Source organism: Schistocerca cancellata, chromosome 3 (genome assembly GCF_023864275.1).
Source record: "Schistocerca cancellata isolate TAMUIC-IGC-003103 chromosome 3, iqSchCanc2.1, whole genome shotgun sequence".
Classification (NCBI taxonomy): Eukaryota; Metazoa; Arthropoda; class Insecta; order Orthoptera; family Acrididae; genus Schistocerca; species Schistocerca cancellata.
In genome coordinates, this window is record NC_064628.1 from 463,641,374 (window position 1) to 463,785,552 (window position 144,179).

Sequence of the window (144,179 nt, forward strand, 5' to 3'; positions counted from 1 at the left end):
AGACAATGGGGTCTTTATCGAAGAAGAAAGAAATATGTGGAAGACACTGAGAAGGAGAAGGGGCTGTACGCAGCTGTAGAAGACAAAAACTGTAGAGGAAGACAGAGACTGTAATACATTCAACAAATAAATGAGGACGAAGGTTACAAGCGCTGCTCTGAGATGAAAAATTTGGCACAGGATAGGAATTCGCAGCAGGCCGCGTCAAACCAGTCAGAAGACCGATGGCCTAAAAAAAGAAGTTCGGACAGTAGTCTGCTGGTTTCGGAGTGAAAATCCTAACGGATGACGCAAAATGTTGGTGGAGATCGAGATTAGAGAACATGTTTCTTCAATTGCTTAGAGGTTCCAAATCGGAACCAGTAACTATTTACGCCAGAACTGCTAAACGCTATATTCTCGGAAATATCTGGATCACTGTGTCTTAATGGGTATTATAAGGAGTATACACGTGAAATATGTTACCGATTGTTGTAACATTAGAACCAGGGCGGCGAGGCAACAATATCGCTACGGGTTTCCTCGGAAACAGCAGCTCAACAGAGCCGCGGTGGCTATATAAGGAGGCTCCCTGTGCATGAAATTCAGTCCAGTTCAGCAGCAGGTGAGGGCAACACGGGGTGTCGGCAGCTGCGAGTTTTCACCTGAGTGTAGCCAAGTCTGTGACTGGACAGGATGTTCGGTGACTACGCGTCTACGGGTCTTGGCGTCTGCGACTCTTCACATCTGCGAGTTACACGCGAGCACGATACCCACTGGCGACTGTACGCCTCTGTGGTTCACCATATCTTTGCGGGACTACTCTTCTGTGACACCTACATGTGTGTGAAAGTATGTCTGGGACTCTTGCGCATCTGCTACTCTTAAGTACTTACGCGTCCGTGAATCTACGCTATGCAACTACACTAAACGTCCACGAGCCTACACTGTCCTCGAGCTTACGCGATGCTTCGGTCAGGAGAAGAACACTGCAAGGGCAATGGCAAACGCCTTATAGCCGCGATGCCAGTCCTGTTGCTACCACGTGTGATACCCAGAAGACCTTGCGCTGGACCTTCTAGGCCATGCGTTGCCTTGCTGGACCGTTCGTCGGTCTTTCGCAGGAGGGTCTTTACGGTTAGTGCTTCAGACTGTCGGGGCTGACCGTTGGCGAGTGAGCACAAAGTGTAGTCTCGTGTATGTGTAGCGTAGGCTGCTTAGCGTAGATTCTTGATTCTTGGCCGTGCAATGTAGAGTCGCTGACGCTTAAACTCTTGGATGCCTAGTATGGACTCGCAGAATGCGGACTCATTTCGAAGATTCTCAGGTGCGCAGCTTAGTCTCCCCGGCAACGCGATTCGCAGATGTAACAGTACAGACACGTAGGAGGGTCAGGTATGTAGTCCTAAATACGTGAGTCACAAACCTGCAACCCTACGTGCAAAAATTGTGTGTCCCAGATGTACTGCCCCATACATGTAGGTATCACAGAAGAGTAGTTCAAGACGTGCTGAACCACAGGAGCGTACCGAGCAGGCGTGTGATTCGCAGATGTAAGAGGCGCAGACATGAGTCGCAGAGGCATATTCGTCGGCAGGTCTGTGGTGTCACGAACTTATCTGAACTCACGTGAAAAATTCTTGCTGTGTAATGCTGGCGTCGCTCCCTGCTGCCCTCTCCTGCTGGAACGACCCGGACTGTTTTCCATGGACAGTGCGACACTACGCTGCGGGCCGGTGATGGTCTGCTACATGTCGGCCACCCTACGCAGAGAAGGACTCTACCGACTCTTCGCGCCTGTGTCACGCATGACGCCTCTACATGACACATGCTTAGCGTCGCCGCCCCATCCAGTGCATCCAGCTGACTACGGACCCTCAGTTCCGACCAGGGTTTTCGGGAGGTTTTCCTTGGTTGTAAGGCAAATGCCGGAACTGCTTACCCCCTCCCATCGATACAGAGATAGGTCATGTACAGAAGAAATTGCAAAATAAATACTATAACCTTACTTTGCCTTGTTTTTTTAGTGAATTTTACATGACAGTCCCATTATTGCGCCTGTGATTACGGTGAATGGCATTGCATGAAGCTGTGGTACATGAAGAGATCCGTCGACGGCACAATCGGGGAGCAAACAGCTTTCGAAAGACACACACATACAAATCTCACGAGAGCGAGAGAGAGAAAAATGCTGCAAAATTACTATGTCTTAGATTTCTTTTATGTAATCTTAAAATGGATTGCACTTACTATCTTCCTCGTCAACGTAACGTCAGCGTAGCATTGAGATACATACGACTCTGCTTTCTTAACGATCCACTGTTCAGAGAGTAAAGAAGTTTCAAGTGTAACCTGTCGATAACAATCTGACTGTCCGCTTTTTACTGGTGACGAGATGCCGCACCAGAAAAAAACTATGCGTTGTGTCTTAATGTACATACGACAGTAAGCGTTTTCTGTATCAGAACGTGTTATGCTGACGGTACGTGCAGATTCCCACTGGAGCTAAGCAAACGTGTATCTCCATTGTGAACATATTAACTAGTAAACTATGTTCCCGGTGGAGCCGGTAAGCCTTATTCAGTCTGTGTAAACCAATTAATTTGGATGCTTCGATAAATCGTTGTCTGTCCATTTAGCTTAGTGTTCACCGTAACAGAGATCGCTAACACATGCTTCTGCGATGGCGCTCGACTCGGGCCAAGCTGTTATGTTAGAATCCTGTTAGAATATTTTCACAGCTAATATTTGGCCGGCGGAGAGGAGAGGTGGCGGCGTTATCTTCCCGAATCACCAGTCTTTGCGCCAGCGTCCTGGATTAAATTCCAAAAGTCTCCGCAGTGTCTGATGAAGTGAAAGCATGTGGCACTGTTGTGATCAGTCCGTCGTAGGGGACATAAAGGATCGGAGGGCCCCTTCATGCTCTTCGGGAGGAGTAGGCTACGTGACGGCGTGGAGTTTGACCATCTCTCCCTTCCCTTCGTCGTTAACAACACAAACGCAATACCGCACTGTATATTTGTCGTTAACAACACAGACGCAACACCGGACTGTGTATGTACCCATCACAGTCCTCAACGCTTTAGAAATGCACACTTGGCACTTCATAACAGGTCAGAGGAAGGCACTGGCAAACCACCACCATTAGAAGCTTGTCCAGGACGGCGATGCTACATCTACTCCCCTACATTCGTTGTCTCAGTACAATACTCTATGTTATGTATTATGTATTTTACATTTACTTATAACAGCTAAAAGAAAGAAAAACACTTACTGCGACATGTGTAACATAGTCAGATCCCAGCTACAGTGTGCAGTACCAAGTCGACAAAATGAGCTCACTGTCGTGAGCCACTGCTCTTCAGTTACAGATGCCGTTGCTCTTATAGAGTAAACAATTTGCCATGCGAAACAAAAAAATGACACTATCTTGAATCGAATAACAGCGTAGTATTATAGACCGTTGCATGTCAACTCAGCCGCGTACCGAACCTGGTAGTTTCTCAACCAGTTTAGAAAAATATTATGCTGGTTCGCGATCAGCACGATATAAAACCAATACGAAAGCTTGTTCAACAGTCTACATATCCACCCACGTCGACATACCACAATACGTCTGGCGGTACGTGTTGGATGGTACTTTTTGCACCACTGCCACTGCCTCTCCCCTCTCCCTTTTTCTGTTCCATTGACAAATCGTACGTGAAAGAAGTGATCGTCGGTAAAGCTCCGTACTGCAGTGCGGTATGGGATCTGTATCAGTGAAGAAGTTTGAACTGTTTTGACAAGGGCGAGTTTGGAATCGTTTTGAATGTATCGAAGTGCGTGTTCGGTAGGGCAGAAATTACATTCTTGTGATACTTTATTTCCTCTGAGAGCTCACGCTCGCTGCCAGAAGAGGTAGAGGCTATCCCCAGCATATCTCGATCAGAAATGGCCATGCAATTGCGCCGGTTCTTAGGGGTCCTCAACTTTTATCGTTGCCACTTGCCCCATGCAGCAGGGATCAAAAACTCTAACGGCGAAGCCAAGCATCTACATCTACATCATATTCCGCAAGCCACCTAATGGTCTGTAGCGGAGGGTACTTTTTGTACCACTAACTGAGCCCTCCAACCCTGTTCCAGTCGCGAATAGCGCTGGGTAGAATGACAGTCGGTAAGCCTCAGTATTGGCTCTAATTTCTCGAATATTCTCCTTTTGCGACACGTATTTAGGGGAAAGTAATATGTTGTCTGACTCTTCACGGAAAGTGCTCTCTCGAAATTTCAATAGTAGGTCTCTCTGTGATGCACAACGCCTCACATTTAAGGTCTGCCAATGGAGTTTGTTCAGCATCTCCGTAACCCTCTCAGTGCTGACTAAACGATCCTGTGACGAAACCTGCCGCTCTTCGTTGGATCTTCTCTATCTCTTCTCTCAGTCGTATCGGACAGGTAACACAGATACATGAACAGTACTCAAGAATGTGTCGAACAAGCGCCTTATAAGCCACTTCTTTCGTGGATGAGTTACATTTCCTTAAGATTCTTCCTATGAATCTGAGTATGGCACCTGCTTGCCCCACTAATTGTTTTATGTGGTCATACTTGAGGCGGTACTACTAGCACTTCCTGCTTTGGACGCTCCTCGCGCACTTGTTGTTGACGCGAGCCACTGTCGTTGACGCGAGCCAATCACTAAACGGCGCCCTACTACAATAATATGTAAACGATGCTTGGCAGTCTCTCGCCCTTTTCTCCTTGAAGCTGATGCCGAGGCAGCAACAATACAGGCGTTTGGTAGAGAACTGTTTGCCCTCCACGCCTCTATAAAATACAGGGTGTACCAATCAAAACTCTATGATTTCCAAGACCCAGGAAAAAAAATCACAGTAGATACGACAATGAAAAATGTACCACATTGTAGAGCATCCCAAATAATTTATTTATTTATCATCAATACACCTCTACATCTAAACCATCTGTAGCACAAAGAATATCTAGTCTATATTCAATTTCTTGGCAAGTTCTTTGTAACATTATTTCCTCTGTTATTCTTGCAATCCCATTAGTGATACGATGTCGCAACGTAGGAATATCGTCCACTTTGGTCGCATACAGTCGGTTTTCCACGAACGTGGTGGCCAGGCAATGGGCCCACCGCGTCACATCCAACGACTGGGAAATTTCCTATCCAGGAACTTGCGAACAGCTATTGACCAATGTGGCGGAGCTCCATCATCATCATCATCATCATCATCATCATCATCATCATCATTTAAGAATGATTTTGCCTTTCAGCGTTCAGTCTGGAGCATAGTCCCCTTTATAAAATTCCTCCATGATCCCCTATTCCGTGGTAACATTGGTGCCTCTTCAGATGTTAAGCCTATTACTTCAAAATCATTCTTAACCGAATCCAGGTACCTTCTCCTTGATCTGCCCCGACTCCTCCTACCCTCTACTGCTGAACCCATGAGTCTCTTAGGTAACCTTGCTTCTCCCATGAGTGTAACATGACCCCACCATCTAAGCCTGTTCGCCCTGACTGCTACATCAATAGAGTTCACTCCCAGTTTTTCTTTGATTTCCTCATCGTGGACACCCTCCTGCCATTGTTCCCATCTACTAGTACCTCCAATCATCCTAGCTACTTTCATATCCGTTACCTCAACCTTATTGATAAGTAACCCTGAATCCACCCAGCTTTCGATCCCATACAACAAAGTTGGTCGAAAGATTGAACGGTGCACAGATAACTTAGTCTTGGTACTGACTTCCTTCTTGCAGAAGAGAGTAGATCGTAGCTGAGCACTCACTGCATTAGCTTTGCTACACCTCGCTTCCAGTTCTTTCACTTTGTTGCCATCCTGTGAGAATATGCATCCTAAGTACTTGAAACTGTCCACCTGTTCTAACTTTGTTCCTCCTATTTGGCACTCAATCCGTTTAAATTTCTTTCCCACTGACATTACTTTCGTTTTGGAGATGCTAATCTTCATACCATATTCCTTACATTTCTGATCTAGCTCTGAAATATTACTTTGCAAACTTTCAATCGAATCTGCCATCATAACTAAGTCATCCGCATATGCAAGACTGCTTATTTTGTGTTCACACATCTTAATCTCACCCAGCCAGTCTATTGTTTTCAACATATGATCCATATATAAAATGAACAACAGTGGAGACAGGTTGCAGCCTTGTCTTACCCCTGAAACTACTCTGAACCATGAACTCAATTTACCGTCAACTCTAACTGCTGCCTGATTACCCATGTAAAGACCTTTAATTGCTTGCAAAAGTTTGCCTCCTATTCCATAATCTCGTAGAACAGACAATAACTTCCTCCTACGAACCCGGTCATATGCCTTTTCTAGATCTATAAAGCATAGATACAATTCCCTGTTCCATTCACAACACCTCTCCATTTTTTGCCGTAAGCTAAAGATCTGGTCCTGACAACCTCTAAGAGGCCTAAACCCACACTGATTTTCATCCAATTGGTCCTCAACTAATACTCGCACTTTCCTTTCAACAATACCTGAGAAGATTTTACCCACAACGCTGATTAAAGAGATACCTCTGTAGTTGTTACAATCTTTTCTGTTTCCATGTTTAAAGATTGGTGTGATTACTGCTTTTGTCCAGTCTGATGGAACCTATCCCGACTCCCAGGCCATTTCAATTATTCTGTGTAGCCATTTAAGACCTGACATTCCACTGTATTTGATGAGTTCCGACTTAATTTCATCCACCCCAGCTGCTTTGTTGCACTGCAATCTATTGACCATTTTCACCACTTCCTCAAATGTGATCCTATTTCCATCCTCATTCCTATCCCATTGCACATCGAAATCTGATACATTACTGATCGTATTTTCACCTACATTGAGCAACTCTTCAAAATATTCCCTCCATCTGCCCAAGGAATCCACAGGATTCACAAGCAGTTTTCCTGACCTGTCCAAAGTACTTGTCATTTCCTTCTTACCTCCCTTTCGAAGACTGCTAATTACACTCCAGAATGGTTTTCCAGCAGCTTGACCCAAAGTCTCCAACCTGTTTCCAAAGTCTTCCCAAGATTTCTTCTTGGATGCTGCAATTATCTGTTTGGCTTTGTTTCTTTCTTCAACATAACTTTCTCTGTCTACCTGAGTTCTAGTATGTAGCCATTTCTGATACGCCTTCTTTTTCCTTTTACAGGCTACCTTGACTTCCACCAAGCTGTTTGCTTCATCCTACCTTTACACACTACTGTTCCAAGACATTCTTTAGCCACTTCTAGTACTGTGTCCCTGTACCTCGTCCATTCCTTTTCCAATGACTGTAATTGACTACATTCAACTAACTGGTACCTTTCTGAGATCATTGTTATGAACTTGTGCCTGATTTCCTTATCCTGAAGTTTCTCCACTCTTATCCTCCTACATATGGACCTGACCTCCTGCACTTTCGGCCTCACAATACCAATTTCGCTGCAGATTAAATAATAATCAGTGTCATCAAAGAATCCCCTGAATACACGTGTGTCCCTCACAGTCTTCCTGAATTCCTGATATGTTATTATATAGCCAATGACAGATCTGATTCCCCTGCCTTCCCAAGTATACTGGTGAATGTTCTTATGTTTAAAAAAGGAGTTTGTGATTACTAAGCCCATACTGGCACAGAAATCCCAGAGTTGTTTCCTCTTCTTGTTGGACTCCATATCCTCTACAAATTTACCCATAACCTTTTCATACTCTTCTGTTCGATTTCCAATCCTGGCACTAAAATCACCCATGAGCAGAACACTGTCCTTGTCCTTTACTCTAACAACTACATCACTGAGTGCATCATAAAAACTATCCATCTTATCTTGATCTGTTCCTTCATAATGCGAATATACTGACACAATCCTAATTTTCTTGCTAGACACTGTCAAATCCATCCACATCAGTCGTTCGTTTACATACCTTATTGCAACTACGCTGGGTTCCACTTCTTTCCTGATGTAAAGCCCTACACCCCATTGTGCTATTCCTGCTTTGACTCCTGACAGGCAGACCTTGTATTCTCCCACTTCCTCTTCTTTCTCACCCCTTACCCGAATGTCACTAACAGCGAAAACATCCAGCCCCATCTTACTTACAGCCTCTGCCAGCTCTACCTTCTTCCCAGAGTAGCCCCCATTGATATTAGTAGCTCCCCATCTCATTACCATTTGTTTGCCGAGTCGTATCTGAGGAGTCCCTGGTTTGTCAGTAAGAGGTGGGACTCCGTCACTTTCAAAGGTCCCAGGCATTTTGCTCTGATTGTTGCCAGCATCATATTTAAAGTACCAGGGAAGCAGGTTGCTAGCCTTACTTGCCCCTAGTCCCATTGAGTTTTACCCCTAACGGTTGAGGGACTAACCGGTGGATTTGGTAGTCTTTGCCGTATGAGCACAAAGGTGACCACAACTCAGAATATGTCCGAGATGCCCAGCCTTATTCCAAAGTAATTGGTATCCCGACTGTCGGGGCCACTTACTTGGCCACGCATACGTTGCCCGTGGTTCATGAACTAGGACATGACTATAGGAACCCACACCATGAACCACGCGACCAATGTGGCAGAGCTCCATCTTGTTGAAAAATGATGTTGAGTTGGAAGTCTTGTATCTGAGGGCACACAAACTGCTCCAACATGTACAGATACACTGACCCATTCAGTGTTTGTTCCGGAAAGAAGAACGGTCCAAAACTCCTGTCATGCATTAGCCCACACCACACATTTACTTTAGGGCTATCACGAACATGTTCAATGACAATGTGGGGATTTTGCGAACCCCAAATCCGAACATTATGCCTATTAACCCTTCCTGATAGATGAAAGGTTGCCTCATCTGAGAATAAACATCTTTCCATGAAGCTGGCATCCTCATCAATACGCTGCAGCTTATCCGCAGCAAATTGTTGTCGGCGTGGTATGTCGTTCAGCGTCATATGTTGCAGAATTTGCACTTTGTAAGCACACACGAAGACGCTGGTGAACTACACGGTGCAGTGTTTATCGAGGTACAGACGTGCTCAAAAGTATCCGAACGACCGGATTTGTATTTCGCCAGATTCGCGTACAACCCTCATAACTCAGCTGTCTAGCAGGTTCTTTAATCGCTCTTCGGTACAGTCGTTTGACTATTGAAAATTGTTCCAACAAATAACCACTTGAAAACACTGCTCTATATCGCAATAACTCATGATGTAAAGTAGTAACACGATACTACAAATATTATGGAACACCTTATCACAGATAAGACTGTCCTTAAGGCTTGTACGCTCACATTTATTACAATAAATGGCGTACCTGAAATGTTATCACTGTCATTATTATATCAGATAGGTAACGCACGTAATAAGTTTGTCATATTCATGATTCCCTCTTGAAAGTAACATAACGTACTTATTATTTAGCACAAAATGACATTAAAAATTTAAGTTTTTCACGAGCTGGTAGTTGACAATATGTATGAACATCAAATGACACGACGAAACGTCTCCTTCGGAGTATGGACTCAAACCCAGGTCAAGCAGACTAAGCAAAGATTTCGTCACTGACGGAAACTAACAGTCATTAATGACTAGGCATACAGAGAGTGATATACTTCGATTTTAGACAGAATAAGTTAGGAAATATCAACTTTAAATTACATAACGTAAACATTTTTAACGGACGCGAGTTCCTACCCAGCATCAGTTGTACCTGTTAACGAACTACGAGAGATGTTAAATATTGCTTCTTCACAAGTAACTTACATGAAATGCTGTGAGGTAAGGCTTTGTGTTGGACAAGGATTGGAACCCAGAACATAATCGGATTGTTATCGAAGCACAATCAACTGTGACATAACGGATTTTCTCGGCAATAGCAAGACGTTTTAACTGAATTAACGAGACGAAACATTAATACTTTTCCTTCCCAGGATTCCAACCCGGCACCTATCGCTGTCATATTGTAGAGAAAGCGAACGTTACATATGGGTTTGTTACACCAGCAACAACATGTCAACATGTTTAACTAGAAATAATATAACGAAGAGTTCAGTGCTGACTGGGAATCGAACCCCACACATATCGTTGTTGACTACACACAAAGAGACGTCAGCTACCGAATTTTTCTCCACCAGCAGCACGGAATAACATCCTTGAACGTACAGTGACCTCGCAAATAGTTCTGTGTTTCACTGGGTGTCAAAAACATCAGATACCGTTAGTGTAGACAACGAATGAAAATACACTAAAAATCAAAATTATTGTCCACCAGCAGATAGGTGTTCTCATGTCAGAGCTTGATAATACATAATGAAAACTTAAGTGCCGGGCCAGGATTCGAAGCCATTCAGGTGCAATATGCGGAGATGTTGAGGAATCTGCAGTTTTGAACAAACAACAAATTGTAGTCGAGCTGTATTGTCACGAAGGGATCAAATTCCGTGTTAAGGGCGGTCTGAGTTGCATTCCCAGTTCAGAACCAATTTTATCGACATACAGAAGCTCAAATAAAAGATGGAATAAGTGTTCTGTGACCCTACAAAGCGTTTGTTTCGTCACTAGAAATAAATAACTAGTATATGAAAAGTTACTGGTGATAGAGTTTCTACATGTTGCCACTCCTAATTTTATTGTGGTTCAACCTAACGTCTACTTGGTAGAGAAGGAATATCATATTAAATGTGAATTTCAGACCACAATGCCATTATACCTTCTTCACTTGGTGTAGCCAGAAGAGAATAGAATCTGTCTCTCCCCATCAGATATCATCGGCAGAAATTCGAATCGAACCCAGACCATAAGTAATTCAACCTCTCAGCAACCCAACAGTCCACCAGACACGCATCTCTGTGACTCATTTTTCTATTGTAACACCGTTGCGTCACACTGGATGACAATTCTAACACACAGGCTCCCTGTAGTGGTTTGCAGCATGTTCAGTACATTCATTTACTTGGTTGACCGAATCGCCATGAACTAGCGCCTCGGCTACCCAGTGCATACATTCGACTATTTTGAAATCACCTAAATAAAATCAGATAACTGCCACCTACACAGAACTGCCAACAGTGTAGCATGCAGAAATTTAAATAGGAAGTGTTCCTTTCACTTGAGCTACTCTGTTGCGCTATCCGTTTGTTGAAAACGTCGTGCAGTGCAAAAGAAAAGCTGTAACTGTCTATCTCTCACAAGTTTACATCTGCCCATATCCATTATCTCACAACACTGTGGAATGCGGAAGTTCTGGGGGGTTTGTTGATGACTTCTTGAGCAAGCGTAGCTACTGCTCAGCTAGTAGTGTAGCGGTAAGTATAATGCACTGAAGACAAAATGTCCCGAATTCAAATACATCCACTGCTACATTTTTAAAAACGCAATTCTGCTGTCTGCTGAAGTTATCAGTCTAATGGAACTTTGAACATAATTCCCATCACTTCTCAACTCAAAATAGTCGCTGTGGGAAAAGGGCTAAATACTGCAACATTTAGTACTTTTCAAAAAATAGTTCAAATGGCTCTGAGCACAATGGGACTTAACATCTGTGGTCATCAGTCCCCTAGAACTTAGAACTACTTAAACCTAACTAACCTAAGGACATCACACACATCCATGCCCGAGGCAGGACTCGAACCTGCGACCGTAGCAGTCGCGCGGTTCCGGACTGTGCGCCTAGAACCGCTAGACCACCGCGGCCGGCTAGTACTTTTCAGGTTTAATAGACAGCCAGGCAGCAGATGCATCCCGAAACTTTTGTATTATGTTTGGGGAAAGCACATCGTTCCAAAATACGTCAGAAAAGTATTTTCTACATTGTTTAAACAACACTAAAAGAAAGTTACGAAAATTATGCACTGTATTATAAAAAATAAAATAAAACTACCCACAATAACCTTACGACGAAAGTCTGTTTTAATAAAGCTGAGTATCTGTACACAAGCGTGCCTCTATCGAACCGAAATAGTAAAATACTACTCACTTTGATTTCGATTGGGTCTGTGTTTAATTGGTATGCTGTGTCATACTCAAGAGGTATGCAAATCTAGCATTTCACGAATAAAGTTATGTATTCCTAGAAACCCAAAATTTGCTGGTCAGCAATGGAAAGAGGCATTACCTGTTGTGCAGCATTGTAAGTTTTTCACCATTGCACTATGAGCCGAAAGTATTTTCTTGCGTTTTCCTTATCGATGTTTGATCTGACTGCTTGTAGCTCTTTCACAGAAGGTATAGAAACGCCGCACTCAGCGAGACTGGAACCGCGACTCAGGACAGACGCTTTTTTAGAGAGCAGCATGTTACCACAGAGCTACCGAAGAGATACACATTTGAGATTCCTATTACTAGGCCAGTTGTGACTAGAACTCGTAAATCGCTATTTAAAGGACAATATTCGTTGCGATTTCCACGTGCAGCTACTTTCCTGAGCTGAAAACCGTAAATGTACAGACTTTTGTTACACCTCAAGCGATAATAACTCAGATTATTCAATGGAAATGACAGGAAAAATCATGTGAAATTTGAGGCTTCATCCCGTGCACACCAGGAAGTAACTTGTCGATGACAGAGTTGCCGTACATACCTTACATTGTTGCCACATCTCAGTTACAGTACCAGCAGGAAAAGACGAACCGATGTGTTCCTACAGAGGGCTGGGAAGTGATCATAGCTGGCACGGCCTGGAATGCGTCTGATTTGCATTTCTGTAACTAGGTTTGTCGACTAGAGCGTAGTTACCAATAATAATCAGAACTGACTGTAAACTAAGCATAATAAATCAGTAACTCTCATAGTTGTTAATATATTTCGTAAGTGTACTCAAAACTAAGATATTCATTCATGGACGTTTTCGTGCCTGGCCGATAGTCGAGCACAACAAAAAAGAAAAATAAGAAACGATGTGTGTGTGTGCTCGCAGGTTCGAATCTTGCCTCAGGCATGGATGTGTGTGATGTCCTTAGGTTAGTTAGGTTTAAGTAGTTCTAAGTTCTAGGTTCTAGGGGACTGATGACCACAGATGTTAAGTCCCATAGTGCTCAGAGCCATTTGAATGTATGTGTGTGTGAGGGAGAGAAAGAGAGAGAGAGAGAGAAATACAAAAAAGGATCACAGAGAGTGAGAGAGTATAGAAATTTCATCATGGTATGTAATGAAATCCTTCATTAAAATGACATATTCCACATTATTACGATATTTTGTATTCCTGATTCATGTAACAAATATTAATCGAATCAAATCTGATGAAATCTAATCATATTGTTGACTAGCCATGAAGAGTCATGATTTACCAAAATATTCGCCAATATCGTTAACCAAATCTAAAGTTGAAAATAAAAGACTACAGTTTTTGTAATAAACCGGGACGCCTATCAGGTCTCTTTCGTCTCTGGTAACTAACCACGAAAGATGTCTGATATACCTCCATTCAGAAGCAATAATGTGTGCATGCATATAAAGATGGAGCGCATGATGTGAAGTTCTGTGACGGGGATACAAAACCAACACGTAATCGGAATGTTAACTAAGTAAAATCAAATGTTATGTATCGGTTTTCCTTACCAGCTGCTAGGTGTTTGAATCTGAAATAAGGATACACATTTTTGTGCCTGAGCGACAATCAAACTGCACACCTATCATCCTTCTTTATCATCCACGAATATGGCTTAAGTATCAATTGGTTACTCACCAACAGTAAGATGTGTGCGTGTTTGACCAGAAATAACGATACCTATTGCGAATGTTTGCAACACATGAACAGGCATTAAAAATGCATATTAATTTTCACTAGCAGGTCGGTATGCACGTGATAGGGCTTGAAATGAAATTATGAATAGTTTTGTACTGGATCCGTTTTCGGACACACATACTTACCTTTTGAGTAGACCTAGAGGAGTCTTGGGGAAAGTAACGAAATGCCTGAACTATACTTTTCTGAGAGATTCAGATCCTCTAAAGAGGAGATACGAATTCAAATCACAGTTCTGCACCAAATTTTTCTACGTCTTCAGTTCAATCAAGTACAAGTAAAATAAAGGCCCTGTTCCTTTGAATGGCTATCGGTTCATCAAATAAAATAAAATTTTCTGACGTAAATAAGTTTACTGGCGACAGTATTACTGTTTACCATTTCTTCTGCCTATGTCATTTCCCAACGTAAACTGGCTCTGCCCAGTTGGTAACGAAGGAACGTGATGTTAATGTGGATTATGAATTATAACGTCTTTCTCTTGAGGTTACCAGAGGTAATGTAAATCTGTTTGTGCCTCTTAAAAGTAAATGCCTGAACCCACGCATTGCACCTGAGACAGTTCGCTCCACCAGACCATTGTGGCCACATTTCCCAGCCCCAGGAGTGTGCTGTAACGGTGTGATATGCTTAGCTTACAAAATTAGTCCCGGTGGGAAACACGCGAGTCTATTAAATGGTTATGTAGAAGCAATCTTCTGATACAGAGATTATGCTATTCTCATGTCAGGAGGAAGTAAAGTCTCTTCATTTACTTGCGCCTAGAAATGGCTATCGAATACTGCCAAACCAAAAGCCAAGAGATCTTACTGCCTTCCGATACATGTCACTGTCAGTTCTTCCATATGATTTGGTCGACGTGGCCTGTTTCAAGCTGTGTATGACAGAGAATGTTTTAGAAAGTCAATTATTTTCCTTTTCGATAGACAGAAAGAATTTCATTCTAAGCTACCGAAGTTCAAAATTTTCGCAATATCAGTTCAAATTTAATATTCGCTTCTTTAATGTGGGAAAGTATTTCGCAGTTGTCAAACCCGCATCCGACCCTTTGACCTTAAGCTTAGTCGTTGACCATAAATTCTAGCACAGAGTGACACCACTTTAAGTAACCTAATGTAGCGAAGACTGTTTGCCAGTGCTCTTTCTCACCGGAAAATACGCAATTAACCCATTGGGCTCCATCAGTACACTATAACAGTAATTTCTGTGTGTATGCAATGCATACGGGTTGTAAAATTCAGTGGTAATCTCTCTTCCACTACTATATCCAATATGCCTAATCTAAACAGGTCTTTTATCATCATAGGCCCTGGGCAGTGCAACTTATACTGACAACAGAAATGTACTTTTACTGACAACCTCACTGTTCGTTTTACCTGATTTTGCAATCTTTTAAATAAAACAACATGACCTTCCAGTGGGAGACATTTCGTCCCCCTTTTCCTTCTGTGAAATTTGTCAGTAAGCTTTTTGTCTTCCAATCAGCGAAATGCGGCAGAGTACGGTTGGTAAACGATTCACAAACCACGATTTAGTGCCGTTAAGACGATTTCTTTAAACATTGTCGTAGCTGAAGGAATTTAGTTTCTTCTTAAATCGTCCTATGAAGCTACGTTCACAGATATCTCAAATAGGAAAAGCTCTTTATCCTGGTATGGAGGTTTTAAAACAAACTTCCCACAGTTTGTGTCAGGTTGATCTTTTCGTCTGATAGCACTGTGTAAATATTTTGTCTAAGTATTATCACAAGTAGTGTTCATATAGCTGTGGGAACCACTGGATGAAAACTTCAGTTTTTATGTAATCTACGAGTAATTGCTGATATTTGATATTCACATGAAAAGAATAACCGGCCGAAGTGGCCGAGCAGTTTTAGGCGCTTCAGACTGGAACCATGCGACCGCTACGGTCACCGGTTCGAATCCTGCCTCGGGCATGGATGTGTGTGACGTCCTTAGGTTAGTTAGGTTTAAGTTGGTCTTTGTTCTAGGGGACTGATGACTTCAGAAGTTAAGTCCCACAGTGCTCAGAGCCATGAATAGAATTCCGTAGAGAGGAAAAGAACCTGTTCCTGGCAACTACTTCTATAATGGACAAAAGGCATTAAATGATGTTCAAGCACATGTGTTCCAGCAGCGGTATGAAGAAAATGATAGTAATTTTGACAGTAATATTCGAATTATCCTGTAACTTCGCACTTCACAGTGGATTTTCTCGAACTAAGAAATTTGCTGAATTAGTGAAAATTTCAAAATGGCTTCACATCGAGGATATGATGCCTAGAAGAGTCTTTACATCCTGCTGACATGAGAATAGCACAATCTCTGCGTCAGAAGATTGCTTCTACTTAACCATGTAATAGACTCGCATGTTTTCCACCGGGACTAATTTTGTAAGCTAAGCATATCATCCGTTACAGCTCAGTCCTGGGGCTGGGAAATGTGGCCACAATGGTCTGGTGGAACGAACTATCTCAGGTGCAATGCGTGGATTCAGGCATTTACTTTTAAGAGGCACAAACAGATTTACTTTACCTCTGGTAACCTCAAGAGAAAGACGTTATAACTCATAATCCACATTAAACATCACGTTCCTTCATTACCTACTGGGCAGAGCCAGTTTACGTTGGAAATGACATAGGCTGAAGAAATGGTAAACAGTAATACTGTCGCCAGTAAACTTACCTACGTTAGAGATTTTTTTTTATTTGATGAACCGATAGCCATTCAAAGGAACAGGGCTCCTATATTATTTGTACTTGACTGAACTGCTGACGAAGAAAAATTTGGTGCTGAACTGTGATTTGAATTCGTATCTCCTCTCTCGAGGATCGCAATCTCTCTGAACAGTACAGTTCAGTCATTTCGTTCCTTTCCCCAAGACTGCAGTCTCCTCTAGGTCTACTCCAAAGGTAAGTATGTGGGTCTGAATACTGATCCAGTACAAAAATATTCATAATTTCATTTCAAGCCCTATCACGTGCATACCGGCCTGCTAGTGAAAATTAATATGCACTTTTAATGTCTGTTTATGTGTTGCCAACATTCGCAATAGGTATCGTTATTTCTGGTCAGACACGCACTCATCTTACTGTTGGTGAGTAACCAATTGATGATACTTAAGCCATATTAGTGGATGATAAAGGAGGACGGTTGGTATGCAGTTAGATTGTCGCACAGGCAAAAAAATTTGTATCCTTATTTCAGATTCAAACACCTGGCAGCTGGTAAGAAAAAATGATACATAACATTTGATTCTACTTAGTTAACAATCTGATAATGTGTTGGTTTCGTATCTCCGTCACAGAACTTCACATCATGCGCTCCATCATTAAATGCATGCACACTTTGTTACTTCTGAATGGAGATATATCAGACATCTTTCATGGTTAGTTAACAGATACGAAAGGGTCTTGATAGGAGGGCCGGTTTATTACAAAAACTGTGGTCTTTTATTTTCAAGTTTAAATTTGGTTACCGATATTGGTGAATATTTCGGTAATTCATGACTCTTCATGGCTAGTCAGCAATACGTTAAGATTAGATGATGACCTCAGAAGTTAAGTCGCATAGTGCTCAGAGCTATTTGAACCAATTTGATTTGATTCGATTAATATTTGTTCCATAGATCATGAATACGAAATATTGTAATAATGTGGAACATTTTAATGAAAGATTTCTTTACATACCATGATTCAATTTCTTTACAACAATATTTACTCTCTATCTCTCTCTCTCTCTCTCATTCTTTTTTATATTTCTCTCTCTCTCTATCTCTCTCTCTCTTTGTCTCTCTCTCTCACACACACACACACATTGATTTTTATTTTTCTTGTTTGTTTTGCACGACCATCGACCAGGCACGTAAACGTCCATAAAAGAAGATCTTAGTTTTGAGTACACTTACGAAAGGAATATATAAATAACTATGAGAGTTACTGATTTGTGATGCTTAGTTTACAGTCAGTTCTGATTATTATTAGTAACTACGCTCCAGTCGCCAAACCTAGTTACAGAAATTCAAATCAGACGCATTCCAGGCCGTGCCAGCTGCGTCTTTGAGATGCTAGCTATGGTCACTTCCTAGCCCTCTGTAGGAACACATCGGTTCGTCTTTTCCTGCTGGTACTGTAACTGAGATTTGGCAACAAGGCAAGTTATACTTGGCAACTCTGTCATCGACGAGTTACTTCCTGGTGTGCACGGAATTAAGCCTCAAATTTCACTTGATTTTTTCCTGTCATTTCCATTGAATAATCTGAGTTATTATCGCTTGAGGTGTAACAAAAGTATGTACATTTACGGTTTGCAGCCTGAGAAAGTCGTTGCACGTGGAAATCGCAACTAATATTGTCCTTTAAATAGCGATTTACGAGTTCTAGTCACAACTGGCCTCGTAATAGGAACCCCAAATGTGTACCTCTTCGGTAGCTCTGTGGTAGCATGCTGCTCTCTAAAAAAGCGTCTGTCCTGAGTCGCGGTTCCAGTTTCGCTGAGTGCGGCCTTTCTATACCTTCTGTGAAAGAGCTACAAGCAGTCAGATCAAACATCGATAAGGAAAACGCAAGAAAATACTTTCGGCTCATAGTGCAATGGTGAAAAACTTACAATGCTGCACAACAGGTAATGCCTCTTTCCATTGCTGACCAGCAATTTTGGGTTTCTAGGAATACATAACTTTATTCGTGAAATGCTATATTTGCATACCTCTTGAGTATGACACAGCATACCAATTAAACACAGACCCAATCGAAATCAAAGTGAGTAGTATTTTACTATTTCGTTTCGATAGAGGCACGCTGGTGTACAGACACTCAGCTATATTAAAACAGACTTTCGTTGTAAAGTTATTGTGGGTAGTTTTATTTTATTTCTTATAATACAGTGCACAATTTTCGTAGGGTTTCTTTTAGTGTTGTGAAAACAATAGTAAACATGAGAGAGAAATTAATCGCCAACGATACATGCGAATTCTCTGACGTTGGGTATAACAGTCTGACAACGCACATGCAGTTTTTTTTATTACATGCATGTAGAAAACTTGTTCTGAAATATGGCTCCCAAACAAGGTCTGAAGAAGAATAAAATGCCACTACCACACGACAGCCAATGTAGAAAATAATTATCGGACGTATTTTGGCACGATGCGCTCTCCCCAAACATAATACAAAAGTTTCGAGGTTCATCTCCTGGCTGGCTCTCTATTAAACCTGAAAAGAACAAAATGTCGCAGTATTTAGCCCTTTTCCCACATGCGAATAGTTTGAGTTGAGAAGTGAAGGGAATTATGTTCAAAGTTCCATTACACTGATAACTTCAGCAGACAGCAGAATTGCGTTTTAAAAAATGTAGCAGTGAATGTATTTGAACTCGCGACGTGTTATCCACAGTGCATTATACTTACCGCTACACGACTAGCTTTTTTTTCTTTACTTTATTTTGCTTTTTAATTTTTTTATTGTATAATATATTCTCTGCCAACCTTTTTTTCCTTATACACTCCAGGAAATGGAAAAAAGAACACATTGACACCGGTGTGTCAGACCCACCATACTTGCTCCGGTCACTGCGAGAGGGCTGTACAAGCAATGATCACACGCACGGCACAGCGGACACACCAGGAACCGCGGTGTTGGTCGTCGAATGGCGCTAGCTGCGCAGCATTTGTGCACCGCCGCCGTCAGTGTCAGCCAGTTTGCCGTGGCATACGGAGCTCCATGCTGGTAGCATGCCGCGACAGCGTGGACGTGAACCGTATGTGCAGTTGACGGACTTCGAGCGAGGGCGTATAGTGGGCATGCGGGAGGCCGGGTGGACGTACCGCCGAATTGCTCAACACGTGGGGCGTGAGGTCTCCACAGTACATCGATGTTGTCACCAGTGGTCGGCGGAAGGTGCACGTGCCCGTCGACCTGGGACCGGACCGCAGCGACGCACGGATGCACGCCAAGACCGTAGGATCCTACGCAGTGCCGTAGGGGACCGCACCGCCACTTCCCTGCAAATTAGGGACACTGTTGCTCCTGGGGTATCGGCGAGGACCATTCGCAACCGTCTCCATGAAGCTGGGCTACGGTCCCGCACACCGTTAGGCCGTCTTCCGCTCACGCCCCAACATCGTGCAGCCCGCCTCAAGTGGTGTCACGACAGGCGTGAATGGAGGGACGAATGGAGACGTGTCGTCTTCAGCGATGAGAGTCGCTTCTGCCTTGGTGCCAATGATGGTCGTATGCGAGTTTGGCGCAGTGCAGGTGAGCGCCACAATCAGGACTGCATACGACCGAGGCACACAGGGCCAACACCCGGCATCATGGTGTGGGGAGCGATCTCCTACACTGGCCGTACACCACTGGTGATCGTCGAGGGGACACTGAATAGTGCACAGTACATCCAAACCGTCATCGAACCCATCGTTCTACCATTCCTAGACCGGCAAGGGAACTTGCTGTTCCAACAGGACAATGCACGTCCGCATGTATCCCGTGCCACCCAACGTGCTCTAGAAGGTGTAAGTCAACTACCCTGGCCAGCAAGATCTCCGGATCTGTCCCCCATTGAGCATGTTTGGGACTGGATGAAGCGTCGTCTCACGCGGTCTGCACGTCCAGCACGAACGCTGGTCCAACTGAGGCGCCAGGTGGAAATGGCGTGGCAAGCCGTTCTACAGGACTACATCCAGCATCTCTACGATCGTCTCCATGGGAGAATAGCAGCCTGCATTGCTGCGAAAGGTGGATATACACTGTACTAGTGCCGACATTGTGCATGCTCTGTTGCCTGTGTCTATGTGCCTGTGGTCCTGTCAGTGTGATCATGTGATGTATCTGACCCCAGGAATGTGTCAATAAAGTTTCCCCTTCCTGGGACAATGAATTCACGGTGTTCTTATTTCAATTTCCAGGAGTGTATATGGAAAAAGGCGTCTTTCAGTGACGACAAACAAAATTAGAATGTTCCTCCGTAGCAACAACAGAACAAGAGTTCCTTCTAAACTATGAAATAGAATTTGAAACTAATTGTGTGATGATAGATAATAAAGAAAGAAAAATGTAACCAAATACCGCACGCCATTCCATGTGCATGGACCATCTGCGTACAGACTCCATGTTCCAAATTGATACAACATTGCGCAGCGTGTGGAGCCCCATGAAGGCGGTCATCTTCTGCCCGGTACTCCCCAACTGTGAGGGGGGTTATCGAAGACACTGCGCAAATAGTTCGCAAATAGTTGTCGGTATCGGGGGGTACACTCAAGTGTGCTATGACTGTCCTGGAGAAATTGCCAGTAATCAAGCACCATTTTCTCATCATCTCGAAAGAGGTAATATATGGACATGCCTTTAAACCAAGTGAAAGCGTGAGTCTTCGCAGGTGGGAAATAAGTATCCTCTGGACAAAGAGGGAGCCGTGGCTCAATTGTGCGAGGCCGCGATACGTAAGTATCAGGCGAGAATCTTCTGCACTAGCAGCCATACCTCTAACGCCGATCCACATGTTAAACGGTGTTCGTCAGTATCCACGCGGTGGCAACGTGGGCAAAGGGGGGAATCCGTCAACCCAATAGCGTGCAGCCTTTGTCGTGGTACAACCTTCCCGTTCACCATCTGGTACCACGCGGCTCGTACCCGCGTAGAGAGGAACGGCTTCTGGACCGCTCTCCACCCTGCAGGCCATAGGGTCGTAGGCTCTTCCTCTCAATCACATTGCGAGGGATGGGCCTTAGCAGCAGCCTGTAAACGTCTCTCGCCTTGGGAGTGCGAGTGTTGGGAAGGTCTGGGTGCACCTAACTATACTCAAGAATAAATGCCGAGAGGTGCGAGAGTGAGGGTGTAATGTGCGCAACCGTGACAGGGGGCGGAAGAGACGCCGGCAGCAATTCCTCTAACAGACGTCCCGTGAGAGAAGCATCTTTGTGGGTCCACAATTTCATCATTGTGCGCAAGTATAACGCTGTAGCTCACGCTCGTACATTTATATGTCCCAGTCCGCCATCACGTGGAGGTAGGGTGAGTGTTTCGTAGCGGACTTTCAACAGGTGTCCGGCGGTAAGATAATATCCAAACCCTGCTTGCAGTCTGTGTGCCATCGCTGTCGATATCGGTAGGACCTGGGGCATGTGGATCATCTTAGTCGCCACGTGAAGGTTCAGGTATTCCACACGCTGTAGGAGGTCCATCCGTCGAAGTAAGTTCCGGCGAACTTCTGTGCGTATTGCCTGTAGTAATCGTGCATAGTTCATGGCAGCCGTGCGTCGCACGTCCTGTGTAAATGTTATGCCCAAGAACCTGATCTTGTTAACTAGTGGGATTGGGGCTAAAGCGTCCTCCTGTAGACCTCTCCCAATGGGAATCGCTGCCGACTTGGCCACATTCATGAGGCTGCCCGCTGCCAATCCATAGCGATTGATCCATTGTATCACCGAGTGTACCTCGTCACCAGATCGTACAAGTAATAGGTCCTCAGCATATATCCTGCAGCGAAAAGTGTGATCTCTCAATGACATGCCCGAGCGCCTGTTTTTCAACCCTCCGACAAGTGGTTCGAGTGCGATCGCGTAAAGGATCATGGAGGGTAGGCATCCTTGGCGAACTGACCGTCGGATCGGAAAGGGACCCGCAATCCGTCCATTCACCAGTACACGGGATACAGCTCCACGGAAAAGGCGCTGAAAGATGTCGAGAAAGTCAGGCGGGAAGCCCATGCGGGCCATAACAGACAGAAGGAACTTGTGGTGAACTCTGTCGAAGGCGTGGTCGAAATCAATGGAGATCAGAGCAACTCGAAGGCGACAGGATGTGGCGATGGCTATTAAATCTCTGCATTCGCTGGTTGCCGTTTGCATGTTCGTCACTCCGCCCTGTGTCGTTTGCTCCACGGAGAGGAGTAGGGGCAGAACCCTATTTATGCGGCTGGCGAGTAATCGGGCGAAGATTTTATAGTCCGAGTTGAGCATTGTAATTGGCCTGTAGTCGACCGTCCGACCTCTGGAATGCTTGTGTATCGATATAAGGAGACCTTCCACGAATGCAAGTGGCACATGGGAACCGGGGGCCATCAGTTCTTGGTACATGATGATCCATCGGGGCATCATTAGATCGCGGAAAGTCCTATAAAACTCGAGCGGCAGTCCGTCTGGCCCGGCAGATTTGTTGAGTGCTCCCTTGTTAAGCGCGTCCTCGATGTCGTCCCGTGTAATTCCACCCAACAGCGTCGCCGCTGCTGCATTGTCGAGGGTGTGCGACACGTGCTGCAGTATGTCGTGATCGTCCGCTTCCTCGTCCTCTGTATTCACCTCATCGTAAAACCGGCGATAGTAATCTGCAAAGGCTTCTGTAACCGCCGCCTGAGTCATTACGACGCTACCACCTGGCAATACGAGGTCCGTGATCAGCTGCTGTCGGCGTTGGCGGCTGTTGAGCACGATGTGATGCATAGACGGGTTTTCTCCTTCCGCTCGGTCTTGACGTCGCGATCGCACGACGACCCCCTCCAAACGTTTCCTCGTAAGAGACAATATTTTACCTTTAATTCGGTGGCTTTCCATTTGTCGGTTTGGAGATGGTGGAGTTCTCGAAGCATCGTGTAATAAAAGTCCAAATGTGCGACGATGCCAAGCTGCGATATCTTTTCCGAATTGTGTTAGCACAGACCGAAACGCTGGTTTTGCACATTCCACCCACCAAGGGTATCTGGGAAGACGACGTTCGCAATCCATCCTTATGTTGGCGACAATCTGACGGCATTCCGGGGCTTGAAGATGTGCCACATTCAGCTTCCAGGGTCCTCGGCTGCGTCATATCCGCTGCTGCTGTAGAGTGAGTGTGCATATGAAAGAGCTATGATCGGAGAAGGCAAGCAGCCAACGTTCGGCATCCAATACTCCCGGCGCTAGAGCTCGTGAGACATAAATGCGGTCTAGGCGACTGGCTGAGTGACTAGTAAGGTATTTCGGCCCGGGACGGTCACCGTGCACCGTCTCCCACGTGTCGATGAGAAGCAGATCTCGAACTAGGAGTCGAAGTTCTTGACAAGTCGAGAAATGTGGGACTTGGTCTTTGGGGTGGAGCACACAGTTAAAGTCGCCGCCGAAGATATATTGATCGAAGCGGCTGATAAAGAGGGGGACGATATCCTCCGAGTAGAACAGCGATCGTTCGCGGCGTTGATCAGTTCCGGATGGAGCGTAAATATTAATGATGTGCGTGCCCAGTACTATGATCGCCAGCCTCCTTCCTGACGTAAGGTAAGTCACTTCTTCGATGGCAATTCCGTCGCGCACTGGTATTGCCGTACCGCTGCCATTCCGATCCGCCGGCGACATGTATGTCACATAACCGTAGAAAACGGGGAGGGCCGCGATTCACACTTCTTGCAACAAGGCAATGTCAACATCCGAAGAACGAAGCATCTAACGCAGCAACTGGATCTTCACTGACGTTCGTATCGTGTTGAGGTTAAGCGTGGCGATACGATAAGCTTGTTGCCGAACCACAGGTGTTAAGTTATCCATTAAGACTGGAATTACCTATGACTCTTCTGACTGTATTGACACATCCGCATCCCCCAAAACCTCACCTGCAGTCCTTTCTATAGAGCCGGCGCCAATGGCATGGGCCCTGTTGGTTAACTTGCATGGTTCCGTCGTCGTCGTGGTCATCCGCCCACGTCGGGGAACTCAAAGCAAGATCGGCTTCCCTAGCTTCCTCAGGACACGGCATGGGTGCTTGCAATCCAGAAGGTGGTGGGCAGCATCTGTCCTGCATATCGGCATCCGATTTTGCCACTGTATATATGTGTGGTTTGTCCTCAGTTCCGTTCGGTGGCGCCACACTGCAGCAAATGGCGGCTGCCTCTGTGGTAGGGTCATCATTGTAGGTGGAGTCATCGTCCTCTGGAGGCTGTGTCGCATCCCGTTCGGAAATTGCTCTACGCCTCCGCTTCCGCCGCTTCGGAGAGCGTTGCTTCCTGGTGTGTCCTTCTGTGTCAGACGATGGCAAAGATTCACGACGTTCCGGCACAAAGGCAGCCGTAGGCACCATAAGCCAGTCTACGGCCACGCTATCGTCATGTATGTTGGTATCCGTCGACGGGGGCGGCGGCATCGGAGTTGAATCTGTAGCTTGTGGAACGGGTGTGTCATCATCGCCCTGTATTGGAGGATGGAGCCGCGACCCAACAGTGGATGTCGGCTGTCGTGGTGAAGTGGTAGCTGTTGTGAGGGCTGCTGCATAAGTCACGGGAAGCAGCGTCGGCTGCGATGGCGGGTCCGCGTCAGCCGGCGGCGGTTGAGTGATTCGACGTTGGATACATTCTGATCTGAGGTGTCCCTCCTTCCAACAACCAGAGCAGGTCTTCGGTTGCCCATCGTAGATGAGGATGGCACGGCAGCCACCGATATTCAGATATGAAGGTACATGTCTTTTAAGTTCTATTCGGACCTGGCGGACTCCGTTCAGCACAGGATATGTCTGGGATTGCGTCCATTTTTCCACAATATGATCATGGACCTTGCCGTAGGGGCGCAGCGCTGTCACGACATCATCCGCCAGTAATTCGAAAGGAAGTTCGAAGATTCTGATCGTGCGAAGTCCCATGCCAGAATAATCGACGTGCACAGTCCCCACATTGCCATCAGCATGGCAGACACGGAGGCCCTGTTTCGTGTCCCGAAGGATCCGTTCACATGTTGCGCGGTTGATGATCTTGACATATACGATACTACTCACAATGGACAAATGAATGCCGAGGATGTCAGTCGCCGGGATTTCAACTTCTTCTTGTAGAAATTGTGGTAGCTCCGCCAGACACTACACTTGCTAGGTGGTAGCTTTTAATTCGGTCGCTGTCCGCTAGTATACGACGGACCCGCGTGTCGCCACTGTCAGTGATGGCAGACCGAGCGCCGCCACACGGCAGGTCTAGAGACACTGACTAGCACTCGTCCCAGTTGTACAGCCGACTTTGCAAGGAACGGTTCACTGACAACTACGCTCTCATTTGCCGAGACGATAGTTAGCATACCCTTCAGCTACATTTGCTACGACCTAGCAAGGCGCCATTACCAGTATAGATATTGAGATTCTATCAATGTATCATCAAGAGCGATGTTCTACGAATGTGGATTAAAGTTACGTATTCCAGAAGCTATGTACCTTTCTTTATAGCATTCATTACGTATCCTGTTTCAGGCCTCACGCCAGCCTGCGTGAGTTCAAGCGCGTGCCTTTCGGCTCCCTTTCATTGTGTCTAGGCTGTCTTGTCTAGACAAAACAGAAATCATTCGACTTCGAGTGCTTTGGGCCGTGCAAATTCGTTGCGGAACGTAAATTTGAGCGTCGATTATCTGTATTGTTGCGCCATGTTCAGTACGGCACGCACGAAACAACCGAGTACGATGTAAACAACACGAGCGCTCGCTCCGCGGCAGCAACACAAAGAGCGCGTCCTCACCGCAGCACAGCCAAAGGTCAACTTGCTGAACCGTAGCTACACCTACTCAAGAAGTCAACAACAAATCCTACAGAACTTCCGCATTCCACAGTGTTGTGAGATAATGTACACTCCTGGAAATTGAAATAAGAACACCGTGAATTCATTGTCCCAGGAAGGGGAAACTTTATTGACACATTCCTGGGGTCAGATACATCACATGATCACACTGACAGAACCACGGCACATAGACACAGGCAACAGAGCATGCACAATGTCGGCACTAGTACAGTGTATATCCACCTTTCGCAGCAATGCAGGCTGCTATTCTCCCATGGAGACGATCGTAGAGATGCTGGATGTAGTCCTGTGCAACGGCTTGCCATGCCATTTCCACCTGGCGCCTCAGTTGGACCAGCGTTCGTGCTGGACGTGCAGACCGCGTGAGACGACGCTTCATCCAGTCCCAAACATGCTCAATGGGGGACAGATCCGGAGATCTTGCTGGCCAGGGTAGTTGACTTACACCTTCTAGAGCACGTTGGGTGGCACGGGATACATGCGGACGTGCATTGTCCTGTTGGAACAGCAAGTTCCCTTGCCGGTCTAGGAATGGTAGAACGATGGGTTCGATGACGGTTTGGATGTACCGTGCACTATTCAGTGTCCCCTCGACGATCACCAGTGGTGTACGGCCAGTGTAGGAGATCGCTCCCCACACCATGATGCCGAGTGTTGGCCCTGTGTGCCTCGGTCGTATGCAGTCCTGATTGTGGCGCTCACTTGCACGGCGCCAAACACGCATACGACCATCATTGACACCAAGGCAGAAGCGACTCTCATCGCTGAAGACGACACGTCTCCATTCGTCCCTCCATTCACGCCTGTCGCGACACCACTGGAGGCGGGCTGCACGATGTTGGAGCGTGAGCGGAAGACGGCCTAACGGTGTGCGGGACCGTAGCCCAGCTTCATGGAGACGGTTGCGAATGGTCCTCGCCGATACCCCAGGAGCAACACTGTCCCTAATTTGCTGGGAAGTGGCGGTGCGGTCCCCTACGGCACTGCGTAGGATCCTACGGTCTTGGCGTGCATCCGTGCGTCGCTGCGGTCCGGTGCCAGGTCGACGGGCACGTGCACCTTCCGCCGACCACTGGCGACAACATCGATGTACTGTGGAGACCTCACGCCCCACGTGTTGAGCAATTCGGCGGTACGTCCACCCGGCCTCCCGCATGCCCACTATACGCCCTCGCTCAAAGTCCGTCAACTGCACATACGGTTCACGTCCACGCTGTCGCGGCATGCTACCAGTGTTAAAGACTGCGATGGAGCTCCGTATGCCACGGCAAACTGGCTGACACTGATGGCGGCGGTGCACAAATGCAGCGCAGCTAGCGCCATTCGACGGCCAACACCGCGGTTCCTGGTGTGTCCGCTGTGCCGTGCGTGTGATCATTGCTTGTACAGCCCTCTCGCAGTGTCCGGAGCAAGTATGGTGGGTCTGACACACCGGTGTCAATGTGTTCTTTTTTCCATTTCCAGGAGTGTATATGGACGGAAGCAGACTTGTGAGAGATAGACAGTTACAGCTTTTCTTTTGCACTGCACGACGCTTTCGACAAACAGATAGAGCAATAGAGTTGTTCAAATGGAAAGAAACACTTCCCATTTAAATTTCTGCATCCTACACTGTTGGCAGTTCTGTGTAAGTGGCAGTTACGTGATTTACTTTCGGTGATTCAAAAACAGAGACGAATGTATGCACTGGGTAGCCGAGGCAGCTAGATTATGGCGATTCAGTCAACCAAGTAAATGAATGTACTGAACATGTTGCAAACCACTACAGGGAGCCTGTGTGTCAGAATTATCATCTAGTGTGTCGCAACGGCGTTACAATAGAAAAATGAGCCACAGAGATGCGTGTCTGGTGGACTGTTGGGTTGCTGAGCGGTTGAAGTACTCATGGTCTGGGTTCGATTCCAATTTCTGCTCATGATTTTTGATAAGGAGAGACAAACTCTCTCTTTTCTGGCTACGCCAAGTGAAGAAGGTATAATGGCATTGTGGTCTGAAATTCACATTAAACATGATATTCCTTCTCTACCAAGTAGACAACAGGTTGAACCTCAATAAAGTTAGGAGTGGCAACATGTAGAAACTCTATCACCAGTAACTTTTCTTATACTAGTTATTTATTTATAGTGACGAAACAAACGCTTTGTTGGGTCACAGGACACTTATTCCATCTTTTATGTGACCTTCTGTATGTCGATAAAATTGGTTCTGAACTGGGAATGCAACTCAGACTGCCCTTAACGCGGGATTTGATCCTTTCGTGACAATACACTCGACAACAATTTGTTGTTTGTTCAAAACTGCAGATTCCTCAACATCTCCACATATTGCACCTGAATGGGTTCGAATCCTGGCCGGCACTTAAGTTTTCATTATGTATTATCAAGCTCTGGCATGAGAACACCTATCTGCTGGAGGATAATAATTTTGATTTTTAGTGTAATTTCATTTGTTGTCTACACTAACGGTATCTGATGTTTTTGACTCCCAGTGAGACACAGAACTATTTGCGAGATCACTGTAAGTTCAAGGATGTTATTCGGTGCTGCTGGTGGAGAAAAATTCGGTAGCTGACGTCTCTTTGTGTGTAGTCAACAACGATATGTGTGGGGTTCGATTCCCAGTCAGCACTGAACTCTTCGTCATATTATTTCTAGTTAAACATGTTGACATATTGTTGCTGGTGTAACAAACCCATATTTAACGTTTGTTTTCTCTGGAATATAACAGCGGTGGCTGCCGGGTTGGAGTCCTGGGAAGGAAAAGTATTAATGTTTCGTCTCGTTAATTCAGTTAGAACATCTTGCAATTGTCGAGAAAATCCTATATGTAACAGTTCATTGTGAATCGATAACATTCCGATTATGTTCTGGGTTCGAAACCCTGTCCAACACAACGCTTTACTGATTGGCTCGCTTCAACGACAGTGGCTCGCGTCAACAACAAGCACGAGAGGAGCGTCCAAAGCAGGTAGTGCTAGTAGTACCGCCTCAAGTATGACCACATAAAACAATTAGTGGGGCAGGCAGGTGCCATACTCAGATTCATAGGAAGAATCTTAAGGAAATGTAACTCATCCACGAAAGAAGTGGCTTATAAGGCGCTTGTTCGACACATTCTTGAGTACTGTTCATGTATCTGTGTTACCTGTCCGATACGACTGAGAGAAGAGATAGAGAAGATCCAACGAAGAGCGGCAGGTTTCGTCACAGGATCGTTTAGTCGGCACGAGAGCGTTACGGAGATGCTGAACAAACTCCATTGGCAGACCTTAGATGTGAGGCGTTGTGCATCACAGAGGGACTTACTATTGAAATTTCGAGAGAGCACTTTCCGTGAAGAGTCAGACAACATATTACTTTCCCCTAAATACGTGTCGCAAAAGGAGAATATTCGAGAAATTAGAGCCAATACTGAGGCTTACCGACTGTCATTCTACCCAGCGCTATTCGCGACTGGAACAGGGTTGGAGGGCTCAGTTAGTGGTACAAAAAGTACCCTCCGCTACAGACCATTAGGTGGCTTGCGGAATATGATGTAGATGTAGATGCTTGGCTTCGCCGTTAGAGTTTTTGATCCCTGCTGCATGGGGCAAGTGGCAACGATAAAAGTTGAGGACCCCTAAGAACCGGCGCAATTGCATGGCCATTTCTGATCGAGATATGCTGGGGATAGCCTCTATCTCTTCTGGCAGCGAGCGTGAGCTCTCAGAGGAAATAAAGTATCACAAGAATGTAATTTCTGCCCTACCGAACACGCACTTCGATACATTCAAAACGATTCCAAACTCGCCCTTGTCAAAACAGTTCAAACTTCTTCACTGATACAGATCCCATACCGCACTGCAGTACGGAGCTTTACCGACGATCACTTCTTTCACGTACGATTTGTCAATGGAACAGAAAAAGGGAGAGGGGAGAGGCAGTGGCAGTGGTGCAAAAAGTACCATCCAACACGTACCGCCAGACGTATTGTGGTATGTCGACGTGGGTGGATATGTAGACTGTTGAACAAGCTTTCGTATTGGTTTTATATCGTGCTGATCGCGAACCAGCATAATATTTTTCTAAACTGGTTGAGAAACTACCAGGTTCGGTACGCGGCTGAGTTGACATGCAACGGTCTATAATACTACGCTGTTATTCGATTCAAGATAGTGTCATTTTTTTGTTTCGCATGGCAAATTGTTTACTCTATAAGAGCAACGGCATCTGTAACTGAAGAGCAGTGGCTCACGACAGTGAGCTCATTTTGTCGACTTGGTACTGCACACTGTAGCTGGGATCTGACTATGTTACACATGTCGCAGTAAGTGTTTTTCTTTCTTTTAGCTGTTATAAGTAAATGTAAAATACATAATACATAACACAGGGTATTGTACTGAGACAATGAATGTGGGGGAGTAGATGTAGCATCGCCGTCCTGGACAAGCTTCTAATGGTGGTGGTTAGCCAATGCCTTCCTCCGGCCTGTTATGAAGTGCCAAGTGTGCATCTCTAAAGCGTTGATGACTGTGATGGGTACTTATACAGTGCGGTGTTGCATTTGTTATGTTAACGACAAATATACAGTGCGGTATTGCGTTTGTGTTGTTTACGACGAAGGGAAGGGTGAGATGGTCAAACTCCACGCCGTCACGTAGCCTACTCCTTCCGAAGAGCATGAAGGGTGCCTCCGACCCTTTATGTCCCCTACGACGGACTGATCACAACAGTGCCAAATGCTTTCACTTCATCAGACACTGCGGAGACTTTTGGAATTTAATCCAGGACGCTGGCGCAAAGACTGGTGATTCGGGAACTTTACGCCGGCACATCTCCTCTCCGCCGGCCAAATATTAGCTGTGAAAATATTCTAACAGGATTCTAACATAACAGCTTGGCCCGAGCCGAGCGCCATCACAGATGCAAGCGTTAGCGATCTCTGTTACGGTGAACACTTAGCTAAATGGACAGATTGCGATTTTTCAAAGCATCCAAATTAATTGGTTTGCGAAGACTGAATAAGGCTTACCGGCTCCACCGGGAATATAGTTTTCTATATACACAATGGCGACACAGGTTTGCTTAGCTCCAGTGGGAATCTGCACGTACCGTCAGCATAACACGTTCTGATACAGAAAACGCTTACTGTCGTATGTACATTAAGACACAACGCAAAGTTTTTTCTGGTGCGGCATCTCGTCACCAGTAAAAACCGGACTGTCAGAGCTTGTTATCGATAGGTTACACTTGAAGCTTCTATACGCGCTGAGCAGTGGAGTATTACGAAACTGTTATCGCTGATCGTCAAGAAAGCAGAGTCGTATGTATCTCAATGCTACGCTGACGTTACGTTGGGGAGGAAGATAGTAAGTGCAATCAATTTTATGATTACATAAAAGAAATCTAAGACATAGTAGTTTTGCAGCATTTTTTCTCTCTCTCGCTCTCGTGCGATTTGTATGTGTGTGTCTTTCGAAAGCTGTTTGCCTCCCAATTGTGGCGTCGACGGATCTCTCTTCGTGTACCACAGCTTCATGCAATGCTGTCGGATAGGCGCAGTAATGGGACTGTCATGTCAAAATTCAGTAAAAAACAAGGCAAAGGTTATAGTATTTATTTTGCAATTTCTTCTGTACATGACTTATCTCTGTATCGATGGGAGGGGGTAAGCAGTTCCGGCATTTGCCTTACAACCAAGGAAAACCTCCCGAAAACCCTGGTCGGAACTGAGGGTCCGTAGTCAGCTGGACGAACTGGATGTGGCGGCGACGCTAAGCATCTGTCATGTAGAGGCGTCGTGCGTGTGACACAGGCGCGAAGAGTCGGTAGAGTCCCTCTCTGCGTAGGGTGGCCGACACGTAGCAGACCATCACCCGCCCGCAGCGTAGTGTCGCACTGTCCATGGAAAACAGTCCGGTTCGTTCCAGCAGGAGAGGGCAGCAGGGAGCGACGGCAGCTTTACACAGCAAGAATTTTTCACGTGAGTTCAGATAAGTTCGTGACACCACAGACCTGCCGACGAATATGCCTCTGCGACACACGTCTGCGCCTCTTACATCTGCGAATCACACGCCTGCTCGATACGCTCCTGTGGTTCAGCACGTCTGGAACTACTCTTCTGTGATTCCTACATGTGTGGGGCAGCACATCTCAGACACACAATTTTAACACGTAGGGTTGCAGGGTTGTGACTCACGTATTTAGGACTACATACCTGACCCTCCTACGTGTCTGTACTGTTACATCTGCGAATCGTGTTGCCGGGGACGCTAAGCTGCGCATCTGAGAATCTTCGCAATGAGTCCGCGCTCTGCGAGTCCATACTAGGCATCCAAGAGTTTAAGCGTCAGCGACTCTACATTGTACGGCCAAGAATCTACGCTAAGCAGCCTACGCTACACGTACACGAGACTACACTTTGTGCCCACTCGCCAACGGTCAGCCCCGACAGTCTGAAGCACTAACCGTAAAGACCCTCCTGCGAAAGACCGACGAACGGTCCAGCAAGGCAACGCATGGCCTAGAAGGTCCAGCGCAAGGTCTTCTGGGTATCACACTTGGTAGCAACAGGACTGGCATCGCGGCTATAAGGCGTTTGCCATTGCCCTTGCAGTGTTCTTCTCCTGACCGAAGCATCGCGTAATCTCGAGGACATAGTGTAGGCTCGTGGACGTTTAGTGTAGTTGCATAGCGTAGATTCACGGACGCGTAACTACTTAAGAGTAGCAGATGCGTAGACTTGTTGAGGCACAGCACAGACTCGCAGACCGCGTAATGCTGGAATAATTCTCAGACGCGCAGCGTGGAGTCGTCGACGGCTTCGTTCACAGACGAGTAGCGTACAAAAAAGGAACAGCAGTCCCACATGTGGAGCCCCATATTCGTCCGAGCCACAGTCCTGTACGCACAAATGGTGAAGAGTCCCAGACGTACTTTCACACACATGTAGGTGTCACAGAAGAGTAGTCCCGCACAGATATGGTGAACCACAGAGGCGTACGGTCACCAGCGCGTATCGTGCAGGCGTGTAACTCGCAGATGTGAAGAGTCGCAGACGCCAAGACCTGTAGACGCGTAGTCGCCGAACAACCTGTCGAGTCACAAACTTGGCTACACTCAGGTGAAAACTCGCAGCTGCCGTCATCCCGTGTTGCCCTCACCTGCTGCTGAACCGGACTGAATTTCATGCAGAGGGAGCCTCCTTATATAGCCACCGCGGCTGTGTTGAGCTGCTGTTTCCGAGGAAACCCGTAGAGATATTGTTGCCTCGCCGCCCTGGTTCTAATGTTACAACAATCGGTAGCATATTTCACTTGTATACTCCTTATAATGCCTATTAAGACACATTGATCCAGATCTTTCCGAGGATATTGCTTGTAGCAGTTCTGGCGTATATTATTACTGGTTCCGATTTGCAACCTCTAAGCAATTGAAGAAACATGTTCTCTAATCTCGATCTCCACCAACATTTTGCGTCATCCGTTAGGATTTTCACTCCGAAACTAGCAGACTACTGTCCGAGCTTCTTTTTTTAGGTCATCGGTCTTCTGACTAGTTTGACGCGGCCTGCTACGAATTCCTATCCTGTGCCAAATTTTTCAACTCAGAGCAGCACTTGTAACCTACGTCCTCATTTATTTGTAGAATATATTCCAATCTTTGTCTTCCTCTACAGTTTTTGTCTTCTACAGCTGCGTACAGCGCCTTCTCCTTCTCAGTGTCCTGCACATATTTCTTTGTTCTCCGATAAAGGCGCCATTGTCTGCACCTCAGTGGGTTTGAACGAAGTCGTATAATAAGGTACGAGAAGCTGGAAGTTCCTTCTGCGATATTGCAGGAAGACTTAGCCATGACATGACTGCTAGCAGCGGTAGTCACGGGAACGTAAGTTCGCAGGCTGACCGGGCTCTGGACGACCACACAGTACTGTTTTATCTGAGTGGTTTGATGCGACCTCCGACGAATTCCACTCCTTTGCCAACTTCTTCATCTCAGAGTAGCACTTGCAACATACGTCCTCAATTATTTGCTGGAAATATACCAGTCTTTTTCTACAGTTTTAGCTCTCTACAGCTCCCGCTAGTCCCATGGAAGTTATTCCCTGATGTCTTAACAGAAGACCTTATCATCTTGCCCCTTCTCCTTGTCAGTGTTTCCCACATATTCCTATGCTGTGCGATTCTGCGCAGAACCTCCTCATACCTCACCTTATCAGTCCACCTAATTTGCAAAATTCGCCAGTAGAACCACATCTCAAATGCTTCGATTCTTTTCTGTTCCGATTTTCCCACAGTCCATGTTTCACTACTATACAATGCTCTGCTCCAAACGTACATTCTCAAAAATTTCTTCCTCAAATTAAGACCTATGTTTGATACTAGTAGACTTCTCTTGGCCAGGAATGCACTTTTTGCCAGTGCTAGTCTGTTTTTTATGTCCTTCTTGCTCCGTCCGTCATTGGTTACTTTGCTGCATAGGTAGTAGAATTCCTTAACTTCATCTACTTTGTGGCCATCAATCCTAATGTTAAATTTCTTTCTGTTCTCATTTCGACTACTTCTCATTACTTTTGTCTTTCTTCGATTTACTCTCAGTCCATATTCTGTACTCATTAAATTGTTCATTCCATTCAGCATATCAAGTGATCCTTCTTCACTTTTATTTAGGATACCAGTGTCATCAACGAATTGTATCACTGATATCTTTCCCCTTGAGCTTTAATTACATTTCTGAAACTTTCTTTTATTTCCATCATTGCTTCTTCGATGTACAGGTTGAACAGTGTTGGTGTCTTACACACTTTTTAATGTAAACACCTAGCTCTTGGTCGTCACAGAGCAAGGTGGGGCAGTGGTTAGCACACTGCACTCCCATTCGGGAGGACGATGGTTCAAACCGGCTTCCGACCATCCAGATTTAGGTTTTTCCGTGATTTGCGTAAATCGCTTCAGGCAAATACCGGGATGGTTCCTTCCGTAATTCGAGCATGTTCTCCGTGTGTAATAACCACGATGTCGACGGGAGGTTAAACACTGATCTCCTCCTCCTCTAGGTCGTCCACTCTTATTATTCCATCTTGGTTCTTGTACGTATTGTATGCTACCCCTCTCTCCCTATAGCTTACCCCTATTTTTCTCATAATTTCATACATCTTGCACCATTTCACATTTCCGAATGCTTTTTCCAGGTCGACAAGTCCTATGGAGGTGTCTTGATTTTTCTTTAGTCGTTCTTTCCTTACCTTTTCGAAATTCAAACTAATCGTCCTCTAGCACATCCTCAATTTTCTTTTCCATTATCCTGTATATTATTATTGACAGCAACTTTGATGCAAGAGCTTGTTAATTCTCGCTATAATTCTCGCACTAGTCAGGTCTTGCGGCCTTCAATTTGTGTGGATGATATTTTTTCCGAAAGTCAGATAGTATGTCACCAAACTCATACATTCTACACAACAACGTGAATAATCGTTTTGTTGCTCCTTCAATGTACTCTTTCCACCTATCCGCTCTCGCCTCTGCATTTAACAGTGGAACTCCCGTTGCAGTCTTTAATGTTACCTCCCTTGCTTTTAATGTCACCGAAGGTTGTTTTGACTCTACTATATGCTGAGTCAGTCCTTCCGACAATCATTTCTATTTCGATTTTTTCACATTTTTCATGCAGCTACTTCGTCTTAGCTTCTCTACACTTCCGGTTTCTTTCATTGCTCAGCGACTTATATTTCTGTAGTACTGAATTTCCCTGCAAATATTTGTACTTCCTTCTCTCATCGATCAGCAAACGTATTTCTTTTGTTACCCATGGTTTCTTCGCAGTTACCTTCTTTGTACCTATGTTTTTCTTTCCAATTTCTGTGATTGCTCTTTTTAGAGACGTCCATTCCTCTTCAAATGTACGACCTACCGAGCTATTCCTTATCACTCTACTATGGCATTAGCTAACTTCAAGCGTGTCTCGTCATCCCTTGAACTTCTCTATCCCACTTCTTTGCGTATTGATTCTTCCTGACTAATGTCTTAAACTTCAGCCCACTCTTCATCACTACTATGTTGTGATCTGAGTCAGTATGTGCTCCTGGGTACGCCTTACAATCTGATTTCGGAATCTCTGTTTGACCTGATGTAGTCTAACTGAAATCCCGAATCACCTGGTCTTTTCCAAGTATACCTCCTTCTCTTGTGATCCTTGAACAGAGTATTCGCTATTACTAGCTGATACTTAATACAGAACTCAATCAGTCTTTCTCCTCTCTCATTCCTTGTCCCACTTCCACATTCTCCTGTAACCTTTTCTTCCACTCCTTTCCTTACAACTACATTCTAGTCCCCCATGACTATTAGATTTTCATCTCCCTTCACGTCCTGTATTATCCTTTTAGTGTCCTCATATACTTTTTCTGTCTCTAAAAAAATCCTTATTATTTGGATATTTTGAATGAAAAATAAATACGTCATTCGATCTGCAATCTTTTTGAAGTGAAATACCCCATCTTAATTAACAATGTCTGCACCTGTTTTCGTTTCGTTACACATGAAAACATGAATACTTTTTTAGACACTTAGAAATTCATGAATAGTTACATGGCAAACACAAAGCCAATATAAACACGTATTTCTGTCTAATCTTCGGGAACCTTTATAGACATTTCGGTGTGTGAGATGATGACTGTGTAACACGTCAGAACATGGAGTCCAACGCTCTACCACAAAAACGAATTCCTGTAGACAATGTACAGGGAATGTGACGGGGTACAACAAGAATACAACACCGAAGCTACAGACCAATCATTGGACAGATTACATGAGCAGAGAGTGGCAGAAGATGTTGTTCTTCGTAACTTTTGTCTTAGGACTTGATGTTGTGATGGCTCTTAGGAGTACCACAGAAACCGCGAGGGAGTTCTGATATTTTTAGATGTTTCCTGTAGCGCCTTACGAAAGTGGTGGAATATCTGTGAAATACCTAATCTCGAAAAGGTGTTACATGTCCGCAACACATTGATGAAAATGGAGTCGTAGTTGTTATCGTTGTGTGATGCAGAACATGTAGCAATTTGAGGCTGAACTGATAGAGAGTTACAATTCTAGAGGCAGAAAATTCGGTTTTGGATAGTAAATCATGGAATCTGTTACACCAGTAACTGGCCGCGTCGGAATACCACGGCTTCTACGACGTTGCCTATTCGAGAAAGTATCTTGGGGCAAACGCCGATGGCTGCAGTGTTACCCTATGGGAAACATTGAAATGTGATACTATCAGAATGCAGCATAGAAGACATAGACAAAAGTAACATTACCTCTAACCATTTGAATCCATTAATGAATTATGTCGTTCCCCCAGGGCGCTGCATTTTCCAGAAACTACTGTGATTATTTTTGTTTCCGAATTTGAGGAGCGTCTACAGAATCCAATACGTCTAGGACGCCACAAGATTCTAAAGGCTACGCCAAACGGCTTGCAGTTGTTTTGAACACCAGAGATAGGGCAACATACACTGGGTACCTGATAACATAGTGGCAAAACACCGCAAAGAGTTTGTCTATGTACAGCAAGTACTTGAAGTTAGGCCAGCCTTCCGATAGTCACCCACAAGGACAGAATAACCGTAACCGTATTCTGAATAAGTCTGAAAAGTAGTCGAGAAGTACTGGCAGAAATGAAGCTTTGGTGCTTGTTGTGAAGCGTACCAGGATACCTAATTTAGGAAGAAAACTGGCCACGAAAGGGAAGGTTCCGTTTGGAGATCTGGAACAGCACATAGTTTCAATCCGTAATCAAGTTTCGTAACAGTGCTCTGAAATGTAGGAATACTTCCTAAGGTTGCGAGACAGGTGTCACTATAATTAACGGATTACAAAGGAAGGTAAATTATCGTTTTCACCTCACTGACTTTACGACTCATACGTATCAACAAATGTTCTAATTTTAACAAGCACAGGCTTGACCAACATTTATAGATAGTCACATCTCTTAGGAAAGGTACCTATTCAGATGGCAGGTAAGGTAGTTTCCTTTGCTTTCTTATTAATTTTTTATTTTTACTGTCACGACAATTCATTGACAGTAACCAGGATTAGGATTTAACGGTTTTGTCGAAGAAGCACCAGCTTGCACAGGGCATGGACTGGTCAGTGTCTTTACATCTGAGCCAGTGTAGTTGTCCTCAGAGTTACCTATCCGTATTTTCCTTATCACAAAATCATGTAAAAAAAGCAATAACTAATTTTCATTTCATGAATATTTCTGATTTCATTGCTCAACTTGGTTCTACAGCTTTATCAAATATTATTTATCCGAAAAAGTTTTAGACAGTTCACGACAATGACGTTATCATAAAAAACATTATTATAAAATACGTTGTTATAAATCTTTCCGATACGACTACGAACACCAGAAAAATATTACTCAGTTGTGAGTCAGTTTTGCAAAAAATTCCAGAAAAATCGCAACCCCGGTTTACATAGCAAGTGTGTATTGAAGGATCGTCATGTCAGAACGTTATCAAATAGGATATGGGCATTTACTCCCACATGTTTCCTGCTGCACATGAGTTAAATGTTCCAGACCAACAGTGTGTGTTTAGTTCTCACCGTGGTTCAAATAGTTCAAATGGCTCTGAGCACTATGGGACTTAACATCTGTGGTCATCAGTCCCCTAGAACGTAGAACTACTTAAACCTAACTAACCTAAGGACATCACACACATCCATGCCCGAGGCAGGATTCGAACCTGCGACCGTAGCAGTCGCACGGTTCCGGACTGAGCGCCTAGAACTCACCGTGGTTTCTGAATGGAAAGCTATCGAGGCATCTCGACCCCCATGTTTTCATTTCTTTAGATTAGGGTCGGTTCAGTGCGTTCGGGTATGTGAGCTCACCGAATACATTCCTCCATGCAATCCTCGTGAAGACTTTGATAAACCACTGCATATTTTTGAGATTAGTGTTTGTAACGCAACATCCCGGTCAGTTTCAGTTTGCCCGTTAAGTATCTATTGTAATAATAATTTAAAGAAACTTTGATACATCGTATTACCGTAAGCTACTTTCTTCTGGATTTATCTACAGCTCAGACATTACCAGTTTACATCAATTTCGGCGGTTCTCTCATTTACGAGGGGACCAAATCCCCATCTTCTCCAGTCAACTGCACTGAGATTCTGTTTTTTGTGTCGAGTAGGGGTCGCCAGTTTAGATATCATCAGTCCACACCAGGCATGTAGATGTGGTCTTAATCGAGTCAGACCGCTTGGTTACGGAATGCCTCCAGTCCCAAAGGTCTACCCCTTGACCAGTATTGCACCTCCTCCTGTAAGACACGGAGTGAATCGTAACGCGAGTGCTGTAAATTAGTCTGAAAGTCACTTCAGGTTCGTGTATGGTCGTTCAAAAGAGCAGTGATAAGAGCAGAATGAGAGGATCACTTATTTAGTGACACGGCTTCACCGTAAGGCACTAACTCATTTTGCAAGCTATGGCGAAATAACGAGTATATCGGTAAAAACCCTATCAGTCGAATAACACTTCCTTGGTTCTCTTCTCTCACCGTCAGTATTGTAACGACAAGAGTGAATCCACACAAGCAAGAAAGATTCCGATGTAGTACTTATAACTAATACTTTATTACACAAAGTTGAAAATGAACTCATTCGCAAACAATGTCTTCAGGGACGCAACTCCATACGGTGTCAAAGCACAATTTGTAATCTCCCTGATTTTTTTGATACAAAAGAAATTGCAAATCTCTGAGGTTGTTGTTCGCTAACGCTAAGCAATAACTCTGAAATTATTGTTTGGTCGGAAGTCTATCACTGATGAACCACTATCACAAAATCAAAACTCCACCGCCGTATACCGTCCAAGGAACATGCTTTCACACTGATGCCTAGATCGGTAGAGGTGATGGTGTAACACCAATAATCGATAGGTTAATGTATAATCTGTGCAAGGTCTCTGCTGACATTGTACTTTAGTGTATCGGCTTATTCAAGATCATTGGTTGTGTAAATACACTAAAGAGCCAAAGAAACTGGTACACCTGCCTAATATTGTGTAAGGCCACCGCGAGCACTCAAAAAAGCCGCAAGGGCTCGACTAAGGTTTAAAGTAGCGCTGGAGGGAATTGACACCATGAATCCTGCAGAGCTGTCCATAAATCCGTAAGGGTACGAAGGGGTGAAGATCTGTTCTGAACAGCACGTTGCAAGGCATCCCAGATATCCTCAATAATGTTCGTGTCTGGAGAGTTTGGTGGCCAGCGGAAGAGTGCTACTGGAGCCACTTTGTAGCAATTCTGGATGTGTGGGGTGTCACAGTGTCCTGCTGGAGTTGCCCAATGCGCAACGGACATGAATGTAAGCAGGTGATCAGACAGGATGCTTACGTACGTGTCACCTGTCAGAGTCGTATCTAGACGTACCAGGGGTCCAGTATCACTCCAACTGCACACGTCCCATATCATTACAGATCCTCCACCAGCTTGAACAGCCCCTGATGACATGCGGGGTCCATAGAGTCATGAAGATGTCTCCATACCCATACACGTCCATCCGTGTGAAGTGACCATAGTTGGATTCTCAAAGACGCGGCTACTACGGCCTGGAAAACGTAATCCGTCTGATTCACATTTCTGTAAATAGTTTTAGGGACTGGAGCGTAGTTACTAATAATACTCAGAACTGACTGAAAATTAAGCTTCATAAATCAGTAACTCTCATAGTTGTTTTCATACTTCGTAAGTGTACTCAAAACTAAGAAACTCATTGATGGACGTTTTTGTGCCTCGCCTTTACATACCATGATTCAATTTCTTTACAACAATATTTTACACTCTCTCACTCTTTCTATTTTATTCTCTCTCTCTCTCTCTCTCTCTCTCTCTCTCTCTCTCTCTCTCTCTCACACACACACACACACACACACACACACACATTCTTTTTGTACTTTTATTTGTTTGTTGTGCTCGACTATAGACGAGGCACGAAAACGTTCATCAATGAGTTTCTTAGTTTTGAGTACACTTACGAAATATGAAAACAACTATGAGAGTTACTGATTTATGAAGTTTAATTTTCAGTCAGTTCTGAGTATTATTAGTAACTACGCTCCAGTCCCTAAAACTAGCTACAGAAATGTGAATCAAACGGATTACGTTTTCCAGGCCGTAGCAGCCGCGTCTTTGAGAATCCAGCTATGGTCACTTCCCAGCCCGCTGTAAGATCACATCGGTTCGTCTTCTTTCTGCTGGTAATGTAACTGAGATTTGGCAACAAGGCAAGGTATGTTTGGCAACACTGCGATCGACGAGTTACTTCCTGGTGTGCACGGAATTAAGCCTCAAGGTTCACTTTATTTTTCCTGTCATTTCCATTGAATAATCTCAGTTATTATCGCTTGAGGTGTAACAAAAGATTGTAAATTTACGGTTTTCAGCCCAGGAAAGTCGTTGCACGTGGAAATCGCAACTAATCTCGTCCTTTAAATAGCGGTTTACGAGTTCTACCTTTGATTACCCTCGTAAAAGGATGTAAAGACATCTGCATATTTCCTAGCTCTGTGGTAACGTGCTGATCTGTGAAAAAGAGTCTGTTATGGTTTGCTGTTCCAGTCTTGCTGACTGTAACGTTTTTCTCCCTTCTGTGAAAGAGATACAACAAGTCAGATCAAACATCGATAACGAAATCGCAAGAAAATACTTTCGGCTCATAGTGCAATGGTGAAAAACGTACAGTGCTGTCCAACAGGTAACGCCCCTTTCCGCTGCTAACAAGCAAATTTTGGGTTTCTAGGGATAAATAACTTTATCTATTAAATGCCTCATTTGCATACCATTTTAGTATGACACAGCATACCAATCAAACACAGACCCAATCGCAATCCAAGTGAATAGTATTTTACTAATTCGTGCCGACAGAGGCACGCTTGTGTACAGATTCTCAGTTTTATTGAAACATAGTTTCGTCGTAAGGTTATCGTGGGCAGTTTTATTTCATTTCTTATAATACAGTGCATAATTTTCGTAAGGTTTCTTTTAGTGTTGTTAAAACAGTAGTAAACATGAGAGAGAAATTAATCATCAACGATATATGCGAATTCTCTGATATTATCTATAACAGTTTGACAATGCACATGAGATTTATTGATTACGTGCATGTAGAAAACTTGTTCTGAATTAAAGCTGTCAAACAAGGTTTTATGAAGAATAAAGTGCCACTACCACACGACAGTTAGTGAAGAAAATACCTTTCTGGCTTATTTTGGCACGATGCGCCCTACCCATACATAAAACAAACGTTTAGAGATGCATCTACTGCCTGGCCGTCTATTAAACCTGAAAAGAACAAAATGTCGCAGAAGTTAGCCCTTTTTCCACATGAGAATATTTTGGGGTGAGAAGTGAAGGGAATTATGTTCAAAGTTCCATTAGGCTGATAACTTCTGAGAGACAGACAGTTACAGCTTTTCTTTTGCACTGCACGACGCTTTTTACAAACAGATAGCACAATAGAGTAGCTCAAATGGAAAGGAACACTTCCTATATAAATTTCTGCATCCTACACTGTTGGAAGTTCTGTGTAGGTGGCAGTTACGTGATTTTATTTCGGTGATTACATAATAGAGTCGATTGTATGCACTGGGTAGCCGAGGCAGCTAGTTCATGGCGATTCGGTCAACCAAGTAAATGATTGTACTGAACATGCTGCAAACCACTACAGGGAGCCTGTGTGTCAGAATTCTCATCCAGTCTGGCGCAACGTTGTTATGATAGACAGATGAGTCACAGAGAAGAGGATTTGGTGGTCTATTGGATTGAAGATAGGTTCATATACTTATAGTCTGGGTTCGATTCCAACATCTGGTGATGATTTTTGATAAGGAGAGACAAATTCTACTCTCTTCTGGCTACGCCAAGTGAAGAAGGTATAATGACATTGTGGTCTGAAATTCACGTTAAAGATGATATTCCTTCTCTACCAAGTAGACGTTAAGTTGAATCACAATAAAGTCAGGAGTCGCGTCACGTAGAAACTCTATCAGCAGTAATCTTTCTTATACTAGTTATTTATTTCTAGAGACCAAACAAATGCTATGTAGGGTCACAGGACATTTATTCCATCTTTTATTTGAGCTTCTGTATGTCGAAAAAATTGGTTCTGAACTGGGAATGCGACTCAGACCGCCCTTAACGCAGAATTCGATCCCTTCGTGACAATACAGCTCGACTACAATTTGTTGTTTGTTCAAAACTGCAGATTCCTCAACATCTCCACATATTGCACCTGAATGGCTTCGAATCCTGGCCCGGCACTAAATTTTTCCTTATGTATTATCAAGCTCTAGCATGAGAACACCTATCTGCTGGTGGATAATAATTTAAATTTTTAATGTATTTTCATTAGTTGTCAACACTAACGAAATCTTACGTTTTTGATGCCCAGTGAGACACAGAACTATTTGCGAAATGACTGTAAGTTCAAGGATGTTATTCCGAGCTGCTGGTGGAGAAAAATTCGGTAGCTGACGTCTCTTTGTGGTGCAGCCAACAACGATATGTGTGGGGTTCGATTCCCAGTCAGCACTGAACTCTTCATCACATTATTTCTAGTTCAAACATGCTCACATGTCTCTGCTGGTGTAACAAACCCATATTTAACGTTCGTTTTCTCTAGAATATAACAGCGATAGGTGCCAGGTAGGAGTCCTGGGAAGGAAAAAATTAGTGTTTCTCCTCGTCATTTCAGTTAAAACATCTAGCTACTGCCGAGAAAATCCGTTATGTCACAATTGATTGTGCTTCGATAACAATCCGATTAGGTTCTAGGTTCGAATCCTTGTCCAACACAGAGCTGTACCTCACGGCATTTCAAGTACGTTACTTGTGAAGAAGCAATATTTAACATCTCTCGTAGTTCGTTAACAAGGACAATAGATGCTGGTTAGGAATTCGCGTCCGTTAAAAATGTTTACGTTATGTACTTTAAGGTTGATATTTGCTAACTGGTACTGTCTAAAATCGAAGTATATCACTCTCTGTATGCCTAGTCAGGAATGACTGTTAGTTTCCGTCAGTCACGAAGTCTTTGCTTAGTCTGCATGTCCTGGGTATGAATCCATATGCAGAAGGAGACGGTTCGCCGTGTCATTTGAAGTTCATACACATTCTCCACTAGCTGCTCGTGAATAACTTAAATTTTTAATGTCATTTTGTGTTAAACAATAAGTACGGTATGTTACTTTGAAGAGGAAATCATGAATACGACGAAATTAATATGTGCACTACCTATCTGACGTAATAATGAGAGTGGTAACATTTCAGGTATGTCATTTATTGTAATAAATGTGAGCTTACAAGCCTTAAGGACAGTCTTATCTGTGATAAGAGGTTCCCTGGTATTTGTAGTACCTCGGTATTACTTTACATCTTGAGTTATTGCGATACAGAGCAGTGTTTTCTAGTGGTGAATGTTCGAATCATTTTCAGTAGTCAAACGACTGTACGGAGGAGCGATAGAGGTCCTACTAGACGGCTTCGTTATGTTGGTTGCATGCGAATCAGGCGAAATGCAATCCAGGTCGTTCAGATACTTTTGAGCACGACTGTACATACACGATGCACACATTCAATACAACCCATTCACATACTTACGCACTAAATAAGACCAGAATATTTATGCACAAAAATGAACAAAGCACACATAAATCACAAAAATACTTATTCAAACTTACCTAAATTTTTTCGAGGTATGCTTGCTTATTAAGTACATATCTATTTGCAATTTTCACTAGTGATTCTGTATTTCCCTTACTACTGTCCCTTTTTTCAACCAGGGGAGAGAACAGATCGCGAGGCAGAATGTACCGTGTGCTCGGACTTGCATATTATGCTCGTACGCTGTGATTATACTGGGTGTTTCGGTAAACACATCGGCAAATTGCTTAAGCAACTGTGCCAGTTCATTTAGTTGCTGGTCATTCAAATATGTGGATTCGACTACCTTTTCGACAATATTTTGCTTAATGTTCTGTGACTCCTACACCCAGGCATCTTCAGTATCATTTTCCCTCTCTACTGAGAGATTGTTCAGCACCATTACTGTGGGACTGTCAGGGAGCACTACGCTAACGTGCCGACAATAGTTCGTGCACGCATCAGGCGTTCTGATTAACATAAATTCAGTCTGATTATCACGGTATATTAAGGTGCAGATGTCCCTTGCCAGGTAAAATCTGACCTTCATTTCACGGAGAGCATCTAAATCCAGGATACAGGGTACGGCGAGATTTCTAACTACCAGGAATGAGCTTGTTTTTCCAGTGTTAGCTCTACCTGCAAAAGTGGCTCTGAGCACTATGGGACTTAACATCTATGGTCATCAGTCCCCTAGAACTTAGAACTACTTAAACCTAACTAACCTAAGGACAGCACACAACACCCAGCCATTACGAGGCAGAGAAAATCCCTGACCCCGCCGGGAATCGAACCCGGGAACCCGGGCGTGGGAAGCGAGAACGCTACCGCACGACCACGAGATGCGGGCTAGCTCTACCTGCACCTGGTTTTTTTTTTATTAAGTGCCCCTTCTTTCGTAGGGTTCCTACCACTCTACAGTTTTCCACTGGTAAAATCAGCAGCTTCCTGGTCTTGTCCACACAACGGAACAGTTGTTCATCTATCACGGATGTGTTGGCACCAGTGTACAGAATTACTTTCTTTAAAATATCGTCAATTTTAGCCTAAAACGCCTGTGTCAATTCCATATCATCCGCGGTCGCGGTTCATTTATTAGTTCGTCCTATAAATGGTGGACATTATTGTACCTCAGCATATACACGTTTACCCTCCGCGCGCCCCCTACTTCTCCACCTCCGACCGACTGGAGTTGCCTACAGCGGTCGGCCGGTGTTTAACGGCCTGTCTCCCTCTGCGGGTGCCTCTCATTTGTGCATCCACAGTCCTCACACTGTCGTTTTGAGCGCAAGACTGACCCTGTGGTACATACACTTGGGTATTAGGGTAAGGTGGATGCGGCGGTGGTGGTGGCATGAGTGTAACATTTATGTGAAGGATCGGTACATTATTATTTGACATTTGAAGATGTGCCTGCCAGTTTGCTGGCCCAGGGCGTTGCCAGTGGTCGTTGCCAGTGCGCATGCTTTTCTGGGAGTAGTTGTGGTTATCCTCACTTTCACCTCTTCATTTACCGTCGTATTGTTATTTGCAGTTTACTCGGTGAGCAAGTAAATCGCGAATATTGGTTTCCTTCCGCATGGTTAGGATGCCAATTACTACTACTCGGTTGCTGGTTACACACCGCCTGCCTTTTATTATACGCTTCACCATTTGAAGAGTAATTATTTTTCGTGAACCTGTTCTTTCTGGGACTGCTACTATTCGACTGTCGCGATTTATTGTTATTTTGATTACTCCCCGCATTGGCATATTCGTTTTGACGTGCATTCTCGTGGATTAAATGCAAAGCATCTAGTGTTGACATAAATTGTTGTAAGTCCATGTCTGGTTCATGAACGAGTTTTTCTCGAATGGAAATGAGTAGTTCTCCTTTAAGAATTCTCAATAGAACTCTTGCCAACATCGGTTCATCCCAATAGCGTGTCTTATTAACATATTTGAGAAATACTTTGTTAAATTCCCCTGGTGGAGGTTGAACAGTTCGGTGTTGTAGACTTGTTCTCCTAAACGTCCTTGTACAGATTAGGACCAGAACCTTGCAAGAAACTTGCTTTCAGAATCAGAAATCGACGCGCACTGTTCGGCCTTTCCTAGTGCCCACAGCGCTGCATCACCTGTTATAAGAATGTGACAAACTGAATCTTTTTGCTCACTGTCCATGAAAGAGGCGAAACTTTTTTAAAACTTTTTATAAAGACGACAGAATCAACAGCCTATCTCTCATCATTGTATATCTGAAACAGTCTTGTGTTTTATCAACGAATCCTCAAGTTTTACTTGGGCAAGGGTCTGCAATACGCCTGAATCCGCGATACCAATAATACCCGTAAAACTCGGTGAACTGGCTTGGCTTACTCTCGCAGACAATATTTTCGTCACAGTGTATATTAACTGGAAAGTTGCTACATTATAGTAGTTTATTGTGCGATGTATGTCTTTTAATTTGTTGTTCCACTGTATGACTGATAACCCTTACTTGGCCAACGAATTTGGTCTGGGTTCAAAAAACTTCAAATGGCTCTGAGCACTATGAGGCTTAACATCTGAAGTCATCTGTCACCTAGACTTAACCTAAGGACATCATATGCATCCATGCCCGAGGAAGGATTCGTACCTGCGACCGTAGCAGCAGCGCGGTTCCCGACTGAAGTGCCTAGAACCGCTCGGTCATCGGTCAAGTTTATTTACTCTGTCGTCGAGTTCATTGATTATGTTCCGGAACATCTTTGATTTGTTCTACAAGTTCCGGAACTTGCAGTTCTGTCACATCCATCTCATGCGATAGATGTTAGAAGATAGCCTTACCTCGTTCTTCTAAAGGGTCGTTTAATTTCTGTACAAGAAGGGCATCACGCCATTTTTCTCACGTCCGTTACGTTACGATTGTAACACGTCCTTTACCTGACCTAAAAGTACTTGTTCGCGTTGTCTGTCACGGATATCTAATTGTACTAACAACATTGCAAGAAAATCAGTACTGGGACCTGCTGCTACTGATGCACCATCAACTGATGCTGTGACATCAGTCTTCGGTTCTGGCCTAATCTCATGAACATGTGTGCTCACTTGTGCTTGATCAGTAATTTCAGTAAAATCGTGAGATGTTGGTCCCTGTTCTGGTTCCTTCTGAGGAATTTGCAAACGGGTATTCTCCGGTGGGTGACTTATTTTGAGCTCGTGGACATTGTCGTCCACTTCCGTATCAGATAGAGCCTCACTCTCGGTACATGGTCTACCCATGCCCAGGTGTATTCAATGACAATATGCACCAGACACACATAAGAAATATAACAGACACATTAAGCAAACTGAGTCACAATATACCAAGAAAACACACAAAAATTAGAAATTTCTTTTTAAATTCGCTTTCTTTTAGTTATGTAAGACTGTAATTAACTAAAATTCTTTCAAATTGACTCAGAACTTGACTCTGTACATCAATTGAGATACTACACCTATACAGAACTTTCTGCAACTGCAGTGCAGGTTTCACCTACACTGCTTTGTAAATTATCAAAAACACTGCAAAATTATCTTGTGATCTATGCTCTGACGTTACCTTTGTGCACACTTTTTTTTAATTAATCTACCCTTAATTTGTGAACCAAATTCGTATGAAATATGTACTGCATTAAGCAATAAATGTCAGACACTCAAATTGAACACTATCATTCACTACTTTTAGTAAATGAGTCGTTTTGACTTTACTGCAAAAATACGCAAATGTAAATTCACAAACATATGTAGACAATTTAAAATTTTCCACTGTGCAGAGTGCCCGGCCCCCTGCTCATTTATGTCTTGTCGTCCACTAGCCAGCAGCACTTGTGTCTGCACTCTTACCTTTTGTAGTTTTTGGTTTATTGTTCTGGTTATTGTACAAAGGTGAAGCCCTAAGATCAGTTACTGCAGCCACTTCTGCCACTCGGATAGGTTGCTCGTAGGATTTCGATGGAAGTGGTACATGAAACAGTTTATTTTTACAACGTTAAAATATGTACCACTTGGAATCTCTACATACACAAAATATACATTTACATCTGGTGGGCGCTTCAGTCCGGAACCGCGCTCCTGCTACGGTCGCAGGTTCGAATCCTGCCTCGGCTATGGATGTGTGTGATGTCCTTAGGTTAGTTAGGCTTCAGTAGTTCTAAGCCTATGGGACTCATGACCGCAGATGTTAAGTCCCATAGTGCTTGGAGCCATTTGAACCATTTGTCAGTAATTCAACCACGTCTAGACGGTCAACACTGCGGTTCAATCGGTCCGCATTGTTACTTTGTGCCAGGAAGAGCTCTCAACAAGGGAAATGGTCAGGGATCTCGGAGTGAACCAAAGCGATGTTGTTCGGACATGAGGAGATACCCAGAGACAGAAACTGTCGATGACATGCCTCGCTCAGGCCGTCCAAGGGATACTACAGCAGTGAATGACCTCTACCTACGGATTATGTCTCGGAGGAACCTTGGCAGCAACGCCACCATGTTGAGTAATGCTTTTCGTGCAGCTACAGGACTTCGTGTTATGACTCAAACTGTGCGGAATAGGCTGCATGATACGCAACGTCTCTCCCGACGTCCATGGCGTGGTCCATCTTTGCAACCTCGACATCATACAGCGCGGTACAGATGGGCCCGACAACAAGCCAAATGGACCGCTCAGGATTGGCATCACGTTCTCTTTACCGATGAGTGTCGCATAGGTCTCAATCAGACAATTGTCGGAGATGTCTTTAGAGACAGCCCGGTCAGGCTGAAAGCCTTAGATACGCTGTCCAGCGAGTGCAGCAGGGTGGAGGTTCATTGCTGTTTTGGGGTGGCATTATGTGGGACCGACGTACGCCACTGGTGGGCATGGACGGCGCCATAACGGCTGAACGATACGTGAATGCCATCCTCCGACCGATAGTGCAATCATATGGGCAGCGTGTTGACGAGGCATTCGTTTTCATTGACGACAATTCACGCCTCCATCGTGCACTTCATGTGAATGACTTCCTTCAGGATAACGACATCGCTCGACTAGAGTGTCCAGCATATTCTCCAGACATGAACCATATCGAACATGCCTGGGATGGATTGAAAAGGGCTGTTTGTGGACGACGTGACCCACCAACCACTCAGGGATCTATGCCAAATCGCCGTTGAGGAGAGGAACAATGTGGACAACAGTGCCTTCATGAACATGCGGATAGTATGCTATGGCGAATAAAGGCAAGAGGACGTCCTACTGGGTATTAAAGGTACCGTTGTGTGCAGCAATCTCGACCACCACCTCCGAAGGTCACGCTGTATGGTAGTATAACATGCAATGTGTGGTTTTCCTGAGCAATAAAAAGGATGGAAATAATGTTTATGTTGATCTCTGTTCCAATTTTCTGTAGAGGATCAAGAACACTCGGAACCGAGGTGATGCAAAACTTTTTTTGATGTGTGTATTTATGAAAGTGGTTCGATCTGTGCGCTTTATTCTCCAGTTGCGGTGGTGCTTTATGTACCTCCAGAACTGGTGTATTTACATAATTCGGTGGTTGGCAACTTTCAGAGTAAGGACGCTTAATCTCGAGAATTTTCCTACCTGAAAATTGTCCTCCATTTGCATTTAATTTTACTTGTTAAAATTAGCGAATACCAATATATTTGTTGAGGCTCTGGGCCGTTATCGTTTAGTATAACGACGCTGACCTCTGCGCATTGTTCTCCTATAAGGATTTACAGAAGTATTGAAATATATCACTTCATGAATAAAGTAGTTGTTACTGGAGAACGTTAGCGACACTTTTAAGTAATATTTGATTATATTTAGGTTAAATATTACATGAAACGTACATGTTTTCGTGCCTCGTCACAAAATGGCTTATTACACTACGAAGAAACAAAAGGGAAGAGAGGGCGACCCTTTTTCAAAAGGAACAGAGATTTCAATTAACTCAGTAGACAGTCGTTGTGATTTTTCTGCGATAACATTTATTTCGTTATGACGTCAGCTTTGGTAAAGCTGCGAATTTATTCAATATATTTTTCATGGCGTTTTGTGGCGTACCGCCACAATCCACAGGGATCGTGCATAATATATTAATAATGAAACGCACTCTAGATCACAAAGAACTATTTGTTTTAATACAGGTAAACGGTTTTGGCCTGTACCACCGTCGTTACCTACAGTAAAATTGTTATTACTCAAGGTGATTCAACTGCCCCTTCCAATAGGATTTTTGCAACCTGTAGTTCCTTCAAAAATCACACATGACTTTTTATATTCCCTCGCTCGATATGCACAAACTATTAGTCCAGCAGAAAAAATGAATAGGACATTCTGTAGGAAATTTATTGTTGTTAAATTTTGTTGTGTTGTAAGTTTACGCTAGAGGCCACGGTTTCCATGTTATCCAAAAGAAAAGTGTTTGAAGGTCATTTTGTATGTTTTTCTTGAATAATTCGAGAACTACGGCCTCTAGAGCAAAAGTGTCCAAATACTAATTGAGTTAAACTTCCTACCAAAAGGTCGGGCTCATTTCTTCCGTAGGAGTAACACTTTTCCCGTACCAAGTGAGAGGATGCGAATATTCTGCTGTGGCATTTAAAGGCGTGCCACGGTGCATAAAATTCACTGTTAGGGGCACATGCACGATGTTCGCCAACGCCAAGTACCGGGCGTTGCACTTCGTTACATAGACCTGGCAGCGAGAGAAGCTGCTATCAATACAACATGAGCTTCTTTGTATAACCATGGCGATAAGTCATATCTTTTCTTCAAATTACGATCTTGATCACATCAACTGAAAGGAACCGGAGAGCTTCTCGAATATTTGTTTTCCAACAGCCGTCTGCAGGATCTATATGGGGGTAAAATGGAAAGCGAGACGCGACGATGGATGGGGGACGAAAGACGGAGAAAGAGAGATGGAAGGAACGAGACGGAGATAGAGAAAAGCTGACTTCTAATTTAAGAGTAGGAATTCGATTAATTCTCCGATGCAGCGAAACGCGAAATTCGGCCCCCGCGCAATTCGTTAAACGGACTGCGAGGTTAGCTCCCGCCGGGCGTAAAGCCTGAGCTCCGAAGACGGCGGCTGTGCCTGCCACAGGCCTGCTGAATGGTCTGGAAAATGCAATCCGGCGACGGCTGACGCGGGAACATTTCTCCGCCCATCCGCCGCGCCGGTCGCAGCCAATTGCTCGCGGGCCGCGCAGACCCGACTCGGGGAAACACTTGGCGCCGGGCAAACTTCCTCGATCAGCGCGGGTCGGCCCCATACCCACCACCAATATCAAAACCACCGCCACGCAGAACTGATGATAATAAAGTTCTCCGACTTTTCATTCACAGAATCGACACTTCCAACTATCAAACGTGGACATAATTGTGAAGCGCTTCAGTGGTTCTCTGCGAATTGGAAAATACTGTGACCCAATAGCCTGCCAATCTGGATACAACACAGCTTAATTTAATCCGGAACAGCAATGCGGAACCTCGCAGAATTTTTTTTTAACTCACTGGAGTAAGTCGGCACCAGATTTAAAATTTTACAACGCATTTATGAGACGTACATCCAGTACGTAACGTTTCGAAAATATATATAGACTTCCCTTGGGAAATTAATTTTACGTTTACATGAAATCTTCTCAGGTATTGTTGAAAGGAAAGTGCGAGTATTAGTTGAGGACCAATTGGATGAAAATCAGTGTGGGTTTAGGCCTCTTAGGGGTTCTCAGGACCAGATCTTTAGCTTACGGCAAATAATGGAGAAGTATTATGAGTGGAACAGGGAATTGTATCTATGCTTTATAGATCTAGAAAAGCATATGACCGGGTACCTAGGAGGAAGTTATTGTCTGTTCTACGAGATTATGGAATAGGAAGCAAACTTTTGCAAGCAATTAAAGGTCTTTACATGGGTAGTCAGGCAGCAGTTAGAGTTGACGGTAAATTGAGTTCATGGTTCAGAGTAGTTTAAGGGGTAAGACAAGGCTGCAACCTGTCTCCACTGTTGTTGATATTATTTATAGATCATATGTTGAAAACAATAGACTGGCTGGGTGAGATTAAGATATGTGAACACAAAATAAGGAGTCTTGCATATGCGGATGACTTAGTTGTGATGGCAGATTCGATTGAAAGTTTGCAAAGTAATATTTCAGAGCTAGATCAGAAATGTAAGGACTATGGTATGAAAATTAGCATCTCCAAAACGAAAGTAATGTCAGTGGGAAAGAAATATAAACGGATTGAGTGCCAAATAGGAGGAACAAAATTAGAACAGGTGGACGGTTTCAAGTACTTAGGATGCATATTCTCACAGGATGGCAACATAGTGAAAGAACTGGAAGCGAGGTGTAGCAAAGCTAATGCAGTGAGCGCTCAGCTACGATCTACTCTCTTCTGGAAGAAGGAAGTCAGTACAAAGACTAAGTTATCTGTGCACCGTTCAATCTTTCGACCAACTTTGTTGTATGGGAACGAATGCTCGGTGGATTCAGGTTACCTTATCAACAAGGTTGAGGTTACAGGTATGAAAGTAGCTAGGATGATTGCAGGTACTAGTAGATGGGAACAATGGCAGGAGGGTGTCCACAATGAGGAAATCAAAGAAAAACTGGGAATGAACTCTATAGATGTAGCATTCAGGGCGAACAGGCTTAGATGGTGGGGTCATGTTACACGCATGGGAGAATCAAGGTTACCCAAGAGACTCATGGGTTCAGCAGTAGAGGGTAGGAGGAGTCGGGGCAAACCAAGGAGAAGGTACCTGGATTCGGTTAAGAATGATTTTGAAGTAATAGGCTTAACATCAGAAGAGGCACCAATGTTAGCACTGAATAGGGGATCATGGAGGAACTTTATAAGGGGTCTATGCTCCAGACTGAACGCTGAAAGGCATAATCAGTCTTAAATGATGATGATGATGATGATGATGATGAAATCCTGTGATTTTATCTACTTTTCTACATAATTCCCACCAGTATTAAGCCACTATTCGTATCGTACAACTAGCGTTTGAACAATACCCTCGTAGAAATCTTCAGCCTAATTAGGCAAAAATTCCATGAAGCACGCTTCTTGACAATTGGAGAAACTCATCATATAACATCGACATCATAAATCTTTTGCACTCTATCACTTTTTCATCAACTTTCTGCACCAAGTCTTCAGTAATGACTGAAGGGCTCGCCCTTTGTTGCTCGTCATGCACAATAATGTGCCGATCATTAAAATCTCTCACCAGTTCCCGTACCATCCCATCGCTCGTAATGTTTTGTCTATACAGTCACTGATCTGAATATGATTTTGAGCTTCTTTCAGGCACTAAGAAAACTAAATACAGCGCTTATTTTGCAGTTGAAGGGATTCTCAATCGGAGGAGGCAGGTGAAATAAAACTTAAACACACTGAATGTTGGTGGCAATTATGCAGAAAAGTAGATTAAAGTGCAGGCTTTCACATAAAGATAAAATTGATAAGAAAAGTCTACATGTTCTATTTTACTTCAATGCTGTAGTTACTTAAAAAACATGGCTTGTATAATTTGCCGCTGCCTCAGTGAACGGGACAATGGGTGACCAACGTGATGCGATAAGCAGGGGAAAGGGGGCAGGTAATGTGTGTGTGTGTGTGTGTGTGTGTGTGTGTGTGTGTGTGAGTTCAGAGAACCCAAAATAACTTGAGCTTCATAACAAAGTTGAGATCGGCACGTATCACCTTTTGACGTAAAAGTGTCGTACTGTGACATAATGTAATAAAACTTGTATAGGAGAAATCAAAGTTTCGGCCACGATTACAGTGGCCTTCTTCTGGGTCTACTGTTCAGCAGGCCACTGTAATCGTGGCCGAACCTTTGGTTTCCCCAGTATAGTTTTTTACATTATGACGCGTTGCGACATTCAGAAAACCTTTGTGTCGGCTAACTCTAGCAAGCTAACTCGGAAGCCTACGCAAATATAAATCCAGCGACCTCAGCGATATATCTGTATAGCGGTAATGTATGCCAAAGCTACTGATCAAGTGTGCACACAGCTCACGCGTTGCTAAAAGTTGGCAGCCCTTTGACCTGATACCTTAACGTCTTTAACCTCACGTCCCTTTTCCCGTGGTGCTAAAGATCTTTTCCTCTTTCCCTGCCCCGTATCCTTGTTAGAATGTAGGGAGCAAAGTGACACTGCTGCAGAGAAAGACGGCCGTACTTCTCGTTTGTACTAAATATTGTAACATTTTTGTGCTGATTATTGAAAACTACGTTTCAAAACGTCAAATTCAGAATAGTATTTTGTTTAGTAATGATTTATCATTAAAATTTGTATTGAAAATTTTCAGCAATCGAAACTAGTAATTTTCATGGCTGCAGGAGATGGCGGGTTTGGAGTGAGGGAAGGGGGTTGCATGATTGGAAAGGTACGTTCCGGAATCTAAAATTATAGAAATTTAGCGTTCGGATTCAACACAGGCTTTTGCCAACAACTGAGTTAGTGGTAAGTAGGGTTGCCAACATCTTCTACAACTTTACAAGGACATCAACGACAGCTCTCGGATATAAACACGACTAACTGTTATTAAGGGAAGGAGCTGCACGGTGTAGTAATCAGAAGACTTTCACTAACCAATAAAATCTTCGCGGGCTTCTAGCCGCGTCAGTTGGTTAATAACCCACGTGCTTTCGACCGAGCTCTTCTCGGCCATTGGCAACGGGTAAATGACTGCCGTGTCATCGTGGCCTAGCCGTTACGTAGCTCGAGTTGCTGGCTGTAACGTCACGAATGATCTCTCTCTCTCTCTCTCCCTCTCTCTCTCTCTCTCGACAACTGTTGTAGTATTTTCGTCGCGTGTCCGTCGCACATGCTTCCAGTTCGGGCTGGCCGGATCTCAAGCTGTGCTGAGCTGCACATCGTCGTCCTTTTTGATGATATTCTCAGATATTTTTATTTCTGCCGGTTCTTTTTTGACGCTATCCCAAGTTTCCTTCCTCCTCATAATGACAAGTTTCGTCGAATAGAATTCGGTGTAATTTTGTAAGGCATGTTCTGCCACGGCAGATTTTTCAGGTTGGCGTAGGTGTGAACACATCTCATGTTCCGTCCGGCGTTGCTCCAGGGTGCGAACAGTTCGGCAGACGCAACAGCAGTCACACTGACGTGGCAGCTCATACTGTCAAGGCATTTTAAGCACTAGATCGTCCTTCACAGGCCTCACGAGCTGTCGTATTTTTGCTGGCTTTGTGAACACGGATGAGATGCGCCGGCTGGTCTTTCCCGATACTGTTCCACAGAAAGGCCGAAAAGTAGCTTTCTTGTTCTCTTCTTCGGTGTTGCTTTCCCCGCCTGTCTCACCAGAACAGCATCTAATACCTTCTGCAGAAGTAGTCTGCCAGTAAACAGCGCCATGCCGAGGGCGTGGCGAGACAGGTCCCGGCCAAGGATAAAAGCACAAAGGAGACGCTGAAAATACTTTGAAAAACAAACAGATAAAGGTGACATTTTAAGAAATAACGGGAAGAGTTACGTGAATATTCGTACCCCCTCGTGTACTTCTCTCCTGCGTCCGACAGCAAGTCTTTCCTTCGACCAGATATCGTAAACCTACTTTCTTTTCTCACGCTTATTTCGACCACGTAGCATAATAAAGAAACGACTACTACTGAACAAACGATTGTCGCTAACATAGCTTATGTGGGTACTGGCAGCTTGTTTCACACAGCTGCCACTTGTAATGTAACGGACTACTGAAACTACCGATACCACCGGCTGGCGAGGTGTGCGGCGCCGTCAATCAACTTGAAGGAGCAAGTGAACTTTAACTACGTAAACATAAAACTGAAATATTATTATTTTGTTACAAAACTGTTAGTATGAGGACAATCATTAGGTATAGTGCCACAGAACTATATTATAAACACTTTTAAATTTTCATACTATGTTTTTCATATATGTATACGTGCAATGTGTAAAACATCGATATACAACCAAGGTTGGCAGTACTCCACAGTTTGTATGCTCTGTGAACAGGAGCCGGTTGTTGGCGGGTGTAGAGACAATGGGCAGTTGGCGTTGACACGTCTTGTAATACGCTTGCTTTAAGAAGGACAAGGATAGAGGGAACGAAATGATGTATTGGGAAAGCTGTTACATTGAAAATTGTTGAATAGCGTCACGATCAGCATTTATAAAATAAATGTTGGAAGTTTAAAAAAAATGGTTCAAATGGCTCTGAGCACTATGGGACTCAACATCTGCGGTCATCAGTCCCCTAGAACTTAGAACTACTTAAACCTAACTAACCTAAGGACATCACACACATCCATGCCCGAGGCAGGATTCGAACCTGCGACCGTAGCGGTCGTGCGGTTCCAGGCTGTAGCGCCTTTAACCGCTCGGCAACTCCGGCCGGCTGTTGGAAGTATAAATATGTGTCAGTTCTTACGCAGCAGAATACGCACCCTGGACCACAAACTGAATTAAGAAACAGCGGATGGCGAGATTCATCACTGGACCACGAGCGTGCAACAACGACCAATAAAGGTAAGAAAGTTATATTACTCTAAATTCAAATTGTGATGATACCGTTCTTTCTCCATGTCTTCAACCCTGTATGTACTCTGTTATTAGAGTGCACAGCGTGACGGGGACTTGTGGTCGACTAGGCACACCAGGGAGACCACACAGGTTTAAAATGATAATTTGTAGCTTAATATACTACTAATGATCATAATTAATATTTGTCCCCCGGAGAAAGAGGTGTATTTCACACTACATAGCTCGCTCATACACTGAAGGAAAAAAATCACAACGCCAAAAAATAATTAACGCAGAGTAACGCAATTTTGGGAATACATTTGTCTAATTAAGTAATATGTTACAGCGGTCGGACTAGGTGCGATAAAACTGAAGTCAATGCCAAATCGACATCAGACAATAGAGCGGGCGACTGCTCAGGTAGAGGAGTACGGTAAGTACAGCCTGACACTTATACTTTGTGCTGCGACCCCGAACGCCGCGATAGAGAGTATAGGACGCGTTGTACCACGAGCGAGCGCAGAGCACGGAGTAGCGTACGCGAAGGACGAAGCAAACTGGTAAACCAGACTGAAAAAGTACTGCCATTTGCTGACGGGAAGTACAACGTGGTACCAACGATCCTGACCGTTCATAATTTTAATTAGTGACTTACATACAAAAGGGAAAAAAGTTACATAAATGTGGAATGAAAAGCTTTAAGATTACATTAAGATTGGTAAAGGAACATAATGAACAAGGGTAGTACAGAACCGTAGTAAAACTCCTAACTGGGAACCGGCGACTTAAAGATTATTCATAAACCGTGAAACACATTTTTTTCGTTTTCATGAGTGGCATGTAAATTTTAATTTAGTGGGGATGCATTTGGTGGAGTGGAATTACGTGCCATATTCATGAGCTAAAAGAACATACAAATGTGCCACTCCCATTTAAAAAAATCTTTCTACTAAAAAAATAGAAGGTAGCTAAACCTTAAGGCCCACACCGTCAAAAACCAACTAACAGCTAGCAGCAAAGGAAACACGTTAAAAGTAGCAGCAGTTCAAAAAATTACTAACAAAAAGTCGGTGACTCAATATTGCTTACGTAAGATAAAGAGTGAGACAATTAAATGTTACTTCGTGAGTGAGAGGCAAATTTTAATGTAGTAAGGGCCCAGATAATGACGCAGAGCGCCACGGTCATACGCTAAAAAACTAATTATGGGAAATATGCATAAGTCGTATGACAGCTAACACTAATTAAGGGCCAAAGCAATGGTGAAAATACTGACCCAGTTAATAAGTATACACGTGTAACGTACAATAATCAGAAATGAGAAGGAGACGGAGATGAGGTTGGACGCTGAATCAAAAAAGAAAATTTATGCAAAAGGGCTACGTGCTTAAGCGAAGATGTTCATTAAAAATGCCCAACGGATTATGGTTAATGCAGCGAATAATTTCGATTTCTTCTAACATATCTAAAACACGGCCCTTACGTTGACTATGTAAAACGCTATAATCCGTACTTGCATCTGAAACGGAATGATTATGATCCTTCATGTGATTAGTGAGGGCGGACTGACAACTGCTAAAGTCCTGATGCACTCTGAAGCGCATGCTAAAGGGGCGGCCAGTTTGACCCATGTAGACGCGATAGACACTCCAGTATGCGTAGCGATTGCCTTCTCTAGCTTCGTGGTGCTTCAGTAGGTCTCAGACCTTTCTGGGGAACTAGAAGACGGGTATAGCCTTCTAGCCTTCTCCCCCCGCCCCTCCATTTCTAAGCCATTTACAGATCTTATCGGATACGACACCTATGTATGGGATCCCGCAAAAAGTATTATTAGAATTATGATTACTAGGAGATGATACGGTAATCTGGTACCCATTATTAAATGCATCTCACGATTGCATTTGCTGGAGAAGAACATCAACAACTTTTGACTGGTAACTATTTGCATGTGATTCTAATTTAATGATACCCAACTAACGCTACCAGTTTAGTTTTGAGAGAGGGACTCAAGTCGCGCGGTAAAGCACTGCACAAAGAGCAGCTATTTTATACTGCTTTGGATGAACTAAACACAATGAATAATGGAACTAATCGTCGTTGGTTTCCTAAATATATTAAAATGAAATTTAATGTCTCGTAACATAATTTCCAAATCAATAAATGAGAGAGCCACAGTGGTATTCTATCCTGCATTAAATCTTGGGGGGAATTTTGTTAAAATCTTCTTGAAAAAGTTGCAGCTAGTCGTCGGCCCCTTTACACAACAGTATGATGTCACTGACATATCTTTTGCAACATACTACTTTTTGAAACTGTTAGACATGCGTTGAAAATAACTGATGTTCAATGTGATTGACATAGATATTAGCTATTATACTGGCAATAGGGTGTCCCAAGGCTAACCCATCGATTTGTCCATGTCTTTGAAGGCAAAGCAGTTATTTTCCAGAAGACGAAGGAATTCGTTAATCTTTTTGTGGATCTAGACGGGAGTACCGCCTGAATTCGGATTCAATAATAGGAATGAGCTCCTTAATGGAGATATTCGCAGACATGTTTATGATGTCCAGACTTGCTAGTTTTGAATCACTGGTTACAGTCACTTCTTTGAGGAGTTTAATTAAATCCTTTCTGTTTTAGTGGCATGATCGTCATGGAAAAAACTAATGCTTACTGAGGAAACTTTGCAGTTTCTCAGACACCAATTAATGTGGCGCGTTAATAGCGTTAATAATTGGCCTTAAGGAAGGCTGTTTGTTATGGGCTTGACCACACCTTTTAAAGTAGGCGTTCTCGGATTTTTCGGTACCTAAATTTCTTTAAGAAATGAAATAAATAAACTACGCGTTTCTTTAAGAGCTATCTAAATTCCCGTAAAGAGCTGAGCTGTGTTTTAACAATAGGGGTGCAAAAGAAGTTCTATGCCATCTCTTCTGCTAGTTCGATCTAGTACCGTTTCCATACTGGGAAGGAGTACTCAGTAATCGGCCTTACAAGCGTTCTGCAAGCAACATCCTAAATGGATGAATTACATTTTCCTACAGTTAGTTTTATGTGGTCTCTCTACTTGGTCTGGATGATAACTCCTTAGTTGTTACTGAGCTACTCTAAGGCGAAGAGGTTGGTTGGGACAGGAAAGCGAGTCGTGGCGCACCGCCTGAATTCAGTCAGGAGACTAGTCACACCCCCACACCCTCCGCTCCCTCTCCCCCACAAAACAGTATGGATTGCAGTGACTTCCCTGCAACATCGTCATGAAAAAGTAATGGACAGTTCCCCTATTTATGCGCAATAAATTCCATTAACTTACACTGAGAAACAATCTACAACCACTTCTTCAATTAACGACACTCTCCAGGTTAACCCACAACTCTCAGGTCTTTGTCGTTGGAGCCGTCTCACAGAGATGTGCATTGTACTTGGTCTCACAGAGCTCTTGATGTCACCCACAAGATCACTTTTATGCAGTGATAAAAGAACCAACTATGACCACCTAATTCATAGCTTGTTGACCAACATTGGAAACGCTTTAAAACGGCTACTCAATGTGGCATGGCTTCGACAAGTCAGTGTTAGGCTTCTGGACATACGTAGCAGCAGATGTCTGTGCACAGATAAACAATTCTTATAAGTTACGAGACTGTGGTTCCTGGAAGGGAATCTCGTGCCTGACAGCACCTCAGATGTGTTCCATAGGGTTATTACGTGAATTTGGCAACCGAAACGCCAATTTGAGATATCTACCATGCTCCTTAAGCCACTGCAGCACTCTTTACGCCTTTTGATGCCATCAGTTATCCTGCTGAAAGATGTCTAGCCATCGAAACATGAAGTGGTACTGTTGCTTTGTAATATTGTTCACGTGCGGAGCTGTCATGATCACTTCGATTCGCCGGCCGCGGTGGCCGAGCGGTTCTAGGCGCTGCAGTCCGGAACCGCGCGAATGCTACGGTCGCAGGTTCGAATCCTGTCTCAGGCATGGATGTGTGTGAATTCCTTTGGTTAGTTAGGCTTAAGTAGTTCTAAGTTCTAGGGGACTGATGACCTCAGATGTTAAGTCCCATATTGCTCAGAGCCATTTTTCAATCACTTCGATTGCAACCAAACGCCGCAAAGTAAACCAAGTTGCCCCCTGCCATGTTGTCCATCGTCTAAAAGTAGCAACTTTGACAGTAAATCAAATCGGTTTGCTGAAACTTTGACAAAAATCATCATCCATTGCGGCCGAAGAATCACCGTCGTTCTGATAAAAGGCCTTGTCAAAGAGAGCGGAAGAACAGACATTTCTGGGTAATCTCTTGCCCTCGTGACGGGGGACTGCCCCCTAAAAGCAGAAAGAATCGGCAGTGACAAACGTGATGATGCTTTAGAAGGCAATGGAAACCACTGCAATAAAAACTCATAAGACGTTTCGTCTGAACATGTGACCTCAACTGAAAAAATGTCAAGCTGATCTCTCCATTGGAAAATGATATCGTATTGGTCTCCAGCTCGGATCTCTGTGAAAGTACTGCGAAAGGGGATTAGCCACAAGGAAAATATTGAATAACAATAGAAAGGGTCGAATAGTGAACTGCTGAACTTGTTTCGGAAGATAGAAAAACTGAGAAGAGAAATACAAAGACTCAGTCTAGATGTTGTAGAGATCAACCAAGCGAAATGGAAAGAAGATAAAGATTTCTGGTCAGACGAATATCGGGTAATAATAAGAGCAGCAGAAAACACTATAACTGGATTAGGATTCGTCGCGAACAGGAAGGTGGGGCAGAGAGTGGGATACCTTGAACAGTTCATTGATAGGATTGTTCTTCTCAGAATCGACAGAAAACCAACGCCTTCAACAACAGTTAAGTTACACATACTGACACCACAATAAATGATGAAGTGATAGAGAAAGTATATGAAGACATCAAACGGATATTTCAGTATGTAAAGGCAGATGGTAATCTAATAATCACAGAGGACAGTATCACATAGTAGGGGAAGGAATAGAGTTACACTATTCAAAAACCACAAGAGGAAGATTCCAGTTGTAATACATCAAAGTCAGACAGAAATTCGGAAATCAGATACAGGATTTTAAGGTATACCTAGAAGCATTTATTGGCCCAGAGTACAATTGGTGAAGCGCACACTGATGTCAAAGAGAATCGTCTGGAAGAATTAATCTGATAAGAACTGAAATGCTGAAGTAAAGAGGAATGATGTGGAGCGTTTGAAGTTGGCTGGGGCTGTAGTTACTGCTATAATGACGCCATGATAGGCAGTGAAGTTGAAGAGGAATGGATGTCTCTAAAAAGGGCAGTCGTAGAAACTAGAAAGAGAACTATTGGCACTAGTGTGGTAGCTGCGAAGGAACTTTGGGAAACACGAGAAATACTTCAACTGATTGATAAAAGAAGGAAGTATACTGTAATATTAGTCAGTTAGGAACGAAATAAACAAATAAGTCCCATGAAGCCAAGGCGAATGGAAAAGCGCTTGTGTTCTAATACGAAATAATGGAAAGACTCATTCAGAATACGGGAAAGTCGAAACGACGTTTGGTGAAACAAAAGCAAAAGCGTCCATACCAAGAGTGCAAGAGGTATTCTATAGTTACTCGTAAATGCAGAAAGCGTGGATAGGAGTAAAGGCTAAATTAAAGGCCCTTATGAGGGATGAGGGACTGTCTGTTTCAAGAGGAAACGGGAGTCCACATGGCACATACAGGGTATCCAATAATAGAGTGAGAAATTGAGAGTGGATGCCTTGCGATGACATAAGGTGGAAGGCTTAGATAATATTACTTCCGAATTTCTAAGTTCATATTGACAAGTGACAACCAAACGACTGCATAATCTGGTTTGTAAGCGTGTAATCTGTGAGTCTGGAGATGTACCATCAACGTTCCGAACAAAATGCTAAAACAATCGTACAGTTCGCTTTGTAGGTCATGTACAACTTGCTGACAGGAATAATGTAAAGAAAAATAGAAAAGTAAGGCTTAGTTACATGATCATCAGTTTGGCTTTAGGTAAAGGCATCGGAGACGCAGTTCTGACGTTTCAAATGATAACCAAAACATGATTAAGAAGAATCTAGACACGTTCATAGGATTTGTTTTTCTGGAAAAAGCTTTTGACACTGTAAAATGGTGCAGCATGTAAATTATGGCACAAGCTGTTGTAAGCTATATGGAAAGATGGGTAATATAAAATATGTATAAGTATCAAGTAGGAGCAATTAGAATGAAAGACTAAGAGCCAAGTGCTCAATAACAAAGTACATAAGACAAGGTTGCAGTGTGTCATCCCTACTATCCAGTCTTTGCATCGAAGAAGCAATGACGACTGGAAAGGAAGGTTCATAATTGGGTTTAGAATTCAGGGTGAATGTATATTACCCATAAAATTCGCTAATGATACTGATATTCTCAGTGAAAGAGAGGGGGAGTTGAAAGACATACATAATGAAATGAACAGCATACTGAGCACAGAAGACGAAAGTAATGAGGACTAGCAGAAATTATATAAATAATAAGCTAACCAACAAAATTAGTGTCCACTACTTAAGACAAAGAGAAGGATATCTTGTTACTTGGCAGCAAAATACCACATGACGGGCAAAGCAAGCAGGAGACAAAGTAGACTAGCATACGAAATGAGGGCTTTCAAGATCAGTGTCTACTATATTATCAAACATCAGCCTTAATTTGAAGAAGAAAGCACAGCGCTGTACATATTTTTATTGAGGTTTATTTTGTAATCTCTTTTCGCGATGATACCCATTCTGTGTAATTTAATTTCGAAGGCGTCCGCTGTCTCTACCAGAATTAGAATGTCATCTGCAATCCTTAAAATTTGCAGTAACTGGTATATTATGTGTCTTTCGGAAAAAGTCTGCAATCAGTACACATAGACAAATGTTATTATCCTTTTACATTGCATGTATTTCTATTATTACGACCGGCTGCTGTTTCATCTAACAGTCTGCAGATCTAAAGAAAAAAAGAATACAGTATAGTAACAACGTTGCAATCTAAGACACACAAACTTGCTTTTATGCCACATATGAAAGCAGGAGCATCACGACGTAACTGGGAATGTTGGCTACAAGAATAATCCTTCAGGTTTTGCAAGTAATGCATACTAAGGAGCAGAACAGGACAGTATTGTGGTAGCGACGCAAATGCTTTGTTGGGTACGTTAGGTTATCTGATGGTAACTTATTTTCTTTTTCTTATCTCCACAGATATGAAGATATTACATGAGACTGAAACCAGTCACAGTGTAACAAATATTAGTACTATCAAGAGAGACGGTCGAATTTATTATAAAACATTAAACTTTTTAATACCGCTGGCCTGAGTGGCCGAGCGGTTCTAGGCGCTTCAGTCTGGAACCGCGCGACCGCTACGGTCGCAGGTTCGAATCCTGCCTCGAGCATGGATGTGTGTGATGTCCTTAGGTTAGTTAGGTTAAAGTAGTTCTAAGTTCTGGGGGACTGATGACCTCAGCTGTTAAGTCCCATAGTGCTCAGAGCCATTTTATAATACTTTCCTTTGAACTTTAGATCGTTGTTCCAAATTTAATAAAATATATAATAAAATTAGGCACGGCATCCAAACTACTATGCAACAGTATCAAAAGTGAGGTGTGTGCAACCTCATTTGTAGCTCTTATCCAAGTTTCTACAGTGGAAAAAGTGTTAGAAGCCTCACAACAAGATTAAAAGACGACACAACCTGAATAAAACCTGCTTTGCCACACATCTTGCTCAGCACAGCCATTTTGCAAGTAGCATAGAACATAACCATCAGATACGTTATCTTGCAATCAGAGGCATAAAATTTGAACAAACCAAAATTTTTCCAACAGGCATATTGCACCAGACCAACGTCTCAATGACCAAACCGAACTGGAATACAACATTTTCCTATGTAATTTCCATGATTTACTAATTGGGATAGGATAATTAGCTAAAGCCCAACATTTCCCCCCCTCCCCTTCCCGCTAATCCCCCCTCCCCCTCCCGCACCTCCTCTCACTTTCGGGTCGCTTACATCTTAATTGCAGGTACAGTATGATATCTATAGTAGCGGACAAACGTGGTATTGCCCGAGTATCCACTTTGCAATATTCTATTGAAAATGAAATCTTATGTGTACTGATGCAGTAGGCTCCGTCAGTGATGATCCTGTTCAGTTTCAGTAGGGTGGAAGCAGCTGCTTCACGTGTCTACAACGCTGCTTTGTAAATGTCTCTGTGGCAATGCTTCTTCATAACTCAATAGGCGGCCATTTGCGCTTTGGAGTTTAAAGCTGTCAAAAGCGCTGCCTGGTGTCAGGGGTTTCCTTAAGCTGAGACGACTTTAGGAGTTTCGTTCAGGAAATTTTGTGTTAATAATTTTCTAAACCTGTGATTACCGCAATACTATTATTTGGCAATCACGTTAACACCACTTTATAAAAATGAACTTGCACCACAGTTTTGGTTATATGCACAAAAACCAAAACACTGTTTCTGAGCGATGTTCGTTATACCTTTGTGTGTTAAAGTCTTTCTAATGTACTTGGTAACGAGTAAAAACGGTGAAAAATTTAACTGGATTCTGCTTCCATCATTCTGACTTGGCATCAGGCAGTGTCGTAGCTGTTACATAAACTACTCCGCACTACTTGGGGCTGGCTCCCACGGTATTACGCTGAGCTAGGGACGCCACCACGGTATTGCTGAGTGAGAGACGCCAACTTTCTGCCACAAACCCGTCAGTGAGACGACCAGGTGCCGTCAGGTGAGGTGCGCAAGAGTGTCGGTGACGTAGCGGCCGCAACAGCGGGTAACTCTCTTTCCTGCCAGCTTCCTTACCCTCTGGACGTGTCCACCAGTCGCTCCTCTTGAGAGCGAAATGCTCTTTCCGTACCATGTGCGGTTCATTCCGCGGCCGTAGCCAATTTTCATGAACACTGTATCCCTTACTGGTAGTTCTTGGGAATAAAAACCCAGTTTTACCCTGAATCCTGTCATTTACCATTTTACGTGTAGGAAAAACACCTTGGATGCCCACCTGTTACCATTCTGACATGCACAAACTGGCGTCCGAATGCGAGATCTTTACCACCGTTCCATCCGAATCACTATTTTCCTGCCAATCCTATGTGCTGACAACCATAGCGAATCTTTGTGGTTTGCGCCGTGGGCCGCTTAGCTGTTTGAGCTGTTTGACCGTGTTAGACCGTGATGGTCCAATCACGCATGCGAACGCACTGTATGACCGCGTGCCACTACACCGCGTTCCACGCCGGGTCAGGTCGCCGTCCGTACAAGAGTCGCCGCGGGCCGCGCCGTAACGTGCGCTGTCGCTGTGTGCTGTAAGAGGGCAGCCGCCTCTCGCCGTCGCCACCGACGCCACCAACTTCGCCGCCCGCGACGCCACCTCTGTGCACCGCCACCTCCGCCGTCGAGTGATGTAACAGTCGTTGCAATGAGTTCTGATACTTAACAACTCCAGCGAAATTCCGCCGAGGGATCTTTCCTTCGCTTACAATGAGGCGAAACTTTTTTTTTCTTTTTGTTCTGTACAGCTGTTTGCTCTCAGTCCCAGTTTTGTAACCTTGCCAGATTTACGTCATCAGAGGATCGAATCGGCTCCCGATGCTGCAACTACGGCCCCGAAAGAGCTTGATCGCATTACTTTACTGCAACAGCAGATAAACATCCCGTCACTTGAAAAAAATAGAGTTACATGAGCAGCTTAAAGCGATAACTTGCGAACATGAAGACAGTTGTTGTTGTTGTGGTCTTCAGTCCTGAGACTGGTTTGATGCAGCTCTCCATGCTACTCTATCCTGTGCAAGCTTCTTCATCTCCCAGTACCTACTGCACCTTACATCCTTCTGAATCTGCTTAGTGTATTCATCTCTTGGTCTCCCTCTACGATCTTTACCCTCCATACTGCCGTCCAATACTAAACTGGTGATCCCTTGATGCCTCAGAACATGTCCTACCAACCGATCCCTTCTTCTAGTCAAGTTGTGCCACAAACTTCTCTTCTCCCCAATCCTATTCAATACCTCCTCATTAGTTACGTGATCTACCCACCTTATCTTCAGCATTCTTCTGTAGCACCACATTTCGAAAGCTTCTATTCTCTTCTTGTCCAAACTAGTTATCGTCCATGTTTCACTTCCATACATGGCTACACTCCATACAAATACTTTCAGAAACGACTTCCTGACACTTAAATCTATACTCGATGTTAACAAATTCCTCTTCTTGAGAAACGCTTTCCTTGCCATTGCCAGTCTACATTTTATATCCTCTCTACTTCGACCATCATCGGTTATTTTACTCCCTAAATAGCAAAACTCCTTTACTACTTTAAGTGTCTCATTTCCTAATCTAATTCCCTCAGCATCACCCGACTTAATTTGACTACATTCCATTATCCTCGTCTTGCTTTTGTTGATGTTCATCTTATATCCTCCTTTCAAGACACCATCCATTCCGTTCAACTGCTCTTCCAAGTCCTTTGCTGTCTCTGACAGAATTACAATGTCATCGGCGAACCTCAAAGTTTTTACTTCTTCTCCATGAATTTTAATACCTACTCCGAATTTTTCTTTTGTTTCCTTTACTGCTTGCTCAATATACAGATTGAATAACATCGGGGAGAGGCTACAACCCTGTCTTACTCCTTTCCCAACCACTGCTTCCCTTTCATGCCCCTCGACTCTTATAACTGCCATCTGGTTTCTGTACAAACTGTAAATAGCCTTCCGCTCCCTGTATTTTACCCCTGCCACCTTCAGAATTTGAAAGAGAGTATTCCAGTTAACATTGTCAAAAGCTTTCTCTAAGTGTACAAATGCTAGAAACGTAGGTTTGCCTTTTCTTAATCTTTCTTCTAAGATAAGTCGTAAGGTCAGTATTGCCTCACGTGTTCCAACATTTCTACGGAATCCAAACTGATCTTCCCCGAGGTCGGCTTCTACCAGTTTTTCCATTCGTCTGTAAAGAATTCGCGTTAGTATTTTGCAGCTGTGACTTATTAAACTGATAGTTCGGTAATTTTCACATCTGTCAACACCTGCTTTCTTTGGGATTGGAATTATTATATTCTTCTTGAAGTCTGAGGGTATTTCGCCTGTCTCATACATCTTGCTCACCAGATGGTAGAGTTTTGTCATGACTGGCTCTCCCGAGGCCATCAGTAGTTCAAATGGAATGTTGTCTACGCCCAGAGCCTTGTTTCGACTCAGGTCTTTCAGTGCTCTGTCAAACTCTTCACGCAGTATCTTATCTCCCATTCCGTCTTCATCTACATCCTCTTCCATTTCCATAATATTGTCCTCAAGTACATCGCCCTTGTATAAACCCTCTATATACTCCTTCCACCTTTCTGCCTTCCCTTCTTTGCTTAGAACTGGGTTGCCATCTGAGCTCTTGATATTCATACAAGTGGTTCTCTTCTCTCCAAAGGTCTCTTTAATTTTCCTGTAGGTAGTATCTATCTTACCCCTAGTGAGACAAGCCTCTACATCCTTACATTTGTCCTCTAGCCATCCCTGCTTAGCCATTTTGCACTTCCTGTCGATATTTTTGAGACGTTTGTATTCCTTTTTGCCTGCTTCATTTACTGCATTTTTATATTTTCTCCTTTCATCAATTAAATTCAATATTTCTTCTGTTACCCAAGGATTTCTATTAGCCCTCGTCTTTTTACCTACTTGATTCTCTGCCGCCTTCACTACTTCATCCCTCAGAGCTACCCATTCTTCTTCTACTGTATTTCTTTCCCCCATTCCTGTCAATTGTTCCCTTATGCTCTCCCTGAAACTCTCTACAACCTCTGGTTCTTTCAGTTTATCCAGGTCCCATCTCCTTAAATTCCCACCTTTTTGCAGTTTCTTCAGTTTCAATCTGCAGTTCATAACCAATAGATTGTGGTCAGAATCCACATCTGCCCCAGGAAATGTCTTACAATTTAAAACCTGGTTCCTAAATCTCTGTCTTACCATTATATAATCTATCTGATACCTTTTAGTATCTCCAGGATTCTTCCAGGTATACAACCTTCTTTTATGATTCTTGAACCAAGTGTTGGCTTGATTAAGTTATGCTCTGTGCAAAATTCTACAAGGCGGCTTCCTCTTTCATTCCTTCCCCCCAATCCATATTCACCTACTATGTTTCCTTCTCTCCCTTTTCCTACTGAGGAATTCCAGTCACCCATGACTATTAAATTTTCGTCTCCTTTCACTACCTGAATAATTTCTTTTATCTCGTCATACATTTCATCTATTTCTTCATCATCTGCAGAGGTAGTTGGCATATCAACTTGTACTATTGTAGCAGGCATGGGCTTTGTGTCTATCTTGGCCACAATAATGCGTTCACTATGCTGTTTGTAGTAGCTAACCCGCACTCCTATTTTTTTATTCATTATTAAACCTACTCCTCCATTACCCCTATTTGATTTTGTATTTATAACCCTGTAATCACCTGACCAAAAGTCTTGTTCCTCCTGCCACCGAACTTCACTAATTCCCACTATATCTAACTTTAACCTATCCATTTCCCTTTTTAAATTTTCTAACCTACCTGCCCGATTAAGGGATCTGACATTCCACGCTCCGAACCGTAGAACGCCAGTTTTCTTTCTCCTGATAACGACGTCCTCCTGAGTAGTCCCCGCCCGGAGATCCGAATGGAGGACTATTTTACCTCCGGAATATTTTACCCAAGAGGACGCCATCATCATTTAATCATACAGTAGAGCTGCATGTCCTCGGGAAAAATTACGGCTGTAGTTTCCCCTTGCTTTCAGCCGTTCGCAGTACCAGCGCAGCAAGGCCGTTTTGGTTAATGTTACAAGGCCAGATCAGTCAATCATCCAGACTGTTGCCCCTGCAACTACTGAAAAGGCTGCTGCCCCTCTTCAGGAACCACATGTTTGTCTGGCCTCTCAACAGATACCCCTCCGTTGTGGTTGCACCTACGGTACGGCCATCTGTATCGCTGAGGCACGCAAGCCTCCCCACCAGCGGCAAGGTCCATGGTTCATGGGGGGGGGGGGTAAGACAGAGCTGCTGAAAATGCGGCAACTGTGAGGAAATCGTGAGCCCCTAAAGTTGAAACAGAGAAAATAGTACCAGATATAGCCAGCACGCTTACAGTGGTAACTTTTGTACATTCTTTTGCTGGAAAGTCAGTCGAAAATGTAACAACATTTTTGTAGAAATTGTAAGGTTTGCTTGTGCTCTTTTATGTTTCTAGTTGTGTTGTATTATACGTCGTCGTATTAAGATTCAGCAGCTAGAGCAGAGGAAAATGATAAGATTCAAGTTATGAAAATTAATTGGTAAACAAGCTAATTAGTTAACGCTTTTTCAGTAGTGGCAACTTTCTGCCAGTTACAGGAAAACGTGAAAGTATTAGCATGTTTGTGGTACAGCAGTCACAAGTTAAGTAAGTTAGCCGTAGCCTATGACTTACATTTGGTCACGAACAGAAGAACTAAAGAGAAAAAGTTGTTGTGAATCCACTGTACGCATTGCTTGAGTTTAATTAGTGCACGCTCAGCGAGGCAAAAGATCTCCACGAGGCATATAGGAAACCGATTCAGTTTGCATAATGTCACTATAACTACAATAGACGCTAAAGGTAGCAAAAGGCCTCTCAAACCCTTAACAGTAATCCACTTCTCAGGAACACATGTGATAGCAGGTCAATGCAAGTGTTTGGTACCCATGAAGAACACAAGTTATGCACCGCTCGAGAGTCAGTCATAAACTACTTCTTCTACCGTAACTCGAACACCAAAAACTTCAGAATAAGTTAATTACCATCTCAATGTTACTAGCACCGCTAGATAGGTTGAGACACATAATTTTGCACTTGCAAATTACAGCTGTTACCAGTATCCAATTGTTGCATTTCTTCCTACAATGCTTCACGCATAGTGCAGTTTTATTTCTTAACAGGTGGTATGAGATGTTTTGTCAGTCAATTATTTATATTGCCACGAGGATTGCTATGTATGTCTACAAAGAGTATAACACCAACGTAACACGTTTACCACAGTCATCACTTCTGAAGTCAACTAATGTTACATACACGAATATGAAATGGTTCACTAACACAGCTAACTTCTGCGCAAAACTTAACACTTACGTGTTGAGTTAGAATCCTACTTTTAAAACAAAGCCACGACTGTTATTTTACACTCAGATTTCACACACTGAAGCAGCAATTCAATCCCATTTAGGTTCAACACTGTTGATTAATATCTAGAAGTAAAGAAAATTTATTCTAAAACAAGAAACTAATAAAAATAAACATACTCTCGTCTGCTTAGAGGCAATAGGGCCATAAGCGTGTCACTAAAGATTTCTACACCGTAGGATCATTTACCTACTGCCTGGTAAATATCTTTCCATTCTCCTAACAGGAAATACTAACGAAGTTACAATTGGAAGAACTTAGCCGGTACGGCGAGCGAAGCCACATTGTCACCCGCACGCGGTGTTCGGAATGCGCGCCGGCTCCCCCACTACTTCTAGAGCCAAGCGGCGGTCATAGCTCTGACGTTAAACGGCGCTCGGCTGTCCGGCCAAGTGCCACCTTGTTGCTTATGACCTGCACCCGTGCGTTTCTGTACTAACCTTCATAAAACACTCACTGTGACTCAACCTGGCAAAGAATTATTGAAATGAGAAGTTACAACATTAAATCCATTATCAAATAAACGGTTACGCACTTGCCTAATAGTTACACTGAGTCCTATGTTAGATTGCTCATAGCTCACCTGAAACCATTGTGCGCAATTTACCATATTATTTCGAGCAGGCAAGCTAATGCGAACAGCTTTCATTGGGTGAAGGAAACTATTTCTAGTTTCTCACGCAACATGGCTGATTTGTGTGACTGAAGAAGCAGAACCATAATGGACTTAATTCTGAGCCGGCCGAAGTGGCCGTGCGGTTAAAGGCGCTGCAGTCTGGAACCGCAAGACCGCTATGGTCGCAGGTTCGAATCCTGCCTCGGGCATGGATGTTTGTGATGTCCTTAGGTTAGTTAGGTTTAAGTAGTTCTAAGTTCTAGGGGACTAATGACCTCAGAAGTTGAGTCCCATAGTGCTCAGAGCCATTTGAACCATTTGAACTTAATTATGAATAAACACAAGTCTACCAGGTCTATTAGGAATTTCAGATAACATTCCCGGCAGATTAGGCCGTCTTATCTGTCACTGTAGCAGGAGTGATTAACGAAGATCTATATTTTAGTAAGGGCGCCCGCTACGATATGCATTTTCGTGGAAATCCTTGCTATATGAGAGGGAGACAATCTAATACACCAGTATAGTCAAATCCTGCCCGATTAAACGTACTCCTAATAGAGATTTCAAACTAAGCAGAAATCGAATATTAAGATACAAGTACAGCGAAGTTCTACCCGGGAACGTAAGTAAAACGAGTTAACGATCGTTTTCAAGAATTATTCACTCAAATTAGGGCGGGAACTGCCATTTATTTTGTAGCTGCAATCACGGTATGATGACTGGAAGTGATTTTGTGTAACCAGTTTGTCAATCTGCAGCATTTCCAGTCGTATCCTTACGTCACGAAAAGTAGTTGAAGTGATTTACGTGCTTTGCGTATGTAACGATAACAGAAAACTATCGACTATTACAAATCGACATAAATTATACCATTGCGCCTATGAGTCAGATACATTTTCTAACGGTTCGCAGCCACGTGAATATTGTTTTCTCAGAAAGACACCAGCCTGGTTACTCGCTCCCCACAGGTAACCTCGCTACCGACGTGACTAGACGTAGACCGACGTAGCCTACAGGACATAACACGTATCACGCCACAGCGACTGCGCCAAGCCTCGCTTCGCTACACCATCCAGCACATTTACATAGTGCAGTTTTAGAATACAGCCACAATCTCCTCTTTGCACATCAAAATAGGGTACTGAATTTGCCAAACACAGTTATACATGTCCTCACAAAATACATAAAAAAGAGAAACACAATGCAAGCTACTTTTTATCGTTTATAATGTCCGATTTTCGGTATTCAGACGTACGTTCGTCTTCGTCTGCGAGAACATCCAATGCAGTGCAACAATTCACAGGATATTGCAGGTAGGCTGAATAAACCACCGCAAAGGTCATCAATGATGAGTTACCATTATGGAGAGTACAACGGGTTGGGTTGTTTGGGGGAAGAGACCAAACAGCGAGGTCATCGGTCTCATCGGATCAGGGAAGGACGGGGAAGGAAGTCGGCCGTGCCCTTTCAAAGGAACTATCCCTGAATTTGCCTGGAGCGATTTAGGGAAATCACGGAAAACCTAAATCAGGATGGCCGGACGCGGGATTGAACCATCGTCATCCCGAATGCGAGTCCAGTGTGCTAAGCACTGCGCCACCTCGCTCGGTCCGAGAGTACAAGGCGTAAAGCAACAAAACACGTACTGATTATAAGGTCATCAATGAACATATCACCCCACTATTAAAGCATTTAAGGTAGCCAGAAACTGTTAAAAAGATCGTGTTGAAGGAAAAAGCAGAAGTAATATCGGAACTCATGACGCAACTTAAGGTACAGGAAGAACTGTTAGGTGCACACTGATTAGTACTTTCACGTGAAATATACCAACCAATAAGCAGACGTAAATGACAGTGTAGGTAACGAGAGAAAAGTTATCGCAACAGCGCAGGCTCTAGCTGCTACTGAAACTATATCTGAAAATGTTTATTGCAGTAGTAGGGAGACGGAGACATGGAAGCAATTTTGATATCAAATTGATATGCAAATTAATTATATTGACCAAATCATCCCACCCCCGTCCCCAAGACGCGCACCCCCACCCCAACCCCAGATGATGTCACGTGTTTTTTGCAGCCTGCACTAGGGCCCCCCGCCCCCTCCGCCCACTGTGCCATCCAGCAGCCTCCTCCCCCAACCTACCCTATTGACGGGAATTTCAAATATTGGCGTGAATTTCGAATTTTTGCAGGAATTTTTTACGTCAGGGCTTTTCCGACGTCCCACCCCTCCCAGGAATTGGTAGGAAACTAAAAATGTCAGTACCTTACTGTGACTCGAATCCAGGTCCTCCTGGATGGAAAGCCATAGTGCATCACCCTGACACAGTTACACCACCAGAGGCGCTTGGAATTGATGGGAAATTAAAAGTAGCGGTGCCCTTTCTGGGACTCGAACTCTGGTTCTACTGGATGGAAAACCCAAGTGCACCCTCCCCCACCCCCGGCGTATCAAAACTGGATGCAGATGCGGGAGTGGAAGGTTAGGTTAGTGAGCTTTATTTATTTTGGTGGGGAAAATGAAGGGAAGATAGGTCCTAATTATGTAATTAATCATATACAGATGGAGGTTAAAAAAGGCATTAAATGTAAGAATACAGCTGAGGACATCTGCGTAAGCTTAGAGACCGATTACCTCCGTAGTTTGGTGCCATAAGATCTTACCACAAATTGGCAATTCACCAGGCCTTCCACTACCCACCGCAGTCGCTCATGGCATGCAGCCTGCCTTGACGCGGAGGCCCTTAGCAAACACAATAGGGAAATTTAGCAGCACCGCCATGCTCCTAGTCGGAGCGCGGAAGTGTCCGGCGATCAGCTACAGTAGACTCGCCCCCCAAGTGCCCGCCGTTGTACAATGGGGAACAATTGAATTTCACGTCAACGCATCTGCTATAATCAAACATCTATCAATACAGAAAGACACCACTGCGATGATAATAAATTCAAATGTTCAAATGTGTATGAAATCTTATGGGACTTAACTGCTAAGGTCATCAGTCCCTAAGCTTACACACTACTTAACCTAAATCATCCTAAGGACAAACACACACACCCATGCCCGAGGGAGGACTCGAACCTCCGCCGGGACCAGCCGCACAGTCCATGATAATAAACGTCCTCTTCCCACGAAAATAGGAGCAGTCTATTTTCTTTCAGTTTCATCAGCAAAATCGGTATAGTCTTCTTATGTTTGCACGATACAGTTCGCATCTCATAATTTTCGGATGTCCAACGAAGTGCACCACCACCGATCACAAATGATCAGTCCATCCTAGTAGCGTACATTTTTGAAACAGTCACAAGAAATGTACACTAGAGTCACAGTGAACCTCTATACTGCCTGAATATAAAATATTTGATAATAAAATTGAACTCTCACGTACTAAACTCATTTTATTTCACCTCTCTCAGGCATTTTTTCAATCAATGTTAGTATCAATGCATCCAAAATTAGAGACTATGTAAAAACAGTAATGGAAATTTTTCAATGAAGGAACTTGAAATTGACCGTTATCCAAAGACTATATTTGCACTTTAATTAGATGAAAGTACTATTAATTTAATGAGATTCACATTTAACACGAATATTTTGTAGCTGTCTCACGTATTCATAAATCCGTCAGTGCATTATGTCCACACTCATGGAATATGGACTGCAATGGTATCAGGAGCCGGCAGGCATCTTCTTCTAGGGACAGCTGTGTTGCAACAATGACAGTTCTTACCGTGGACTGTACTCCATTTATCGCTGTCTGGAGGTTCGGTAGACTGGTCATTTTTGCTACTGTCCGTAACTACTGCAGGAGGATCAGCTTCAGAACCACTTCCATCACGAAAGTCACTTTCACGATTGAGCTGGTCCAATAATGCCTCACGCATAGCCCCTTCCTTTGTGAAATGTCACTCCTGCGTGCCATTCTCTCATAAATGAACTTCACACTCAGCGACCGAATAGTTACACAATGTGTACTCCAGTATCATAGTGACCCCTTAAAAATATTTCTCGCAAATTAATTAAAGAACAATGACTCACAACTTCGAATGTCCGTCGCATACAATGCTAAATTTACGTTGGAGCAGCGGGCTGTGTATATGCTGTGGCGCATACACAGTAACAAACAAAAAACTCTACGGTCAGAGTGACCCTGTGGTACACTTCTAAGGTTCACGTAGTTCAAAAATCCGTAATGGATGAGTTTCATCTTTCCCCCAAAAAAATGGTTCAAATGGCTCTGAGCACTATGGGACTTAACAGCTATGGTCATCAGTCCCCTAGAACTTAGAACTACTTAAACCTAACTAACCTAAGGACAGCACACAACACCCAGTCATCACGAGGCAGAGAAAATCGCTGACCCCGCCGGGAATCGAACCCGGGAACTTCCCAAAAAACTTTCTCAGCTTCCGTTACTGTTCACCACTTCCCTACGTACATCTTAAACGTGGAAACTTGGTAAAAATGACTGTATTGCTGTCAATGTAAAAAACCTTTGCGTTAGCGCCTGTAAAATTTGCAATCGTTGTTAGCTTTCAAGCGAGCTTCTGTGGAGCGAACGAAATAAAACTGAAAATTGGTTCGGCTCCTCGGAGCCAGCTCGAGTCCCCTCGGTCTCAGCCCCTCGTCTTGGGCACCGCCGGCCAATTCCTCCGACCTCCTCTGAGAACGGCCGCCCCCTCGATCAGCGGGGCGTAGTTCGATTTGTCGCCAGGCCGGCGTTTCGCTCGCGCGCCAGTGGGCCGCGCCTCGCCGGTCCGGCTTGCGCCGCGACTACTGTGCAGAGGCGGGGTCATTTGTATCCGGCCAGGCCCCAGATATCTGCCGGCGCTGATCGCCGGCCCGGAAACCCGCCGGCCGCCAGAAATCTGTGAGATATGGCCGCCCCCGCCCCCGCCCCCGTGTCCTGCGCCGCCGGGGCTCGTTCCGCCGATGGATGCGCCCGCCCGAGCAGATATGAAGACCACCCGGGTCGACAGGTGTATTCGGCACAGCACGGTCCAACCCTGCAGGAGCTCCAGGCCCAATAAAATAGGACGATCGCCCCGTCAGCTGGCAGCACAGTTGCGCCGAACAGGGAAGACAATAATCTCCGATACTGTCATTGGTTGCTAACTCAGCTTTGTCCGCCCGCGCCTAATCTCAGATTGCTTGCTGTGATACTGAAACAACAACACACATTTGTTAAATCCGAGTTCTAGATTTGTGTGAATGAATTTCGCACCACGCAGTGTATGTAGAGGTCAGTGAGACATAAATCATTCCATTCCTGTAGAAGTGAAGAACGGTAGAATCAGCAGCAGTGTAAGATTCTTCGCTGACGATGGACGTATGTGCAGAAAATCAGCGTTGTTCAACGGTCGTAATGAGTTGTAGAAAGACATGGAGAATTTATTCTGTTTGTATTATGAATGGCAGCTGTCCTTAAATGTGGATATCTAAGAACAGCTGTTTACATCTTGAGCATGTAGTATAGTGTATTTAGCGGCTATACTAAGAAGCTGTATGGGATAAGGATTAGGAAAGGAACGTGAAAGTTTTAGATTTACTGGAAGGGTTCTGGAAAACTGCAGCAAGAAGGTAGAGCCATCTATTCTAGAATGTTGTTCAGGTTTTCGAAATCTTTGGCATCGAAAAAATGCAAGATAGTAAGTAGTCAGAACGGCCCATACGAAGGTGTAAAAACAGGTCATCGATGAAATCGGAATCCTTGGAGAAAGACGAGGCTGTATTTGCGAGACCCTGTTGGGCTAGTTTAAGAGAATCCTTTGGAGCATGGGATACGGGTGTAATGGCATCTGTCTGGACCTTGAGGTGGGCCGGCATGACTTCAGTTTAACAAGTAACGTATCAAACACGTTCTTGACAAAGAACAATATAGTCCTTGGAAGCAGGGCTCAAACAAGAGAGTTGCAATTAAAACGCTTTCAACACAATGAAATACAGCTCATTTCAACTAGATTTAAAATCAGTTCCGCGCCACCACACAGAATCTAGCAACAATGATTTTAATCACTTTTTATGGCCCTTGTCCAAAGAACACTATGACAATTCTCAGATATCATTAACTGCATCCACATTGCATGCAGCTAAACATTGGTCTGTGACTATTTAAATCAGCAACCAGTCACTAAGAGAAGCTATTATCAACTGTCTACCGGATTAAGTATTCACATATCTCAGTAAGATCTTCTGTACAATAAAACATATATGTACATCATCCTCAGAGAGCAAAATCAAAAGGTAACTTTATTTCCATAAGTGATATTGGTACGCACTACTCGCGTAAGGTTGCCTGAGAGTGAAAGGAGTGGCCAAATAAGGACTGCACTTTCAGGAAAAGTAACTTTACCAATTAGATCAACAGGACCTTGACATACTAATATAAAGTCATTCAATTAAATAAAACGATTTAAGAACAATTACTGATAATCGATAAAACAATATCTTGGAAGGTTAAACGGGTAAACGATTAAACACAGAACTCAATATTTCCCCGAATAACGCCATTTTGTGATAAGTATGACAGAATAGGAAAACAGCCTTCAAAACAGGCAGACACTAACATCTTTAGAAGTGTTTGACTAAAGTAGAAAAAATAATTCAGTTATACCTTGTAGTAGTTCATTAAAAGGAAAACAAAAAACTGCTTGATATGCATCCAACACACATCGAACAATATGGCCCCTAAATTACTCAGCGCAGGCCCGATATGTTGCTGACCATAGTCCGCCTTTCTTAGCAACTACTGTATACACGCCCCAGGGTGCAAACATACAGTGATAGCCTTCTGAATAGGAAGTAATTTCTAGTTAAAACGAATAAAAACCGAAGTGAACACATTATATGCTGGCAGCATAGACGAAACAATTGTGATAACTCACTAAAAGATATATGAAAACGGGCCACCTTGCACCTGATTGTAAAGAATGTTCAGCGGCCCAAATCAGGCCACGAGTCGGAAGCGATAAATACTTAATCGCACGGGGCGGAAAACATGGATGGAAGGAAAACACGAACGGTTGCTGATGAACCTCATCTACGTTAAACATAAGCCTAGCTTGGAAGTATAAACAACCAAAATACATGCAACAAGATTTGCCCTCATAAAACATATAAGCTTGTGGTCTCCAAGTAACTAAAGAAAGCAACTTGGCGAGTTAGTGCACAATGTACCAAAGAAAAAAATATTTGAACGTCACAAATGATGACACATTGAAAATAAAAAAATGTTTACATAAGACCAAGCAGTCCAAAACCCCAATAATTTAAAACACACAATCCCATCATAACACTATAATAATTACCAAATCGAAACTATTATGTTTCCATACAAGCGACACACTCCTCAAATCGCCTGGCCAGAAATTATAACGGGGAACAACAACAACAAGAACAACAGCAGTCTGAAGTGAGTCCGATATAAAACCAGCAAGACACAGACACGTGCAGGAACCCAACCACTCACAATTATCACTCGCAGAGCAGGGGGTAAGAACAGTCTCTGTAAAATCCGCGTAGTCCCGCCACAGAAGCAATGAACTAAAAGTACCTCACCGAGGACTCCAAAGTTGATGTGTGATGACTGATAACAAGCAGTAAAAAAGCTGGGAATCGCTGGGGTATGCGTGGATGACAATGGCCCACCGCCCGCTTGAAAATCTGTTTGGCCAAAGGAATAATTTGTCCACCCCCGTTTCTGCTGCTCGTCCCTCGGGTCCGGAAGATATTCAATAAGACAAACTTGGAATTCACATGGATGGTAGATGAAACAGCTAGCTCGTTACCCTGTGAACCTGCGTTGTCCATGTTGTTAATCTCACTGCTTCTCCCGACAAACGGCCTCCACGCTTTTCGCGGCAAATGTGCCACACCCCACTTCAAAGATCGCGTTTCATATGTGGCGCGAGCTATCTATCAATCGTGCAATGGTTCAGTGGCTCAGCCGGAAGCCCCCCTCCCCTTTCTCCTGGGAGGGGTAGAGCTCAGAAGAAGGACTTAACTAATACTGCTTCTCCTAACTTGGCTAAGATGCACCTGCAACTAATTTCCACTCTCTTCATTACGGAGCCTAATCGTGACTGGAGTGGGTACCTCCAACACCTTAAACAGGTCCGCAAAGTGGGTGACCGTTTTCCAATTGCCATACTCACAGAGTCTCTTTGCGCAAGATTTCTCATACTATATCCCGGACCTGAATATTCCCTAGAAGTCGGTCCTAGTTATAGTACACCACTTCGGTTTTATGGGCGCTTTGAATATTTGTCCTGGTTCTATACCATTTGTCCTTGATTAACTCAGGACTAATGTCATTGGACAACAAATCAGGTATGGACCAGATATTTGATGAAGGGGAATTAAGGGGATAGGCAAACATGAGAGAAGTGGGGTTAGGTCTGTGCGCCTCTTGTCTGGCAGCATAACAGCTAGGTTCAGCAATGGTAAAGAAAGAACCCATGTAGATTGAGCCTCATAGCGTGAAACAATCATAGCGGAATTTAGGTTACAATTAACCAGTTCTGCGAATCAAGGTTGGCGTAAAAAGGTGTCGTGGTCATGTGTTTAGCCCCTGATGAGAAACAGAAGTTCCGAAACTCCCTCGAAGAGACACAACGCACATTATCAATGATAATGACTCTCAGAGGACCGAACCAGGAGAAAATCTTACTCAAATGCCTAATACTTTGGCAGGCAGTAATACCACTGCTGGGGAGCAACCAGCTGAATCGAATAAAACAATCAACCACAACAAATATATAGTGCTGCTCACCTTGGCTCAGCAGAAGACTACTGTTGTAATCAATAAGAAGACGCACCTTGAGGACCTCTACCGGAAGGAGTGAAGCAACGACATTTGGTTTAGCCATCATGTATTCCCAACACTAACTAAGCACTTTTCTAAATTTACGATATAAGCTGGTCAGGATAGGGATTCATGGATCTTCTGAATTGTTTTATATACTCCCAGATGACGCCCCATAACTGAATTTTGATAATATTTGAAAACAGCTGTAGCAAGCTCAGCAGGTAGTCAGATTTTCATATCTTCGTCCTGATACCATAGCGCCAGAGAATGTCCTTCCACAAATCGTAGCAGGGAATTTGCTGACTGGCTCTCAACTGCTCCATAATGGAGCCCAACTTGGGGTCCTGCAGTTGTTGCTGTGCAACGTTAGCACACAATACTGGACCCTCGGTAAGCTTTGAGTTGACGAGACCTTCTACCACCTCGGTAGCGTGGGCAGAAGAACCCTCCTCTTCAAACATTCTGCTTAAGGCATCTGCAACATTATTGCACCCTCAAACGTGGGTCACGTTGAAGCGGAAGGCGAAAATTTTGTCAGCCCACCTCGCAATATGCCCATTTTTACGTGGGCAAACTAGAACCCTACTATGGGCCTGATAGTCCGTCTCCAGTTTGAATTCTAGATGATAGAGGTAGTATTTGAATTTATGTAGTGCGAGGAAGACAGCTAGCGCTTCAAACCTACAAGTAGAGTATTTCTTCTCAGCTGGAGATAGGTAACTAGAGGTACAATCCTAAGCACATCAAATACAGCCTGCTGGTTTTCGGTCTAGACAAATAACTCGTCCTTACACAACAGGTTTAATGGAGTGGCCAGCTCAGCAAACTTCGGAATAAATTTTTGGAAAAAGTTAGACAGTCCAAACGCGTAGCCTTTGGAAGGCGGAAACTGATCAAAGCTGACCCCATTGGCCAGAACTAGAAAGAAACTTAAGAAACAATCCTATTGGCCCAAAAGTAACTACTCTAGTCACAGGTGTCTCAAACACAGAAGTCCAACGACCTGGATCATGGAAGGGGAAAACCATCTCGATTTGCAATTGGAGACTCCAAACTACGCATAGGGGTGGATACAGGAGAAACAAAAATACGTGACCTGTGGGAATGACGACCAAAGTAGACCCAAAAGAACAGTGCGATGCAATGTTCAGGTTCGTTTCGAGCTTGACGATGTCGACGTAAGACCTTACAGGCGTAGCGCTTCAGCACTAGCAAGAGGACACCTGGGCCAGCGGTTCGGCCCACACAACGCTCTGCTCATGTAGTTCATGACAGCTTGCCAGACTACTCTGTTGTAACATCGATGCTGTCTGACCTAGGCACATATCAGGTCTCCAGTGGATACTGGTTTCACCACGTATTGATGACACTCACCATATTATTCCTAGAACACCCAAATAGTCATGCAGTTTCCAAAATGCTCGTGCCAAGCGTTTGGGCCATCACAATCTGTCCTCGGTCAAACTCAGATAGGTTGCATACATTTCACAATCTACACCTGGACAGCACACACACTGATAGTACATGCAGTCATTCTTCGCCAGGTGATAATACTGTTGCTTGAACGGATTTATGTCGGTAGTAGGTCGATAACCATAATGTTCTGGCTGATCACTGTATCTTTTTCTTGTGATCTACACTTATTACATCTGTTTGAACCTTCATGACTGGCCAACGTTCCATCTCCTTCATGCTTGTGTACTGTCGCTTACATTATAATTTGTGATAGCTTTCAGAGAGTGTGCCTGTAAGTACTGGCTGTGTGCATACAATCAAAGTATATGCATGGCATAGAATTACTTTCAGACTTTATACACTCCTGGAAATTGAAATAAGAACACCGTGAATTCATTGTCCCAGGAAGGGGAAACTTTATTGACACATTCCTGGGGTCAGATACATCACATGATCACACTGACAGAACCACAGGCACATAGACACAGGCAACAGAGCATGCACAATGTCGGCACTAGTACAGCGTATATCCACCTTTCGCAGCAATGCAGGCTGCTATTCGCCCATGGAGACGATCGTAGAGATGCTGGATGTAGTCCTGTGGAACGGCTTGCCATGCCATTTCCACCTGGCGCCTCAGTTGGACCAGCGTTCGTGCTGGACGTGCAGACCGCGTGAGACGACGCTTCATCCAGTCCCAAACATGCTCAATGGGGGACAGATCCGGAGATCTTGCTGGCCAGGGTAGTTGACTTACACCTTCTAGAGCACGTTGGGTGGCACGGGATACATGCGGACGTGCATTGCCCTGTTGGAACAGCAAGTTCCCTTGCCGGTCTAGGAATGGTAGAACGATGGGTTCGAAGACGGTTTGGATGTACCGTGCACTATTCAGTGTCCCCTCGACGATCACCAGTGGTGTACGGCCAGTGTAGGAGATCGCTCCCCACACCATGATGCCGGGTGTTGGCCCTGTGTGCCTCGGTCGTATGCAGTCCTGATTGTGGCGCTCACCTGCACGGCGCCAAACACGCATACGACCATCATTGGCACCAAGGCAGAAGCGACTCTCATCGCTGAAGACGACACGTCTCCATTCGTCCCTCCATTCACGCCTGTCGCGACACCACTGGAGGCGGGCTGCACGATGTTGGGGCGTGAGCGGAAGACGGCCTAACGGTGTGCGGGACCGTAGCCCAGCTTCATGGAGACGGTTGCGAATGGTCCTCGCCGATACCCCAGGAGTAACAGTGTCCCTAATTTGCTGGGAAGTGGCGGTGCGGTCCCCTACGGCACTGCGTAGGATCCTACGGTCTTGGCGTGGATCCGTGCGTCGCTGCGGTCCGGTCCCAGGTCGACGGGCACGTGCACCTTCCGCCGACCACTGGCGACAACATCGATGTACTGTGAAGACCTCACGCCCCACGTGTTGAGCAATTCGGCGGTACGTCCACCCGGCCTCCCGCATGCCCACTATACGCCCTCGCTCAAAGTCCGTCAACTGCACATACGGTTCACGTCCACGCTGTCGCGGCATGCTACCAGTGTTAAAGACTGCGATGGAGCTCCGTATGCCACGGCAAACTGGCTGACACTGACGGCGGCGGTGCACAAATGCTGCGCAGCTAGCGCCATTCGACGGCCAACACTGCGGTTCCTGGTGTGTCCGCTGTGCCGTGCGTGTGATCATTGCTTGTTCAGCCCTCTCGCAGTGTCCGGAGCAAGTATGGTGGGTCTGACACACCGGTGTCAATGTGTTCTTTTTTCCATTTCCAGGAGTGTACAATTGTCATTACTACTGCTGGAGGGTGACGTCACACTCCACTTACCCTTGATGTAGAAAGTAGTCTCATCACAACACTTCCAAGAAAACAATACAAAATGTGAGCAGAAACGTGGCTTAAGGAGTTGAGGAATGCGACTGGACAAGCTGCTATGGCAAGGACAAGCTGATACGGCATCGAAAGACTGAGCTGTGAATGGGTTACTAATATGTGAAACAGTTAGCATAGAAACTCTATAGTTAGACTATACCCAAGAAATTAAATAGAGAAGGGTGAGGGGAGGGGAGAGGTGTAGGCAGATGGGGATGGGAGGTGAGGAAGTGGGACACAGCTTAGGAAGAGTGTTGACAAGGAGAGCAGTAGGATATGATGATGTCGTGTTGTTGACGCCATAAATGGAGACAACCCTACAGTCAAAGGTCAAATTTGCTCCATAATGCCTATTGCTTTCATCCCATTCTCCAGAATTCATTTTGTCCACCTACTTATAACACTAAAACGCAGGAGTTGAATGACTTTAATTCGTATCACACGAACGACTCGGGGGGTATCTTCTCTGTGTGTGGCATGCATGACGACCCTCGAAAGACTGTAAAGCAAAAAAAGACTTTTTTATGAAGTAACGACTCATGAGAACGCATTCTCTGGGCACCGACCTGCAGTTTTACCAGGTGAAATAAGTGGTGAAATTTCGAAACATTCGCCAAAACCGCAAAAAGGTTTGAATTACACTAACATATCTTGGTCTGTGCTGAAGTGTTGCTCTCTTTTGGGGTCATTAATATTACAGCCTAAACAACATGAGGTATATCGATGTCATTCAGTGTGTGGTTAGGACCGATGTTGTTATCTCAGGCATAATGATCTGATTTACTCATTATTCCGTATGAGTGTCATTTATGCGACGTAACAGAGTTCCTCTGAGCCCGTATTTAGACTGAAACAATGGCTAGCGCCAAACAACTCCCACAGTACGCATTAACGCAGCAGATTCATTTGAATGCAATGTTTCCACTCTGCATACAGTTCATACAGTTCGCGGTCAAATGCGAATTTTTTATTCCGTTGATAGAATAAATAAACATATGCAGCAGAACTTTTTTATTAGTAAACACCGTCCAGTTAGTTACGAAACACATTAATAGCATCATAACGTAGCAGATCCATTTGAATGCACTATTTGCTCTCTGCATACAGTTCGCGATTAAAAGCGATTTTTTTGGTTCGTTTGTGGAATTAATAAACGTATTCAGTAGAAAGTTTTTTGTAGACTGTCCAGTTAGTTAGCAAATACATTAATAGTTCCAGGAATCGAGCTTCCACTGCACGCAATGCAGCATCAGTTTCAAAGAAGTTATATGTATTGAGTTCCGGTGATTGTATGATGACTATTTGATCATTAGGATGAAGACAGAGTGAACGTCTGAAGTTAATTTGACTTTCATTCTTTCTGTTTTAAGTTAACATAGAATTTTCGCCTGCACAAGTTACACAACAGAATCACAGAAGCCGGCCGGAGTAACCGAGCGGTTCTAGGCCTTACAGTCTGGAACCGCGTGACCGCTACGGTCGCAGGTTCGAATTCTGCCTCGGAAATGGATGAGTGTGATGTCCGTAGGTTAGGTTTAAGTAGTCCTAAGTCCTAGAGGACTGATAACCTCAGAAGCTAAGTCCCATAGTGCTCAGAGCCATTTGAACCAGAATCACAGAAATTTAAGTGTGGATTGAAAATTGTATGTAAGGGAGAGTTTTGTACCTGGAGGATTATGTAGCTAAGAACACAAGATGTTCTCTGGTCGGTATTGCAGTTTAACCAGTGATTTTAGAATCGTATGAAGGAATTCATACTAAAACCACCATAAGCAGTTTACGCATTTTGTACAGCGTTTGTAGTTGTCAGACACGAGGTTATGTTTTGTATAGCATTTACAAATACACTCTAAGACTAAAAGAACGACGCACCAAGAATTATTCAAATGGGACGAAAAGAGATAGATGTGATGTACATGTTGTTGTTGTTGTTGTTGTGGTCTTCAGTCCAGAGACTGGTTTGATGCAGCTCTCCATGCTACCCTATCCTGTGCAAGCTTCTTCATCTCCCAGTACTTACTACAACTCACATCCTTCTGAATCTGCTTAGTGTATTCATCTCTTGGTCTCCCTCTACGATTTTTACCCTCCACGCTGCCCTCCAATGCTAAATTTGTGATCCCTTGATGCCTCAGAATATGTCCTACTAACCGGCCCCTTCTTTTTGTCAAGTTGTGCCACATACTCCTCTTGTCCCCAATTCTATTCAATACTTCATCATTAGTTATGTGATCTACCCATCTTATCTTCCGCATTCTTCTGTAGCACCACATTTCGAAAGCTTCTATTCTCTTCTCTTCCAAACTATCTACCGTCCATGGTTCACTTCCATACATGGCTACACTCCATACAAATACTTTCAGAAACGACTTCCTGACACTTAAATCTATACTCGATTTTAACAAATTTCTCTTCTTCAGAAATGCTTTCCTTGCCATTGCCAGTCTACATTTTATATCTTCTCTACTTCGACCATCATCAGTTATTTTGCTCCCCAAATAGCAAAAATCCTTTACTACTTTAAGTGTCTCATTTCCTAATCTAATTCCCTCAGCATCACCCGACTTAATTCGACCACATTCCATTATCCTCGTTTTTCTTTTGTTGATGTTCATCTTATATCCTCCTTTCAAGATACTGTCCATTCCGTTCAACTGCTCTTCCAAGTCCTTTGCTGTCTTTGATAGAATGTACATGTACATACAAACATACAAACAAATGATTAAAACTTCAGAAATATTGAATGATTTATTCAAGAGAAACATCTTTAAAAAATTAACAAGTCAATAACGTGTTGGGCCACCTAACACCCCATTCAGGCAGTTATTCGACTTGGCATTGAGTGGCAAAGTTGTCGGATGTCCTCCTCAGGGATAACGTGCTAAATTCTGAGTACCATTTCGTTGATCCTCATGGTAATCGATCCTAGGCCTACATTTCAGCAAGACAATACCCACTCACACACGGCGATGATTTCTACTGCTTGTCTCCGTGCTTGCCAAATCCTACCAAGGCCAGCAAGGTCGCCGGATCTCTCCCCAAATGAGAACGTTTGGAGCAGGGCCCTTCTTGGATCTCTGGGTTTTGCCAGATCTAATGCGACAGTTGCACAGAATTTGGCACGATGTACCTCAGGGTGGCGTCAAAAAAAGCTGTCATCAGCGTCAAGCCGAATAACTGACTGCATAAGGGCCAGAGGCAGATTAACGCATTATTGACTTGCTCAAGTTGTGAAGCTCTTTCTCTTGAATAAATCATCCAGTTTTTCTGAAATTTTAGTCATATGTTTGTCTGTACATGTACAGTCATACTCAAAAGTATCCGAACCACCTGAATTGCATTTAGCCTAATTCGCATGCAACCGGCATAACGCAACTGTCTAGCAGGTCCTCTAATCGCTCCTTGGTACAGTCGTTTGACTATTGAAAATGGTTCCAACATGTCACCACTAGAAAACACCGCTCTGTCTCGCAATAACTCCTGATGTAAAGTAATACCAATATACTGAAAATATCAGGGAACACGTTATCACAGATAAGAGCGTCGTTAAGGCTTGTAAGCTCACATTTATTACAATAAACCACATACCTGCAATGTTACTACTCTCATTATTACGTCGGATGGGTAATGCACGTGATACGTTCGTCGTATTCATAACTTCCTCTACAAAGTAACATACCGTACATATTATTTAAACACACAGTTACATTAAAAATTTAAGTTATTCACGAGCTGCTAGTTGAGGATATGTATGAACTTCATATAACACGACGAACCGTCTCGTTCTGCATATGGATTCAAACCTAGGTCATGCAAACCTAGCAAAGACTTCGTGACTGACGCAAACTAACAGGCATTCCTGATTAGGCATACAGAGAGTGAAATACCTCGATTCTAGACAGTATCGGTTAGGAAATATCAACTTTAAATTACATAACGTTAACATTTTTAACGGACGCGAATTCCTCCCCAGCGTCTCTTATCCCTGGCAACGAACTACGAGAGATGTTAAAAATTGCTTTTTCACAAGTAACTTACTTGAAATGCCGTGAGGTAAAGCTTTGTGTTGGACAGGGATTCGAACCCAGAACCTAATCGGATTGCTATCGAAGCACAACCAACTGTGACATATCGGATTTTCTCGGCAGTAGCTAGATGTCTTAACTGCAATGACGAGACGAAACATTAATTTTTTCCTTTCCAGGACTGCAACCCGGCACCTATCGCTGTTATATTCTAGAGAAAACGAACGTTAAATATGGGTTTGTTGCACAAGCAGCGACATGTGAGCATGTTTTAACTAGAAATAATATGACGAAGAGTTCAGTGCTCACTGGGAATAGAGCCCCACACATATCATTGATGACTACACACAAAGAGACGTCAGCTACCGAATTTTTCTCCACCAGCAGCTCGGAATAGCATCTTGAACTTACAGTGATCTCGCAAATAGTTCTGTGTCCCACTGGGAGTCAAAAACGTCAGATATAAATGGTGTTGAAACGAATGAAAAAACATTAAAAATCAAAATTATTATCCACTAGCAGATAGGTGTTCTAATGATGGAGCTTGACACTACATAATGAAATCATTAGTGCCGGGCCAGGATTCGAACCCATTCACACGTAATATGTGGAGATGTTGAGGAATCTGCAGTTTTGAACAAACAACAAATTGTAGCGGAGCTGTATTGTCACGAAGGGATCAAATTCCGCGTTAAGGGCGGTCTGAGTTCCATTCTCAGTTCAGAACCAATTTCATCGACATACAGAAGCTCAGATAAAAGATGGAATAAGTGTCCTGTGACCCTACATAGCGTTTGTTTCGTCACTAGAAATAAATCACTAGTATAAGAAAGGTTACTGGTGATAGAGTTTCTACATGTCGCCACTCCAGACTTTATTGTGGTTCAACCTTACGTCTACTTGGCAGAGAAGGAATATCATCTTTAATGAGAATTTCAGACCACACTGCCATTATATTTTCTTCACTTGGTGTAGTCAGAAGAGAATGGAATCTTTCTCTCCCTCTCTAAAATCATTGACAGAAGTGGGAATCGAATCCAGACCATAGGTATAAGAACCTACCACCAGTCCAACAGACCACCAAACCCTCATTTCTGTATCTCATTTTTCTATCGTAACGTGTTGGGCCACACTGGATGAGAATTCTAACACACAGTAAATTGCAGCATGTTCAGTAAACTGATTTACTTGGTTGACCGAATCACCATGAACTAGCTACCTCGGCTACCAAGTGCATACATTCGACTCTATTTTGTAATCACCGTAATAAAATCACGTAACTGCCACGTAGACAGAACTGCTAACAGTGTAGGATACAGAAATTTAAATAGGAAGTGTTCCTTTCCAGTTGAGCTATTCTATTGTGCTATCTGTAAAAAACATCGTGCAGCGCAAAAGAAAAGCTGTAACTGTTTCTCTCAGAAGTCTAGACCCGGCCATTTGCGTTATCTCGCAGCGCTGTGTAATGCAGAAGTTCTGGAGGAATTGACGTTCAGCTCTGGAGCTGTTCCACCTGTGTGTCAGCTAGTGGCGTAATGGTAAGTGTCGTGCACCATGGATAAGCTGTGCGAGTTCGAAAACATTTACTACTAAATTTTTTTAAAACGCATTTCTGCTGTCTGCTGAAGCTACCAATGTAATGGAACTTTGAACATAATTCCCTTCACTTCTCAACCCAAAATAGTCGCATGTGGAGAAAGGGCTAACTTCTGTGACATTTTGTTCTTTTCAGGTTTAATAGACAGCCAGGCAGCAGATGCATCTCGAAGCTTTTGTATTGTGTATGGGGAGAGCGCATCGTGCCTAAATACGTCAGAAAATTATTTTCTACATTTGCTGTCGTGTGGTAGTGGTAGTGGCATATTCTTCTTCTTCAAACATTGTTTAACAGCTTTAACTCAGAACTTGTTTTCTACATGCATCTAATCAATAAACTGCATCTGCATCGTCAGACTGTTATAGATAACATCAGAAAAATGGCTCTGAGCACTATGGGACTCAACTGCTGTGGTCATAAGTCCCCTAGAACTTAGAACTACTTAAACCTAACTAACCTAAGGACAGCACACAACACCCAGCCATCACGAGGCAGAGAAAATCCCTGACCCCGCCGGGATTCGAACCCGGGAACCCGGGCGTGGGAAGCGAGAACGCTACCGCACGACCACGAGATGCGGGCGATAACATCAGAGAATTCGCATATATCATTGATGATTAATTTCGCTCTCATGTTTACTCTTGTTTCAACAACACTAAAGGAAACCTTACAAAAACTGTGTACTGTATTATAAGAATTGAAACAAAACTATCCACGATAACCTTACGACGAAAGTCTGTTTTAATAAAACTGAGTGTCTGTACACAAGCATGCCTCCATCGACACGAATTAGTAAAATATTACTCACTTAGATTTTGATTGGGTGTGGGTTCAATTGGTATGCTGTGTCATACTTAAGAGGTATGCAAATGTGGCATTTCATAAATATAGTTATGTATTTCTAGAAACCCAAAATTTGCTTTGTAAGCAGCGGAAAGAGGCGTTACCTGTTGTGCAGCATTGTAAGTTTTTCTCCATTGCACTATGAGCCGAATGTATTTTCTTGCTATTTCCTTATTGATGTTTGATCTGACTGCTTGTAGCTCTTTCACAGTAGGGGTAAAAACGTCGAAGTCAGTGAGAGTGGAACTGCGAACCATAACAGACGCTTTTTCACAGGTCAGCACGTCACCACATTTCTTTTTAATTTGCGGGTCTCCTTCCTCCCCTTCAACCCGTCCTTTACCCTCGTCAAGTGTTGCCTTCTCGGTCCGGCTTCTCCGCCTTTAAAGAATGAATGTAACTTGATGATGTGTAAACTCGCTTCTTCTGAACGACAAACGAAGTATGCCCCTTCTGTTGCCTTTGTTTGCAACATGACTTGAATAAAAATAAATGTAAATTCCATTGAGAAGACAGTCACATAATTGTTATGGAAATGTAACTGCATCTGTAAATTTCGTTCTCCGTGCGTGGAAAAACGGAAAGGAGCAAACTCATTGCTGATAAGTAAGTAAAATTTCCTTCTTCAGAAGGTAATGAAGTAAAATAGGCTGCTTCTGCTTGATTTTACACATAATTAACATAAATGTGTCTTCTTGTGAAAAGAAAAGGAAAGAAAGACAGAAACTAAATAAAGGGTGTATACCAGGTTCATCACTGTGCTTCCCCCAAAGCAAAGTAATAGATACACATAGGCTTAACTGGTCTATACTGATGATCTTCTCTGATTACTTTCTGTTGGAAATCCTCCTCCTGCTACGTGAATTACAAACTTTAACCAAAAATCATTCGTCTAATATACGAAATGCTTGGATGTGTGATGTAAATTACGCATGTCTGTTGGTGAGAGGATTGTTTTAGTTAAAAAATTTGCGTGATTTTCTTTGTATTTTTTAGAACACATCAACTTGTGGTGCTCAGTTGTAAGGTATACCCAGAAGTCCTCCCTATTGCTTGATTCTTTTGTTAGTATGTAATGCTTCGTTTCGCCTTTCAACCAATTAATTGCATTTCGTTTTGTTTTAGGGTAAGGTATACCGTCAGGGTTTAAAAATTCAGCAGTCGTAATGGCATTGGGCGTAGTTCTGCTGACGCTCGCTATCTTTTGTCTCATGTAGATCCATATTTCTTTTACTCTGTCACACAGCAATCTATGCTCTTCGGTATCTGGTATATTACATAATGTACACAGCGAATAGAGTGAAGTTTAGAGTTCGTCGTAATTTTTCTGTTTACAGCAATGTACCAGGTCGATTTGACATACGTTGGCAGGTTCCGGCAGTGAATATTTTCCCATATTGTTTCTTAGTTATAACAAGGATACTTTCGTTCTACGTCGTTTCTGGGTTTGTCTTTCATCAAGTTATTGTAAAGTTCTTTCACTTTCATGATGTCTTCTTCAGGAATCGTTGCCTGTATGTAGCTGTATTCTACGAAAAAGTATTTCAAGTGGTATAGTCCGTTGGGTATGTGTTGGACATTTATAGGTGCATTGACGTCAGCAGGAGCTATTTCGTTTAACAAATGTGCAGCAGGGGTACCACTTGGCTCTTTCCATTGTTTGTATGTGGTAACAAGGTATAAGGCTTGCGGTTTTTTGCTGACATCGGTGAGATTTAACCCACCACATTTCGTAGGGAGCATCAGAATGTCATATTTGACTTTGAAAATACGTCCGCGGCTCACAAAGTGTCCTAGTGCAGATGCGATGCTTTTCAACAAAGTCGCAGGTGGTGGCAGAACTTGTGCTACATAATTAACTTTGGATGTGATATATACATTTGCCACTGTTACTTTTTGAAGTTCTTCGAGTTTCCTAATACTATGTGCTTGTACAGAGGCGCATATGCTGTTAAGTAAATATCGATAATTCGCAGCAATAGTGTGCTTGATATTTCTTTTAAAATCTATGCCGAGACATTTCATGGTTACAAGCTCGCGTAACAGATCCTGCGTTTGCGTCCCAATTCCACGGCCGATGTTGAAAATCCCCGACTTTGTTCTATTAAGTTTTGCACCAGATGCCTGTTCATATTTTGTTACTGTTCGTAGTGCGCTCTGTACTTCAGCGTCATTCACGACTAGGAAGCCAACATCATCACCGTATGCCTTGCACACGATCTTTTCTCCGTGTATTTGTAGTCCTTGTAGGTGTTTCATAAGGGAGACAAGCAGGGGTTCGATGGCGATGGCGAAGAGTGCCATTGACATTGGACACCCTTGCCTAATGGAGCTGGTGACGTCAATCGGGCGGCTAATGTGTCCATTGATGACAAATCTGGCTGAGTTGTTTGTTAATGTATTTCTTACTACCACAATGAACCATGAACCATGGACCTTGCCGTTGGTGGGGAGGCTTGCGTGCCTCAGCGATACAGATGGCCGTACCGTAGGTGCAACCACAACGGAGGGGTATCTGTTGAGAGGCCAGACAAACATGTGGTTCCTGAAGAGGGGCAGCAGCCTTTTCAGTAGTTGCAGGGGCAACAGTCTGGATGATTGACTGATCTGGCCTTGTAACATTAACCAAAACGGCCTTGCTGTGCTGGTACTGCGAACGGCTGAAAGCAAGGGGAAACTACGGCCGTAATTTTTCCCGAGGACATGCAGCTCTACTGTATGATTAAATGATGATGGCGTCCTCTTGGGTAAAATATTCCGGAGGTAAAATAGTCCCCCATTCGGATCTCCGGGCGGATATTACTCAGGAGGACGTCGTTATCAGGAAAAAGAAAACTGGCGTTCTACGGATCGGAGCGTGGAATGTCAGATCCCTTAATCGGGCAGGTAGGTTAGAAAATTTAAAAAGGGAAATGGATAGGTTAAAGTTAGATATAGTGGGAATTAGTGAAGTTCGGTGGCAGGAGGAACAAGACTTTTGGTCAGGTGATTACAGGGTTATAAATACAAAATCAAATAGGGGTAATGCAGGAGTAGGTTTAATAATGAATAAAAAAATAGGAGTGCGGGTTAGCTACTACAAACAGCATAGTGAACGCATTATTGTGGCCAAGATAGACACAAAGCCCATGCCTACTACAGTAGTACAAGTTTATATACCAACTAGCTCTGCAGATGATGAAGAAATAGATGAAATGTATGACGAGATAAAAGAAATTATTCAGGTAGTGAAGGGAGACGAAAATTTAATAGTCATGGGTGACTGGAATTCGTCAGTAGGAAAAGGGAGAGAAGGAAACATAGTAGGTGAATATGGATTGGGGGGAAGGAATGAAAGAGGAAGCCGCCTTGTAGAGTTTTGCACAGAGCATAACTTAATCATAGCCAACACTTGGTTCACGAATCGTAAAAGAAGGTTGTATACCTGGAAGAATCCTGGAGATACTAAAAGGTATCAGATAGATTATATAATGGTAAGACAGAGATTTAGGAACCAGGTTTTAAATTGTAAGACATTTCCTGGGGCAGATGTGGATTCTGGCCACAATCTATTGGTTATGAACTGCAGATTGAAACTGAAGAAACTGCAAAAAGGTGGGAATTTAAGGAGATGGGACCTGGATAAACTGAAAGAACCAGAGGTTGTAGAGAGTTTCAGGGAGAGCATAAGGGAATGGGGGAAAGAAATACAGTAGAAGAAGAATGGGTAGCTCTGAGGGATGAAGTAGTGAAGGCAGCAAAGGATCAAGTAGGTAAAAAGACGAGGGCTAGTAGAAATCCTTGGGTAACAGAAGAAATATTGAATTTAATTGATGAAAGGAGAAAATATAAAAATGCAATAAATGAAGCAGGCAAAAAGGAATACAAACGTCTCAAAAATGATATCGACAGGAAGTGCAAAATGGCTAAGCAGGGGTGGCTAGAGGACAAATGTAAGGATGTAGAGGCTTGCCTCACTAGGGGTAAGATAGATACTGCCTACAGGAAAATTAAAGAGACCTTTGGAGAGAAGAGAACCACTTGTATGAATATCAAGAGCTCAGATGGCAACCCAGTACTAAGCAAAGAAGGGAAGGCAGAAAGATGGAAGGAGTATATAGAGGGTTTGTACAAGGGCGATATACTTGAGGACAATATTATGGAAATGGAAGAGGATGTAGATGAAGACGAAATGGGAGATAAGATACTGCGTGAAGAGTTTGACAGAGCACTGAAAGACCTGACTCGAAACAAGGCCCCGGGCGTAGACAATATTCCATTTGAACTACTGATGGCCTCGGGAGAGCCAGTCATGACAAAACTCTACCATCTGGTGAGCACGATGTATGAGACAGGCGAAATACCCTCAGACTTCAAGAAGAATATAATATTTCCAATCCCAAAGAAAGCAGGTGTTGACAGATGTGAAAATTACCGAACTATCAGTTTAATAAGTCACAGCTGCAAAATACTAACGCGAATTCTATACAGACGAATGGAAAAACTGGTAGAAGCCGACCTCGGGGAAGATCAGTTTGGATTCCGTAGAAATGTTGGAACACGTGAGGCAATGCTGACCTTACGGCTTATCTTAGAAGAAAGATTAAGAAAAGGCAAACCTACGTTTCTAGCATTTGTAGACTTAGAGAAAGCTTTTGACAATGTTAACTGGAATACTCTCTTTCAAATTCTGAAGGTGGCAGGGGTAAAATACAGGGAGCGAAAGGCTATTTACAGTTTGTACAGAAACCAGATGGCAGTTATAAGAGTCGAGGGGCATGTAAGGGAAGCAGTGGTTGGGAAAGGAGTAAGACAGGGTTGTAGCCTCTCCCCGATGTTATTCAATCTGTATATTGAGCAAGCAGTAAAGGAAACAAAAGAAAAATTCGGAGTAGGTATTAAAATTCATGGAGAAGAAGTAAAAACTTTGAGGTTCGCCGATGACATTGTAATTCTGTCAGAGACAGCAAAGGACTTGGAAGAGCAGTTGAACGGAATGGACAGTGTCTTGAAAGGATGATTTAAGATGAACATCAATAAAAGCAAAACGAGGATAATGGAATGTAGTCAAATTAAGTCGGGTGATGCTGAGGGAATTAGATTAGGAAATGAGACACTTAAAGTAGTAAAGGAGTTTTGCTATTTAGGGAGTAAAATAACCGATGATGGTCGAAGTAGAGAGGATATAAAATGTAGACTGGCAATGGCAAGGAAAGCGTTTGTCAAGAAGAGGAATTTGTTAACATCGAGTATAGATTTAAGTGTCAGGAAGTCGTTTCTGAAAGTATTTGTATGGAGTGTAGCCATGTATGGAAGTGAAACATGGACGATAAGTAGTTTGGACAAGAAGAGAATAGAAGCTTTCGAAATGTGGTGCTACAGAAGAATGCTGAAGATAAGGTGGGTAGATCACGTAACTAATGAGGAGGTATTGAATAGGATTGGGGAAAAGAGAAGTTTGTGGCACAACTTGACTAGAAGAAGGGATCGGTTGGTAGGACATCTTTTGAGGCATCAAGGGATCACAAATTTAGCATTGGAGGGCAGTGTGGAGGGTAAAAATCGTAGAGGGAGACCAAGAGATGAATACACTAAGCAGATTCAGAAGGATGTAGGTTGCAGTAGATACTGGGAGATGAAGAAGCTCGCACAGGATAGAGTAGCATGGAGAGCTGCATCAAACCAGTCTCCGGACTGAAGACCACAACAACAACAAACAATGAATCTAGGTGGGAAGCCCGTTGCGCTCATGGTGCGAAGGAGAAAACTATGATTAACCCAGTCGAACGCGTTATCAAAGTCGAGTAAGATGAGTGCACATTTTATTTTGCAGACGTCGGCCGTTGAAATTAGGTCCCTGTAATCACAGAGGGTCTGGAGAATTCTTCTGTCTTTGCCCACACTTGTTTGATAAGGGCCAGTGACGCTGGTCACTGTGGTTTTCAGCCTGCGAGCTAGGATGCGGCCAAAGATTTTGTAATCGCTGTTTAAAAGCGTAATTGGCCTCAGAGCGCTTACAGATTTCGTATTGGTAGTTTTTGGCACTGACACTACGAGTCCCTCACGAAACTCTTTCGGGATGTCATTTTCAGGGTTGAGCAGTTCGTTGCAGATGAGAGTAAACTTACCTTTTACGAGGCCACTAAATCTGCGATAAAATTCTGCCGGAATTCCATCTGCCCCTGGAGCCTTATTTTTCGTGCTTCCACATATAGCTTCTTCGACGTCTTCTTCAGACACTTCCGAGATGAGAGTTTGTGCTTCCGTGTGGCATACTTTGCCCTGGAGGTTGATCATTAACTCGTCTTGAAGCTGTTCGCCAACCGGTTGACTAGATATTTAGGATTCAAACTGCTGTACGATTGCCTCTTTAATCTCTCTTTGCTTCGTCAGCTTCCTCCCATCATCAGTTGTTATTTCAGATAATACCTTGCGAGACGCCCTTTTGCTTTCACGAATGACATGATAAATGGAAGTGACCTCGTGCTGCGCTATATTCTGGGCACGCGACCTTATTTGGTAGCCTTCCAGTTGTTTACGCCGTAGTGCTAAAATTTTTGCTTTAATTTTGTTGATTCTTTCGTCGTCAGTTGTCCACAACTGTTGCAACGGACTTGTACAAATCCCTTAAACATTGAAAGTAAAATTCTATAGTTGATTTGTACCAAACGTTTTTGTCTTTTCAGTAGTTTATGAAAAACCTCCGTATTTTAGGTTTGGCATGTTTCGGCCACCAGTCAGTGCCAGAGTTGTACGAGCTAAATTTGCTTTCACACTCTCTCCATACCTTGTAAAATGCCTCCTGACAAGCATGGTCTTCCAGATGTGACACGTTGAGCTTCCATGTGCCTCTACCTCGGAAGGTCCCTTGTTTTATCAGATTGATTGTGCATATGTATGCAGCATGATCCGAAAAAACGGTAGGCCATACTTCGGTCTGCAAAATGAGGTGTTTCAAATTGTGCGTTACGTATACCCTGTCGAGACGGCTCGCCGAGTGACTTGCGGCGTGGGTGAAGCCAGGGGCTGCACCGTGCATATGTTCCCATGAGTCTATTAGTCTTAAGTCATTAACTATACGTTCCAGTTCAGTACACTTGTTGAAATTAGGAGTTTGGTCTTTGGCATGCAAAACACAGTTAAAATCTCCTCCCAGGATAAGGTGTTCATATCGAGTTCCAAATAGTGGGACAATTTCTTCTTTAAAGAACTCCGTTCTTCGGTGCCTGTTACTGGATCCTGAAGGGGCATACACGTTAATGAGTCGTATTTTGTTTATTGTGGCCGCCATGCCTTTGCTGTTTGGTAGTTTTACTACGTCTTGGACTCCTATGCCCTCCTTTGTGAGCAGAGCCGTCCCCATTTCCCCTCCATGCCTTGGGTTTGTAATGGCGTTGAAGCCAAGTACGTTACCAAGCTCAATGTCTGTCACTTCTTGTAAAAGTATAATATCACTGTCAGAAGCATATATAAAATCTTTTAAGTTCTGTAGCTTAAAGGAACTATGAATCTTATTAAGGTTTACTATCGCGATTTTGTATGCTTGTATGTCAGACTTTCTTCGCTCCACTTGATCTAACTTTAAAAAACATTCTTCTGTTTTGTCTCGCATGCGTCAGCTTTAAAACGCATTTTAATAAAAATCACCGGTAGCAAATGTTTCAGTGGTGTGTCCTTGTTCTTTAGAATGTTCGTTCGCGGAGACGTATTCGTTGAAGAAATCAGCCACCTGTGGGGCTAGCTTACAGTCTGACTTAGTGTCTGAAGCTTCTGTCATTTCTTCGTCGGCATTGTTATGGTCGCTTTCGTCTACCCATCAGGTTGTGGTTGTCGTCGTGGGTGGGACGAGTGAAGCTTTATGAGAGTGAGTCGTTTCTTGGGGGTGGTTGGATGCTTTCTTTGTTGGCTTTCCTTGGACGTCTCGTTTTTCCAGCGCAGAAGGGGAGCGCTCCTCAGAAACTGGTGTCGCTTTCGTGTTGCTATGGATCTGTTGGCTTAAGGTACTACCTATTTCCTTCGCTTTTTGTCGGAGTGTGGGAGCTGTCTCCTCTGCACCTTTGCGCGCCAGCCGGCGTTTCTTATTTTTCTATAGAGAATTGCCTCTCGACGGACTTTCTTCAGTATCCAAGTTAGTGTCACTTTCCTGCAAGGTGTGTCGGTCTTCAACTTCCGGCGGATCTGCTGCCTTTACAGTTGCAGGTGAATGTTTCGGTGGAACTTCAACTGTTTCTGTAGATTGGCGGGCCTCTTGTAGGTCGTCAGCTATGACGGCACTGGCGTCCATCGGAATTTCAGTGTCTGGAGAATTTGTACACTCCTGGAAATGGAAAAAAGAACACATTGACACCGGTGTGTCAGACCCACCATACTTGCTCCGGACACTGTGAGAGGGCTGTACAAGCAATGATCACACGCACGGCACAGCGGACACACCAGGAACCGCGGTGTTGGCCGTCGAATGGCGCTAGCTGCGCAGCATTTGTGCACCGCCGCCGTCAGTGTCAGCCAGTTTGCCGTGGCATACGGAGCTCCATCGCAGTCTTTAACACTGGTAGCATGCCGCGACAGCGTGGACGTGAACCGTATGTGCAGTTGACGGACTTTGAGCGAGGGCGTATAGTGGGCATGTGGGAGGCCGGGTGGACGTACCGCCGAATTGCTCAACACGTGGGGCGTGGGGTCTCCACACTACATCGATGTTGTCGCCAGTGGTCGGCGGAAGGTGCACGTGCCCGTCGACCTGGGACCGGACCGCAGCGACGCACGGATGCACGCCAAGACCGTAGGATCCTACGCAGTGCCGTAGGGGACAGCACCGCCACTTCCCAGCAAATTAGGGACACTGTTACTCCTGGGGTATCGGCGAGGACCATTCGCAACCGTCTCCATGAAGCTGGGCTACGGTCCCGCACACCGTTAGGCCATCTTCCGCTCACGCCCCAACATCGTGCAGCCCGCCTCCAGTGGTGTCGCGACAGGCGTGAATGGAGGGACGAATGGAGACGTGTCGTCTTCAGCGATGAGAGTCGCTTCTGCCTTGGTGCCAATGATGGTCGTATGCGTGTTTGGCGCCGTGCAGGTGAGCGTCACAATCAGGACTGCATACGACCGAGGCACACAGGGCCAACACCCGGCATCATGGTGTGGGGAGCGATCTCCTACACTGGCCGTACACCACTAGTGATCGTCGAGGGGACACTGAATAGTGCACGGTATATCCAAACCGTCATCGAACCCATCGTTCTACCATTCCAAGACCGGCAAGGGAACTTGCTGTTCCAACAGGACAATGCACGTCCGCATGTATCCCGTGCCACCCAACGTGCTCTAGAAGGTGTAAGTCAACTACCCTGGCCAGCAAGATCTCCGGATCTGTCCCCCATTGAGCATGTTTGGGACTGGATGAAGCGTCGTCTCACGCGGTCTGCACGTCCAGCACGAACGCTGGTCCAACTGAGGCGCCAGGTGGAAATGGCATGGCAAGCCGTTCCACAGGACTACATCCAGCATCTCTACGATCGTCTCCATGGGAGAATAGCAGCCTGCATTGCTGCGAAAGGTGGATATACACTGTACTAGTGCCGACATTGTGCATGCTCTGTTGCCTGTGTCTATGTGCCTGTGGTTCTGTCAGTGTGATCATGTGATGTATCTGACCCCAGGAATGTGTCAATAAAGTTTCCCCTTCCTGGGACAATGAATTCATGGTGTTCTTATTTCAATTTCCAGGAGTGTATTTGCACACGATTCCGGGGCTGAGGAAGCAGTCGGCCGTTCGCGTGCCACGGCGGCGTAAGTTCCTGGCAGTGTTGTCATCGCAGGTGGCCTGTCAGCCTCGCCGGCCGGCAGCTGTGCAACGCGCCGCAGTATACATTCTGCGCGATCGTGCCCAGGCTTGTTACAGGCGGCACAGGTTCGCGGTTGGTCGTCATAAATTACAATCCCTCTATATCCGCAGACATTGATGTACGACGAGATGTGTTTTTGTAACTCTACTCGAAGCTGCCGTACGCCATTTAGTACTGGGAATTTATGCGCGCTTGACCATTTCTCGGCAAAGTTGCTAAGCACTTTCCCGAAGGGTGAAATTACAGCATAAATTTGATCCGTTGTAATCTCAGAAGGCAACTCGAAGATTCGAATTGTGCGAATGCCAAAACCAGCATGTGCAACGGTGACTTCACCAACGTTTCCATCTGAGTGCTTAAATTTCACGACACCTCCGGAAGACTCAACTACACTCCTGGAAATTGAAATAAGAACACCGTGAATTCATTGTCCCAGGAAGGGGAAACTTTATTGACACATTCCTGGGGTCAGATACATCACATGATTACACTGACAGAACCACAGGCACATAGACACAGGCAACAGAGCATGCACAATGTCGGCACTAGTACAGTGTATATCCACCTTTCGCAGCAATGCAGGCTGCTATTCTCCCATGGAGACGATCGTAGAGATGCTGGATGTAGTCCTGTGGAACGGCTTGCCATGCCATTTCCACCTGGCGCCTCAGTTGGACCAGCGTTCGTGCTGGACGTGCAGACCGCGTGAGACGACGCTTCATCCAGTCCCAAACATGCTCAATGGGGGACAGATCCGGAGATCTTGCTGGCCAGGGTAGTTGACTTACACCTTCTAGAGCACGTTGGGTGGCACGGGATACATGCGGACGTGCATTGTCCTGGGGGAACAGCAAGTTCCCTTGCCGGTCTTGGAATGGTAGAACGATGGGTTCGATGACGGTTTGGATGTACCGTGCACTATTCAGTGTCCCCTCGACGATCACCAGTGGTGTACGGCCAGTGTAAGAGATCGCTCCCCACACCATGATGCCGGGTGTTGGCCCTGTGTGCCTCGGTCGTATGCAGTCCTGATTGTGGCGCTCACCTGCACGGCGCCAAACACGCATACGACCATCATTGGCACCAAGGCAGAAGCGACTCTCATCGCTGAAGACGACACGTCTCCATTCGTCCCTCCATTCACGCCTGTCGCGACACCACTGGAGGCGGGCTGCACGATGTTGGGGCGTGAGCGGAAGACGGCCTAACGGTGTGCGGGACCGTAGCCCAGCTTCATGGAGACGGTTGCGAATGGTCCTCGCCGATACCCCAGGAGCAACAGTGTCCCTAATTTGCTGGGAAGTGGCGGTGCGGTCCCCTACGGCACTGTGTAGGATCCTACGGTCTTGGCGTGCATCCGTGCGTCGCTGCGGTCCGGTCCCAGGTCGACGGGCACGTGCACTTTCCGCCGACCACTGGCGACAACATCGATGTACTGTGATGACCTCACGCCCCACGTGTTGAGCAATTCGGCGGTACGTCCACCCGGCCTCCCGCATGCCTACTATACGCCCTCGCTCAAAGTCCTTCAACTGCACATACGGTTCACGTCCACGCTGTCGCGGCATGCTACCAGTGTTAAAGACTGCGATGGAGCTCCGTATGCCACGGCAAACTGGCTGACACTGACGGCGGCGGTGCACAAATGCTGCGCAGCTAGCGCCATTCGACGGCCAACACCGCGGTTCCTGGTGTGTCCGCTGTGCCGTGCGTGTGATCATTGCTTGTACAGCCCTCTCGCAGTGTCCGGAGCAAGTATGGTGGGTCTGACACACCGGTGTCAATGTGTTCTTTTTTCCATTTCCAGGAGTGTATTTTCTCGCACAACTCGGAACTACGCATTTTAACAAATACGACACAAGCTACAATCGACAGGTGGATCCCAATTACATCATTAAAGGAGAGCTTCAAATATTCTTCTAACCAATTTTCTATTTCAAAAGACTTGGATCCGGCATATCGAGGATCAAATGTAAGTTTCAACGTATCTTTTCGACATGGTTGAGCCATCACTGCATGCTACTCATTACTTCTCGAAGTGTTCTATAAACAGAGTTTTAAGCCGCAGCAAGCGCAAGACTTGCCACGCGGAAGCACAGACGGCGCAGCGCACACCACACTACGTCCTACATCCACGCCGTCCGCCGGCGAACTTACCACAGAGCTGGCGAATAGGTATGTGTGTGAGCTTCCACTTATGAGGCCAATAGTGGCTAGAACTCATAAACCGCTATTTAAAGGACGATATCAGTTGCGATTCCCACCTGCAACGACTTTCCTGGGCTGAAAACCGTAAGTTTACAATCTTTTGTTACACATCAAGCGATAATAACTGAGATTATTCAATGGAAATGACAGGTAAAATCAAGTGAACTTTGAGGCTTAATTCCGTGTACACAAGGAAGTAACTCGTCGATCACAGAGTTCCCAAACATACGTTGCCTTGTTGCCTCATCTCAGTTACAGTACCAGCAGGAAGAAGACGAACCGATGTGATCCTACAATGGGCTGGGAAGTGACCATAGCTGGTGTCTCCAAGTCGCGGCTGCCACGGCCTGGAAAACGTAATGCGTCTGATTCGCATTTCTGTAACTAGGTTTAGGGACTGGAGCGTCGTTACTAGTAATACTCAGAACTGACTGCAAACTAAGCATCATAAATCAGTAACTATCATAGTTGTTTTTATATACTCAAAACTAAGAAACTCATTCACAGGCGTTTTCGTGCCTCGCCGATAGTCGAGCACAACAAACAAATAAAAAAATAATAATGTGTGTGTGTGTGTGTGTGTGTGTGTGTGTGTGTGTGTGTGTGTGTGACAGAGAGAGAGAGAGAGAGAGAGAGAGAGAGAGAGAGAGAGAGGGATAGAGAGAGAAATAAAAAAGAATGAGAGAGAGAGAGTGTGTAAAAAATTGTTGTAAAGAAATTGAATCATGGTATGTAAAGAAATCTTTCATTTAAAATAACACGTTCCACATCATTACGAAATGTCGTATTCATGATCTATGGAATAGAAATTAATCTAATCTAATCAGATCATATTGATGACTAGCCATGAAGAGTCATGAATTACCAAAATTTTTGCCAATACCAGTAACCAAACCTAAACTTGAAAATAAAAGACGACAATTTTTGTAATAAACCAGGACACCTATCAAGACCCTTTCGTCCCTGTTAGCTAACCACGAAAGATGTCTGATATACCTCCATTCTGAAATAACAAGTGTGCATGCATTTATAGATGAAGTGCAAGATGTGAAGTTCGGTGACGGAGTTACGAACCCAACACGTAATCGGATTGTTAACTAAGAAAAATCAAATGTTACGTATCGGTTTTTCTTACGAGCTGCTAGGTGTTTGAATCTAAAATAAGGATACAAAGTTTAGTGCCTAAGCGACAATCGAACTGCACACCTACCGTGCATCCACAAATATAGCTTAAGTATCAGTTGCTTACTCACCAACAGTAAGATGTGTGCGTGTTTGACCAGAAATAACGACACCTATTGCGATTGTTGGCAACACATGACCAGACATTAAAAATGCACGTTAATTTTCACTAGCAGGTGCGTGTGCACTTGATAGGGCTTGAAATCAAATTATGAATATTTTGTACTGGACCATTTGGAGGAGACCTAAAGAAGATTGCAGTCTTGGGAAAAGGAACGAAATGATTGAACTATACTGTTCTGAGAGATTCAGATCCTCGAAAGAGGAGATACGAATTCGAATCACAGTCCAGCACCAAATTTTTCAACGTCTCTAGTTCAATCAAGTACAATTAAAATAAGAGACCTGTTCCTTTAAATGGCTATCGATTCATCAAATAAAATAAAATTTTCTAATGTGAGTTTACTGGCGACTGTATTTCTGTTTGCTATGACTTCCGCTATGTCATTTCCCAACATAAACCGGCTCTGCCCAGTTGGTAATGAAGGAACGTGATGTTTAATGCGGATTATGGATTATAACGTCTTTATCTTGAGGTTACCAGAGGTAAAATAAATCTGTTTCTGCCTCTTAAAAGTAAATTCCTGAACCCACGCAGTGCACCTGTGGTAATTCGTTCCACCAGACCATTGTGGCCACATTTCCCAGCCTCAAGAGTGTGCTGAAACGGATGATGTGCTTAGCTTATAAAATTAGTCACGGTGGAAAATATGCGAGTCTATTAAATGGTTAAGTAGAAGTAAGCTTCTGACGCGGAGATTATGTTATTCTCATGTCAGCAGGTTGTGAAGACTCATCTAGGCATCATAGGCTCGAAGTAAAGCCATTTTTAATTTTCACAAATTGAGCAAATTTCTTAGTTCGAGAAAATCCACTGTGAAGTGTGAAGTTACCGGATAATTCGATTATTACCGTCATTATTACTATCATTTTATTCATACCGCTGCTGGAACACACAAGCTTCAAGATCATTTAATGCCTTTCGGTCACAATAGAAGTAGTATCCCAAGAACAGGTTCTTTCCCTGTCTACGGAATCCTGTTCATATCAATATCAAACATCAGCCATTACTCGTAGTTTACATTAAAACTAAAGTAATTGATGAAGACGTTACTTGATAACAAAAACGCGCTGCCTTTCTTCATTTACTTGCGCCTAGACATTACTATCGAGTACTGCCAAACCAAAAGGCAAAAGATCTTACTGCCTTCCGATATACGGCGCTGTCAGTTCTTCCATACGATTTGATCGACATGACCTGTTTCAAGTTGTGTGTGACAGACAATGTTTTAGAAAATCATTTGTTTTCCTTTGAAATAGAAAGATTTTCATTCTAAGCTATCCAAGCACAAAATGTTCGCAGTATTAGTTCAAATTTAACATTCGCTTCTATAATGCAGGAAAGTATTTCACAGTTGCAAAACTCGCATCCGACTCATTGACCTTACACTTAGTCGCTGACCATAAGTTCTAGCTCAAAGTGACACGAGTTTAGGTTTTCAATCAATGATATCCACAGCTACTATCGGCGAGGCACGAAAACGCCTGTGAATGAGTTTCTTAGTTTTGAGTACACTTGCGAAAGAAATATAAAAACAACTATGATAGTTACTGATTTATGATGCTTAGTTTGCAGTCAGTTCTGAGTATTACTAGTAACGACGCTCCAGTCCCTAAACCTAGTTACAGAAATGCGAATCAGACACATTACGTATTCCAAGCCGTGGCAGCCGCGACTTGGAGACACCAGCTATGGTCACTTCCCAGCCCGTTGTAGGATCACATCGGTTCGTCTTCTTCCTGCTGGTACTGTAACTGAGATTTGGCAACAAGGCAACGTATGTTTGGCAACTCTGTCATCGACGAGTTACTTCCTGGTGTGCACGGAATTAAGCCTCAAATTTCACTTGATTTTACCTGTCATTTCCATTGAATATTCTCAGTTACTATCGCTTGATGTGTAGCAAAAGATTGTACACTTACGGGTTTCAGACCAGGAAAGTCGTTGCAGGTGGGAATCGCAATTGATCTCGTCCTTTAAATAGCGGTTTATGAGTTCTAGCCACTATTGGCTCGTAAGAGGAAGCTCACACACATACCTATTCGCCAGCTCTGTAATAACGTGCTGACCTGTGGAAAAGCGTCTGTTATTTTTCGCAGTTCCAGTCTCACTGACTTCACCGTTTTTACCCCCTCTGTGAAAGAGCTACAAGCAGTCGGATCAAACATCAATAAGGAAATCGCAAGAAAATACATTCGGCTCATAGTGCAATGGTGAAAAACTTACAATGCTGCACAACAGGTAAAGCCTCTTTCCGCTGCTGACAAAGCAAATTTTGAGTTTCTAGAAATACAAAATTATATTTATGAAATGCCACATTTGCTTACCTCTTAAGTATGACACAGCATACCAATTAAACCCAGACTCAATCAAAATCTAAGTGAGTAATATTTTACTAATTCGTGTCGATGGAGGCATGCTTGTGTACAGACACTCAGTTTTATTAAAACAGACTTTCGTCGTAAGGTTATCGTGGGTAGTTTTATTTCATTTCTTATAATACAGTACACAGTTTTTGTAAGGTTTCCTGTAGTGTTGTTGAAACAATAGTAAGCATGAGAGCGAAATTAATCATCAACAATATATGCGAATTCTCTGATGTTATCTGTAACAGTCTGACGATGCATATGCAGTTTATTGATTAGATGCATGTAGAAAACTTGTTCTGAGTTAAAGCTGTTAAACCATGTTTGAAGAAGAAGAATATGCCACTACCACTACCACACGACAGCAAATGTAGAAAACTTTTCTGACGTATTTAGGCACAATGCGCTCTCCCCATACACAATACAAAAGCTTCGAGATGCATCTGCTGCCTGGCTGTCTATTAAACCTGAAAAGAATAAAATGTCACAGAAGTTAGCCCTTTCTCCACATGCGACTATTTTGGGTTGAGAATTGAAGGGAGTTATGTTCAAAGTTCCATTACATTGGTAGCTTCAGCAGAAAGCAGAATTGCGTTTTAAAAAAATTTAGTAGTAAATGTTTTCGAACTCGCACAGCTTATCCATGGTGCACGACACTTACCATTACGGCACTAGCTGACACATAGCTGCAACAGCTCCAGAGCTGAACATCAATTCCTCCAGAACTTCTGCATACCACAGTGCTGCGAGATAATGCAAATGGCCGGGTCTAGACTTCTGAGAGAAACAGTTACAGCTTTTCTTTTGCGCTGCACGATGTTTTTTACAAACAGATAGCACAATAGAATAGCTCAACTGGAAAGGAACACTTCCAATTTAAATTTCTGTATCCTACACTGTTGGCAGTTCTGTCTAGGTGGCAGTTACGTGATTTTATTTCGGTGATTACAAAATAGAGTCGAATGTATGCACTGGGTAGCCGAGGCAGCTAGTTCATGGTGATTCGATCAACCAAGTAAATCAATTTACTGAACATGCTGCAGTTTAATGTGTGTTAGAATTCTCATCCAGTGTGGCATAAAGGCGTTACGATAGAAAAATTAGATACAGAAATGAGGGTTTGGTGGTCTGTTGGACTGGTGGTAGGTTCTTATACCTATGGTCTGGATTCGATTCCCACTTCTGTCAATGATTTTAGAGAGGGAGAGAAAGATTCCATTCTCTTCTGACTACACCAAGTGAAAAAGGTATAATGGCAGTGTGGTCTGAAATTCACATTAAAGATGATATTCCTTCTCTGCCAAGTAGACGTTAGGTTGAACCACAATAAAGTCTGGAGTGGCGACATGTAGGAACTCTATCACCAGTAACCTTTCTTATACTAGTTATTTATTTCTAGTGACGAAACAAACGCTATGTAGGGTCACAGGACACTTATTCCATCTTTTATCTGAGCTTCTGTATGTCGATGAAATTGGTTCTGAACTGAGAATGGAACTCAGACAGCCCTTAACGCGGAATTTGATCCCTTCGTGACAATACAGCTCGGCTACAATTTGTTGTTTGTTCAAAACTGCAGATTCCTCAACATCTCCACATATTACGTGTGAATGGGTTCGAATCCTGGCCCGGCGCTAATGATTTCATTATGTAGTATCAAGCTCTAGCATGAGAACACCTATCTGCTAGTGCATAATAATTTTGATTTTTAATGTATTTTCATTCGTTGCAACACTAACGATATCTGACGTTTTTGACTCCCAGTGGGACACAGAACTATTTGCGAGATCACTGTAAGCTCAAGATGCTATTCCGAGCTGCTGGTGGAGAGAAATTCAGTAGCTGACGTCTCTTTGTGTGTAGTCAACAACGATATGTATGGGGCTCTATTCCCAGTGAGCACTGAACTCTTCGTCATATTATTTCTAGTTCAAACATGCTCACATGTCGCTGCTGGTTCAACAAATCCATATTTTACGTTCGTTTTCTCTATAATATAACAGCGATAGGTGCCGGGTTGCAGTCCTGGGAAGGAAAAAATTAATGTTTCGTCTCGTCATTGCAGTTAAAACATCTAGCTACTGGCGAGAAAATCCGATATGTCACAGTTGGTTGTGCTTCGATATCAATCCGATTAGATTTTGGGTTCTAATCCCTGTCCAACACAAAGCTTTACCTCACGGCATTTCAAGTAAGGTACTTGTGAAACAGCAATTTTTAACATCTCTCGTAGTTCGTTAACAGGGATAAGAGGTGCTGGGGAGGAATTCGCGTCCGTTAAAAATGTTTGCGTTATGTAATTTAAAGTTGATACATCCTAACTGATACTGTCTAGAATCGAGGTATATCACTCTCTGTATGCCTACTCAGGAATGACTGTTAGTTTGCGTCAGTCAAGAAGTCTTTGCTTAGTTTGCATGACCTAGGTTTGAACCCATATGCAGAAGGAGACGGTTCGTCGTGTCATATGAAGTTCATACATATTCTCAACTAGCAGCTTGTGAATAACTTAAATTTTTAATGTAATTTTGTGTTTAAATAATATTTACGGTTTGTTACTTTGCAGATGAAATCATGAACACGACGATCTTATCACGTGCATTACCTATCTGACGTAATAATGAGAGTAGTAACATTGCAGGTATGTGATTTATTGTAATAAATGTGAGCTTACAAGCCTTAACGACACTCTTATCTGTGATAACGTGTTACCTGATATTTGCAGTATCGTGGTATTACTTTACTTCATAGGTTATTGCGAGACAGAGCAGTGTTTTCTAGTGGTGACATGTTGGAACCATTTTCAATAGTCAAACGACTGTACCAAGGAGCGATTAGAGGACCTGCTAGACAGCTGCGTTATGCCGGTTGCATGCGAATTAGGTGAAATGAAATTCAGATCGTTCGGATACTTTTGAGCATGACTGTACATCACACCCAGCGATTTCCTTCCGTTCCATTCGGATAATTCCGCCGTGGTGCGTCATTTTCTTCTAGAGTGCATTACGAGTTCTACATATTTAGGTGCTGTAAAGATATTACAGCTATTTGGACGATATTGATAATTATCCAGTTATGGAGTTGTATGGCGACTAAAATTCTGCACATTCTTTTAAAACTAGCTGTATAAGGTGCGTCATTTCGTTGAATGTCCTCCATCTTCTACCTGGAAACAGAAGGCCACTTTAACATGGAACCCGTGATATTTGTAAGTGAAATGAGTTTAATTAACGGCTTAAGAAATTTTCTCTGCCCTGAGAACATGAATTTGTGTTAGATATCGACAGATTCTACAGTGTGACTCATAAATATTGCTACATTCTTCTATGGGAGATGCCCTCACCCCCCATGAACCATGGACCTTGCCGTTGGTGGGGAGGCTTGCGTGCCTCAGCGATACAGATAGTCGTACCGTAGGTGCTACCACAACGGAGGGGTATCTGTTGAGAGGCCAGACAAACGTGTGGTTCCTGAAGAGGGGCAGCAGCCTTTTCAGTAGTTGCAAGGGCAACAGTCTGGATGATTGACTGATATGGCCTTGTAACAATAACAAAAACGGCCTTGCTGTGCTGGTACTGCGAACGGCTGAAAGCAAGGGGAAACTACGGCCGTAATTTTTCCCGAGGGCATGCAGCTTTACTGTATGATTAAATGATGATGGCGTCCTCTTGGGTAAAATATTCCGGAGGTAAAATAGTCCCCCATTCGGATCTCCGGGCGGGGACTACTCAAGAGGATGTCGTTATCAGGAGCAAGAAAATTGGCGTTCTACGGATCGGAGCGAGGAATGTCAGATCCCTTAATCGGGCAGGTAGGTTAGAAAATTTAAAAAGGGAAATGGTTTGGTTAAAGTTAGATATAGTGGGAATTAGTGAAGTTCGGTGGCAGGAGGAACAAGACTTCTGGTCAGGTGACTACAGGGTTATAAACACACAATCAAATAGGGGTAACGCAGGAGTAGGTTTAATAATGAATAGGAAAATAGGAATACGGGTAAGCTACTACAAACAGCATAGTGAACGAAATATTGTGGCCAACATAGAAACGAATCCCACGCCTACGACTGTAGTACAAGTTTATATGCCAACTAGCTCTGCAAATGACGAAGAAATTCAAGAAATGTATGATGAAATAATAGAAATTATTCAGATAGTGAAGGGAGACGAAAATTTAATAGTCATGGGTGATTGGAATTCGAGAATAGGGAAAGGTAGAGAAGGAAACGTAGTAGGTGAATATGGATTGGGGGTAAGAAATAAAAGAGGAATCCGCCTGGTAGAATTTTGCACAGAGCATAACTTAATCATAGCTAACACTTGGTTCAAGAATCGTGAAAGAAGGTTGTATACATGGAAGAAGCCTGGAGATATTGACAGGTTTCAGATAGATTATATAATGGTAAGACAGAGATTTAGAAACCAGGTTTTAAACTGTAAGACATTTCCAGGGGCAGATGTGGACTCTGACCACAATCTATTGGTTATGACCTGTAGATTAAAACTGAAGAAAATGCAAAAAGGTGAGAATTTAAGGAGATGGGACCTGGATAAACTGAAGGAACCAGAGGTTGTACAGAGTTTCAGGGAGAGCATAAGAGAATAATTGACAGGAATGGGGGAAAGAAATACAGTAGAAGTAGAATGGGTAGCGTTGAGGGATGAAGTAGTGAAGGCAGCAGAGGATCAAGCAGGAAAAAAGACGAGGGCTAGTAGAAATCCTTGGGTAACAGAAGAAATATTGAATTTAATTGATGAAAGAGAAAATATAAAAATGCAGTAAATGAAGCAGGCAAAAAGGCATACAAACGTCTCAAAAATGAGATCGACAGGAAGTGCAAAATGGCTAAGCAGGGAGATAGAGGACAAATGTAAGGATGTAGAGACTTATCTCACTAGGGGTAAGATAGATACTGCCTACAGGAAAATTAAAGAGACCTTTGGAGATAAGAGAAACACTTGTATGAACATCAAGAGCTCAAATGGAAACCCAGTTCTAAGCAAAGAAGGGAAAGAAGAAAGGTGGAAGGAGTATATAGAGGGTCTATGCAAGGGCGATGTACTTCAGGACAATTTTATGGAAATGGAAGAGGATGTAGATGAAGTTGAAATGGGAGATACGATACTGCGTGAAGAGTTTGACAGATCACTGAAAGACCTGAGTCGAAACAAGGCCCCAGGAGTAGACAACATTCTATTGGAACTACTGACTGCCTTGGGAGAGCCAGTCCTGACAAAACTCTACCATCTGGTGAGCAAGATGTATGAAACAGGCGAAATACCCTCAGACTTCAAGAAGAATATAATAATTCCAATCCCAAAGAAAGCAGGTGTTGACAGATGTGAAAATTACCGAACAATCAGTTTAATAAGTCACAGCTGCAAAATACTAACACGAATTCTTTACAGACGAATGGAAAAACTAGTAGAAGCCGACCTCGGGGAAGATCAGTTTCGATTCCGTAGAAATACTGGAACACGTGAGGCAATACTGACCTTACGACTTCTTAGAAGAAAGATTAAGGAAAGGCAAACCTACGTTTCTAGCATTTGTAGACTTAGAGAAAGCTTTTGACAATGTTGACTGGAATACTCTCTTTCAAATTCTAAAGTTGGCAGGGGTAAAATACAGGGAGCGAAAGGCTATATACAATTTGTATAGAAACCAGATGGCAGTTATAAGAGTCGAGGGACATGAAAGGGAAGCAGTGGTTGGGAAGGGAGTAAGACAGGGTTGTAGCCTCTCCCCAATGTTATTCAATCTGTATATTGAGCAAGCAGTAAACAAAAGAAAAATTCGGAGTAGGTATTAAAATCCATGGAGCAGAAATAAAAACGTTGAGGTTCGCCGATGACATTGTAATTCTGTCAGAGACAGCAAAGGACTTGGAAGAGCAGTTGAACGGAATGGATGGTGTCTTGAAGGGAGGATATAAGATGAATATCAACAAAAGCAAAACGAGGATAATGGAATGTAGTCGAATTAAGTCGGGTGATGTTGAGGGTATTAGATTAGGAAATGAGACACTTAAAGTAGTAAAGGGGTTTTTGCTATTTGGGGAGCAAAATAACTGATGATGGTCGAAGTAGAGAAGATATAAAATGTAGACTGGCAATGGCAAGGAAAGCGTTTCTGAAGAAGAGAAATTTGTTAACATCGATTATAGATTTAAGTGTCAGGAAGTCATTTCTGAAAGTATTTGTATGGAGTGTAGCCATGTATGGAACTGAAACATGGACGGTAAATAGTTTGGACAAGAAGACAATAGAAGCTTTCGAAATGTGGTGCTACAGAAGAATGCTGAAGATTAGATGGGTAGATCACATAACTAAAGAGGAAGTATTGAACAGGATTGGGGAGAAGAGAAGTTTGTGGCACAACTTGACCACAAGAAGGGATCGGTTGGTAGGACATGTTCTGAGCCATCAAGGGATCACCAATTTAGTATTGGAGGGCAGCGTGGAGGGTAAAAATCGTAGGGGGAGACCAAGAGATGAATACACTAAGCAGATTCAGACGGATGTAGGTTGCAGTAGGTACTGGGAGATGAAGAAGCTTGCACAGGATAGCGTAGCATGGAGAGCTGCATCAAACCAGTCTCGGGACTGAAGACCACAACAACAACAACAACATGGGAGATGGAGCACATCGTAATGGCTGAAAATTGCACAGAGATCCATGGCGTTAACCGTCTGAAGTAGTGGTAGCAACGGTCGAACATTGGAAAAGAAACAAGACATTGATTAATTTGAAACATGTATTGGAGGTGTACGACATGACTATAGCGCTATGTTTATAACAGACACTCAGTTTGTAGCGTCTGGCGCCACGAATGTCTGAACCAACAGAGCGTTGACTGCCGGATACGCTCGAACACATCGGGAGTATCTTTTATTGTGGCGGTTGCACAGACGGTTCTTGCTTCATGTTTTCCACCCCATAGGATAGTGGTACAGTCCATCACGCCCAATTCAGCGATGTCGGAATAATCTGTTCAAACGCCCACCAAAAGGCGCCCCATTATGTTGGAACCACGTGCTTCGCCTTAGATTTTCTGGAAAATCTCTGAGAAAGGAGGGAATAACCTGCTCCAGAACAGTCTGATAAGTTGAGGGCTTCGAAATGTGTGTGTTTGAAATCTTATTGGACTTAACTGCAAAGGTCATCAGTCCCTATGCTTACACAGTACTTAACCTAAGTTATCCATGGACAAAGACACACACCCATCCCCGAGGCAGGACTCGAACCTCCGCCGGGATCAGCCGCACAGTCCATGACTGCCGAGACCCCTAGACCGCTCGGCTAATCCCGCGCGGTGTTTGCGGGCTTCAAGTGGAATTGTAAAAGGTTCTGCCAGACTAAGCAGTCGCCGATCAAACCGGCCCAAACAATAACTGTGGATTGTTGTTGTGGCGATTGGTGACGCACAGGGTGAGGGTTTTCTGGTACCCATAAATGCTCATTATGCTGATTTAATACACCATCCCTAGTGAATATGTCGTCATCTGTGAACAACACATAAACTGGGAAATTCTCATCCCGGCTACTTTGTTGCAGAAACTACTGTGTAAATCGCACATGTGCAGGTTGGTCATATGGATGCAGTTTTTGGAGACGAAAGGCGTGTAAGGACTCGGCGTTGTGAACGCGCTCGACGCTCCTACTAGACATTCGTAAGTGGACGTAGTGGTACGTATGCTGGTGCTTGTATTAGTCTCCAGGACATGCGACACACGTCCTTCCCTAAAGACCGAACGCCTCCTTCGTGACCTACCCTCACTAGCAGAGCCACGTCTTAATGAATCGTACCCGCATAAATTTCGTTGCAGACAAACTGCTGTGAGGATTATGTCTATCTAGGTGTTCTCGATAAATGCTTCATGCGGCTCGTCCATTGCACTCAGCTGTTTCATATATTAATTGCATATCTGAAAGCTCACTATTCGTATACCGTCCCATGCTCTTCATACGCTGTAGTGCTGGAATCAGGAAGTCCTCACTTTTCTCTCCAGTACTCTCGTGTAAGGCACCACATGAAAATCAAATGCTATGATGTGCTGTAGCTTCCTTTGAAGTTGTCCGTGATATTTCTGGGACACACTATACTTAAAAGTATATTTAACACTACGACGCCAAGGGGGTGGCGAGGGGGGGGGGGGGGTGTTCATTCTATCAACGATCAACTGTTTATATTACTTACTCTCGGCCCAAGTAAATATCATACATCTCCCCTTTGAGTTATTGCTTATTGAATATTGTATGGAACTGGAGAGTCAATAGATTACTGTAGAAAACTCTTCCTTTGAAAGAAATTAAATTAAACTTTTAATTTGGCTTCAGCAAATTCCTCCCTTAGGTTTTCATGCCACAGAAATTTTTTCGATGTAAGGTCTTTTGTCTCCCACTTCTAGAAGAATACCAGTCTATGCTGCCTGTTGGCTGGCATTGTTGATATTCTCAACAATCAGTTTGCTTTAAGCGAAAAGACGCTTTATGACACTGAGCTGTTCTTTATTTTGTATACTTATAGTGAAGTAGTTCAGTTTCCTGCTGTCCACATCGAGATTCAGAAACGTCTAAAAGAATACGTCAACATCATTAGAAAGAGTTATGTATAAAAGTGTAGGTGGATATTCTAACTCAGGGAGTGAAATTTAAAATGGAGGTGGTGTTATGATGATTCAGATCCGAAAAGTGATATCGACGTTAAGAACGATGACGATAATGTAGCTTCAGGTAGTGACCATCAGGATGTGACTGTATCCAAGTCTAGTCGATAGTATATAATCACACAGCCCTGAGTACCTAGCAGGTCTGTTTTCAATATAGTAACGGAGCAGGTAGGAGTAACTCCAGCCGCTTTTTCCATCTTCCTGGAGAAGCCTACATATCACTTTTTACACTTGACATAATGCATCTTATAATAAAACATGCAAATGAAGATGCAGTTAGGCTGTATGAAACCTCTTTTAATGAGAAAGAATTGTATGCCTTCATAGGAATACCAATATTTGTGAGTGTAAATAAGGACAATTATATCTCTGGTCAAACCAAATGGGTCGTCCTGTTTACAAGGGTATACTTGCAAAGAAAACGTTTCAGGGAACTTGCTGGAATCATTAGGATTCAAGACAAAACTACTCTCCAATAATGAAAGGAAGCCGACAAGTTCACAGTTATCCATGAAGTTTTCAACAAAGTGGACGATAGGTTTCCACTACTGTATAAATCGCACCATTGCTGAGAAGCTCAGCTTATTTAGAGGAGTCTGTCGCTTCAAAGCAAACTGGGAAAGTAAGGCATTCTTATATGCATGATGTATTGGGCAATAGGCAGATACATCACGAATAGGGAGCCCTATGCAGGTACAGAGTTTGTCCAAGGAAAAATGAGGCTAAGCATCTGTCGTTAAACATCTGGCAGCGCCTGTGAAAAATATTTGTTTAAACGTTACTACAGGCCGAGGCTACACGTTGTGTGATTTGGTGGATGTGTTATAACAAGACTATGAAGTTACTCTAGTAGAAACTCTAGACAGACACGAAGCATATTCCAAATATAGTGAAGAACACATCAAATCTAGAGCTATTTTCGTTAGTGTTCTTGTTCACGGACCCAAAAACAGGCAGGCCACCAGATACTTTGATACTCTACAAAGTAAAAACAGAATCTAGTAAAAGCTGGCTGATGTTATTAGCTGAAGTTATTATTACCGCACCAAGACGTAGGATAAGGAGAGAATAATAAAAGCCACACAAATACTTAATAAACTTCCACTAAAGATGGAACTGATACCATTGGTTTAATGGCTCGTATTCACATTTACAAGAGGGAGGCAAAGAGATGGCCTCTAACAGCAAATTTTCTCTCTGTGCTATCAGTGCACCAACGACATTCGTTTAGCAACATCCAGGATGGAATGAGAAGAACTACAACAAGCGGAAACTTTCTCTTGTGCAATCTGGGTTGTAAGTAGTGAAACACCAGGTAGGAGAAAGAAGTGATAATGTAAGAGAGTTATCTAACCGAACTCTTCATTCAGTGGAAAATATTCTGCGAAAGAAAATCACAGAAGCGACAAAATATGCAGATGAAATTCCTGAAGAGGAAGAATTGTGTCATGCTTGTGTAATAGAAGCTAAAAGAAAGAAGCAGAAGTATGAGGTGCATTCAAGTTCTAAGGCCTCCGATTTTTTTTCTAATTAACTACTCACCCGAAATAGATGAAACTGGCGTTACTTCTCGACGTAATCGCCCTGCAGACGTACAAATTTTTCACAACGCTGACGCCATGATTCCATGGCAGCGGCGAAAGCTTCTTTAGGTGTCTGTTTTGACCACTGGAAAATCGCTGAGGCAATAGCAGCACGGCTGGTGAATGTGCGGCCACGGAGAGTGTCTTTCATTGTTGGAAAAAGCCAAAAGTCACTAGGAGCCAGGTCAGGTGAGTAGGGAGCATGAGGAATCACTTCAAAGTTGTTATCACGAAGAAACTGTTGCGTAACGTTAGCTCGATGTGCGGGTGCGTTGTCTTGGTGAAACAGCACAGGCGCAGCCCTTCCCGGACGTTTTTGTTGCAGTGCAGGAAGGAATTTGTTCTTAAAAACATTTTCGTAGGATGCACCTGTTACCGTAGTGCCATTTGCAACGCAATGGGTAAGGATTACGCCCTCGCTGTCCCAGAACATAGACACCATCATTTTTTCAGCACTGGCGGTTACCCGAAATTTTTTTGGTGGCGGTGAATCTGTGTGCTTCCATTGAGCTGACTGGCGCTTTGATTCTGGATTGAAAAATGGCATTCACGTCTCATCCATTGTCACAACCGACGAAAAGAAAGTCCCATTCATGCTGTCGTTGCGCGTCAACATTGCTTGGCAACATGTCACACGGGCAGCCATGTGGTCGTCCGTCAGCATTCGTGGCACCCACCTGGATGACACTTTTCGCATTTTCAGGTCGTCATGCAGGATTGTGTGCACAGAACCCACAGAAATGCCAACCCTGGAGGCGATCTATTCAACAGTCATTCGGTGATCCCCCAAAACAATTCTCTCCACTTTCTAGATCATATCGTCAGACCAGCTTGTAGGAGCCCGAGGTTGTTTCGGTTTGTTGTCACACGATGTTCTGCCTTCATTAAACTGTCGCACCCACGAACGCACTTTCAACACATCCATAACTCCATCACCACATGTCTCCTTCAACTGTCGATGAATTTCAATTGGTTTCACGCCACACAAATTTAGAAAACGAATGATTGCACGCTGTTCAAGTAAGGAAAACGTCGCCATTTTAAGTATTTAAAACAGTTCTCATTCTCACTACTGGCGGTAAAATTCCATCTGCCGTACGTTGCTGCCGTCTCTGGGACGTATTGATAATGAATGTGGCCTCATTTTAAAACAATGTGCATGTTTCCATCTCTTTCCAGTCCGGAGAAAAAAATCGGAGGCCTTAGGACTTGAATGCACCTCAAACTATCTAAGTAAGCCAAACCGATGTTGTGGACAGGATCATCATAATCTTCCAAGTAACACATATTTAGAATAAATTGTGCAGTGTGTCTCTTGCCTTGAATCTGAGGACTCAGAGTAGTTCATGTAGTACATCAATGCATTTGTACGATGGCATCATGAAAAGCAATGCCTCTGATTTTTTTTTTAAAAGAAAACCCACAAAACATTTTAAATAAAAGAAATGTGATTAACATTCCACGCCTGTATTCTTCATGCCTATATATTTATTCTCTCTGCCCATAGAAGGCTCAAATCGTAGTGTGTAACTGGCCGTTTGTAACGGAACTATTTTGGTGGGTGAGGTATAGCTTGCTGTAATCGAGTTTCGAATTCGAAGAGCTAAACATATCTTTCAGCATGGCAATGCCAGAACACACACTAGCGCTCCGACTTCTGCAGCAATCCGATGCCTTGGGTTTACTGTCACTGATCATCTTTCATGTAGTCCCTTCTCAGCCCCTACAGATTTTCATCAGTTTTCAGAACTTTAAGAACACTTTCAAGGACTTCGTTTCATAGTGATGAAGCGTTGCAAGCAGATGTGAAGCTGCGGCTCTGTCAACGAAGTCGAATATTCTACAGTAGCGGTATGAACAAACTGTTCTCTTCTTGGGAGAAATGTATTCGTCAGCAAGGTGACTACGTTCAGAAATAAATATTTAGATATGAAAAGTAAAGATGCTGAATGTTAATAACGTTTGTTTTGTTTAGAAAGCTTTAGGAGTTTCCACATAATAAATTACGAAGCATTACTTTTCAGCACCCCTCGTATTTTGTTTCGTGGTAATCCAATTTTTTTTATTGACACAGACTTCAAGGTAATATTTATAACTATAAGAACATTTACAAGCTACTGCCGTAGTTAAAATAGATAAACTTACTCGAAGGTTGTAATTTTCTATCAGCAGGTGTTCAGTACATAGTTCCACGTAGTCAGCGCGTACACAACTTTCCCACTAGAGCGCGCCCCGCTAAGCACAACAGCACAGGCGCAGCTCTCGTCCGTCTCCACATTACGAGATGGCGCTGCCATAGAGATGGACCAAATTCTGCTTCCGCCAATCTGCGTATTAATATGTAACGCAGCCAATGACATTGCTGCTAATGTAGAACCTATTCTCCTCTTGGATCACACTCGCGCAGTGATACCTGAATGCTCGAGGTATTATAACGAGTGTACAGACCTCCGATTAGTCAGTCTGCATTGGTCTGCACCAGTCTGTACAAGTATGCATTAGTCTGCATTAGTCTATAGTCAAGTTTCAGTCTGCACCTAATAAGATTATCATATTCCTGTACATAGCCATGAAGAGAAATGTATAGACACTTTGTCAAGATCAGAGATACGTGAGAATAAGATTAACGTACCAAGACCAAAGGAACTTCAGATTGTCAATTGTAAATAGCATCCAGAACCAAGTTAAGTTATTTTTATGCTTGTTATTATTTACATAAATGTGTGTTAAAATTAATCAAGTTCTGTTTGAAGTTGGTCACCATCAATCTGCTACTCTAAGCATGCAAGTGTCATTTCTATCGTCTGACCTAACTGCAGAAGATAAACACGCCACGATAAGACCACGAGACAAATTGCTGACACTCGCCTACTTCGTTAGAGCGACAAGTCAAATAATCTGATGGTGTGTGTACCGAAGGTCTTACAGTACGCACACCACAGTAGGCTATTTCAATACCAGTGGGTTCACCCCATTCGTCAACGATGTTACAAAAAGTGTTTAGGTGCCCTAGGGTTAGTGTGATTACATATACTGGTTGTTGGTGTGAAACAGAGTAGTAATGTAACGGATGGACTATTAAGCACAATAATGACAAAAATAATCGACTGCAATAGTTTTAAATTTTAATATAATATTTGTTCCTAGATGCATGACCATGTTGCACCTAGGTACAGTTTTTCACATTTGGAAAAACCTTGCTTCTCCGGAGCAAATTTCTTAATTTCAGAAAAGACTACAGCACAGATAAAGTGAACGCTATCATTTGAAAATGGAATAAGAGATTATATATATTAAACTTATATTACAGTGCTGGCTAGAGGTGAAAGTCTGAAAATGTTGAGAGGTACAACACACACCCATAAATTCCAGGTACATAGGTAAAAAGATTTCGAGTTTCGGCACATAAGAGAAAATGTCTCAGATACCGACATGCAATTTCTACACAGTGAAGAACGATAAAAAAGTAGTACCAGGCTGTTTGATGTCTCCAGCACATTTATAATGTGTGCTTCAGCAAAACTGCTCATCACAAATATTTCTCGTTCAAATGGCTTTGAGCACTATGCGACTAAACTTCTGAGGTCATCAGTCGCCTAGAACTTAGAACTAATTAAACCTAACTAACCTAAGGACATCACACACATCCATGCCCGAGGCAGGATTCGAACCTGCGACCGTAGCGGTCGCTCGGCTCCAGACCGTAGCGCCTAGAACCGCACGGCCACTCCGGCCAGCCAAATATTTCTGGAATGGTTTATGTTTTCGTAATTTTGTTTCCACGCACATTAACTGCGAGAAAGTCCTCGCTAAACAACGAATAGTGTCTTTTCATTGATCAGAGAAACTACGGTATCAATTCAGTTTTATTCAAATGGAAATATAATACGTTCTGTTGTCGGTACTGCAATTTTTAACGAGAGAAATTCAACGGCGTTTCACTCTTCTGAATCTGATTGCTAGATTCGCTGTGACAGCGATATGTAGAACTTCGGATTCATCTGTTTTTGCACATGATACCGATCGTTGTTTTATGCGGAATTTGCCGGATTTCATACTGACTTAAAATACATGAAGTGTGATAAAAGGGATTCGGAGCGTTTCACCACAGAGCCGTGGAAGAAAAACATAGAGCAAACGTAGTTTTCGTTCAGTTTGTGTCGTTCACATCTGTCGAGTGCTATTTCTCCATGGACTGTTCAGAAGGACACGAAGTCAGCAGCTGAATTGTACGTACAAATGTATCCTGACACACATGCTTTATCAAGTACGACGTTTAGTAAATGTCAAGGAATTCCTATTGGAAGCGTACTGGAGTACTGTGCATAGGTTATGGAGCAAGCCTGCAGCGATCGGAGCGAACGAAACAGATGCTCTGGCAGCTGTCGCTCATAATATACATGCAGCCACCAGAGAAACTGCGAGTGCCGTTAGAATAAGTCAGCCCAGCGTTGTTCACATTTTGAGTGCAGGCAGCTTCCTTCCATGTGTCACTTCACCAATCGACTAAGAGCGGTATTGCAGAAAACATAATTGGATCTGTCGCTCAGTTCTGATGCGACAATGGGACAATATCTTATTTTTTTCAAATGGATGTAACATATATTCAGTATAAGGGCACTGATATCCCATCCGGAGACTAGTTGAGTGTCAGAGGTAGCAGAGTGTGAACGCTTGGTGTTGATTCGCGGGAGACTACTTGACTGGCCCTTACATCATTGAAGAAACTTTAACGGTAAGAAATGCGTACCAACCTACTGCAGGCTCCGCTAGAGGAGGAGCAAATGAAAAACTTTGACGTACACTAGCTGATCAAAAATATCCATAATCCCAGTACGGGATATCAGTATTTGATGTCAATCCATGACCTTTACGACGACTTGAACTCTGCTGTGGACAATTTCAGTGAGGTCTCTGAATGTCTCTAGGGAACTGTCAAAAGATGATACCAGAAAACATAGTGTTAGTGGACGCAAGGATCTCGAGCGAAATGGACGTAATAACTCATTCCAAAGTTATTACAATGGTTTCAGATAGCAGGCCAGTCTATTTCGGGAATGTCTTGACCACAAACTACTGCCACGTAGATTCTGGTGTTGTTGTCCACAAATAATTGCCTCAAAGATGCTGCTTGTTTATGCCATTACCACACAGATGCTGCAGAGAACACTCTCGTGCAGATACAAATAGTAAACGTTCCGTAATAGCCCTCTAATGTACGCTGCACACAATATTGAAAAACGTGCATATAGCCTTCCATATTGAAAGCGACCACACTCTAACGACAAAGAACACCCTCCATACCGCAAAACCACCTCTTCCGCATGTACCTAGCGAAGTATCACGATATTTACCGCAACTGACTCACACTAGAGGGGACGACTCTTCAAACCACCATCTGGCCATAGGTGATATCTCTAAATCGCACCAGGGAAATTCCACGATGGCTCCTTCAAAAGTGCTCGGTCGATTTGCTTTCCCATATTTCCGAAATCCGTGACCAAATGCTCCATCGCTAGTGATAACACTGTCGACATGGACGCTAAGTCTTTCTTTCTGTCCTTCCTCCGTACTTGACTGTTTGCACCACAAGTCACGGGCGACAAGATTATCCACGCATTCGCCAAACCAAAACCCTTGCATCGGATTGCCATAGGGTACAGCGTGATTCAACACCACAAGTCACTTGCCTCCAGTCATCTCTGTCCACTGGCGTCACTCTTTACAGCACCTCAGCCCCTCTTAGCTCAGACTAGAGAAACGTGCGGCTAACGACGAGCCGCTCGACCACTGTACGCCATGCTTTTTAACTTCCTACACTGAGCCGTCGTGGTAGGCAGACTACCGGTAGCACTCTGGAATTCACGGGTGTTTTCTTCCGCTGATTTAATGCGATTTTAAATAAACGTTGTCCGGAATGCTTGACGGTTCCTGTCCGTCTATACTAGAATTCTACCTGGTCTAGATTTAGCTGGGATTACCCGTTCACTTAACCACTTCACAATTGCGTCACAAACCGTCGATTAGGGCAGCTTTAGAAGGATTGAATGTTCCATTGGGCTCTCCTGACCGGCCCATTCTGCTGTTATTCCTTTTCTACTGACAATGTAAAACGCCTTGAGTTCTTTTATACTGGTGGGTCCGCCTCTCCAGGCATCTGGTGATCAGTTCCATATTACATGGGTGCCGGGATGCATCTGATATTGGACTTTTTTTAACCAGATTATCTTGGATGGGTCATTCTGGAACACCCCCTTTGCCTGGTGCGGCAATTCAGTATAACAACACAAACTTTCCCGTGAGACTGCAACAAGTTTTATGTTCAAAACAGATTCACTCTAAGATCTAAATTTTTTTATCCCAACAAAACTACCAATCGGCCGCGCGGGATAGCCGTGTGGTCTTAGACGCCTTGCCACGGTTCGAGCGGCTACCCCCGTTGGAGGTTTGAGTCCTCCCTCGGTCATTTGTGTGTGTGTTGTCCTTACCCTAAATTAGATTAAGTGTGTATGCCTAGGGACCTATGACCTTAACAGTTTAGTCCCATACGAACTTACCAATTGCTACCAATCGGATTTTCAGACTTGTGGAACTACGACAGTACTACAACAAATTTATACACTTCTATACGAAAAACCGTAGTTAACACTGATATCTTTGTCATTAATGTAGCTGCGAAGAAAGATGATAGGTCATTTAGTGACTATCGTTTCAGAATTTATGTGAGTGAAAGTATGATTATGACACTTTGAACGGCTCAAGTAATAACTGAGGAACAGATCAGCTGAATCTACCTTTATATCTATGTAACAGACAACGGACAGTTGCAGCCAGAAACCAATATTCCATTAGGGTTTGATGATACCAGTCCGGCCAACACAGCAGAATATCTCTGACTTTGTGGAAAGGACTGTTATAGTGATGATATTGGAAATACCCGATTCCAAAATGTTTTTACTATGTGGCTAACTTATTAGTCCCTAAAAAATATTTGGATAGGCGAAACACCCATGTTCATTGTACCGCCAGACAAAAGTGATGGTACGAACTCAAACTAGATCTCACCATTTGTTTGTTCCACAAAGCATAGAAAGCGTTTGTACTTCTGTAAGTACTCCTGTTCATTTGCATTAACGAGAAGTTTATAAGAAACCTGTTTCTACCATCACATAACCTTCATCAAATTTCAGTCCGACACTTTTTTCTGAGTGAGCAGCTTTCTGGTTGAAGTTAAGCAGACCTCCACAGTTTTCATTCCTGCGCCAATGTCTAAATCCCAAAGAAGTATAGCGGCCGTGGTGAGCGGCCACGTGTGGGTGCTGAGGCTGGCTGTGATAGGTCCGGATGTTTGCATTTCGTCACAGTGATGGCCAGTGGCTCGCGGTGATCCGTCATGCAAAGAGTACTAAGTAACAAGCTACAGCAGCGAATACGGTACAGGCAAGATGGTGGCTGGCCTCATCCGGACAAGCGTGCTGGTGTTGGATGTGGCCTGATGGACGGAGGGCACGTGGCCTCTTCCCGTAGCCGACGGCGACAGGCGGACGCCTGATGTCTGCAGGTCGTGCACAGCCATCGAGATACATGTGCCCTGCAAACGAACTTGTAACGTTACAGTAGTAAACTAATCCACCACACTTCGGGAACGCTCAGCTCCTTGCAGGGCTCACAGGAAAGCAATATTTAATTGAAAAGATACCCACTAAAGGTCTTAATTTTGTGTGCTATCGTCAACTTGCACCCATTTAAACGCGCAGTCAAGAAATATTGCACTCGCCTGAAATAGTTACTCGCTGCCCGCAAGAGACGGCTGCTGGCAATCGTAAGACCGGCAGTGTCACGTGCTGTGACGTGTGCACCACGGCCTTCCTTTCTCGTGGACCTCGGATGCTCGTAGCACGGATCTAGAACGGAGCAGACTGGCATGTGTCGGATAGCGCACAGCGCCTGCAGCAGCTGCTGCTCAGGAGAAAGTTCACACAAAAACACCGTGAACAAACGGCGGTCCCCAGAATGGGTCATGGCAGTGGCATGTACCCACGACACGTGCCCGCATGGGGTGATGAACAGCAACAGTAGTGGCCTGCCATGACCGTTACTGCTGAGCAGATAGATAGCCCAGACTCGAAACCCATGAAGGTTACCAACAGCAGATGACAGTTACACAACGGCTGGCCTGCTGGTGAAAATGTGCCAGGTCGGTAGCATGCAGACTACATAGGCAGCGGCCTGCAGCTACTGTGGACCGGGTCTCGCGAGGACGAATTTTTCATTCATCTCGGTGTTAAGACTGGTGTAGACCTTTTTCCCATTGCTAGTAGCTGCCTAAGAATGCGTGATGCCAGTCTTAATTATACGGTATAATCGTATGTGCAAGCCTGGTCTGCTAGTGTTTCTGAAACAGCAGCGCTCCTGACCTCTAACAGGCTGGAGGTGCCAGATGTAATCATTGAGCAAACATCACAAAATTCGTCCCACATATCTCGTGATGCCAGTGGCTTAAGAAGCCCTTTTCGTGCTGCAACCTCTAAGAACTACTCCTTTCACAGGGTGTGGAAGGCGACTTCTCCCTTATCACCTAACTGAAGACATATTCTTGCAGCAGTAGTTATTGAGCGGTCTTGCGACACCTCCCGCTGCCTCCACCCTTCATTAAGTCGTTTTGCTGAGTCGCTCACAAGAGTCGTCTAATTCTCCAGGCAGAACTGTGGCACAACACTCCCATTTGGGCAATCTGGTGCGCAAGGTCATCAAGGCTTTACGTTTCTGGAAAGATTCTTAACAACAAATTTCATAGTTTGGCATGTACGTGCAATATACTCCAATTTTTCGTATTATAATATACCATGAACCACAGTGTTGTTAAATTTCACATTGTAGATGACCATCAGCCGCTTATCTTTATGCTCAATGCTGTCGGTTTCGATCAGCAGATCAATATCAAGGCGAAGCCTAACGGACAGACAAAACCTTCATATTGCACAAACAAAATGGAAAGTATGGCGTAAGATAATGCTGAAATCACCTACGTATATAGAATGGTGCATTATAAGCTGTTTACTTATACACCTACCACAGACTGTATAACTAATTCTTCCAGTAGTATATCTCGAATTGACTACAACATTTATGTACTAACGAGAAGATTGTCAGGCCATTACATTAACCAGAAATTATTAAAAGTGGACTGAGGTGTCTACAGGAAGGCAGGGTACGGGGGAATATGAGGGTTAGCTTATTATCAGAACAATAGGCTTATAAAAATTATGCTAGCACATATTTAATGCGGCTAAGATCAAAAGCAATTATGGGGGTAGATGAAGAATGGGATGGGAGGGGTGAAGGCGAGGCTAGAATTGGTGACAGTGACAAATAAGGGATTGCATGATTAAAAAAGATGTGCTGAAGGAACGTATCAAAAATTACCATGTCATAAGTAAAATTGTTGTACGCATAACAAGGGCTAATTGGTTTACACGGTGAGTATGATCCTTACATTTGGTACTTAATTTCCACCTAGTTTGTCTTGCATTGAATTTGTTACAATACTAAGAATTAGTTTTAACACTTCTGCAAACACAATGTTAATAACCTTATTATGAACGAACAGTAATGAAACTAACTTGGAAGATATGTTCATTAAGAAAATAGTATTTCACAAAAACAAATCTTAAAAGAAAGGGAAACCAGAAATCACTTATATAGAATAGTGTTTACCAGAGATGGTTTATAAAACTGCTACATGCTGCTTGACAACAATTTCGAAAACGTATCTGAAACTGTATGAAACTTCTAAGTAATAACACGAAGATAGTCAGCCTATAGGTTTAACCAGGCTTTCTTAAAAATAGGCTGGGGTGTCTATAGAGATGAGGTGGAGGAGGGATGGATGGGGTAGTATACTATCAGAAGGTCATTATTTCTTAAGTAAAATGTTCATATAGTTTTCGAAACAGTCCATACATTTCAATTCGTATTGCACATTTAGAATTAGGTTTGGGTATTGTTTTGAACCACAATATATTTCAGTCTCTTCTAAGTATTGTGATAACTTCACTAAAATTTTCTTTAGTTTGAAAAGCATGATCTGTGTCTTTTAGAGATTATTTATTATAACGGAAGCTATGTTTTTCCACCTACACCGAAGATCTTCATTTCAAATGTTGTAATGATAAGCTGGTTATGCTTTGTAAGTAATTTCTACGTTATTTAAGGCTATAATTTTTACATTTTCAGCATTTTGTAATAAGTGCATTTCAATGGTTTTGTCTTTCCATTAGGCCTCGGCTTGATAATGCGCTACAAATCGAAACTGGCAGCATTGATCACAAAAATAAACAGGTGATGATCATCTATAATAAAATTTCACAATTTTTTGACAGCTGTAGAGACCCCAATCTAAAGACCACAGTATTCCTTGGCTGTTTATTAGATTTATTATTATTTTCTAGTATTAACACACTCTACAGGCATCTGATGGGTGGGAGCTCAGGTAATCAACAGGATTTTGGTATTAAGTAGTAACAGGTTACACAGAGAAGAATCTGAGCCACAAGGACACCAGAAATCGAGAGATTCATTGTTATAACATTCCTGCATTGTTCCTTACGGCATTGTTGTATGTTCTTCACTATCTGTCTTGAGGTAATGCATACCATTTGCGTTGTCATTGCTTCGTCCAGTGACTAGAGAAGGTGTTGTTAGGTAAGTATGGTTATGGGCTGGAACCCCTCCAATGATTTACCTGGCCAGTGTGATAAGGGTTGTGTCACATACCCACTAGTGGTTTTAGTGATAGTAGCTGGGAAATTACAAGCTGCTCCTGAGAAGTCTCAAGTTGTGCCGCTAGCCAGAAATTCACGTCTAATAGTTCTAGTCTCATTACGCCTTTGTTTGAAACCTACTCATGCTAATTCGTGATATTTACCTCGGTTTTGGGCGTGGGGATCTCGGCCCTTTAATGGTAACGGTGCTCCAGGAGATCCTATGAGTATCCTCCTGCTCCTCCTGTACCTCACTTGGCATTTTGGCAGTCTGGAGCACTCGGATCAGGCACATCATGACCTAATCCCTCTGACAGTGATTGGTTTCATCCGCTATTATTAACAAATAGCTCTCTCTTTCCTTAGAAAGTAGTATAACCTCTTGCTTTTTTTATCCTATTTTCTGACCTACGGCATCCTATTTTATGGGGCAAGTCTGAAACATTTGTATCATGTTTCCATACTTGTTGCTGGAAATTAGACTGTCGCATGGAGTTGGGCTCTGTTGGTGCTGATAGCTACCTTTTTAACATCATTGAATGACGACTAGCTCTGCTCAGTTAGTGTAACTATGTGTTCTAGGTCAGCATTTACTTCCTTCTTGAACTTCTATTGGCCAGCAAGGAATTTTTCCTGGGTTACATTGTAGGGCTCAACTGCCCATGCACCATATGGTGCACAGCGACCTGCAGTGCTGTTACTTCTTTTGTCGCATCCCCTATGATGACACCCAGTAACTGGAGGAATCCTGCTACAGCTATTCTAGTATATAACAGTTCTATCTGGGTTTTTGTTACGTTCAGATATCGATTCAAGTACCTCATCAGTTCTGCTGTTAGTTCTCGCAATTTACGTGTGTTATTCGGTGAGCCCTGCCCCAAGTTTGTCAAATGTGTAGTGTGCCACTCTATAACAGCTTTGTTCTTACTTGCTACTTCTCTTGTCCATTCCAGTGTATCGTTCAAATCTCGGAAATCAAAGGTCTCAAAGACTGTCATTAGCAAACAAGCCATCTGCATACAACCATCTTCACGACGCACCAGCTTGTGTGGTACGAAATCTTCTACTTAGGGTAACTGCTCCAATAGTCACTCATCGGATAGATGTAATTTCTGACACTCCCCTCATATTTCCTCCACACCTCAAAGTGTAACTCAGCGAACTTCTCCTCGAGCCCCCACAATTTTTTCTCCACTTCCTACAGATGTATGCAAATTTCAGCACCCCCCTCCTTCCAGTTTCTGATTCATCTGTAAACTCCCTTCCCCATTGAAGAGGAGTAGCCCTGGTGGAACTATGACATGCCTCATAGTTGCCTTGGTGGCAATGCCACGCGGGGAAAGGAAGTCACAGTCCTTCTCTCAACTCCCTACTTCAGAAGACGGGATCCTCATGATCCAACCTCATGCTCATTAGAAATGATATAAATCCCTCTGTCACGTTAACATACGAACACGTGAACTTCTTACAAAATAAACTCCATGTCATTACTATTCTTATAAAATAGGTCAACGTAGATAAATCTCCCAACGTTAACACTCAATAGCCCAAGAAAAACAAGAATAATTACGCCAGCATTATAAAACTTCGGCAACGTCTTATGGATCCTTTATTTCCTACATGATTAACAACACACAATGAAACCCTTGAAAATGAACACAGTAGCCTACCGATCAATATTCGTGACCTCATTCCTCATGGGATTTCGTGTGGGGTCTGCACGAGAGTTTCCATATTCCTACCCACGCCCTTGACCCCAATGTCATCCCAGGCAGTGGCAGTGGTACCTGCCTTAAGATATCCGAAACGTCTTTAAATGGACGAATGCAGCCTACATCGACAATAGCTCACTGTGTCGGCAACTGCACTTTAACATTTATTTGATTAACGTCTCATGGTTCGGATTCACAGTCATATAATATTTCTTAAAAGACATCATAGTCATCGTTCACTATATGAAATATTTATTATTACGATTGCAATTTCGGCCTTAGGGCCATTTTCCAGTAACACTGCAAAACTTACCTAAACACAAAAAATACAGAAATGAAGCACAGTGTGTATATACATAATTCAAGAAACATTTCATTAAGATACTAGCGTAATTATAAAAATTGATGAGAAATGTACATAACTTACAGTCTCTCAGAATATAAGACTATCTGACATGACAACATTATACGATGTAGTAAGTGTCGTACTCATCGGATCTTGTGGGACTCTCGCATTCAAAAGGCTGTATTTTGACGACGAGTTGTACTCATGTTAGATAGTATTATATTTTGACAGATTGTAAGTTATGTACATTTCTCACCAATTTTTATAACTACGCTACTATCTTAATGAAATGTTTCTTGAATTATGTTATACACCCTGAGCTTCATTTCTGTATTTTTTGTGTTTAGGTAACTTTTGCAGTGTTACTTGAAAATGGCCCTAAGGCCGAAATTGCAATCGTAATAATAAATATTTCATACAGTCAACGGTGACTATGATGTCTTTTAAGAAATTAGCATTTATTGTTGATGTCATGTCAAGAACTTTGTATAGCCTGCGATATCGCATTATAAACTTCTTTGTCTTATCCTTCGGAATGTACAGGTTAGTTTCACCCACTGGCCAAACCCATACTCTGGAGATTTACCACTATGTAGTCCCTTTTTCCTCTCACGTTTGAGTGGTGTAACGTTCTAGCAAAGTCCCTTAGAGGTTACCCAGTTTCCCTATCTTTGGTTTAATAAACTCAACTGGTTGTGGAATTTTCTTTCTATTAATCTTATCATATCGTGAGAAACCAACGCTATCATATACCTTTGAATTACATGTCACCATGACATACGGCAAGAAAACATCCAAATCTTTATGGTGACTATCGTTTGGCGAATATTTTCAGTGCTCCTATTAGTCTGTGGGCGTAAAGCGCTAGTTCTTAGTTTATATATGCATAAATGTTTCGTTACATCTGGCGTTAGACTGGAGCCTTGTTCTGTGATTATCGTCTTAGGGATGTCAAACTTCATCAACCAGTCATATACCATTACATGGGCTATGGTGCTCGCTTGCTGATTAGGAATGGTGATCAGCACAACACATAGTGAAAAATGATCTGTACTACTCAGGAGTGGGGATTACACACTGGTGTCTGGCTAAATTAACCTAAGATGTCAATTACGGTCATCTTGATTGTTTTGGTTGCCCCCAGTAACCTCTGATGGCTTAGGTCTGCATGCTGCGCACACGGTACAGATCTACACCCTGCTTCCATGTCCTCCTCCAGTAACCTTTGGTAACTTTGTGACCTATTGTCATGCATCTCCCACGTCCGTGAACATGTGGTCATGTGCTTTTTTTAACACTTCTTCTCATAGTGCAACAGGTACTACACTGAAGAGCCAAAGAAACTGGTACAACTGCCTAATATCGTGTAAGACCCCTGCGAGCACGCATAAGTGCCGCAATACGTGACATGGACCTGAATAAAGTCTTAAGTAGTGCTACAGGGAACTGACACCATGAATCCTGCAGGGCTGTCTATAAATCCGTAGGAGTACGTGTGAGTAGAGATCTCTTCTGAAGAGCACGTTGCAAGGCATCCCAGATAAGCTCAATAACATTCATGTATGGGGAGATGGGTGGCCAGTGAGAGTGTTCAAACACAGAAGAATGTTGCTGTAGCCACTCTGTAGCAATTTTGGATGTGTGGGGTGTCGCATTGTCCTGCTGTAATTGCCCAAGTCCGTCGGAATGCACAATGGACATGAATGGATGCAGGTGATCAGCCAGGATGCTTATGTACATTCATGAGGTTGTCTACATACCCGTACACGCAAATGCACTCGATTGACTGATTGATTGAAAGGGTTTATGGAACTAAACTTCGAGGTCATCAGTCCAGCGATTCAGAAGTTACTCACAGAAGGAAGAGGGTCCATTAGAAGTGGACGGATCCAGTCAGGGGCGTCAAATTATAAAATAATGGACTTAAAGCACACACAGTAAAAGGCATAAAAGGTGAGAACAAATCTAAAAAGTGGAGAAAAGGGCGGTCTTATTGCAAGGAAGTGGTCATGGAGACACAGACCAAGAAGAGATGAAGAGGGGTTCCAGCCACAACCACCGTGCCCCTGCTTCCCTGGTCCAGGAGTAAAGCAAAACCTTATATCTGGAAATAAAAGCCACTTTCACGAAGGATAGTGAGAACCAGTTCAACCATCCTTGAATCGTCTGCTAATATTAAAAGTAAGGAAACTGGAAGAAAATACTTAGCACGAAGGGGCCAAAAGAAGGGGACATTCACCCAATATTGGGATGCCATTAGTCTGGCTCTACAATTCTGAGAGGAGCGGAAGGAAGAGCGCCAAATTGCAGTAGACCCTTTAATTGTTCAGAGCTTATCACTATGAACAGTATCACACCATATGGCATTCCACTTTTGGACAAAGAGAAATTTGACATAGATCCTCATATCCGCAGCTGGAATCATGAAAGGTAAGTATCTGTTTCCCTAACCAAAAGGTCAGTTAGTTCACTCCCTGGGATGACCACATGTCGTGGGACCCAGAAAAAGACAACTAAGCAGGTGGCACGACCAGGGGCAGAGATCGAAGGATGACGAGAGTAGCATCGGTTGATAGCCTGCAAAGTGCTCATTGAGTCTGAACAAATTAAAACATTGTGGAGGGAGGCCTGAGAAACAAAATGGAGGGCTCTGTGAATGACTAGAAGCTCTGCTGTGAACACATTACATGATTCTGGCAATAATTGGTGTTGTAAGCCAGTAGGAGACATAAAAGCGTATCCCACCTTATCGATTGTCAGTGCAGAAGATGGTGACACCCTGGAACTCAGCAAGGATGGCACATACAAGACGCTGGAACCCTGGAATAGGTCGGGCCTGATCCATGGCCTAGGCACCCACCAAAGGGGGGTGTAGGAGAAAACACACGGCGTGCATTCCAGTGAGTGGGTATGGAGATTACGACACAGGGAAGTGAGATGAATGCCAACTGGCAACCCCACCCATGGACGATTGTCAAGAGGGAGACATCCCTCGTTTGCAAAGAGGACAGAGTACATGGAAAGGACAGGAGCCGCTGAGCGATAAACCTGACTACCATTATCTAGTCTGGACAAGACCAGAGCATGGTAAAGATAGAGAAGAGTGATACTCTCTACATCCCAGGATGTGAGGCCAGGAGGTGGAGAGTATTAAGTTTCCGCATGCACATAGTCCTTATGTGGCGAATATGGGGCAGCCATGTCAGCATGTCAGCTTATTTCAAAAATATGGCCCAAGACGGGACTGTGTTACATCATCGAGGAGCTGGTCGCCTAAATGAAGTTCTGGATCTGGGAGTACGGTGGGTTGACGACAAAAATTCATAACCCGCGTTTTGGAGGAGAAAACTGGGAGCCAGGGGAGATGGCCAACGCAGAGGCCCATCGGATTGCACCTTGGAGCAGGCGCTCAGCAGATGCTACTGAGTGGGAGTGTCGACATACAACGCAGGGGTAACCACAGGCCCAACGGAAGTTACAAGCCCATTGATGGCTATGAGGAAGAATGTGACTTAGCACAGAAGCCTGTGAGATACTGATCTCCTGAATCCGAGGAGTGCTGAGTGAAGTGCCAACCTGAACCTGGAAGAGCCGGTGGGATAAAAACTCGCTGATAAAAGTCGGAGATGGACCACAGAAGCGTCAGTCATGGAAGGTGCTTAAAATATTATGGCACTAAGCCATGTTGTATGCCTTATGTAGGCCAAATAAGACGGCAACAAGGTGCCAGTCGTTAGCGAAAGTCTGTCGAATTGGTGTTTTCTATATGAATAATTGGTCAGTTGGAGATCAGACTGCCGAGAAGCCACACTGATATGGGGACAAAAGACCCCAAGATTCAAGTACCCAACATAATCTGAAGCTAACCATCCTCTCCAGCAGTTTACAAAGTACATTCATCAGGCCAATTGGGTGGTAGCTGTCGAGAGATGTTGGGATCTTCCAGGGCTTAAGGACTCGCCATTGTGATGGGAAAGAAGTCATGAGCCAGATGCAGTTGAAGACCCTGAGGAGATCTTGCCTCCAGGGAACGTCCAAGTGTTGGATCATCTGCCTGGGTATGGAAATTGTGTCTGGGCCGTGTCTCGTGAAGAGGTAAGAGCCTGCCAGAATTTGCACTCAGTGAAGGGTTCATAACAGGGCTTAGTATGGTGGGGGTTGAAAGAGAGGGGGTCTGTTCAACTCGGCGTTTCTGCCAGAGAATGGTAGCAGGATAGCAAGAAGATGTGGATGCCGTTGCAATGTGTGTTGTGAGGTGTTCTGCGAGGGCCAATGGATCAGTGCACAGGGCACCTCGGAAGTTAAGACACAGGAAAATTGACTGTCGCTGAAGGCCCAGATGACTAAGGAGCTTTGTCCAAACCTGGGGTGAAGAGAAATATGTCCCGATGGAGAAAACGTAGCGCTCCCAGTATTACTTTTTTCTCTGCTTAGTAAGGTAACGAGCGTTAGGACAGAGACGCTTCAAAGCGTGGATGTTGGTCTGTGAAGGGTACCGTTTAAATCGCTGCAACGGCCGTCGGCGGTCCTGGGCAGCAACTGCTACATCCTTGTTCCCCAACATTTCTGGTCGAGGACGAGGGGTGCCTGTGGGCAGGGGGACAGCTGTGAGAGCAGCATGAATAATAATGGCAGAGACGCCATGCACACCCACATCAATCCAGTTCGAGAGGACAGTTGGCCCTACAGATTTCCCAACATCGTTGCCTGTCGGCGTGGCGGTAGCAGAGGAACGATAGAATCACCGTAAAGTGGTGACTGTCAACTATGGGTCTTAAAATCCGACGTCATCAGTCCCCTAGAACTTAGAACTACTTAAACCTAACTAACCTAAGGTCATCACACACACCCATGCCCGAGGCGGGATTTGAACCTGCGACCATAGCGGTCGCGTGGTTCCAGACTGAAGTGCCTAAAACCCCGGCTGCCAAAGTGGTGACTGTCACTAAGGTCATCATGGGATGGCCAAACTAGGGAAGCCACGAGACCAGGTGAATAGATCGTCAGACTGATAGCAGTAAAGGTGGCGTGAGCGGGATTGAAGTTCGTAGGAGAAACATCATTGAGGAGACCCAAATCGAAGTCTGTAATACGTTGGTCAGTTAGGAAACCCCTACCTGTTGAAGTGGCACTCACCCAGAGTGCGTGATGGGCGTTGAAGAATCGGGGACATGAGTTGCTGTATGAAGGTAGACAGTTCAACATAATGAAGTGGCCTAGGTGGAGGGAGGTAGACACTGCAAACGGTACTTGCCGGAGTCGTTTGCAGTCTAACCCTATTACTTCCAGGTTGGTGTAGAGGAGTATCCAGTGCGGTTCGGTCCCCATTGGACCGCCAGTGAACGTCTCACACCAGACGAGTGTAACAGCAATGTCTGCATGCTAGAGTATTTATGGTGTACGCATACGTGAAGAAAGTGTTTGCGCAGCAATCGTCGACATGGTGTAACTGAGGCGGAATAAGGGGAAGCAACCCGCATTCGCCGAGGCAGAAGGAAAACCGCCTTAAAAACCATCCACACACTGGCCGGCACGCCGGGCCTCGACACTAATCCGCCGGGTGGATTCTTGCCGGAGGGCAGCACGCCTTCCCGATCGGAAAGCAGTGCTTTAGACTGCGCGGCTAACCGGGCGGGCCAATCCTTTAATTAATATGATATACTTAAAAACATAAATAACATTTAAACCAATAGTAAGTGTTAGACTTATTTCAGAATTACGAACCAGAGTGACCAAACTTACAATATTTATTTTTTCTTTTTCAGGACGAGTAATACCTCCTAAAAATAGCAAGTTTAACATTCATAAAATTACAGCTCGAGAGCCCTTTAGGCATCCGTAAGATTTAAGGTAGGCGAATCTGAGTTCACTAAAACTACAGAAAGTGCATTACTATAGCAATTTGTAAACTACTCATTAAATAGTAAACTTCAAACACTAAGGTGGCCCTTGACCGCCCGGTTAGCCGTGCGATGTAATGCACTGCTTCCCGGGCGGGAAGGCGTTGCCGGTTCCTGGCACAAATCTGTCCGGCGGATTAATGTCAAGGTACAGTGTGGCGGCCAGTCTGTGGATGGTTTTTAAGGCGGTTTTCCATCTACCTCTGCGAAATGCGGGCTGGTTCCCCTTATTCCGCCTCAGTTACACTATGTCGGCGATTGCTGCGTAACCACTTTCTCGGCGTACGCGTACACCATCATTACTCTACCACGCAAACACTAGGGTTGCACTCGTCTGGTGAGAGACGTTCCCGGGGGGGGGGGGGGGGGGGGGGGTTCACTGTGGGCCTAATCGCGCAATAACCCTGGGTTCGGGGGTTCGGAGTGCGGCGGCGGAAGGGTGAGTGGACTACTGTAGCCTGTTGTGGGGTTGTGTACCACTGAGGTCTACGGCGGGGACGAAGCCTCTCCGTCGTTTCTAGGTCCCCAGTTCCATACAATACAATGCAGTAAAAGGTGGTTCTTATTTACAAAAATTTTTACAAGTTCAGCATTACGATTAAAATAACTTGAGGACGCTTTTTGTGACAGTAATTTAGCAATTTTTGAAACAGGACATCAACAATATTCAAAATTTCACAAGTTCAGCAGTTGACGATATTTTAAAATTTATAGGTCCAGTCCTACAATAAAGATTTGAAACAGCCGTTGGGCACTAACAATTTTGGAACGCAAAATAAAAAAGATTTTAAAAGTTAGAATCCACAATTAAGAATTGAAAGACCTTCAAATCAAGCATCAATGAAATAGAAGTCCGGGCTGGCGGAGCCAAGGTTTGAATAGGATGTCTTAGGGTAGCGGACACCTTGATATAAGCTTAAATGCTTATAGAGAGCTTATAGAGAGGTGGCGTGGTAAGTGAGAAGGCCGCGCCACCTCAGTGGCCATCGCAAGGCAGGACGTGGAACACACCAACCCGCACCACGCCGCACACAGCCCACGTGGACTAGCCACACACAATGAGTCGGCGGCGGCTAGTGGGTAACACGCCGGGGCCAAGGCCTACAACGCTACGACCAACTCTGGAAGCCGAGGCTCTGAGCACTATGGGACTTAACATCTATGGTCATCAGTCCCCTAGAACTTAGAACTACTTAAACCTAACTAACCTAAGGACAGCACACAACACCCAGCCATCTCGAGGCAGAGAAAATCCCTGACCCCGCCGGGAATCGAACCCGGGAACCCGGGCGTGGGAAGCGAGAACGCTACCGCACGACCACGAGATGCGGGCCTGGAAGCCGAGGGCAAACAAACAGACAAATAATTCATGTTAAGACTGAGCATAAAATAAGTAAATTTCCCAAGGCCCGACGCAAGAATACCAAATGCAACACCCCTCCCCCATACACCGTCCAAAGTCTAAGTGTTATAATGACTGCATAATTAAACAAAGAATAACTGGTTAATCGTTTAACAGTAATGATCATACACAGGAACCAATGTGATTAAACTGCTACCTGTTAACAATACCACCTAAAACAAAAATCACTTAATCAACTTTGAAAGAAAGAAGAAATCCTTAAGCGCTAACATATAAGTACAAGGCCACAGTGAAACAGTAAATTCCTTGTTTTAAGGGAGGTACTGGATCTCACCAACACCTTCCAACGTGAGTACAGAAAACGAGACAAACTTCATCGGGTTGCTGGCGTTAGCTTATCACCCCACGCCCTATGTTACAATTCTTGCACAAATCGGGCAAGCAAGAACTTACCACCTTAAACGTCAGGCTCCTTATTTGATCCCATTGGTGACGAATGTATGTCCTAGAACATGTTACATCCAAATTGATTTCAAACCCAAGCGATAATGAACAAGTCCACTAAAATGCTGAACTGACAGCAATAAAGGGAAAAATGCAGTTTAAATACTCTCAAATGTGTCGTGCATAACGGGGAATTCACACAAAGAGGGGAAGGGCGAATTTATTAGCTTGCGTGTGAATTGACGGAGAACAACTGGCAAACCAGCCTAATGGAAGGAAGTCCAGTACCGCAGCACAGGTGCCAAAATCTACAAAGAAGTACCTCATCCAAAAATAAGGTAGGACGGGCAGTTACCAGGAAAACCAACGTAACGAAGATGCCCATATCAGCAGACGGTCACTCTAAAATCCAGTAAGTCAATCGGACGCAACAGTGTAGAGCCCAGCACTCCACACCAACAGGGCCTCGTAGAAATAACCGCCCACTTAGACAAGTGATCGCTGATCAGGCACTATAATCGGACGCTCACCGTTCGTCACCCGTTCTCCCTCTCTCTCTGTCTGGCCCACAGTCTGTCAACAGGCTCCCTCTAACTATCCCAAACAAAAAGCCAACTACAAGAAGGCCGAAGTTCCACCGGGTGGCGAGATAGGAAAACGGATCGCTCCAGATTGCAATGATATAACAGCCCGAAATAGGTCCGTCACAGGTCAGAGAATTTGTGCCTGCGGGGAGCGTGCTAGGGTAATCCGTGTAGCTGAAATAACCACTGTGTCCATATGGCCTACTGGCCAAAGCATCTGCCGAGTAAGCAAGAGATCCAGTTTCGAATCCTTGTCCCAAAGAAATTTTAAAGTTTCCCATTGATTTCAATCAATGCCCACTAGCAGCCGATGTCTGATATTCCTTTGTATCTTAATTCATAACGACTGTTCGATCAAAAAATGGTGTCTGTTCTTTGGGACATGTCCTGAAGAACGCCGTGCGGGATTAGCCGAGCGGTCTAAGGCGCTGCAGTCATGGACTGTGCGGCTGTTCTCGACGGAGGTTCAAGTCCTCCCTCGGGCATGGGTGTGTGTGTTTGTTCTTAGGATAATTTAGGTTAAGTAGTGTGTAAGCTGAGGGACTGATGACCTTAGCAGTTAAGTCCCATAAGATTTCACACACATATGAACATTTTTTTGTCCTGAAGAACAGACATGCACTGTCACCAATAACCGCACCGTGGCGCACAGCGTTTCACGGCTAGGAATCAGAAGGCGCTCAGCTCACGGCCGATTGACAGCGGCACCACCGGCATTTAATGACACAGGCGCTTTCACCTCGAAGCCGCGTCTGCGGAAATCCCAGCAACCCCAGCCAGCTTATTTACGGAAATTGGCAAGCTACCGACTACGGGCCAGTCACGCCATGCCACGCCACCTCGGGCACACCGGCAGTCTGATACTTTCGCGCACCCGGATTAGTTAAAAGTGCAGACCCCACGGACGGCAGTGCGAAGTGCGGCTGCAGTCTCTTGTATTGTTTGCACTCAACGCTCGTAACTACGGACGTGTACCGACTTGAACTGACAGTGTTGTATGATTGTGAAAGGGACTCAGTGTACAGTTCCGGCTCACAGTGTTTGTATTCAGAGCTTGTGTAAACGTCTTGCGAGATAAAAACTCGTTTTTCCGCTCATCCCTCCAGTCTTTGTTGTTCCGCACTTTCCAGATACTATATATAAATCAGGTCTCTAAAATATTATCCTACTTCAAAGTATCCCTGTTCTCTAAAAGGGTCCTCGGTCACGTGTGCAGGCAAGAAGTCTACTTTCTGGATACGAAATGACATCTGAGTAGCCTGGAGGTGCAAAAAACAATGTCTCCTCTCCATAACATGCCAGCATCCTGCGCCTCTCCCTTCCTTCCCACTGCAACGTTCCCTCCATCCTCTTCTCCCGTGTACCTCTCCTAAGCCCCTTTTTTTGGAAATAGATCGGTTACACAGCTTGCAAGCCGATACACACACATACTTAGACCTCTCAATTTGAATATAGTTTTTAATTATTCACAAAAAACGACAGCCAATGAATTGTACCCCAGAGCCCCCATCATAACCGCTGTAGCCCTACTTTGCATCAAAATACGACGCCTATAGTTCAGTATTTGTAACCAAGTAAATAGCACTTTAAAGAAACCTAAACACTTATGTGTTATTTTGTTAAAATACATTAAAGATTTGTTCTGCCCCGCCTGACAGGAAAAGTAAAGGATGCAGAAGAGGAGGCGGAGTCGATGTGAAACTTCACGGATTCAGAGTGTATGTGATGTTATTTCAGTGATTACAACATCAAGTCAAATTTCCAAGGAATATGGCAGTTTGGGCCCACTTAGAAGTATGACGAAGTTCCCTCTCTGGACTGCATGTAAGCACTGATTCGGTAGAAAAGAGTGTCATTCTTGTCCTGATGAAAGGTGGCCCACAACTTCGTATCCTATATGCTGGCACTGCGGAGGAGTTGACATCCAAGGCAGTCCCACACATGACCTTTTGGGGACAGATCTTCCCGCGTGTGATCAACATCATACAGACAAATCACAGAGACACGTGCCGTGTGCGGCCAAGCTTTGACCTGTACAAGAATTACACCATGGTACTACCACAAGGGGGGTAAGAGATAAGCAGCATGTCCACGACATATTGTCGTACCGTCAGAGTTCCATCAATCGCTATCAACCGCCACCTAGAGTCACACCGTGGTGGGTCCCCGCACAAAACACTAGGGGTAAGACAGCTGCATCATTCCAAAACATTGTAAAAGTGTGACCTCTCCCCAGGCAGCCGCAACTCTCGTTGACTCATCTGGGACAGTGCAGAGCCGCGATTCTTGTCCGAACTCAGTGTGATCGCATTAGTAGTAATTCGGGCTTAATGGGCACAGAACTAAAAACAGTCGTCTGTGTTGTAGTGTTAATGGCAGTCCACACAGTGCATGGAAATTCCCATAGTATGGCTACTTCTAAACTGCAACCAATGTTGCGGGATGACAGAGATGGTTGCAGTATGACGCAGAATGTTGCACGGAGACCATTACTTGCTCTCGGAAGCCAGTCACAGATCTGAGGATGTTATGACGTTTTTGGTGCACAATACACGGAAGAGGATGCTGGTAGACCTCCTTAATTCATATAATCTTATGCAAACCGTATTCTTTCCAACGAGAGTGCAAGGGAACAGTAGAACAACCATAGACAATATTTTTGTTCATTCCTCATTACTAGAAGGGCATTCTGTTAGCAAAAAGGTGAATGGCCTTTCAGATCATGATGCACAAATTTTAACTCTAAAAGATTTTTGTGCAACACGTGTTAAATATAGTCATCAGCTGTTCAGGAATGCTGATCCAGTTGCTGTAGAGACCTTTGTAAACCTTATAAAGGAACAAGAGTGGCAAGATGTTTATAGCGCTGATACAGTAGACGATAAATATAATGCTTTTCTCAAGACTTTTCTCATGCTCTTTGAAAGTTGCTTTCCGTTAGAACGTTCAAAACAGGGTACTAGCACAAACAGGCAGCCTGGGTGGCTGACTAGAGGGATAAGAATATCTTGTAGAACAAAGTGGCAATTATATCAAAACGATAGAAATAGTCAAAACCTAAATGCAGCAGCACATTACAAACAGTATTGTAGGGTGCTTAAAAATGTTACTAGGAAGGCAAAATGTATGTGGTATGCAGATAGAATAGCTAAGTCTCAGGATAAAATTAAAACCATATGGTCAGTCGTCAAGGAAGTGGCTGGTCTGCAGAGACAGGTCGAGGATATAGAATCAGTGCGTAGTGGGAATGTCCGTGTTACTGATATGTCGCATATATGTACAGTATTTAATTATCACTTTCTGGATATAGCACGTGAACTAAATAGAAACCTAGTTCCAACAGGGAATCATATAGCGCTCTTAGAAAAAAGTGTTCCGAGACTGTTACCTGAAATGCTCCTCCATGATACTGACAAGAGGCAGATTGAGTTAGTAATTAAATCACTAAAGACCAAGAACTCTCATGGATATGACGGGGTGTCTAGCAGAATATTGAAGTATTGTTCTATGTATGTTAGCGCAGTACTTAGCCATATATGTAACTTTTCCTTTAGGAGTGGTCTGTTTCCTGACCAATTAAAGTACTCGGTACTGAAGCCACTTTATAAAAGGGGAGACATTGATAATGTTGACAATCTTAGACCTATTTCTATGCCATCGGTGTTTGCTAAAGTTATCGAGAAGGTTGTATATACAAGGTTACTGGAGCATTTAAATTCACATAATTTGCTGTCAAATGTTCAGTTTGGTTTTAGAAATGGTTTAACAACTGGAAATGCTATATTCGCTTTTCTCTGTGAGGTTTTGGACGGATTAAATAAAAGGTTGCGAACGCTAGGTGTTTTCTTTGATTTAACGAAGGCTTTTGACTGTGTTGACCACAAAATATTACTGCAGAAGTTGGACCATTATGGGGTAAGGGGAGTAGTTTACAATTGGTTCGCCTCTTACTTTAAGAACAGAAAGCAGAAGGCAATTCTCCGCAATATTGAGAGTGGTAGTGATGTTCAGCCCCAATGGGGCACTGTTAAGTGGGGCGTTCCCCAACGGTCGGTGCTGGGGCCTGCTGTTTCTTGTTTATATAAATGATATGCCTTCTAGTATTACAGGGGATTCAAAAATATTTCTGTTTGCTGATGACACCAGCTAGATAGTGAAGGATCTTGTGTGTAATATTGAAACAGTAACAAATAATGTAGTTCATGAAATAAGTTCGTGGCTTGTGGAAAATAATTTGATGCTAAATCACAGTAAGACTCAGATTTTACAGTTTCTAACTCACAATTCAACAAGAACCGATATTTTGATCAGACAGAATGGGCATATTATAAGCGAGATGGAACAGTTCAAGTTTCTAGGCGTTCGGATAGATAGTAAGCTGTTGTGGAAAGGTCATGTCCAGGATCTTCTTCAGAAACTAAATGCTGCTTTATTTACCATTAAAACAGTATCTGAAATAAGTGACACTTCAACACGGAAAAAGTCTTCTACTTCGCATATTTTCATACGCTTATGTCGTATGGTATTATTTTTTGGGGGTAATTCTTCTGATTCAAAAAGGATATTTTTGGCTCAAAAACGGGCTGTTCGAGCTATATGTGGTGTAAGTTCGAGAATCTCTTGTCGACCCCTATTCAATAGGCTGGGAATTCTGACATTGTCCTCACAGTATATATTTTCTTTAATGTCGTTTGTTGTTAGCAATATTAGCCTATTCCCAAGAGTTAGCAGCTTTCACTCAGTTAATACTAGGCAGAAATCCAATCTGCATGTGGAATGCACTTCCTTGACTCTTGTGCAGAATGGAGTGCAGTATTCTGCTGCATCCATTTTCAATAAGCTACCACAAGAACTCAAAAATCTTAGCAGTAGCCAAACTTTTTAAAGTCTAAACTGAAGAGTTTCCTCATGGCTCACTCCTTCTATTCTGTCGAGGAGCTCCTGGAAGAGATAAAAATTAAGCAAATTCCAGTGTTACATTGTTGATTTTCTTTATTTAAACTTACGACTTGTCACCTGAATATTTTTTTTTTATATTTCATTTTATCTGTTTCTAATATCGTGTTATAATTTCATGTATTGACTCGTTCCATGACCATGGAGACTTCTCCTTAATTTGGTCCCATGGAACAATAAATAAATAAATAAATACAATGATCCTTTCTTGTGGTGATCTGATATGGTCGACCAGATCCCTGACAACGAGTATGCCCACCGAAATATTTCCATACCATCTAACATCATGCCAGTGACACATCCGAACGCCCCAAAAATCTGAATATTTCGCTATCCGAACAGCTGGCCAAATTGATACCCATATTGAGATCCCACTAAAGCTCTTCAGGAACATATAACGCTGTCTCACACCCCATGGCATTTCCTTGTCCATAGTACTGATCACTCGTTTGACGCTGTTCAAACCCTTTGTATAACCAACCAGGCCTTATAATAACAGTTACCGGTAACCCTAACAACGCTAATGCACCCTGGTGGCTGTTCTACCTGTCACAGAGGATCAATGACATGTCTGGTGACGGTGTGAATGTCTATGAAGCTATACTAATTTCCGATCGTGTCTTCTGGATGCTTCTCTTCTTTGCCAGGCAAAGTATAACAGCACAAAACTCATATAGACAAATACGCTTGTACCTACGAACTGATATAATGATGATTTATTGTCGACTCCTTGTAATACAAATTCCATTACTGTAAATAAAGAGTTGTATGTTCCACGTACTCTTTCCATATTTCAAGAATTCCGTAGTGTCTACAGATAAGTCCTTCGTACTTGTGGCCGGGACACGCTCACACGCCATTGACAGTTCCAGTGACATATTCTCTGTTACTTGCACGCTAAAAGATGTTGGGACTGGCACTTGATAATCAACTGAACTGAACGAAACACCTACAAACTCCACAATGTATTGGAGAGCATTCCATAGACCATCCTGAAACCACCCCTCTCCGGTCTGTCATATCCAACATGGCAATATACCACTTCCTGACAACATCCGCAAATTCAACCACTTCACATTCTATCTGGGAGACACATTTACAATCCTTCATGATCCCAACACTGATTACTCGACGGGCTCATATGTGTATGAACTCACCAATATAGGTATCCCCCCTCTCACAACAAACTTCCAGTACAAACACAACACTCCACGAACAGGGCTAAAGACGTCTATAAAAGTTGAAGACATTACACAAATACTCACCAAAAACCGAAAAACGGCACCAGGTCACGACACAGTTACCTATCCCCATCTCAAGCAATGTCTCA